Raw genomic sequence first — 124,786 nt, forward strand, 5'->3', positions numbered from 1 at the left:
CATGTCATTATGCTGGTCACAGGGGAGCTCCTCGACCAGCGGCCAAAATGCACTCGCTTCCCTAGTTACTGCAGCTCTCCACCACAGTTTCCATCGGGACGGCACAGCCCACACAAGCACCTGCAAAACTGCGACTTGCCCATATTTTCTCCCTCTTTGGTAAGCCGTACCCTGACGATGTCAATGGCAATCAATCACGAGCAGTAGTTATCGAAAATATTCATGCTGAAGACACGACCAGCCTAATCGGCGGCGGCTAGAAGCTAAGTTATCTAACTGGGGTGGCTCACAGGTGGGACTAAAAAGTTAGCCCAGCTAGCTATCATGATGCTTCATATTCTGATCTTCTGACTAAGTTTGCCCGGTAGCCTACTTATCTGAACTAACGACATGATCACTATCACTAGATATAAAGGACATGTTGACTTTCATTCGGTGCTGTTCACTGACAGTAACAAAAAAAGTGTCGTAATGTTATAAGCATAATACATTGAACTGAATAGGTGCATTATGTAGCCTCATAACGAGGCCTCTAAAATTCAGAAAATTGCATTAAACTAAAATCGGAAGACATTGTTATCTTTGTTAGACCATAGGGTCATTGTCATATTAAATGCTGTAACGAAATTCGAAGTGTAAATATACAAACTTTATGTTGGAAGTGTAACCGCGACCGTTTCCCATAGGAATGAATGTAAAACATACCCTCCAAAACGAGACCTCCCGAAATTCAGAAAAAATACTAAATTGATATCAGACACCGTTATTACCATTGGTAGATCATAGGGTAGCTGTGATATAAATGCTGTGACGAAATTCGAAGTGTAAATATACAAACTTTATGTTGAAAGTGTAACCGCGATGTCCATTGAAATGCATTGAAATGAATGAAGCGCAGATCAAGTAGTCCCCAAAGTGAAGTCATCACCGAATTGCGTACAAAAAACCCGCTAATGCTAAAAACAACAAAAACTGGCATTTAACACCATTTGGAGACATTTTTAAAATTATATACATATATTGAGTGCTTTATGTACCCATTAATCAACAGTGGTGTTTAACCTGCAACACAGGCTTTAAGGTTTCATGTTTGATATAAGGTTTTTAGTAGTAGACGCCATTCCCCTGTAACTTGCTCATGTGCATATAGCCTGAGATGTCATTGTATACGGGATTATGACATGCTCCTGTGTTTAAGTAATGCTTATGCTGCATAGTGAGGCTAATTTAGCCTCAAAGGGGGGAATATGTGGTGATTTTATCTAGACATAATAATATGTGTGTGTGTAGGCATGCTGGTTTATTAGAAACATTCCATTTACTATAAGAATATTGTTTGTGCAACTGTTATGCAGCATTTACTGGAAGTCATGAGACTGAACTGTCAAAGGCTAAGAGTGAAAGTAAACAAGACAGGGCCTGGGAGAGAAAGGTACTTACCAGAAGGGCATAAATAGAAGGGGCTAGCAGAAGAGGCTAGCATTTTCATGCACTGTAATTAAGTGGTGTTTTGTTTTGATACATATTCGCAAACGCCACCGCGAGAACAACAGAAGAAAACATCGCGCATAATAATAGAACGTTATCTCCTGATACTAGTTGAAGATGACTTTGGCTGCAGCAGACTCGAAGTCGGATTCTATTTGCTGGATAGACATAAGCCTACGCTCATTATTTTCAGCTTGTCAGAGACAAGGATATGAAGAACATAATAGTTAAGTAAGTGCACTTTGTGTGCGAAACCGAAAAATCTCTCTATGCCTCGCGAAATAGTAAGTAATTTAATGAAACATCTAAAGTGGAGCCATGCTAATCTTTTTGATTCTTGTTAAAACACAAACTATGCTCTTAGTAGTGCATGTCAGCTTTGTGCTGTGAACTTGAATTAAAGAGAATAAAGGGATAGAAATGCAGAAAAAAGTTGTATGTAGTCTGGCAGTGCCACCGCTCCCACCACGCGCATCATGCACTTTGCGTAGGGCACCAAAGGACAGAGGGGTCACCCAAATATAGCCAATGAAAAGTAAATAATGTTTACAATGTCAAAATGCACTAACACCATGTTACATGCAAGTTTGATACTTTTTGGGTTCTCTCAATCTCCACCACGTAGTACTAGAATGGAATAGATGGGTCTTCAATAATTCGTTTTCCAAGCATTTCATGAAGCACATGATATGCCGAGTCGATTGAAACGCATTCCATTTAGATAGCTAGGTGGCTACCAGGCTCATAATTCACTTTTAATTGCAAAAAGAAATGTGAAGCAACATGTCATTGCACACTTCCATTTCCAAAGCAATGAAGGCTGCTTATAACAACTTAACATTGTGCATATTATTGTTAATATTGTGCTATCAATGTAACTCAAATAAACAAGAGCTGGCAAAAGGGCATTATGAGAACGTAAAGATCAATGTTCTTAAAGTGACAGTGCACCATTTATAAGTAAAACAGCATTTCTTCAGAAATTAATGTTTAAAAACACACAGTAATGGTCTTAAATTATAAGCCTTTTTATTTGACTTTATGTGTTTGAGTTATCATTTAAATGTCACTCACTCAAAGCCACTGAAAAGCCACAAAGCACCGAAATGGCCAGCAGGCCACCATCTTGACATTTCTTTATGTAAGCTTTGATTTAGGCTCTGTTGATTTTAATGAGGAGGCCTAGGCCTTAAAGTTACAGTATTTCTATCACAATTTACCAGACTTTGACCTTTTGTCGGTTTTTAACAAAATTCTGACTATGATTGTTCCTTGTATTGCATCATGAGCACTGCTCCTATTGCATTCTACTGTTAGCCTTAAGCCTAGCTCAGTCATTATGCTATACCACATCTCCCTCCATTGGAAGAGCAATGAGCTGCATTGAGCGTAATAAACTGCATCTAGAATGCCAAATCCATATTTCTAGATATTTTGGTGAAAGTAACTTAAAAGTAATGCAATAGTAGTGTAATGCCTTACAATTCAGAGACAGTAATATTATAATGTAACAAATTACTTTGAAATGACAGTAATAAGTAATACATAATACATTATGATTTTAAAGTAACTTGCCCAACACTGGTGACAGTACGCTACTACTGACACTGTTAGTGAATGAGAGTAGCTTTTTGATGAAAATGTATATAGGTAGGCTTGCAGTGAGTTTGGATTGCAAACAGAACTGTCCAGAACATTCCAGAACTGTCCCAATCTAGGCCTAAAGTTGCCAAAATATAGGCCTAATAAAATAAAACCAGAAGCCAGTTTTCTAAAAATGACCTATGAAGCTTATACGATAAAAAAGTGGTCTTCAAGATTCATCTTTTGACAGCAACAGAATGAAACATGCTCAACATATCTGTGCAGCCTGTCCTGGTTGACGCGCCTGCGTTAGGTGGGAGGGGCAGCACAGGAAACAGAGCACATTGGAAACTCGTAGGCTAGTCATTTTACGGAGACCCGTACCTTATAGCGAGGATATGTAAACGGATGCATACGAATCTGCCACTCTCTCTCCTGTAGCAGATACTTTGAATTCCTATTTTGACGTGTTTTCCAGATGATATTATAGGCACATTTCAAGAGCTGTTGACCAGTTTCCCACCTCTTCAGAGAGGGATTGCGATGCCCTCTGATTTCATATCTCTTCTGAGTGCGGACCTCGACCTTAATTCGCCCAAGTCCCTCTACTCTAAAGGTAAAGTTAGCTTTACACCATTGTTCGGGTTTCTGTTTTATCACGAACTCAGTGAAGGTATGCCTGCTAAGTTTAGTAAATAGTTTATGGTGTGTGCGTTCATTCAGGCATGTGTGCGTGCGTGCGTTGTTTGTTTTCTTTTCCTACCACACGTAAACTTGACTAAACGTTAGCTAGCTTGTCAAGATCATTAGCAAGCCTCACTATGTCACGCAGTTACTGTCTGATATCTCTTTTCTTCGGCAGGCTTTTCTTAACGTGCTATGACAATGTCCTGTGAGTATCTTGTCGTTTCACATATGTGAGTGATGTTTGCATACAGTCTCAGGTGACTTAACGTTAGCTGTTAACTTGACTAGCTAGCGTCTCAGTAAACTTAATACTTGAGGGGGCGGGTCAATCCTCCCTGTTAATGTAGTTAAACGTTAGGCTAAACTGACTTGGATAAACTCTTACTCTAAGAAACTGACAGAGACACTGGTGATGTTGAACACATTAATAAAACGCACAGGTTGTATTTGGTCCACTCCACTAATATGACCTCTCTCTCGGGATTTCAGCATCTGCTGTTTCTTCCTCACATATTCTGAGGATATCAGTAGTAGCGTGTTCATCAGAGGTATCTGGCTAGCGTAATGGCTAATTTAGAGTTTTAGAGTTTAGAGTTTCAAAGTTTCACATTACATTTTCAGCACGCCTGTGTGGATACTTTAGATCTGCTTAAGATTTATTGTGCGTTACCTAAGGCATTTCTGCTTCTTCATTGACCAGTCTCAATCATCTTCACAAAATAGAATGTTCGCAGAACGCTTTATCAATTTTAGATAGAATGTTACCATTTGGCTGTGGGTCGCGAGTTGCCACGTTGAGTTTTTTAAACGATTTGCCGCCGCTCATAGTAAGTAAGATGGCCTCTTTTTGGATGTGTTTACATAGTGGTCTAATAGTTTCTCAGAATACCAATTTTAGAAAATAAGGCTAGAAATTCTTATGTCTAACTGAACATATCTATTTACTTTGTCGTGTTGCAGGCTATGTTAGCTAACTGCTTTAAATGCCTAAAATAGCTGTCAAGTGCATGATCACATCAGTGAATTGTATTCACTATTGAGTGTTGTCTTTAAACCAAGTAGCCTAGTTTTTCACAATCTTTTTGTTGGAAGCATACAACCTTTTGTTTCATTTATTGTGCAATCTTCTTCCTAAGTGGTTGCCCATTTTCAAAGGTTAATAGGCCTATTGTCAAAAACTATCAACTAAAACTTTAACAAGAATACCAGCTCTGCATTCAGTTTGATGCATTTCACTGTCATGATGTAGCCATATCCTTGAAGTCAAGTTGACATTGATCCCACCAAAGCACATTTTTGCTCTAGAGGACATTGCCAATAAAAACAAGGGTGGCTTACATTTCAACTATATACTACATCTTATTGCTCTCACCTCTGTAATCTGTAATGACTCAGAAGGGGTCAGCAATTTATGTGTGTATGGGTTTCGCCTCACTTCCAAACCAGTGTCACCTGGTGAAATTGGTATTGGATAAAGGTAAAGAAGCCATTAAAGAAATGTATTCCTTAAACAATTGAATGCTGAATGACAAATGATCCCTAATCTGGTGATTAAAAAACTGAATGTAAATAAAAGTTTTGATTACATTGGATTTAAGCTTTTGTTACATTTAAGTGATTGAACAAGGCTGACCACATTTTAGATCTATGAAAGAAAGAGGTAATCACAAATTGACCTTGTGGCGGAATGGCATTCTTTCAGACATTCTTTATGATTGTTTACCAAAGCCCTAGGACAGTGTTTTGGTGTCAGTGGATCAAACTGACCTGTTTAGCTAACAGAAATGTACATTACCTATTGTGTGCACCTCAACAATAACAGAATGAAGGCAATGATTGCCTCAAACATTCCCTCTTGACTAGTTATGACTCATGTTCAATAGTTATGCCTTCTCCTGCTGTTTGAAGATAGATAGATAGATAGATAGATAGATAGAGAGATACATTTTCCTGGAGGAAAATTAGGCATCCATTAGCTTATGACAGTCATACACATAATATACAGAATAAGAAAAACACTCGCAACACTGTAAGTAAATACAATGGTCTATCCACCAGACTTCAGATTCCAGGCAAGCCCTCTCCCTTGGTGTATTTTCAATTTCCTGTGTGTTTCTATCTCTTCGTATTGCTTGTAAAAAACTCTGCTGATTTCCCTGGGTACTTCCTCTGGCATAGTTCTAAGCTCATAATGACAGACAAAATAAGAGACAAAACTGTTCTCAGATTGTATTTCTTTAATTTTGATTTTGTCACGACTGTCTTGTGTCGAATGTAAACTGGCAATGCTAAAACTTGTCTCATAGTTGATTGGCTTATGACTCATCCACCTACAGCAATTTGGCACTTTTGATGTAGGTTTTTACTTCTTTTTTTTAGCCAAAAAGTAATCCTGTTTTGGGGCATTATAAAATAAGTATCCAGGCTAAATACCTAGGTACAGCTGGCATTACATAAGGACTAAGCCTGTAGGTAATCCTGGGTAAAGGTTCACTGATGGCTGCTGCAGTTGTTATTGAAGTATTTTGAGAATGACTGAGGTGCAGACAGCAAACCTTGCCTTGGGTGGCTTTCAGTGTTTTCTTGTACAGGCCTCTGTCTCTCATTGGCCATTGATATGCTATTAACTGATCAGGAGGTTTACTGTTTATGGTCTGGCGCTATATAGTGTTTTGATGTTTTTCTAGTGCCATTTTGGTTTTTAAGTAATTTGTTTTAAATGTGTTGATAAGAAAAACATTTCTCACGAGTCCCTGTCAGGGACTGTCTGCCAGCTGGACTATGTAGTGAAAACCACTTGTGTAAAGCTTATTCAGTTCCCTCACTCGTGTAGGCTACCTCTCCTCCACTCAGTTTTTGTTGTAACTGATTGTTCTTTTCGAGGGAGATATTAAGCTCCTTGTTGCAATTCAGCAGTTGTCCTAGATCAGTGAAAGTGTTTCCTTTGACACTCTGTTTGATATTTTTTTGTCTGTTTTCAGTTTCTTTATTAATCTTTTCACCTGCATTTCTGTTTAGATCTGCCCATGAGAAAAAGCATATGGATGACCAAATGTTGTCCACCTTGCACAGTTAAGTTAGTTCCCTAAATGCGTCTGTTTTTCTCCTGTTCTTGGTTGACGCAGAGGGGGGGACAGTGAGAGGGAATGCTGAAAAGCTGCCCAAGTCTACGGGCACACAAACGTGCTCTCTGTTCCCCAGTGTGGAGGTGCTCTGAGTAAATGCCACAGGCATAGCGGTTTTGCCACGATGGCAGAATGGCACAGAGGTGTGTGTGTTTGCCTGTGTGAAGTGCATGCATGCATTTGGAAAGGGTTGAAGAATGTTCTCACTGGTATTGTGACGACTGATAGTATAAGTGTGAATAAATATCGGAAGCTGGTTTCACATCAGACTTCATTAATGTGCGCAGAGATGGCCTGGACATGTTTTGCTTCTTTTTTTCTCAGGAGCTTAAGTGTTTATTGAAAACACTCTGTATTGAAGGGTGCTGGATTCTTGGATTGCCAACTACAAGATAATAGTTTAGCTTGACACATTGAACCCAAAGGAATGTTCAGGCTATTGTGAATGGGAAGGAATGATCCACATCGATCCTGGGTTTGAAGCTTCAGTTTGTTGGCGTTATGTTTTTACAGGGTAAAGCATTGGAAATCCATTGTTGGGAAGTGGTTGAGGCACGTTTTTGAGGCAGCAAGGGATTTATTTATTTTCATCTTTTTATTTTCCACCATGCAATTTTGCCCTAGGAAAAGGCCTTGCTTGAGTGTTTTACATAATCATAATCCAAAGGAGTTGTGCAAAGCCTCAGGAAATCTTTATCCAACTTTTGTAATGAGAACAGAGTGAGAGGTTGAGAGAAGGCTTTAGGATCGGCTTCTCATGTGTGCCAAACTTCTCCACCATGAGGTTTGCCTCATTGCAGAATGTTTGTCATGTGTGTGTCTGTCTATGTGTCACGTCCTCTGTGTTGGTTATCTGTTGTGTGTTGGGTGCCCCTGGCCACAGGCAGCATGCTAATGAGGGAGCCGGCTCACGTGACCGCTGCATGGAAACAGAGCTGTGTGGAGACGTAGCTGAACATACGGTTGAGCATTCCCCAAGGATGGCAAGACGCCTTGGAGTTGAGACTCATAAGTGTATTTTTAGCTGTAATTCACATGGTGGGCTGTGTGTGTATATATTTGAGCTGTGTGTGTATGTGTGTGTGTGTGTGTGTGTGTGTGTGTGTGTGTGTGTGTGTGTGTGTGTGTGTGTGTGTGTGTGTGTGTGTGTGTGTGTGTGTTTGTTTGTGTGTTTGTGTTTGTGTTTGTGTTTGTGTTTGTGTTTGTGTTTGTGTTTGTTAGTTACCACATAAGACATCCTTGGGAAAGGATGCTAAGCATTGTTGAGGTTGTAGGCTGATATATTACCTAAACTCAGGCAAGACTATGTATATAATACACAAGATAATAAAAGTGGCACATATTCGGGGCGTAAAATGAAAAAAGGTTAGTTATTTTAGCCCACTCCTCAACCTGATGTCCTCCCTCTTAACATCAGTGCCAGTGCTAATGCACACTATTCAACCCAGTTTCTTGTATTTTTTACTGTTCATTGCTATTGTGTAACTTGTTCTCCCTCTTAGCAAAGCACCTGTCCTCCCTGACATCTCTCCTTGCAGAGACCTCAGGGGGATTTTCATTATCCAGCCGATGCAAACTGATGAGCTCCTCTCCTCTGATATTGAGCTCAGCACAACATGATGCTTTGAGCTCCACATCTATCTGAATAATTTTCAGAATAAGCATAAAAAAGATCTACATGCGAAGGAAATGTGTTTTGATCTGTGCACTCATAACATGCAGAGCATAACTTCACTCACTCACTCACTCACTCAGACACACACACACTTCCAATCTTCTCCACTTGGATTAGCTATGATTTAGAAAGATTGAAAAGAAATTAGCTTCTCCAATTGACTATTTCGATGCCATACGAAAATTCTGGTAACACATTTTTAATTGAGCAAAATAGACCGTAGCCTAAATACTTCAAAAAAAAAAAGTAGAGTCCTATCTTATTATGGATATACATTCCCAGAGCCAGGACTTTCAATGCGAAAGTCTTAGCCTGGGAGATGGTCTGTACTGAGGTTTGCAAGACTTGATTGTTAACCAATCAGAAGCTCAAAGGCGGGATTAGGACACCAGCATGTCAGTCAAATTTGAGAATGGCAACAGTGATCTGTCAAGAGCAAGTGGAGGCAGGGGTAGAACTATTAACAGGTGTTGCTTACAATGGTTTTAAATGTGGCATGATGGCATGAAGGCATCGTCTATTACACTTTCACAACCTGTTAATTGATTAGATGAAGTAAAGTTTGATAGTCATCATCTGTGTCTTAACTTCTCTTGTAGTGATCGATACAAAGGTCCCTCGCAGTTATCAGTTGCCAAAAAGATATGCTATCTTATTATGTGGCCAATTATAGAATTACCATGTGCATTATTTTTAAAGTATGGTGATGTCTCAATAACTAACTCCCTATCAGGTAGTACAATAAATTAAGTTTGTTAAAAATTGTTTAAACATCTTACACTTAGAAGATGTCGGTTAGTTGATAATTAGTGGATTGTTTTCATAAAACGATTTTGAATTCCTCAGGAGATCTAGAGCTTATGCATGTTTTTTTTTTTTTTACTGCAGACACATTTTGAACATTTATGAATGCTGCAGTTTATGCATGCTGCAGAAAGTTCTGTAACATTCTTTGTATGTCATATTATCCACTTGCTATTCAGAATTCCTCTGTCAGGAAAAAATAATAGATCACTATTTGCTCAATCAATGTGTTAAGCGGTATGGTCCACATGCAACAACGTAGCTATATTTATCCTCTTCAAGATACCTTGAAAATCAAATATCCTTTTGAATTACCGAAGTTGCAAGCAGCTTACTTCATGCAAAATATTATTGTGAAATTACATTTTCTTTCCCTGTGTTCATTTCAATCCGAATGTCAAACAGAAAGGACATTTTTTTTCAGCCTTGTGTTGTATCTTTCAATACCTATGTTTGAGATCTAAGTAGGGTTATTGTCGGTCTACTTAAGACATATGCTGCTTGTTTCCCCTGCACTTACCCTGTCTTAAGCTTTTCACTGTTTAAACACCTTTGTACTGTGGCATTCCCATCAAACGCCAGTCTTGACTTCAGCGGTCTTTTCAAGCTGTATATAGTTATGAATAGACCTAGCTGTTTTTGCTATTAAGTCCATGCACCAGCTTTTTCAGTGACCTACAGACTCTCACCTCCTATTGCTGGGCTCCCTGGAGGGGGTTTAAGTTTACTGATCCCTGATCCAGTGAAGGTGAATGGTCCTAGGAATGCCCAGATGGACCTTTTGAAGTGTGACGGTGATCTTTGTTATCTCAGCGGCCTGGTCATGGGATTGTCCTCTCTACTGGATTCAACCAGCCAGTGAGTGCTTTATCTCTGCCCGTGGAGGACTCTTGTACCTGAAAATGGGAGTTATTTTTTTAAATGGTTGAGACGAATGGTTGACCATGGCTCTACCAGCAAACCCAGCTGTCGTTTAAAATGGTGATAGCAATTCCATTATCAATCATGAATCCAGTCCATTGTTACCCTTTGGAAAATGATAGTCCATTACAGCCCCTTCAGGTAGTCTTTTGCGTCTTCCTCATATGTTCTGATGCACTACACTCTTACTGTTAAGCTGAATGCTGAGGAGGAGATATGCAGACACGAGTCTTTCTTGTTATAGGCCTTTTTGTCTTACACTGCTGCAGTCTCTGTCTATGCAAACAGTTATGAGTGGAATAGACACAATGTGCACTGACTTGTTTGAGTGATGAAACATTATGTAGGCATCTAGCAACCTCCCACTTCTGATGTCACCATTTCACAGCCAGTTGCATGTTGGAGCTGTGCTGCTGACGGGCCTCATATTCCTTCTGGTGCCCGACTCTGAGAGAAAGGCCCCTAACCACAGGAGTAAGCCCCCTCCACCTGTCTTAATGTTATACTGCAGAAAGTCAAAGTGGTTAATGGTTAACGCTAATTAAGCCACAGTTAAAAAAGTCATCAGCCTTGAGTCAAAATATTACCCCTTCCAATGTTTGCTGTGCACACCCCTGAGTCTGTTCAACCACCAGCAACACAATGCATGAGTGGTTTCCCACCAGTGCCACCAGCAACAGTCTCAAGGTAACATCAACACACACATCTCACCTTGAGAAGGGGTGTGTGTGTGTGTGTGTTGGGGGGGGGGGGGGGGTCTATATCCTTTTGAAAGTTTTACCTGGCTGTACTTTACATGTGCATGTATTTTATTTATCTCAGTTTGATAGTTTCCTAGTCTTTTATGAATGATCAAGAAAGTTATCTGGTCTGATAAGATGGCTCTCTTCATACTATATTAGGCTAGGGTATGGTGATTCATTGCCCCCATTCCAGTGGAGTTATTTGCAGTTTACACTTGATATCGATTATGGTAATGGTCTGAGATACCTGTAGCTTAGTATTGGATTTCATATTATCAGATAGCACTCTTGGCAACTTCCTGTTATACACAGTGTCAGTAGATTTAGGCAAAGAAAATGGACTGGCGCTGCGCAGAACTCCTACACTCTGCAATTTAAGTGAGAGAGATTGACAATTTTCCCCTGACAGGAGGCAACTCTCCTGTGATCAACAGGAGCATGTTGAGTAAACAGCTGTTTAAGAAGACAGAGGCATCAGTTATTTTTAAACTTGTCAGCAAGTGATGACAAATATATTGACCAAAACAAGTTCCATGACAATTTCTCATAGCTAGGAACATCTAATGCATGTCCACTAGATGCATTAAAGAAGCTCTTGACTAGCATTGGCTGGTTAGACTTGTAGGTCATATTGGTAGTCTGGTGGACATGGTTGATGGAAGATAATAACAATAAAAATAGTGTATGTGTCTGTAATGTACACATTATGTCAAGCTGGTATGATCTAAAACTACCATGTTGTGTTGTGCATATCTACTGGGAGTATGCATACATACTGTAAGTGACTCCCAACTTAATTTGAAATTGGCAAGCATGTTTCTCCCAGTGGTAGAACTGAAGTTTTCTGTTCTCATACAATTGTTAGGAATGTGACTACGTACAGTAAGTCTGGCTTTACTGGAATATTTAATCCCAGAGTCAACACTAACGTTTCATGGTACTGCAAAACAAACTCTTTAGCCTGTCTGAGGTCATGGTTTGCATATGATACAGTAAATATTTAATAAATCATATCATAGAGCATGGATTAAAGAAAAGATAGAATTTTAGTCACGTGGCTATACTGTATCTTCCATGGTCAAGACTAGTAGGCCCACTTCTTTACCTGAGCTGGAGTTGCCTTACTCTCTGGGCTCTGTTAGCATAATGTATTGTGTAATGTATATGTCTTTTTGTCTAATTCACAGGCACTAACATTCAGGCACTAATTGTCATGTTGCTTTCACCCTTTCAGGCCACTGGTTGGTAACACTCTCATGATAAAAATAAAGATGACTTGTGAGCTCTGCTGAGCCCAAACTTCCATTTTAGACCTGCGTGAAACATGGGTTTCAAAGAAACCAAAGAAATATGAATGTGCTAAATCAAAGTGGTGGTATGGTATTTTTTTCCCTCGGGGCCAAATGAAGAGAGCGGGTAGGATGTCCAGATCAGCTTACAGACATCAACAGTTATGTTTGGCCCACCTATTGTTCTCCTCACAGGTCTGCCATCTGCAGTGTCACAGCACTGGAGCCTTTTTATTCAAACCTCTGATGGGTTTGTGAAAGGTAGCACTTTGAAACGATAGTAGCCTATGTCTTCTCCCAGGGAAAGAGAGAGAAAGATAAAGGGACAGAGAGAGAAAGGGAGAAAAAAAGAGATGGGTGGAGGGAGACATTTTGCAACACCTCAGAGCAGTTGTGCAATCTCCATTTAATACGTTTTATATTCCTTTGTCCTGACTCACCTGTGACTTGCCTGTGGGGGCGGACAGAGATGGCGTTATTGTGGTTGTGGCGCCTCATCCGGATTCCCTGTGGACTCATAATGCCCCAGATTCCCCTCTTTAGAACTTATGTGTTTTTATATGACGCTGCTCTGACCCTGGGATTTTTTTTTATTTGTTTTTAAGTTTCATAATGGCTGCTTGCGACCCAACTCACAGGCTGTATACTAGGTTTACGAGTGGAGAATGTGCCAAGCGGCTTGATGTAGAAAAGTCTTTCATCTCTGTAGTGTGCCTAAACAGTTTTGTAGAATGCCCATTGCCAGTTTTACAAATGAGCCACACCTCAGGTCAGGTCACTCGAGTTTACCTGAAGTGGGCCAGGCTGAAGTGTAATTAGTCAGCGTGCTGGGAGGCAAGACATACAAATGAGCATGATGAAACCTGTTAGCTGCCGGAGGAGATAAAGACTTAAGATATATATCTTCATGAAGAGGAGCCAGTGTGCAGTGCTCCGTATTTTCAGTTTATAAATCCCTCTTGATAACGACAGCTGTGTGAGTTGGAGGAAACAGACAGTCTCGCTCCGATTGGCTCTACTCTCATCATGCCAACATTGGCCAACCTTTGCTGTGAAATGACCCATGTAAATTCACATACACTCAGTGTTGGGGGTAACGCGTTACTGTAATTTCATTACTTTATTGGTTAACGAAGTAAGGTAACGCATTACAATTCAAATTTCAGTCATTTGATACAGTTACTGAATAAATGTAACGTCCATTCCTGTGTTACTCTTGATGTCTCTAATATATTGACTTATTGTTTCCATAGCAGCATGCAGTGATTTCTTATTGAAAATATAGATTAGCCTAGACACATTATTTCATTGTAGAGAAATGCTCAAGACCTCAAATGTTTTCTAAACAACAAAAACAGAAAGGATGCAGCAGGCAGCAAATGTAGAAGAGTCATTTCCAATGGAAGAAAAAAATGCTGAATGAATCCCAAAGCTTTACTGATGTTAAAGCACACACACATAACGGTCAAATAAAAATAAACAAAAGGTACATTTAGCAATGACGGTGACAAAATGAATATAGGCTACTTTTACTGTAGCTGACCACTGCCAAATCTGAAATTGCGAATATTAACAATGTAGCCTAACTCTTTGAATGTTGCACCCTGGTTAGAGACCAACTCGAAAGTAAAAGTAACGATAACGAGTAACACGCTACTTTCCAAAATGACTAACTTCATTACAATTTAAAAAAGTAACAAGTAACTTGTAACGCATTACTTTTTTGAGTACGACCCCAACACTGCATACACTTCACATGCAGGAGACATGCTGTTGTTTTTCTGGTCACTGGTGGCGATGACTCTGAGGGGCTGACCACAAGCCAGGCACCACAGGCCTTCTTATGAGCGTGCGCGCTCCCTCTCTGGTTGTTTCTAATTAATCAGCAGACACTCTAAAGCCTTAATTAGATTGCGTGCCAAATCCTCTTACATGATTACTATGCTGAAGGTGTGGTCTTAGTCTGGCTGAGTATGGAGGCTGAAGGGCAAATCAAGTGCTGCTGCTGCCCCCGGTGAGATGGCTCTTAAACCTGACGCCATTAAACCTATGGTGGCCATTTTAATGTCTTTGGTCACAGGGACCCCTGATGGCTCTGCTTTTCACTGTTTTGCTGTTTCTGTGATTGTGTAACCAGCAGCATGTCTACAAAATTGATATCAGTGGAGTGGAGAAATATCAAACACGGTCGCAATACAGTGCCGTTTTCTTTTCTTTTCTCAATGGTCTTATTAATCAACAAACACACTAATCGATCAACTCCAAAAAATAATCTTTAAGACTTATATAGCCTAAATGTGTTCTTTTCTGATACTATAGATTGTTTTAAATAGTCATTGGAGATCTATGGATAGCTTTTAGAATGTATCCCCTGCTGTCTAAAGGTGATGTTTGATCGTCTATTTCATGGGCTGATGAGTAAATGGTTTGGAGTCTTTAATAGTTGCCCTCTGCAAACAAAGCAGTTACTGATACAGCGACCACCTCAAACGAGTGGCCATCAATCATTCACCCAGAAAAAGGGTCCATTAGCTCTCTCCCTTCCATTTTGTTAGACCAAATAAAGTCTCTTTTATGTTGTTTTTACGTAAAATCGACTTCTTTTCGTTTGTATTTCTCTCTGGGCGCCTGATGGCTGTAGAAGAACAGTAAAAAGCATGTGTATTTGTTGAGTGATTCTCAGTGATGTCATGTGGCCGGTTTGTTTTAGGCTGGCTGTTATGAAAGCAACCCCTCTTTTGCCACTGCATGGTTTTGCTGCCAGCAGAAGAGGTCCTTGTGAGGGTTCGTACACAAGCTCCTTGTGGAAGGCAGCTCGTCCACCTACCAGCAAAGGAACCAAGCCTTGCAGTCACATGTGCATCCTTCCCAAAGGGAATGGGGATGTGGCATCTCCCCATAGCCTGTGTGTGTGCGTGTGTGTGTGTGTGTGTGCGTCTGTCGCTGCGTGGGTGTGTGTATGCACAGAGGTTTGGCTTGTGTAAATAGCTGGAATTCCACAGCGCTCTGAGGTCTTGCTTTCATCTGAGCCTAGTGTCTGTTCCTCCTCCTGCTGGTGGAAGCCACTGGTAAACAGAGTGCAGACAAGCGCTTCCCTGTGCAGACAGACATTGTTGATCTTCTCCATCCCACAGCCTCCAGCAAGTCCCCTCGCTTAGTGCACGCACCATCATGTGATCTAAAAGCAGAGGCAGATTAAAGGTTCACTGCTTCGACGTTCACAACAACCCCACATCCCTTCCTGTCAGGATCACATTCCAAGTTTAGGTGTTGTGTGTCAGCCATGCGGCCAGGCCAGCATGGGTTCAGTAGTAAACTTAGCGTATTGACTGACGTGAATGTTTTCACCAGTCAGGCAGTGGTAATCTAATTACAAGAGTGGTTTTAGGTCACGGTATTATTAGGTGACGTGGAGGAGGTGATTGCCATGATGGCTGAACTCTGTGACATGCAACACAGGTTACCTGTACCATGTTTCCACTAGGCTTAATCGTGCTGTGGCAGAGCCACACGCAATCAGAGCAGTGTCCGTATTGCTACAGCCAGGCAGTAGGAGCACCTGGTGATATAAGTTAGCTTTGGGGAATCCACTTGATTGCGCTAAGCACATCACACACAGTATGACTAAAGCTGACTCCTGGAAAAGTGGCATTTTAGGAATTTTGTCTGGCTATCACCTGTTTTTGGTTATTTTGTGTTTGGGGGGGATTATGACTACTTTGTTTCATATCATGTCACTGGAAGTATTACATCACTTCCAAAGCTTTTGCATCACTTCGAAAGAAAATGGCTTGTGCAATTCAGTCTCAGAACCTGAGAGCCTGTTGCCCTGCCAGCATAGGCCCATCAGAATGAAGAAAGTCGCTAATGTGCCTCAACATGAGTTGTAATGATTTTCAACATAAAAGCCTAAGTCACACTAGAGCATTTATGAAGACCCACCACAGGATTGGATTCCTGTCATACATCCTAAATCGTCCCGTGGCTACCATAATCACTCACTGCTTCCTAGCCTGGTCCCAACTGCATGGAATAGATTACTCATAATAGGAAGCACATGGTGGCGCCCAGAATGGAGTAAACATCCGCCCTGTTGCCCACTGGTCTTGTATTGATATCTCTCTCTCTCTTTCTTACTTTCTTTCTTTCTCTCTCTATCTCTCTCTCTTCCTCTATCTTTCAAACCTAGTCATACATTTTTGTGTGTTCACAGATTTATTTCAAGGTTGTTCTATTGTTTGCCCAAGACAGAGTGACGCTAGCCTAATAATAACATATGGCACGGCCGTGCCAACTGGCCCCCATGAGACCACGTTACGATGTGAGATGTTCATAAAGGACGACTCTTGTGCCCAGCGTTCCTGTGGATATCTCTTTCAAAAAGATGTCATTACTAATTTGTCATCAGCAGGAAACCTGTTTTAGTACATTATTTCAACAGTCCAGATTACAATAGGCAAACCACCACATTTCTTCAGAGCGCATGATGGATTTACACGCTAGAGCAACAGGCATACTTCCTGTTTGAAAGGCTGATGCATTGGCGCATTAATTTGTGCCATGTAAATCACTTCCAAGGAAGTAGAGATTCCATTTTCGACACTTCTATACCCTGAACATGCGACATTGTGCTCAAAGTTGTCAATGCAGCTTCCCCTGAAACATGATTAATTCAGTTAAAGCAACAGTTTGGAATTTGGGTCTTAAAGTAGTTAAGGACTACATAAGGCATGCAAAAACCTTGAGCAAACTTACAACACCCGAGTTGGGATTTATAAAAAGTTTGCTAGCATGCTAACTTTTTATATATAATAATAGAGTGTCTTGTTGTAGCTGATTTATTGTGCATTTCCAGTTTGCAGGCAACCAAAACCAAACTTGATTTTTAGGCCATCTAGCCTGGCCATGATCATGAAGTCCAAACATGAACATGAGCCTACACTGGGCATTGGAGTAGGTGGGCTGTTTACTGTATGTAAGTGTGGCCTCTGTGAAGACAGGCCTCTCCAGACAAGTCTTCTCACATTTGCAGTGCTAAAGAGTCCATTCTTCTCAGCTTCTGGCAGAGCCCACGGCCTGGCTGTTACATATGACTCTGTTTTCTTTTTAGTAATAATTGCTATGAGTAATGATGGCTGAGGCGGAGGAAGGAGCAAAGGGGCACTACAGTTAGGTGTTTGTGTGCTTTTTCTCTCAAGCTGTTTGTTAAATCTTTACTCCTTGCTGTGTGATGGCTGACCCGAGAATGGATGTCCGCAGGCAGCCATTTAATTCCACGCCCTGTCTCTTCATTAAACATTTAGCAACGCTGAGATTGGCAGGCGGGCAGAGCTCTCAGGTGACACAGGCAGATCGCCTTCTCCTCCTCCTCCTCCTCCTCCTCCTTGTCCTCGCATCCGAGTCGAGAGCCGGGGCGAATTGTGTCAGATGGAACCGCACACAGCTGTGTTGTGGAAAACCTGAGACACACCTAAGCAGGCACTTCACCACTCACTGCCTGACTGAATGGCCTCAAGATTGGCTGGAGCCAGTGAAGTGTCCTCCACAGTGACTGTTAGTCAGTTTTAAAAAGTAAAAGTCCTGCTATTCCTTCTGCCTGTGCCCTGTCACAGGGGATATCACTAAGTAGCCAATCCACCTGGCTGAAGAATTGTGTTGATTTGGAACAGCTGGTTTAGTGAAGGGTTGGAATTTTACTTTCTGAGGCTGGGATGTCCAGCTCTGCCAGCCTCAGTGATCGATCCTAAACCTCCAGATCATTAAGCTGTGGTCATGCTGAAACTGTGCCAGCAGTGTTGGGGGTGGGGTAGAGGTGGGGGTGGGGTTGTTGCAGGTATATGTGATGCCATTATCTGAACACGTTCCACATCACTGATAGGCACGCTGCTTTTCATCGAGTGAACACTGCTCAGTCGTCTCACCCCGGTAGCATCCGGTAGCAGCGTCACCCATGGCTGGCCATGATGTCATAGCCCAGCATGGACCATGCTCAGGCCTGTATTTGTTCAGCCATGTGACTGGCAGAGCGATGAGGGTACTGTAGAAGACGAACGTGGCTCAAGAGGAGTGCGTGCACAGCCGTGAGCTCACTCAGACGAGACGAGTCGCAGGTGGGCATCTGTGTGGCATGATGGCGGAGCCATCTGGATGTCGCTACGTGAATTAGGATGCCAGCAGCACTAATGTGCCACCCACACACCCCAAGGTTTCTGGGAACAGTAGGATAAAGGTGTCTAGGGACAGATCTATCAGGCAGTTTACAGAACTGATTGTTTCAAATCAGTTATAGTCTTTCAGCTAAAAGAAAAACTGCACTGAGCACATAGGTGGTAAAATGTAAAATCAGGTTTCTCGGCCAAGTATACTTGGGTATACAAAGAATTTGGTCTGCATTTATTCCATCCATGAATTAGTGAACACACAGAGCACACCGTGAACAAGCCCGAAGCCCTAACCAGTAGGCCACGACTGCCCCCCAGTCGTGTTTTAACTAGCTTATGTCAAAAGAGCAGTTTTGATTTAGGAGGACATATACATCAAGTAGTTTACTGATTTTTTTTATTTCAAGTTGTATAGTTCAGCTAAAACCTGCACTGGGCGCATAGATTGTTTTAAAGTAGCTTAAATGGCAAAAGAGCAGGCTGAGCCAGGGTAAACAAGCTTATGCAGTTATTGATTTACAGTAGAAAAAAATACTCTTTCTCTGCCAGTGGCCAATTATGTACCCTACTCCTTATGATGAACGCACCAAGTGCAATGTTTGAAAGGTGTTTCCCATTAACCCCTAAGGAACTTGTCTAATTCCTTGGGGGACCAAACTACTCCATATTTCTAACATGACCTATATTACATCCTTGTAATGTGTGCAGGCCATAGTTGAGTAGAGCATCCAACCTGTTTGATAAAAGCAGTGCTGTTGCAGAGCTGCTGTGTGAAATATGTTGGTGCTCTGGGCTATGATGGCCAAGGTAAGTTCAGTGGTGTGAAAACACAAAAGCTCTGTGTGTAATTGAAGTCATCATGAATCATAAATCTACACCGTGTTCATGGCCAGTGCGGGTGGCTCTTGATGCCTATTATGACGTGAAATAAAGTTATCGGCCTGCATAAGCGCAGCTGTTAGGCCTGAGGCTGTGACAGTGAGTGATGGATTTTTTATTCGCCCTCCTTTCACACCTATCTGGCCTCTGCAGGGCAGTTCTTGTTACTCTGCAAGAACTTTCCACCGAGGTGTCACCCATTCCTCTGAGCTTTGTTGTGGGCCACGCGAGGCGGTAGCGAGTCCATCCTCTTGGCCTGGAGCCACGCGCTGTGCCTTTGATGGCGAGTGACTGATACATTCCAATCAGCAGGGGAGGTCAGTGAGCATGCTCATTTTCAAGGGGATCAATATATTAGCGTAGGCCCCCCTGTGTCGGTGGCTGTGGAGATGCATACTACGTGACCAGCGAACAGGAGGCAATCAGTTTTGAGAGTCACTGAGTTAACAGGGCACACTGGGCTGAGTGATGGTGCAGACCTTTGCATTGAGTATCAGATAGAACCTTGTCTTTTTAATCTCCTCTCTTTTTCTCTCTCTTTCTTTCTTTCTTTCTTTCTTTCTTTCTTTCTTTCTTTCTTTCTCTCTCTCTTTCTCTCTCTCTCTCTCTCTCTCTCTCTCTCTGGCTAATTAAAGCTCAGCAAACGCTCTGATGGACAGGGGGGCCCTTTTCTCCTGTGTTGCTATGGTGTTCTTGTCAGCTCCGATGTGGACTGAGTCGTAAACAAATCACAAGAGCTGTAAATGACTGTATGCCTCGGCCGACACTGCTGCCCCTCGAGAGCCCTTTTCGCCTGGCCGCACCATGGGAGACCCTGTCCAAGTCTTTGGTCAGTACTTCTCTACTGTGTCTTTCTTCCTTGCTGTGATGGACAGGGCTCTTCTACGCTATGCCCAGCTCAATCTGCGGGCAGTATGTGTTTATCTGTCTGTCTGTCTGTCTGTCTGTCTGTCTCTCTCAGACTCGGGATTGTTTATCTTTTTCTCTGTGTCTCCATTTCTGCCTGACGGGCTTCCCCATGACAATGGCACCAACCTGTTTAGCTAGTTAACAAAGGAAAAGGGCTCTGTTAACATAGCAAACAAGGAGCAGAGAGGGAGAGCGAGAGAGATGGGAGGGGTTTGAGGGATGGGGGTGGAGGGAGGGGGGGCACACAGGCCCTCAGCCAAAAAACATTGCCACACCCCAGGTGTCAGGGCCAGTAAGAGCAGGCAGGAGGAATGTGTGTGAATGAATGGGAGAGTAAGTCCTGTCTTTCTCATGGTGAGTGCCTTTCTCTTTTTTCCTGATTCTCTTGGTTGTTTTCAACCAAGCTACAGACATCCCTTGTTTTTTTGAACGGTACACACACAGGAGACTCTGGGGGGGGCAGAGGACATACAATTCTGTGTGACTGTGTGGACTTGAGTGAAATGTTAGCTCAACACACGTGCTTAGGCTTCAGAAATGAGAAGATCTTAGTTAAAGTTCATTGCAATACAGGACATTGGTTATGATGTGGTTTATGATGATTTGGGATGGTGCATGTTGTTTCATTCATTTAATATTTGTGGGTAAGTTTTATGGCAAGCCAAAGTGAATTAGAGAGAAAAGAAAACAGAACATTGCAGGAATTCAACGCAAGATGTTTTCCCTGCGTGGCGAATGCGTCTCTATTGAAACTGTGAAGACCTAACCACATGGAAGTCTATGCAGCAACAATGTCAGTGTCAGGGGATCCAGGACCAGGTGAAAGCCAGATTGTGTTTTTGTTGACATAGAAAGGATGGTTGTTTTATCCCTCAAGTTAATTACATTGACTTTTTGTTTTTCTTTTCCCTTGGTGAAAGAGCAACTGTTTTTCGATGTGAAAAGCAAGCACTGTTTTCTGTTTGCGTAGGAGGAAACTATGCAGCAGAATAGGAATTTTCACTCTTTTAAAAACGAGTGGAAACTCTTTGAACAGGCCAGCCACTGATTCGAGACCGAGGCTCTGAGAGCAGAGTACATATTTTCTGTCTGTGTGGTTGGCAATCTGTTTACTGGAAGGGCCCTGCACAACCAAGCGTGTGTATGTGTGTGTGTGTGCATGGGACGTTCTTGTGCACTCATGTTTGAAGAGTTAGCTTCTAAGCAACAGATCTGTGGTTGCTGATGCAGAAACAAGATGTGGACAATTGCTGGAAAGGCTTAAAACACTTTGTAGGTGACCAAACAAAAATCAAAAGAAAACAATGGCTTCAGGTGCCCTCTATTGCCACGGTGAGGAGGACTGTGTGTCTTTTTGCGGGTGGTGATTGAACAGAACTGGGAGACTATTCACATCAGGCATGTCATCCATGTGTCTTATTCAGTAACCTTAAACTAGTCAACAATGGGAGTATTAAGATTCATGGAATCAGATCAACTATGAAGCACTGAACTTCCACGGGTAGTGCTGGAAAGGTTAACCATGTTGGTGCTTATGCAATAGGCCTACTGTCATATATACCTCTCAAAATATCCACATCATGTCGAAGGAAACCAAGGGGCTCCAAGGGCCTCAGAGAAAGCGTCTCAGCACAACCTGTTCTTGCTCATGCAAACAGATTATAAATTCTGTTGAGAGATGTGCCAGAGGCTCTGCCTTGGCCTGCATGATGTTGATGGTTTGCATAGTTTTTCCTGTTCTTGTCTTCTTATGCTCTCAGAGCCTGGACAGAATGGGTGCCTTTTTACGATTGCTCTGTAGATTGAGACCGCGCTCTTGTCGCTTCCAACAGGGCTGCAACATGCCTGTGCATGTGTGGCCACCAGAGAGTCAGAAACGGGTAGTCAGAGGGGGCTCAGAGGGCTACATTGCCGTCTTGATTTGTGATGCCTTCTCTGTGAACTTGTATCAGATTTCAGGTTTAGTTCAGTTCAGTAAACTTTATAATCCCAAAGGGAAACTTATCTTGCAGACAGGTACAAAAGCCCTGGTTGCAAACTGATGCAGCATGATGATGCATGGATTCAGACTTTACAATACAAATATTAATAAGGGGTTTTCTGGTCAAACTCTAGTTATTGGTTAACCCAGGGTTTGTGCAATAAAAGTGTTTTTATTTGGATTACAAGTCTTAGCCATTTAGAGTTATTTGGCCTAATAATAATCTAAACTTTATACCCCCCACCACCACCGGATCCAGTGGGCCTCCCCTCCCCCACACTGAAGGTGTTGTTGGCCCCTACCCACTAACCTTGTCTGCTGCCAGAGTGTTTTCAAAGCTGTTCATCAGCATGCTAAACATGCCTGGAGGGCATTGTGCTCTTGTACCCGTAAATAGCCTGCCATTGGTGAGCAGAGGGGGCAGTAAACGCTGGCCCTGGGCACTCCACTTGGTGGTTGGTTGGGTGGGTGGGTGATGGCAACCCACTGGTAGATCATGGAGACGGCCACGCACTCGGAATGCAGCGCGAGGTGATATTTATCACTTGCGGCCATTTATAAACAGACAGAGCTCTTTCCAAAGCTACGGCCAAACAGAGGAATAGTCGTGGTCTGGTGGCTGGACACCCTTGGCCTAGACAGTCCCAAGGAGAGTTCTGTTTTGGTATGAGCTCATCCATTCATTCATAACTCTGGACAAAAACAGATTATCATAAATCCCTGGTACAACAATGGCCCAAAGGACAGAGCAGACATAATGTAAACATCGGCTTTCTGGCACATATCACTTGAAACTTTCAAAATGAGATCAGCCATGGGACAGTTTGGAAAGTGGTGGTAGTGAAATAAACCTTCAACGGCTGCCTGTATTACCCCCTGAAAAAAGCAGAACCAGAAAGATGAACAGTATACTGGCTTAGAGTAGTGCTAGCATTACCACACATAGGCCTAACAGCTTTAGAGTAGTGCTAGCATTACAACACATAGGCCTAACAGCTTTAGAGTAGTGCTAGCATTACAAAACATAGGCCTAACAGCTTTAGAGTAGTGCTAGCATTACAACACATAGGCCTAACAGCTTTAGAGTAGTGCTAGCATTACAAAACATAGGCCTAACAGCTTTAGAGTAGTGCTAGCATTACAACACATAGGCCTAACAGCTTTAGAGTAGTGCTAGCATTACAACACATAGGCCTAACAGCTTTAGGCGGGGATCACAATGGAAATAACAAAGCGGCTAAGCGTAACACAATGCTCAGACCATAATAAGTTCTATCTCAGTCGTAAGTAACACAAACAGTTTGCCTAAACGCTCGTGTTGCACTTTCAAAGTTGAACCAAGTTCAACGCTCAGCTTGTTCTAGCGGTGCAACCATTCCGCTGCTGAACCATAGAGAACAATAAGAAACCTGCTGCTTGCCGCTGGTCAGTGTGATCCCTGCCTCAGTCATATGATTTGGTCCTGGCTGCCATTTTGATTGGGACCCTTTTAGGTTTGATGTACAATTGACTGGCATTAACCATGTGAATTCAAAAAATCATATCTAAAGACCACAGAATCTAAAGATCTCTGTGAGAGACCACACGGCCAGCTCACGTGTTGGGATGTGAGCTTGGAGATGTTGGTGGAAAAGAATGTGCAGGAGAGGTAGGTCCAGTTTCAAAAGGTGCCAGTCTATTTATTAAATAATAAAAAGCTTGCAATTAACTTGCAAGAATACCAACAGGCTATTATTTACAAAAAAATACTTTTAAACCAAAAACAAAATAAATTCAGCGTTCATAAAGCAATCAATCAATCCAGACTTACATAGAGCATAACACAGATTCTCTGCCTCGCAACAGGGGAGCTGCTCTCTTTCTAGCACTCAGGTATTATGGTTTCATGCGTGGTAGAGTTTGTGTACATTTTTGGAGATTTTGGCTAATAATAAGTCATTTTTATATAATTTTTTCACGTTTTTCGCTGACTTCATTTTCTGGACACTGCTTGGACTACTTTTTCACAACCTCATAACACTGTGAACTAAACTTGCCGATGTCAGCAGACAATCCTCAGTTCACTAGAATCATGTCAGACACAAACTGACGCTGACACCCTGAATCGTGTAATATGTGTAGTAACAGTTTTGATCAGGAGTACAAGAGAAATCCTAATGTGCTGAAATAGTTCTGAGAAAATATTCTACAACAGGAAATGCATTGCACTGACTTAAAATTCTCACATGCACTTTCCCTCCTTCTCCTTATCTCCTCTTTAGAATCAGTGTATGACCTACTCCCCAAAGAGCTGCAACTACCACCCACCACTGAGCCGAACATCGGGGCGATGAGTCAGAAAAGTGGCGGAGAGGCCGGTCCTCCTCCCTCGGCGGCGTTTGCTTCAGGTAGCCTGTCTCCTCTGCCTCTGTCCGTCCGTCCTGTGTCTCTACAGGGCCTCTCGAGCACCATGGTAACAGTGAGCAGTGCTGCGACTGGTTGTTCCTTCCTGTCAGCCTGATGGCCACGCTTCTTTAGGCTACCTGCAAGACATGGCCTAGGCCATGCCACACAGGCCTAGGCAGCATGCAATGCACGTGTTGGCACTGGGGAACCTAGACTTACTTTATGAGCAGGCAGGGTTCATCTTGGGTTGATATTGGGGGCTTAATGTGAGAGAAGATGACATTTAGAATTGCAGATATCACACACACACACACACACACACACACACGCACACGCTCAAACAGGCCTGGAGTGCTGAAGACCGGAGTTACGAGGCCTAAGTTCCCTCTCTCCCTTTTTGGGCACTCGGGCAAACAGGAAATAAGCCACACCCTCTAGACCAACTTTTTTGGGAAGAAAGACATCATCACATTTGTGTGTTGGCTATGTGTGTTCAATAATAATTGGTGTTTTTAGCCTCTCTGTTTTCCCCAGGAGAAACATGTGAAATGTCTCATGACAAAACAGCCTTGCTGACCTGACCTCTCTCAGGTCTATCTTTGTTTATATTTGGTGGATAGGACCTAGGAATTACCAAGCTATAGTTAGTGTGCCTTACCAAAGTCTGAACAAGCAGGCTTAATGGCTTAAGAGTGAATGCACTGTCTGGTTATATGTGCAGTTAATAAATACAGTTATTCTCATAATTATCTACATGCACAAATTAATGCAATCCTATAAACTTAGTTTACTGTGTAAAAAACATAGCTTTTTTGCAAATTTTAGAATTGAGAATAAAGCTAAATCAATGCCATTGTAGCTGCATGCAATTTCAGAATAAGCTTAAAAGTCCTACTGTCTCGCCCCTGCTGGGTACACTGTGCCTTGCAGTTGGAGTCTAAGGAAACTACATTAGATTTTACATGTCAAATAATTACTTGAAAGGAGACATCTCTGCTCCATTTGAAAAATCAAGTCAATTTATCTTGGCTGCTGAAGTACTCCCCAAGTACAGTTTGTTTGGGGATAAAAACATAAACTTGAATCGTCTTGTATCTTAAAACTTCAAAACGAGACAAAGCATTGGCTACCCTTTCAATCCAGAAAGGGAAGTTAGAGCAACTTCCCCCAAATTTCAATTGGCTATTATGTTTCCAAATGTCTCACTAAACATGTTTAGGGAAATATTTGTTCCAGACTGAAACCAATACTTTCCAGGTACAAAACCATCTCGGTACTGCTCACAATAATCATTGTTTGCCATCGAATCGTGATGCCAAAAATGAGGAAAGGTGGACATCACTTCCTGTTCATGTGCTTTTTTTCAACCAATTAAGCATTTTGTTTACAGCTTAATCAAGCACTTGGTGTTGAATAACAAAAATGCAAGATGGTGGCGGAAAACAGCAGTCAGTTAGGCTACTTAAAATCTTTTTAAACTCTTCTTGACGGGCCAAAGAGGACTTTAAAGGCAAAAGGAAGATTTCTGCAGCACCAACCTTTCAGTTCAAAAATTTGTACTTGAACATTCAAAATGCGATTCACTTTAGTGTCTTTTACTCTGCCCCTTTATCATAGTACCCAGGTTTAGGGTGAGTTTGAATAAACCAGGAGTCTGTTGCCTTTGGACATCAGTACCTAACTGCAGCCAATGCATCCCTGTGACGAGGCAGGACTTGCTTGCTGTAGCTGGAGGAAGGTGAAGTATTTCTAAGCTTAAATGAATCTTAATTCGGGACTGTAGGTTTCACTGCAAATTGGCCTTACATCTTCTGGCTGTTTTCTCTTCTTTTTTTAATTCAATATCCTATTTTAATATATATACATATATATTCAAAATGACTCAGATCCTTGAATCAAGGGCTTGTTTTATTCAGTGAGCCTTGTGGTGTGACAGCTGCTGTATAAAGTGGCTGTAAATGTTTGCTGCTCACTGAAGAGGGCAAACTCGCATCAGCACCCAGATTAGGTGTTGGGAAGGGCACTGGAGGCGAGAGTGGGCAAGTGAAGGGGCATCTTCCCCTCCTATCCCCCGTTTATTTTCTTTTTTTTGTTGTTACTCTCTCTGGAGTCACACCTATGAATTTAGCCTGTCGCTCAGGCTATTTACTCACACACTTGTTGTTGTTGTTGTTGTTATTCCAGTCTTACGCTCGCCCACTTCTTTTTTTCCCTTGGTGCCCCTTCCCATAATGCCCTACACAGCCTACTGGTGTGTAAGGGGGAGCCCATACATGAAGCTGCTGCCTCAGTCACTGCCTCAGCGCTATGCTATGCTACCTATGCTAAGCATCAAAAAGACCAAAAAAGAAAAAGAGAGAGTGTGAGAGAGAGACCATGCACTTGACATGTCGACCACCTCTACTTCTTGCCTGCTACTGAAAACTGCTATTCATAGCTTTGCCTGCCATGACACAGTCACTGCTAGAGTCCCTGTGTTGAACTGTAGCTTGACCCGGCTTCCCCCTTTCGAGCTCTCTTGACCTCACCCCCTTGCTACTAACACTCAGCCTTCAGAGCCTGCACTCCCCTCTTCTCTTCCCTGCCTGTCTTTGGGAAATGGCTAAAGTAAATAGTGCTACAGGGAAGGCTTTGGGGGTGACTTCATGTAAAATGTTTTAAATGGCTCCTAATTTATACCCCAATATGTTTTTTTAAATGGCTTTGACTTTCAAAGAAGCTCCCTTTTTTGTTAAACTGTTGTTTTTTATGCCATTGTCTGTTATTTGTTTCCCTTGTTTGAATGTCTGTCTAAATTGAGCCTGAATCATTGATGTATGACGTCAACTTTCTTCCTTGCCTTTCAGTTCATCCAGAGAGTTTTGAAAAATAGAAGGGGGTGTGTGTGGTGGTGGGGGGGTGGTTGAGATAATAAGGGTTATTTAAACCGAGGTGTTGCATTTATAATGAATGATTATGACTCCTCTGTTCAGAAACCTGACCATGTTTTCATTTGGCGACATATCAGAGAGTTCAGAGAAAGCTAACTGCATGCGTGGCACACATGGCTGTCTTTTAAACCAGTGCTTGCAGAAAACATTATTACACTCTACGCTTCAAGTAGCCTTGCATTCAAAGAGTGGTGTCCGAGCACTTACCAGGATATGTGCTTGTTTTTATTTGTGACTGCAAGGCTGTGTGAATACACATAATGTTGTACTTTTTTGTTTGGGATCTATGGATGTTTTTTTCCATTAATAAACCTAACTTGCATTTTAGCTGGGCTCCGCAGGCATCTGAGTGGGTTTTGTGAGAATGTGTCAGTAATGAAGACACTTAGTCCCAGGGGCACTTAACCCATCAAATCTCAACCAGGGTGCCACCTAGGTCGGTCTGTCTGTCTTTTAGACTTTTTTACTATTGTTTTGTTTTGTTTTTCATGTATTTCAGGTTGTGTCTGAATGCACTTTTAGTGTACCTCTTTTACTTTTTTTGTAGTGACAAATTCTGTTCGTCTGGAACACAGTGTGGTTGTCAAGGGCAAGAGTGCAGCATTTTGGCTGCTACCATGGTCACATACTGTAGGTGGAGGCAAGGGCTTGTCGGTTGTATGAGTCATGGGAAATTTTTATTCTGACTCCTCTTCCAAAGGAGAATATTAAATAGCGTGATTCTGATGTATGTAGAGGCCGATTGATTTTTCCTTGGTCTTGACTCTGTGAGATCTGTTTGGTGTTTTTGTCTCCTTGATACAGTCAAAGATCATATGACCAACCATCCCATTGCTTCCATCTGCTGGGACCTACTAAGTACCTCAGACATTTGAATGTCTTCAGTACCTTGGAGAAACTGGACTGTTCTTTTGCAGCTACTTTCAGTATGATAAGATAACGCTTTAAATACATTTTTACTAAGCAAAACTTCAAAAAATGCACAATGTACTAAAATACTATGCTTGATCAAGTATGACAGGTATTTACTGGTAGTACATTTAATTTAGTAATTTGTTAGAATTCTCCCATGACAACAAATGCTGTTGGAACTAGATCAACAAAATAATCAGTCTTTTGTTAACTACATCTAGTTTGAATATTGAATACCAATGCATTTCATTATTTGCTGTCTTAATACAAAAACATTGCTCATGTTTCTGATTTAAGAAAGCTCTCAAATTTCGCCGATGTAAGTCAATATAAATAGTCCCTCTGTTAGAGGCGCCACACCTCCCTGTGCTCAGTTAGTATGGAGGAATCAGTTAAGCAAGAGATCGGTCAACATTAACGACCAAAGTGCTACATTTCTCAGGGTTATCAGATAAACAACACAGAGTCTATTTCAAAATACTATATATAATTTCTTAACATGTTAGTTGTCACCTACAGTATATGTCAGAGGTAGACCTACTGATGAGTGAGCATGATGATCAATTGAATTGAGGCTTCAGTTTCTGTTGGGGCAGCCTATTGGGGAGGCAAAGGTGACGTCCCTTTTTATTAAAGCATGTCGGCAGGCTGAACCAAAGGCTTCAGATGACATAACATGCCTGATCTTTAGTGTTGTATATCAAAACAAAAATTAAAACTCTGGTATGAAGTGTGTTCCACTAGGCATAATACTGTTATGATCCATACCTTTTTTATATATCCCGAAGTTGATCTTGTATTTCATAGTTGAAGATGCCTATATGACACAATTGCTTTCTTTTCAGAATGACTTTTGCTAAAAATTAAGAATGTTAAATAAAGAATAGGAGGGTAACTCATGTAGAATACATGATATTACACGAGAGGAGTTGTTATAATCATCTTAAAGTAGCTGCAAATCCATCACTGTGGTTCCAATCATTTGGTCTTAATGGTGTTTTATGCTGCACTTTTTTGCATGGTTTAACATTGTCTGGCATTTTACTCCTTAACATAAAGAAAATACATACTTATGAAGTACTTTTGATAAATTCATTCATTTAACTAATGCTTGATTTTCCTCAGTCTAGAGTTATACCTGTTGCTTTAAAATCTTTTGATTTATTTAATATTGGTTAATGGTCTCTCTGCAATGTGTGAAAATGGAACTTACTTGTGTCGGTTATACTAAGGGTGAAAGGGGAACAAGCTAATTTATTGTCCACTTTTGATAACTCCAGTGTCATGAAATTTGCCTTGTTTTAAAGAGTAGTGTCCAACGTCAGTGGGTATGTGGGTTTCCGCAATCCACTTATGGACCGTTTGGCTTATGCTCTTGTAGTTGAGGTTTAGTTGAGAGACATTTAGTTGATAATTCACTGCCCTCAATGAATTCACTGTGCCTTTAAGACGCATGTGTGTGTCAGAGTGTATGTTTGTACGAGTTTCTCATAGTCATGTTGGAATGTTTGAGCGATCCTTATGTTAGTCAGTTTCTATGTGAACATTTATATTAACATATTCTTCTGTTGTCTATGTATTTGCTTTGTGTGGATCATGTCGCTCGACTCTGGAATTATTGTAATTGGCCAAATTTGGATTGCTTGCTTGTGAGGGAGCCTTTTTTGCTTTCTGTTTTATTTGTTTTAAAGCATCTTAAAGGTACAGGGTCTCTATAGTTGATGGGCTTCCAAATGTCCTCCTAGACGTGAAGAGATGTGGATACCAGCAAAGAGCTGCACTGTTTGAAAGCATTCTTTTGCATCAGACATTCTGATCTTCGGTGGTCAAATGTGTGGTGTTGCTTTCTTTTGTACGTTGCATCTTGTTTTTACCACTGTCTTGTGTCTGATGTCTGCTGAATATTTCAAGTTACAGTCGTGACCAAAAATATTGTCACCCGGAAACATTTTTACATTTTTAAAAAAAATAATATTTGGCACAGTGTTGTTAAATGTTAAGAGGACTAATTAAGCAGGTTCTATAGTGATTTTTCACTCTTCTTGGATCTCTGCATAAGCGGTTATCCCAATGATTTTGGCAAATGACTTAAATGCTGCCTTCACAGATACCGGCTCAAAGACTATGAGGCGTAACCAAATTGTCAGGAAGTTTGCTTTTTGAGGACATTATTTCATGAGAACACGTTTTGTGTGAACTTTGGCATAACCTGCCTCACCAGAGAGCTGTCCTTTGGTCTCAGTTCATGTGACATTTTCCCAGAATATTTTTTACATGTTCTGGTGTGGTTGGGCAAATTAAAGACTGGCCTTCTACTCTCTGCTGGGAGCTCTCTGGCGTTTCTAGCCTTATAACCAGTGACTAGTTGTGTGATGGTCAGATCTGTTTGTCATTTGACTCAATAGCCTTCTTCCATTCTTTGAAGAAAATATTTTGTTTTCCAGCCACAGTGGCTGGTATGCTGTGTGGTAAAATTATTTTACCAGCAACTCAAGCTTTGTACCAATCATTTCTATAATCTTTTTAAATAAAAATATGGAAATGTATAACCTGACACAACCTGATTCACTCCATAATTTGGCACAAAAAGAATGGAACAATTGAGACAATGTTATTCCAATTTTATTTGGAAGACATCAAATGAGTAGATGTCCAACTGTCAAATATTCTAACAAGGCCAGCCTTATTGCCACGATTCAGGTAGATACCTTAATTGCATCGCAGACTTCCAGATGCCACAAGACCTCACTCACTCCTTCATACTCTCCCCGACATCAGTTATTTCACTCACTCTTAAAATTTGTGGTCCAGGAACATTTCTCTGATCTCTGCTGTCTTTCTACCAGTAAGTCCACACAAGCTGCAGCATTACATTCTGGTGGATTATTCAGATGGGCTAATGTTGCTTTGGTGATTTGTTTACCGCAACTGAAAAGTTTAACAAACTAAAAACAAAGTTGGTTCTAGCTGCCACTGGCCAGATCAGGTGGAGGGCCACCTGATAACCTTGAACTCTTTGTAGCCATCAGGAATGCCTTGATTTGCTTGTGTATTATTTAAAAGACACTGCAGTATTACAGTGACACCTAACTCTTAACCTCCAGCAAGCGGTCTGTAAGACTCAAAATCACAATCCAGACAGGTCATCTCACAGAAATTAGTAGTGTACATATCAAAATCACAAATGCCTGGCCCTTATGTAGGCCTGCAGACAATCCTTTTACTGCTCTTTCCTTTTACTGATAAAAGGCAGTTAAACATTACTTGATGTGATGTGAGTAGCGACAGTTTGGCTGGAAATATGTTTAGGTGGTTGTATTATAAACCCTGCTGTCTGATGTCGAAATGTCCTGTCATACCTTTGCCCAAACATTCATTCAAATGTTGGTGGACTCAGATAAGTATGTTTGTGCTCTTTTGAGCTACACTTTTCCTGTACTCAATAAAACTGCAGTGGAAATGTGGCCCATATGTACTGCCGTATGAGGATGAACATTTTGTTTCCCTGGCAATACACTCTTTTTATGTACTTTGCCTGCTAAGGTGAAAAAAGTGTATGCAATACCCATCCCATAACTTGCAGACATGCAACTGTGTTCATGTAGTCATGTAGCTGAGCTGTGTGATTATATTGGTTCAATGCAACCAACCTTAATTTGTTTCTACTGCACAGAAGTGAATCTGAGGTTTGATATGTGATATCTGAATGTGATACTTCTGATAACTTCTTACTAATTTGTCCTTTCTGATCACTCTCATCATATCAAAAAACATAATCTAAATCATCATTCTTTGCCAAAAAAGTAACTAATTACAATCACAATGTAGTCTGTATTTGTCTTTCATGTATGATCCCATTTTTGTCCTACCTGCATGATTACTCAGTGTTCCTGACATTTCAAATTCCTTGATGATGGGAATGCTTTCAAAATGTAGCCTTTGCTTGAGTATTCACATCATACTGCAGAAACAGTTTTGGGGCACAAAAAAGCAATAAGACGGTTGAGCAGGTCTCTTGAAAAAAGTTCCATTTTCACAAAAAAAAAAATCATCTGAATACTTTATTTCAACATATTTTTTATGGTGGTCAGCTTTTATTGCTCATTCGTTGTCTCGTTTTTATTCCAGGAAGTTCCCTCTGAAGCAGGGAGTGTCTGCATATAAAATGGTCTGCAGGTCTCTGCTTCATAGGTCAGAAGCTGGTTTATTCTGTTCTAAGTGGCTACGCTCAGTCCCAACCACCAAATTGTTTGAACCACTATAAGAAAAAGAACCAATTGGCATGCATCATCTTACACATGACAGGGATGAAGATTCGTAGTGTACCATTTTACTTAAAGTGAAATAGTTGGACATTTTTAGTGTAAATATACATATAATGATTTTACACACTGCCTAAAAGTTTACCGTATCAATTATAAAACATTTAAAACACAAATGAAAAACATATACAATGGCTAACAAATATTAGTTTTGCTTATTTTAACAAATATGCATTCCCAAATTAATGCTTGCTCCTCCCCGTAATTTTTCTTTATGCCTTCTTTTTAGCATTTTAACATTTTATGAATGAAACAACCTTTATCACTTTTTTTTCCAAGTTGCACACATTACACTCAGCCACACACTCACACCATGATGCATTAAAACAAAAAACAAATATCAAATTATAATTGGGATGAAATTTTTGTTTAAAAAAAAGCAGTCGTTGCTCACATTTCGCTGCTTGAATGGGACTGCTAGCCAGCATATGTGTAGAGGCCTTTATTCACTGTCTAATTGTGCACACTGCAGATGCTTCATCCACCTCCTCTCCTCTGACCATGGGAAGTCCCTGCAGTGCTTTTCCCACCTCTTCCAGCTCTAAGACGCACTCCTCTACCTCAGCCACTGTGCGGCCACCCGCATCCAGCACCTGCACTCCAGGAGAAGTAAGTAGTCGGGGGTTGTCTGAGCTGTTGGATGCAGAGGGCAAACTGTGTGGAAGCAGCAGCACCACCAGGTCCATGGGAAAGAAAGGAGGAGGAGGAGGAGGAGGATGTGGTGGTGGAGGAGGAGTAATGGCTGCCCAGCAGACCCAGCCGCATCACCAGATGACTCCATCCAAGCGCTCTGTGTTGAACATCTCGCCCCCGCCAGAGGACCTCTTTGATGACAGCCGCATGTCCTGTCAGGACGAGCTGTCGCTGGACTCGGAGCAGAGCAACAGCATCTGGACAGATAACTCTGTGTCTAACTTCAGCATCATCAGCTCCAGCTCCTACAACGACAACACAGAGGTGCCGCGCAAGGCCCGCAAGCGCACACCACGCCAGAGGCCCGGACCAAAGCCCATCTCACAGCAGGAGACCAGCATGGACATGTTTGATGCCGACAGTGCCAAAGCACCACACTTTGTACTCTCCCAGCTGGGCCCGGACAGCATGGCCGGCACCAAAGGAAGGTAAGGGTCCCATTTCTGGACAGTCTGTCTTGTAGTACGATGTCAAGTGGCTCTATATCAAATACAAAGCAAGCCAATGAGAGTGTGCAAATATAGTGTGTTCAAGACAATTCAAATCCTACAGAATAATACACATTAGCCCCTTTAACCAGATGAAGCTGATGTTGCTTCAGCTAGTCTATAGTTGGCTCTGTAACATAATGAACCTCTCATCATGTTCAGTAAAACAGCTCTGTCCAGAGTCTCTCCAGGCCTGGTAGAACTACTGTAGGCTATGAAGAAGCCTATATCTTTTTTCATTTAGTTTCATATTGCTGAAACTTACTTGGAATGATTCTGCACTGCTGCAGTATATAGTTTGGTAAAAGCTCTGAACCCCTGTGGGTGTTTAATTTGTTGAGCTTTCAAATGCATAAACTGATCCACTGAACTGTGGCTAGTGAAAGGCAGCTAACATGTTTGAACAGGAAACCTGACACTGTAGAGAGTTTCTCCTTGTTTATAAATTAACACAGAGATCCAAGGCAGGGTGGGGCTAGGTACATGTGAATCTGGAGGCAACTTATTTGGTTATTAAATCACTATAACAACAAGTCAGTTTGGAGAAGTTTAGTAGGCACCGTATATCGTATTATAGATCATATAATAATGGGAGCATTTGATCAGTAAGGGCAACAGAATAATATATATTTTAAATATATCTGAGTAGTAGTAGCGTGTCTGAGCAGGACCTTTCACTCCTTCTGTGTGTTTGCTCTGTTGAATGCAGCCCAAGCATACTTTTTAAATTGCAGTAGATGGACCTGATCCGTCTCCCTCCCAAAGTTAATGTTAATGTCTCCGCATAAGTGTGTGTGGTGTGTGGGGGCCTTGGGGGTGTAGGTGGGGGGTTGGGGGCCCAGCCTGGCTGTAACTCTCGTAATGGATGAGCTCCAAGTCCTGCCAAGGCCTTTCCCACTCAGAGGAAGTGTGTTGCCAGAAGTGGGGCCCGTCCTTCCCTTCCTTAGATAAATGAACACAAGCTTCACATAGTTCTGGAGTCACACACACACAGATCCCTCTCCCCTAGGCCAGGCTTGGAGCGAGACTGCTTCCTACTCACTGGGTATACTGACTGACTGTATCTCTCTGTCACATACACACTTTCGCATGTAATTAGTTGGCTGATTGCTATGAAAAACTGACCTGAAATCCTGTCATATCTTACGCTGAAGATGAAGAAGATTTACATGTGACTAATATGATGTCATTGTGAAAGCAGTTACACAAACAGCACTTTTTTTCTCTCCTTTGCCCGATATCCCAGTGGGAATTATGGGTATTTTACCTGCTTTCGGACAGGAAACGGGGTGCTGTAACGGAGCAGTTTTTGTCATTGACTTCAACAGTGGTTTTGCATCTATTCTACAGCTACAGCTTTGGAGAGAACCTGATCAGTAGAATTCTCCATTTCAGTTCCACAGACGGACCACAGGGGCCTGGTCCAAAAGGAGGCATTCTCTGTGGGCAGTTCCCTCAGAAGAGCGAGGGCAAGGAGCTGAAGATCCTTGTGCAGCCGGAGACGCAGCACAGAGCCCGCTACCTTACTGAAGGCAGCCGAGGGTCCGTCAAAGACCGCACCCAACAGGGTTTCCCCACTGTCAAGGTGTGGTAAATTACTAAACACACACATATGATCCTGTCCAAATCAAAAACACACGACACACACACACACACATATACACACACACCTGTACCTACACCATACACCATACACACACCTACATACACCATACACACATGGACATAATGTGCACATATATAATACTGTTATATGTCAGTCAGTTCTACACTTATCTTGTCTTATTTGAAAAGCTGCCATTAAATCAGCCATGGGTATTGCACAACAGTGTCTCACTGAGAAAACTGTCAGAGGTGGCTTTGGGCCCAGTTCAGACTTGTTTTAAAACTTGATGCAACTGAACTCATACAGCAGTCCTCTTTCTTCCACATGTAAAAAAAGTTCATATTTCAATGAGCCTGTTTGAGATCTCTCAACCTGATAAAATAAGGAGAAACCCTATTGTTTTCTCTATCAACATCTATGATTTTATCGCTAAACCGTACTGCATGCCTGGCTCCAGTTACAGATGGGCCCGATACTTCTTGTCACATTTCAAAACCATTTCTGTTTTAGCCTAAAAACAAACCACTTTAAAAGGAAGCTCTGGTGTGAAAACACAAATGAATGGGGAAAGATATTTGTAACACTTCATTTCAACAGTATTACCACATTTTACCATAAGAGCAATCCACCAGATAATGAAATTCCAGAAAGTGACAGACTAAGGACATAGCTATGTTTCTAATTATGTTTTCTTTAGCTCTGTCCCATAGCCCATTTAAGAGTGAAAAGACTAAAAGGGATTATGCAAATACATCGGTATTCATATAGCTTAAAATGCCATCTTACTCTGTTTTCTTCTCAGCTGGAAGGTCTGAATGATCCAGTGGTTCTGCAGGTGTTTGTGGGTAATGATGTGGGAAGAGTCAAGCCCCACGGGTTTTACCAGGCTTGTCGGGTAACTGGCCGTAACACCACAGCTTGCAGGGAAGTCGACATTGAGGGCACCACCGTCATTGAAGTATCCCTTGAGCCAAGCAACAACATGACTTTGGCGTATGTCACAGTAATGTATATTTGCATTTCACACAATAGGTAGAAAAAATTGTCACAAAATGAGATGGTTTTTTTTTTAGTCTAATTTAACTCCATTTGTATGTCCTCAATTTATAGGGCTCCCATACAGTTTATTGGAAGAAAGGCATCAACAATGATAAATTATGTTTTTGTAAATTATATTAGAACCATATAATACATATTGATGGAAGCCTAGGCAATGACAAACGTATGGTTTAAGAGCCATCAAACAGTGCTTAAACCTCTGGAGAGAGAATGCGCTAAGAAGCTCAAACCCAGAACCTAAAATTAGTATTGTGTGTGTGTGTGTTAAAAGTCCACTTAACAATGATTAAAACACAGCACCCAATAGAGGCTCTTCGTAGTCCTCCACTCACAGACTGCTATCTCTACAGGGTGGACTGTGTCGGGATCCTGAAACTGCGCAATGCAGACGTGGAGGCTCGCATCGGGGTGGCCGGCTCCAAGAAGAAGAGCACCCGGGCCAGGCTGGTGTTTCGGGTGAACATCACACGGGCGGACGGCTCGGTGCTCACGTTACAGACACCCTCCTCGCCCATCCTGTGCAGTGAGTGACCCTGGGTTATTCATAGCCTTCGCCTGCCAGCAGCAGTCTTCTAGGAACCCAGCTGGCTCGCCTGTCACCGCATAGGAGAGGGGGGATTAAGGCAGAGGGATAATGCTCATTTATATCATGAGTGCTGGACAGCGGGAGGGGAAGCGACACAGGGAATTAGATTTTTTTTGCTCTGAGCCTGCTGTTGGATTTTCAAAATGGCACTTAGGTTGTCACTGTAAATTAGAAGTTTTCCACTTGCTATGTACAATTGCGGTTCCTACTTATAGTATAGTATACATTATTTTTATTTATCTTTCTGTTGTCTTTGCCTTTATAGCCATCCTTCAGCTGTCTTTGTCTATGTTTCTGCGATAGAGGGGATCCATAAAGTTTAAGATGTACTGTAGTCTTGGGCCTTATGGGGTGTGGTGAGGGCACTCAACAGTAAAAACTGGATGGCTGATGGGCTGAAGAAAGCCTGTCTTTTTTGTGGTTTACAGTATCTCAGAGGTCTGTGCTTGAAACAGGAGAGAGGCGAGGGTTCCCTTTGTTTATATGGATTGGGAGTGCAATCTGAGTAGGGGCACCTGTGGTCAGAACGTTATCCACCCCCACACCTACCCCCTCCAGTGAGGCAGAGTTATGAGCAGCCAATGAAAGCTTGCGGTCCCTTTTAAATCAGCCTCTCTGTTACTGAGACGTGAGAAAAGTGTGTTCTAGAGTTCTTCTTTGACTCACCACAATATAATTGTGCAATGAAAAGGAGAGAAGCTTCCAGATTTCATACCCTTTGCTGAATTGTCCTTTTCAAAATCCCTGATTGAAATTCCAGACAAAAGACAAGCACTTACTTGTGTATTCCTTGTAGCAGACTTGTCTGACTGACTGTGGTAATTAATATATGGCTATATTTGGTGGCCCCAAAGCTTAATTTGAGAATATGTTTTTGCCATTACCATTACAGTTATCATTCCTGGTGTACGTACATCTCTGTGTCCACTGTGTCAACTCTTTGTTTGTGATGACAGCCCAGCCTGCTGGTTTGCCGGAGATTTTGAAGAAGAGTCTCCACAGCTGCTCTGTAAATGGTGGAGAGGAAGTCTTCATCATCGGGAAGAACTTTCTCAAGGGCACCAAAGTCATGTTTCAGGAGAACATAGGAGGTATGTCATTCTACACAGATGCATAGTCCAAGATTCCAAGCCCAAGACGAGGTGAACTCTGAAAAGAAGCATCAGAAATTACCAAACTTTCATGGCAGTTTCTTTTTGTCCTTTATCATTCATCAACAGATGAGAAGTCATGGAAAGCAGAGGCGGAAATCGACATGGAACTATTTCATCAGGTAGATCTTGATGCCGTTATTTATTCTTAAAGATAACATACTGCAGTTTCAATGTGTTGCCTGTACCTCTTTTCCAGTTTGCATCATATAATTAGGCTTATATTGGATTTTGTGGACTTCCCTCCAACTGAATTGAATTGTGTCATCATGGCCAGACACACCCTACTCCAGCATGTTTTTGTACTAGCCTACATGCTCTAACCCATGCCAACACCAAGCCTTTCTCTTATGTCCGATCTCACTGTACCATCGTTTGATACACTCTTATCAAGGAGTATATAGTCATATTAACTTGGTCTATTTCATATAAAATGTGTATTTTTATATGCTGAATTCATACTGAAATACTGTCTCATCTCCTTCCATCTAGAACCATGTAATAGCAAAGGTCCCCCCTTATCAAAACCCCAGTATATCCTCTCCTGTATCTGTTGGGATCTTTGTGGTGACCAGCGCAGGCCGCTCTCATGATGTACACGCCTTTACTTACACTCCAGAACCCGGTCAGTGTTACAGTATAATTCCCTGTGGACAAACCCATCATGTAAGGTTCTATTTGTATACATTTTATATGAAATTCAATTTGTTGATGCTTGTTTTCCAGTTAACATTGAGGTACCAGTGAAGAAGGAAGTGTCCTCTCCAGTGAAGCCCTGCTCCTATGAGCAGATGAAAGGTGGCCCATTTATTCACCAAAATTGTGTTTTTAGCTTCTGCTGAATGACCATAATGCCACATCTTAAATATTCTGTATCTTCTTTTTCAAACAGCTATGGATAGTGCCTTAATATCCCCGGTTATACCTCTTGTTAAAAGAGAAGATGTTACTCCAATGGAGGTGTCCAGTAACCCTTTGTCTTCAAGTGTCTTCAAGGTATGTCTTGAACCTCTTTAACTTTATGAAGTTAAGTCTGTGTGCCTATACTTATGGGTTAAACCTTATTTTACCAACGTGCACTGTATACTGTTTATTTGTATCCTAATAGTGTGTTTCTTTTTGCAGCAGACCCAAGATGTGATGAACTCAACTCAACAGACCTCCAGTATCCCCACCAACAGTGGCTCCTTCTCCAACACCCTGCCTTGCCAGCCGGGTGAACAGGACCAGAGCCAAAGTACCGCTTTTGCCAGCAAAGAGGCCTTGACCACCATACAGAAACAGGACATTGCACCTGCTAGTTCTTTCCCAGTGTCTGGGAAGTCTATGCTCCCACAGGGACCTTTTATGATGCAGGGTATGGAGCAGGAGAGGTCTAACAGTAATGTGAGCACCGTGGTGTCTCTCTCCCAGCTGGGCGATTCTTCCCAGCAGCAAACCCAGCAGCTTCCGCTCCTACCTCTGGATGAGGTGGCACAACTGGAGCAAGCTGTCCGTCAGCTGCAAGCCAAGGGTTACTGCAGCCTTCCGCTGCAGTCAGAGAATCCACTGGCTAAACAGCAGCAGCAGAAACAGCTGCAGCAGCAACAACTGCAACAGCAGCAGCAACAAATTCAGCAGCAACAGCAGATTCAGCAGCAACAAATCCAGCAGCAACAGCAGCAGATTCAGCAACAGCAGCAGATTCAGCAACAGCAGCAGATTCAGCAGCAGCAACAGCTTCAACAACAACAACAACAACAACAACAGCAACAACAACAACTTCAACAACAGCAACAGCAGCAGCTTCAACAGCAGCAGATTCAGCAACAACAACGTCAACAGCAACAGCTTCAGCAGCAGCAGCAGCAGCAACAACAGCAGCAGCAGCAGCAAGCCCTCGAGAACCTTCAACATCAGATGTTTCCACCGCAGATACCAATGTCCCAAAATCCTTCACAGACCATGGTACAGAACAGTGGCTCCCTCTTCCAGTCATCCCAACAGCAGCAACAACAGCAGCAACAACAACAACAACAGCAACAACAACAGCAACAGGCAGCTCTCTTCCAGCAAGCCAAAGACCTCCTCTCGATCCAGACCGGTTTCCTCCAGCAGACTCCTTCCCACACCTCACCACCTCTGTTCCACAACCCCAGTCCCATGTCTGACAGCCAGGACCCACAGGGAGGACTTTTTCTCACCCCAAAGACATCTCCTACTCAGGAGCAGGTCCAAGCAGCCCTTTTCCAGAACAGTCTGTCAGCTCTGAACGGCTCCACTCTCCCAGCAGAACCCCAGGCCTCTGCTACGAGCATGTTCCTCTCCCAGAATTCTCTGTCCGGTCCGCTGCCGGTAAATGGAGGCCATCAACAGCAGCTCAATTTCCTGAACTCTCTGCAGACACAGAGTCTGGAGACTCCTTCTGTGTTCCAGAATCAGGCCCAAATGTCTGCCATGCAGCAAAGCACCCCTATGGACCAGCAGCAATGCCCACAGCCTCCGCAGCCTACCCCTCAACAGGGAAACCTCTTTCAGAACCTCACACACTCACCCTCCAACAAACTCCCACAGACTCAGCCACAGCAAACTGGCCTGCTGTTCTGCAGCAACCCTCTGCCTTCTGTCAATCCTGAGCAGGCCTCGAGCCTGCTTTTTGGGAACCAGGCCCAGATGTCCCCTCTGAGCACCAATACCATGCCATCCCCAGAGCAGCCCAACCCCAGCCTTCCCTTCTCTCAAGCCAGCATGGTGACTGTGAACAGGCCGAACTCGTCGGAGCCCATGTCATTCCAAAACCAAACGTCTGTGGAAGCGAACAAGCCGCTCCAGCCCAGCATGTTCCAAGACCAGCAACCCATGCAGTTGACCCCCAGCTCTAATGGAGGGTCTGCGCAGTCTGTTACACTCTTCATGGCCCAGTCTAACGTGTCCCAAGAGCTACCCCAGGCTTCACTGTTTGCCTCTCAGAATGGAGTAGCAGGGCTCCAGACCACCACCTCTTCGCCCGTGCAGCAGCCAGGAGCGCTGTTCCAGTCGGCAGTGAATGGGACCCTCAACCGGCCTGGACAGACCCAGCAGCCTGGACTCTTCCTGTTTGACCTGCAGAATGGTAAACATTTCTGCTCATGGTCTAGTAGTAGTTCTGTCCTTTTATAGTTCCTGAACAACACAAACAGTTTACATTTTGAACCAAGATTTTGAAAAAGGCTAACTATGTTATTGTAGTACGTTAATGTTAAATGCAGCTTTCCATGTTAAAGTTTTTTGTCTGTAATGGTGAATAACCATTATTTGTAGTGTGTAATTTTTTCCAAATTTATTTCCTCTCCCAGATTGTGGTGGATTGATGAATTCTGCTGGAACCACGTTGTCGGATCAGATCATCGCCATCAGCCAGTCGGGTCAGAACCAGAGAGAGGCTGAGGGCCAGATCCAACCAATGCTCACCCAATCTATTTCTGAATCTGGCACAATGCAAAACAGCATGACTGCCAATCAGAACATAGAGAAAATCGATGACCTTCTTGTAAGCCTTCATGAGCAAGGCAACAACTTGTCTCGCTCCTATTAGAGGTAAAAGCCTTAAAGACCCCATGCCACACTATTTAATTTATTGTGTTATAATCCTTGATGTCCTTTGATTGAGTTTGTAACATTATTTGGGTTGGCAATGCCTTGGATGGCTTATTTCAAGCTATTCTAGCATTGTCTGAAAAGCCTGGTAGAGGAGACGACTGCTTTTCTCATGAATAATTAATATGTAAATAAGCTTTGCTCTGATTGGTAATCCGCAAAAAACTACAGCACTCTGCCTGCAGCAGCAAGCAGGACAGTTGAGAGGTATCCATGGTTACAAATAACTTTTTACTCACTCCCCTCGACTTCTCATGTAACTTACGTTATAGTCTATAGTACCCAAAACATCTGATTTATACTATCCAACCGATTGTGACAGCCAAACCCTTCAACAGTGTTTTTTTAGAGATATAGCAGATGTAAAGTCCTCACGGAGACAACATACAGGCTAATTTTATTGAAAGGAAACGAACGCGGGGACTCGCGAGCAGTTATACCATTATCAGAGCCATTCTTTTTTTTATGATTTTCAAAACCATAGACTATACAGTCTATGATTGAAACCCCATTCACTCGCTCATAGGGTTTTTTTTTTGCGAACTGGAAAAGGCAAAAATGACTAGTGTCTACCACACTATAGGTCATGTTACATACCGGTATAACTTTTTTAAATAGGATTTCCTTGTGTAGATAAAAGTATTACGGCTGGTGGAGAGGTGGGCAACCTCTGTGATGGCACAACTCCAGGTTTCCAACTTTGATGCAAACCCCCTGCTGTACTCCCTGATGTTGACGAAGTCATCGTTGTCCAAATGCGCCGAACACAGCACTAATTTGGTACCATAGTGTTCCCATATTTCACCCAAAATAAATTGTAACCATTTCTCTCTCAACTCCTCTTTCTTTGGCAGAAGATGCAATGTAGATGTTTTGTTTAGGCATAGCACACAGGTTTTCTGTCGTTCTGCCATTGCAATCAAAACTCTGTAACTAAGCAGCAACTATGTGTATTAGCACTAGTTCAATCTAGATTCTGTCAGAATTTCTGTGGGTGGTTACAAAGGACCATGAATAATAATTAGGCAATGCTACGTATAGCAATGACCGCTTATCCAGTTCCAATTTTTCTTTCTTTTCCTTTCATTGGCTATTGCATAGAGGAGACAAACTGCATAGATTTCAAACCTACCACAGGTCACAAACTCATTTTGACCTATGTTATTTCAAAAACAACAGAAAAAATGGGATTTTAATGGCATGGGATCTTTAACAACTACAATCACTCACTCTTTTGTGGGATTTCTGTGCCCACACTACTGGTTGATAACCATAGGTGTTAATTACCCCATATGTCAGCAGATTCTTATGTTTTCTGTATTTTTACAGAAGATTGATCTTTAGCTTTCTTTCAATTGTAAATTTTATTCCATTCTGACAGGTTCCTCAACTTTGACAGGACTTCCTGCTCTTGTTTGACTGATGGTCAGATGGCCAGACCAAAACCAAGAGGCCAATAGGTGTTACACTGATTTCCACTGTTTGAAATTTAAACAAGGCAATATCAATGATGTACTGGATGAGGAAGAGGATGCCAGATGGAGTTTACACAGTACATCTGTGTAGGATAATCAGGCAATGCATTCTGGGAAGATCTGTATTTCCGGTTTTCTCTTTTTTTTTTTTTTTTTTGTCGTCTCTCTCCAACTGTGAATGACAAGAATCATAGGATAAAACGTTTGGTGTTGTCCCGTTCATTAGTCTGAATTGCAGTTTTTGTTTGGCTTTGTTTTGTTTGTTTGTTTGTTTGTAATTACACCTTGACACAAGTTTGCATGCATGTGTCCTGTAGTATTCAGGACATGATGTGTCCTTTTAACTGTTTATAACATGTTGCATTTTTATATTATAATGAACTATTTTAGATTAATCAAATATCATATTCAAAACCATAGAAATCCAAGAGTAACACTTGTTATGTGGCCTGTGTTTTTCCTTTCCCTAAGCACTTTATAATGTTCTCCATTGTGACTAGTTTCTCCTTATGGTGGACTCGACGTTTTAAGGCTATTAGCATTTCACCTGGACTAGTGTTTACTGTTTGTATATTTCCTTTAAACTCTCTTCTTGCATATTTCAGGAGGATTTAGTTTTGTATTAAGTACTGAATATTCATCCTAGCAATCTCAAAACATACAGTATGAATTGCTCACTTAATACATTCAATACATCATATACTGAATCAAGAGAGGAATCTACCTTTAGGTCATTAAATATTCGTTCACTCACAATTTTATAATGTGAAAGTTAATGACTATTCCACAAGCATCTGATTGCATACATATTTATCATATGAACGTTGTATGCCTGACAGTATACTGTATACATGCTCCCATGGAAAATATTTCGGTTGTAAGTATTTTTTTTTAATGCCTTTCATCCATGTTTGGAATAGAATCATTTGATTGATTGCTTCAGACCCTTTATCTGCTAAGGATAATTCTGCATATGCTGCCATATTACAAAGGATGGCAGCCAATTTATAATTTACCATTTTTATCATGCCAAGGTGCTACTTGCTGGAGGAGCATAGCTTTTTTGCCATGCTATTCAATACTTTCAATCATTTTGTAAATAGTATAATTTACCGTACTGTAAAATATAGTACCAACATTCTCATGTAAAACCAGCCAACTGAGAATTAGCCACGCGGTCTCGCCTCATATCCGGCTTTCTGGCCAGTTTTATGGCTTGACTGGGTTTGGTAGTTCATGCGTTTTCTGCAACGTTAAGAAACTGGCCATTATTTGTTGTGCCTAAACCATGTAGTGGGTGTGTTCATCATCTCTCTAAATCTCAATGTCTGGCATGTTGTAAAGTTGTCAAACTGGTTTGTGTGGTTTGTTTTCATGCGTTTTAGTTGTTTGGGATGGAGGACTTATTGATGTTGTTTTTTTGTTTATATAGATAGTATTCACATTACCAGGGGCTGGTCTCGCTGATGACTAATAGCTTGATTTAGCCTCACTCTTGATGTTGATTGTTTATCTGGGGTGAATATTCTTTTTCCACTGTCTTCATTATCTTCTGATTAATTTGACTGTCGGTCAGGTTGTTAAAAGGAGAGTGTGAAATCTCTGGGTAAATGATGTCTGATGTTCGATTGAAGAGCTTGAGTGGTGTCCTTTTAGAAGTTTAAAGGGACCTGCTGACGAGGGATGAGTCACACCGCCTCTAAATAAATGCTTCGCTTGGCTTTCATCTCTTTAAAATACTGTTGGATGTGTTTCTGTACTGTCATGAATATTTATGTGGGAAATGCACACTTCTATTATGTTTTCATATTATCTCTTTTCATGTAATCATATCTAATTTATTGTCTGGAGTGTGTAGTGATTGCTTCCTCTCCCTAGGTTTTTAGCACTGTAAGCAATGTACACAGACTATGTTATAGAATGTCAATACACCCTTTCTATTTTTTCATCTTGTATTGAAAATTGGTAATATATTTCTCTATTGGCCCTTGTTATATGCTTATCCCAAGGGTATCCCATGATTAAGGGGACATATTTTCAGATTGAGGGTGTTCAAATGTACCCTGCTCACAGCGATACAGTTGTACATTCCTGTATATTCACTTCATTTCTATGTATCAAATGCCATGTTTAAATAAATTGCATTGTATTTTTTTATCCAGAGCATATTTGTGAAATAGAAATAGAATTGTAAAAATTGATCGATAGTTGTCATAAGTGAAAACACAATGAAATGTCATGCCAATTATGAAGCCATACAAAGAAAATAATATCTATCCCCATTCTTAGAGAGGATGTATTTATGTAGACACGTGTTAATGGTATAGGCTGCTGCAGTTGCCACCTCTACATTGGACCAATTGCAAACAAGTACATTCTTTATCTATATTAATATTTATATATATTCTTGTGAAAGATTGTATACACTTGAGTTGAACTTGTTTTCTAATATATGAGAAATTAAATATTTTTATCAGACATTAAACAGATGTCACAACTAGAATATTTTAGTGAATTTCAGTGTATGTATTTAAGATTAAAGAATATATGAATAGGCCTATTTACATGATCATACACCTATAAGGATCACAGGCATATTGATTCACTTTTTGAAACAAATGTATCCGTGGCTTTTACCATCCCCATGGTCCTTGTTAATTAATTTGCTTTATGTTTTCATTTTCTTTTGGTAGGTTTTATTTGTATTCTGTGTAAAACATACAAAATGTTGACAATTCATATGTGATCAAATGAAAAGTAACAGTCATACATATACAGTAGAGGTGTCACTCAGTGAATTGGAAGATATATTTGTGCCTTGACAAACTTTATATTTATATGGAAACTACTTTTGCTCCGGTGGTGCCTGTTGCATAACAGTGTCACAGTTTTCAGTGGTTGTTGTCCTATCTCAATGTTATATATAGCAAGTCACCAGACCTGTGGCCTAATTATGGCAACTCAATAAGTGTACTGTGATGTGCAATTATGTTTGTGCATTTAGTGTTATTTGTACAACCATATTCATAGCATTTGTTGTTCGAAGATGTCTGTGTCGTTGACATTTTTATCTCAACCTGCCATGCAGTTTGATTCCATACAATATTAAATCTGTTACTGTTTAAGAATGTTTTCTACTTGGGCTTTCTCTTCATTCTTTGTAAAAAAGGATTACTCTGACTAATATAAATCTCCTGGTAATTGCTCTAGCCTTTTAAAATAAATTATAATTTTGTAGAAGGCCTCTAACCATTTACGATGCCAGTAAACTCACAGCCATTTGAATGAAATGATTTATATAAATCAATGAAATGGGGGAAACAAATTTGTCACTTTTTGTGTATTAACGTTTTATCTGAAAATTCAAATAGTAAATGCATTGCCCTACAATACATGTTCTGAACCATAGATTGAACCATAGATCTCTCTTTCTGTTTTGGCATAATGCACTGTATCTGTTATTGAGTACAGATTGCATACATGTTTTAGCTACCGTTTGAACAACTCCGTAATCAATCAAATCTATTAAACAAAGAAATACAAATAAATATTTTTGCTTTAGGGGCATTTGTATACTTTTTGCAGTTATATTTCTGTAAACTTGCTGCTATCTATCAATAAAATAGATCCTGTAAAACCTGGAGTTTCTCTTGTGTTTGCAATGTTACTTCAGAAATGTTTCAGTATTCAATATAGTATTTATTTCTGATGTCCATGTGGGTTGTGTGGATTAGATGAATTGGTGGGATAAAGGAAATGCAGTCGCTTACATTTTTGGAAAGCATATTTTTGAAGGCACTCTCCATGTCAGACCACAGGGCAGCACAGCTTAGCCTACTTTTGGTTTTATTTCACTCTTTATTGAAATTGCAGCAAATTTGCTGTCTTCCTTGCAAGCCCATCACCGCTGGATCAGTAAGTTCATAAATGAAAAGCCAGTGACCAATTTACAGGTTATAACATTAATGTGCAGCGCTTAAAGTAGACAGTGAGAATGCCTGTCTGTTTAATGATGTGGTCCTGATTGTGTGTTTGCACAATATTGGTTCTGCTCTTCCCCAGTTGGATGTTTGGATGAGAAGATAGGCCTACAAACACTGCCTGCAATCCTACTTTATTAGATCTGTAATGCCTACATATATTTTGCAGTGGGTTGCATACATTAGGTTACAATTTGCTAACTGCAGGCTACTTTGGAGTATTTGGTTATTGTAAGTTGATATAGGCACTATTGGCAAGGATCAATCGATGGCACAACTACACACTCTAGCGTCCGTTGTCTGAGATTAGAAATGCTGTCACAAAATTCTAGATAGGCGGAGCCGGAAAGTGAAAGATTCAGGACGGAGGAGGGACTCCGGTTGTGATTGGTTTGTAGAACGCCGTTAAGCCAAGTATTGCGTGCTGACGTTGACGTTGGTCGACACCTTTCTTTTACTGTCTATGGTCGACACGCGCGCAGGCACTCAGAAGATGGCGGATGCGGTGGCTGTAGATGGCGAGAAACTCAGCAAAAAGTAAGCCAACAAAAAGAACAATCAGTTTTTTTTTTTTTTTTTTTACCTCCCCGGCCTTTTCTTTGGCATTTGGCGGGCGACTTATTTGCGTTTTGCATAAAGATTAGTCGTTTCCAATGATGTGTTCAAGTCGCCATGCGGCATCACATGGAATTACATCAGAAGGGACAGCATGATGGGACCGTGCATTTTCTGTTTTGTACCATAAGTTAGCAACTAGCCTCAAATAGCTGACTGGTGTGCAGTTTGTTTGTGTTTTCTCAACCGTTTCCTCAACATTTCTTGGAAATGTGTATGGTAGCGCCACGACTGTGATATTGGAATGTGACTTCAAATGAATGGGTTTGTTTTATGTAACCTACTCATTGCAAAGTCGACGCCAACGTTAGCCAACGTGATTCTTAGCCGGTACTTCGGCATTTTAAGTTTCAGTCTGATGCTAAAGTGAGACCAAGAAGACGACCACCGCCCTAGCTTTTTCCTGTCTACTGTCATAATTAATAATTTTGCTTAATTAAAAGGGAATCTGAAGTTGTCATTTCGGCCACTGAAGGCATCCTAGACGGATTCCCTCTGTATGTCTCCTCAGGTCTATGTACTGACCAGCCGCCGTAACTGCCCCATATCATGCTGACTCTGGTCAGAGTGGCCGGGCGGCAGGTGTGTCAAGCCCTTGGGGTCAAGGCACATTTGCCAAAGTTTGCTTCCCCCAATCCAGCAGCCGTTCCTGCGCTAATACAGGGAAATCGCTGGCAAGGTGACAAGAGGTTGGTGGCTTTTCCATCTAATGTGAAAAACAACCAACCTTTTGTCACTACATTTGAATGATTATTCTTACTTGTAGGGCTCTGCATGTGCATTCAACTTCCCACTTACCTCTTTAACCCTGTCTGTATTAGCTGCTAATTGTTTTGATAATTTAACTTGGAGATTATAAAAAGCCATATCCTTTTGCTCTTTCAGTGAGCTGAAAAGGCGCATGAAAGCTGAGAAAAAGGCTGCTGAGAAAGAGGCCAAGGTCAAGGAACAGGTGGATCAAAAGAAGACCAGTGACAAGGCTGAACACAACAACTATGGGGCTGATGAGGAAACTCTGGACCCTAATGTAAGTGAAAGTGCAAGCAATACTATGGTGTGCTGCCCAAACACAAGCTGTGTTTTGTCTGTCACAATTAGCTGTGTTTTTGTAAGGTGTTCTAAGGTGTGGGTTACAAAACAAAATGAAACCACATATCCACCTCGGTCTGTATTTTGTCACTATTTGATGAAAAGCATCATGACAATTACATTGTCACAATTTTTTTCTGCACAGCAATATTTCAAAATCCGTACACAAGCTGTCCAGGCACTAAAGGGCACAGCAGAGGACCCATACCCCCACAAGTTTCATGTAGACATGTCCCTCACAGAGTTCATTGAGAAGTACAACTACCTGCAGCCAGGGGATCAACTAAATGAAGTCATCAGTGTGGCAGGTAGGAATAAACAGATGAATTTTGTCTGCGTGGAAGTGCTCTGAAATCTCTGAAATGTCCTGTTTAACTGAATATTTTTGTGGTCAGGTCGTGTTCATGCGAAGAGAGAGTCAGGTGCCAAGCTGCTGTTCTATGATCTACGAGGGGAAGGTGTGAAACTGCAGGTCATGGCAAATTCCAGGTGGGATTTTGGTGTTGCTCAGAAAAATTGGTTAACCAATATGCCAGAAATTTCTCATTCATGGACACAAGTGCTTACTAATAGTCCCTTCATGTTCATGATTTCAACAGGAACTACAAGTCAGAGGAAGAGTTTGTGCATGTCAACAACAAATTGAGACGAGGAGACATTGTTGGAGTTCAAGGAAACCCTGGAAAGACAAAGAAAGGAGAGCTTAGCATCATTCCTGTCGAGATGACCCTGCTGTCTCCATGCCTACATATGCTGCCCCATCTCCACTTTGGCCTCAAGGACAAGGTAAAATCTTGCATTTCAATAGTCTCTTATTTCTTTCTCAGAGGTAAAGACACTGTGAATTATGAAGAGAACTGATAAATGGCTTTCAAAAGGACATTTGTTCCAATATACCTCTGACTACACTTCACTGTAATTGTCTTAAAAGGAAACTCGTTTCCGTCAACGCTACTTGGACCTGATTCTGAATGACCCTGTAAGGCAAAAATTTGTGACACGGGCAAAGATCATCACTTACCTGCGCAGTTTCTTGGACCAGCTTGGCTTCTTGGAGGTAGGAAGCCCACAAGTGGGCAGATGTGTGTAATGGATATGTGTAATGTGACTACACTAGCATGTTTTATATCAAAGAGTATCTTATCATTACATGTTATTTCTGCCAGCTCAGTTTTTTTCCTGGCCAAAAATTAGGCTGAGCTGGTAAAAAGCTGTGCGACGGGGTGGGAGTCTGGGGAGATGAATTAAAAAGAGATGTAAACATCGGTTTTGATGCACATGTTAATAGGCCTACTTGGTACTCTCGCCTCGCCTCGCCTCTCCTCTCTCGCACTCTTGACCCTCAAGGTTGTTTTATGCTTCTACAACCCCTGGGATAAATTATGGAATCACCAGTCTTGGAGGATGTTCATTCAGTTGTTTAATTTTTTAGAAAAAATTGAAAAGAAATTTCTCAATCTGTGGTGGAAGTTGAAGAAAATGGTGCATCCCAAGGCTCCAACCTGCAAAACTGATCTGGCAACTGCAATCCGAGAAAGTTGGAGCCAGATTGATGAAGAGTACTGTTTGTCAGTCATTAAGTCCATGCCTCAGAGACTGCAAGCTGTTATAAAAGCCAGAGGTGGTGCAACAAAGTACTAGTGGTGCGTTGAAGTGTTCTTTTGTCAGTTTGTTTTTCATGATTCCATAGTTTTTTAATCCCTTTCCTAAAGCCAGAAAGTTGCCATTTGAAATTAACTTAGTTTTGTGTCATGTCTGTGACCTGGCTTTTTTCTAAAAAATTAAACAACTTAATGAACATCCTCCAAGACTGGTGATTCCATAATTTATGCCAGGGGTTGTAGGTCCTCGCCATGCAGTGATTACAACGGTGCCTCTACGCCGGCGTGAACATTTTGAAGTTCTGCATCTCCTTTGTCTGCGTCGTGCACCACCGAAACAGTAGTCAGAATGGCGAACTCCATAGACTGCTGAGCTGAAATATGAATGTTATTTATTTGGCCTTTTCTTGCTTAGAAAAGTTATCGAGAAATACACAGTATATTCCATTGACCTAGTTATTGTAACCATAAAATAAGTCTGAGGTTTGCGAGGTGTCTGCTAGCCAGTTTGTGTTATGTTAGCAAGCAAACTGCCCACAAAGTACTGCCTGCTGGCAAAGTGCTGATTTTAAAGCGTTACTGACAAATAGACCCTTTACAATCAGATAATCCTGTCATTGTAAGCAAAATATGTCTGAGTTTATTTGCAAAGCTTATGACCGTGAACTAGTATGTTGCTACTCCCCACAGTAGGCTGCTTGAAGCAGCCGGCTCGACACACAGGGCAAGTTGACCAATCCCAGTCCTTGCGGTCTGTGTCTAGCCTGTAAATCAAGACCCAAATCCGAAAGATTAAGGGTCTGGCTACAAGTAATGAAAATGGCCCAACTCGAGGGGTGGCACCAAGCATGCATTTGAAAATATTACTGCACCCAATTGGATAACACTACGACCAATGTTTACTGACCGATTCTGGTCAGAAGTCCGGTCGATGTTTCCGGACTTCGACGTTGCAGCACTGTCATCATCTGTTTAGCTCGCCTCTGCCCTGCCTATATCAGATACACCGATGTAATTTGTGCAGCTCAGGTTCATGGGCATAGATAATGAGCATCATTACTCATCGCCAGTGTCACTCTCTGAGCAAATTCAAATTTTCAAGCTTTCAAATCTGGATTCCCAGGCTAGTCTCTGTCACCTCAACATAAGGTTGAAATTTTTTGGAGGTGCTTGTCAGATGACTGCGGAGGGCTTGGCTCTGCAGGGCTACGCCGTTGATTCGATGCAGAAGCATAAAACAGCCTTCACTTGTGCTCAGATTCTCCTCCTCTAGCACCTTGGCTACTTACACTCCTGTCATTGCAATTCTCCTCCTCGCTAACTCTCTTGAAATAATCTGTGATTTGAGACATGTCTGCAAAAAGAACATACACCGATGGGATGTAATGTTTATTTAAAGGAACACGCCACCGAATGTCGGTAGTAATATATGTTCTTACCTTAACTGTCACGAGTTGAGTCATACCTCTCCCGTGTCAGTACGTGCACTCAAACGCTCTGGTGCGCGGCACGAATGTGTTAGCATGTTGCTATGCTAGCGGGCTCAGACGTAGCCATAGAGGGAGGAGGATAGCAGTAATCAAAAACATCCACGTTTTCCCTACTTAAATACAGTTGCACGAGTAGTTGATAAAAATGTGTAAGGTCACACAACAGGAAACGTGGCGATTTTCCAAGCGAATAAACAGGAGAACTACAATGTGTGGCAATTAGCACTTAGAAGTACTTCGACCTAGCGTAGTAATATTAATTAAGACCTAATTGTAGATCCCAGCCATGCTTTCCGCCGTTTGCAGCAAAGCGGAATTCTATGAAACATGAAATCACTATAATACTTCTGCTTGTTATCACAACCCTTCACAATGCATGTTATAACCATGATTGTTCACAATCTACTTTACCACTACCTGCTACTTCAGGGCAGGTTGTCTCTATTTACGAAAATGACTGTGTGTGCCTCGGAGGGGGAGGGGGAGGTTGAGGGTGAACTCTGTGGTGGATAGGATCTACAATTAGGTGTTAATTAATATTACTATGCTAGGTCGAAGTACTCCCAAGTGCTATTGCACCACACATTGTAGTTCTCCTGTTTATTCGCTTGGAAAATCGCCACATTTCATGTTGTGTGAGTTGAGTCATTCCTCATACCTAAAAAATTGTCCATCGTAAAATTGATGGAAATAGCATTATAAACATCAAATCTATTGACCTTACATATTTCTAATAAAGATACTGTGACAACCATACATATTAACCCACAGCTGTTCATAACTCCGCCCATGATGTGGACAGAAGGGCTGCAAGATTTGGGTATAATATTTGATTGCAAGTTTTCTGACTGATATTGAGATTGCAGTTTTATTTGTGATATAATTTTTGAAAGTCAAGCTTCAGTTCAGTATTCCAAATCTCACTTTATTTTATTTTATCATTCGGACAGAGTTGCGAACCGTACAATAAATTGCCTCCTTTGCCATTAACTAATTGCATTAGTTCGCAGTTTCAATTAAAAATTGATTGTGCAGCCCTACAGAAGAGCGACCATTTGCAGAACACAGTGGATGTTAATTTGTATGTACTGATTTTTTAAAAAATTTGTGAATAATATCCAACTATTGTATGCAATGCCACTGTTCTAATTCATATGTAAGGGATAATGGACGACACAGTGGTCTGTTAACAGAAATTAATGCACGGCGGAGGTTTTAAAATGGCCCTACGCGCAGCCTCGTAAGTTCATTTCTGTTAACAGACAAATGTGGAGTCCATTATCCTGCTTATTCCACTGTTGCCACTTGCGTTGTGTTAATTTCCTGTTATAATTTAAACGTTTTAATCGCTAAAACTGTCTTGTTTATAGAACTACTTTTTTTCGACACATATCAACTAATTTCTCAACATGCAGGACAAACTGCCATTACTATTTCTAAAATGGATGGTTGCTATGGCCAAAGGCCAGTCGTTAGTTCCATCTCTCCCATTGTCAAGCGGGCATATCCCAGGATTCTTATGAACCTTATCTTTGAAACATCGCTATTTTACTTAGCCTACTGCCATTCCACTAGCTAAAAACCACCTCCGTCATATGCTACAATGTTGCTATGTTCTGAACGTCTGTATTTTACAGCTTGGATGCAAAGTAGGGCTGTAACGATTTACGATTCGAAACCGAAATCGCGACATTCATATCCACGATACTGTGTCGCAGTGTGAAAAGGCAGAATCGCAACACACCCTTTCTAGTGTTTCACGCAGTGCTTTGCAGCTTATGCGGCCGCAAAAGCAACCCACAACTCCCGCTTTACTTATCGGTAGCCTACGTAGAAATAAATAAATAATAATTTCATACCTCTCCTTGCTTTCATTGTAGACTATGTGTGCAACTTTACCAAACAGTATTAGGGCTTTGCACGGCCTGTCATCAGATCTGGACGTTGCCATATTGGATATACTCGCCTCATTAGAAAGCATTAGGCACTGAAGTAAATCCCTAACATCGTCAAGGAAAATGGTTAATTATTGCCGTGTTTTAGGTTGTACCAATAGGTCCGACTGAGAAAAACATCTGGTGTAGGTATCGACTTCCAAAAGTTATTAAAAAAACAGGGAGAAAGGAGAATAATGCCAGAAGTTATCGGAGGAAGGGGGGCGCTTGTGGTTGAACTTGGTACTTCGTCTCCCTCACCCAACTCATATGGATCTGCGCTGCCAATAAACCGTAATTTCTCGAAATATCGCACCTTTTCTTGTGGTCCAAGTCCTGCCCTATATGCCTTTGCATCTTAGACGGATTTTGATTAGCTTTTCTGTTGTTTAGACACGGCTACAATCACGTAAGATATCCAAAGTGCATAATACTCCATTGTACTTCATTCACAGAGTACCGCCAATATGGCCGCGCGTGCTGGGTTACCATGGTTACCGGCCAGAATGTGACATCCGTGCAAACCCCTAATAGAAGTAAACCCCCTCTCCTTGCCCCGCTCTCTCTCGCTCCCTCCCTCTCCTGCTCAATGAACACGCGCGACTTAAATGAAACATTCACAATCGTGAAAGCAAGGACGCATAGACTACTAGCTAAATTACTATTAAATCCGCTTAGCATCATTAGCATGCTGAACATATTTGTTTAAAACTCTTGCATTGAAGTTGACTGATCATCTCAATACCAACGTTTCCCAAAAGGGCCTGTCCCAAGGAGAACAAGTATTACCTTGAAACTTAAACACACATGGGGAAACTGAACAGTCCAATCAGTAGACTATGATAGGCTAAGCTATATGCTACTTTGTTTACAATATTTCCAGGCTTCAACCAGACAGCTGAATTAAAGAGGTAGAGTTGTAATAAAAAATAGTAGGCCTAGGCTATAGGCTAATCTGCATAAAGTGTGCTGTCATAAATATCAGTCATTCAGAAAAATATTTTTATATCAGGATATAAAATAATAGATATATTATATTGTAATCCTCTGGTGTTCTAAGGGAGGCTATTAAAATGTTATTTAATAAAATGTCTAGCCACCCCCCCCCCCCAAAAAAAAGAAAAGAAAAATCGAGATTCGTATCGAACCGTGGGTCAAAAATCGTGATACAAACCGAATCGTGAGGTTGGTGTATCGTTACAGCCCTAATGCAAAGCAATGCAATTGGTTAAACTTCACAATGAATTTGGCGAATTAATATACAAGTGTGATACGGCCAAAAAAATTGATCTACTTCATAGGTGTTCAAATAACATATGTTAATGCACGTTAATTACACAGGAAAATGGGAAATTCAACCAAGCAGTGGAATAAGAATATATTAAAAGAATTTTGCTTACTGCCTTCCAGATTGAAACTCCTATGATGAACCTCATCCCCGGTGGGGCAGTTGCACGTCCTTTCATTACCTACCACAATGACTTGGACATGAATCTGTACATGAGAATCGCCCCTGAGTTGTACCATAAGGTAAGATCTCATGCAGTATATCTCTCATAGGTCTAGTCTGGTGGTTTTGCAAGAAAGTATGCTGGTGAATAGATAATATTGTATGAAGTTCACTGGTGGGTGTTTAAGGTGTTCCTTTACTACATTTTGTAAACCTCTGGAACACCAGTTTAAAACAAACCACACTTTTCCATAGGGTTATATGAGGAATTTCAGACAAAATGAATGCTGGTGGTCACATGCATGTTCCACTGTTTCACCTTGTTAAAACAGCCTAATTCTCCCATAGATGCTGGTGGTTGGAGGTATTGATAGAGTGTATGAGGTTGGCCGACAGTTTAGAAATGAAGGCATTGACATGACACACAACCCAGAGTTCACTACATGCGAGTTCTACATGGCCTATGCTGACTACCATGACCTCATGGAGATCACAGAGAAGCTACTCTCAGGTAAGACCTACGATCTAAGCCGAACATTTCAGAGTAAAGCGAAGCTGCGAAGGCACCCATTGAGTTACTAGCTTTTCCTATTATAGACCTCTCCAGAATATATCCCGCCTCCTAACTTCCGTATCCATCCAACTTCCGGGCGTGGATTGTCTATGGGAAATAACATAGCGTTTTGAAAGATCGTACCTGTCAAACTCTGTAGGTGACAAAGTAGAAAAAGCTGCTGGGCAGATTGGCCTACACACTTCTGCCATCTAGTTTCCACTGGATTTTTATTTTTTTCGGTGCCGTTTAAGTAGTATAGTCTATAGTATACTACTTAAACGGCACCGACAATCAAAAAATCCAGTGGAAACTATATGGCAGAAGTGTGTAGGCCAATCTGCCCACCAGCTTTTTCAACTTCGCTACCTACAGATGTTTTACCAGTATGATATTTCGAAACGCCATGTTATTTCTCATAGACAATCCACGCCCGGAAGTTGGATGGATACGGAAGTTACGGAGGCGGGACTTATTCTGGAGAGGTCAATTATGACCGCCGCGCAGCGAAGCGGTGGTCATATAGGTTTAGTCAGAATTGTTTTTTTTTTTTTTTTTTTTTTTTTTTTCGCATGCCCAAATTTCCGTCAATGATTCCCGGGACACTGAAAGACCGGGGTACACGAAACTTGGTGGGCATGTAACCCCACATGGATAGCATGGAACCATCGGTTTAGGAGGACCATTTTTTTTGTATGTTGATCTCAAGAGGCCATGTCAACCCATTCCATAACCACTCATTTCATGTATAGCGCCACCTAGTTAAACACAAAAAAGTAAAAATGAGGTGTTGTAATCGCAGGTATCTGTGACCTAACATATTCAAAACTGCACAAAATTGGAAGTGTAGGATCATTATGACACCCTCTGAATGCACGCCAAGTTTCGTGGAATTCCGTTCATGGGGGGCCACACAATAAATTAATTTATGTTACTATACACCAACTGGCCTGTAGGTGGCCGGAGACAGTTTTCTGTGAATATTTCGAGAACCGTAGGGCCTAGGAGGTCCACCTTTTTTATGTATGTTGGTCTTAAGGGGGCATGTCAACCCATCCCATTACCACTTATTTCACCTAGTTAAAAATTAAAAAGCAAAATTAGGTGTTTTCATCACAATATCTCTGGCTGACAAGGTCAAAACTGCACTAAATTAAAAGTGTAGGATCATTATGACACCCTCCGTATGCATGCCAAGTTTTGTGTACTTTCGTTCATGGGGGGCCTTACAATAAAATAATTTATGTGTACATTTAGTGACGTACACCAACAAGGATTCCCGGGACACTGAAAGACCAGGGTACACAAAACTTGGTGGGCATGTACCCCCACATGGATAGCATGGAACCGTCATTTTTCGTTTTGATCTGTATCCCCCCCGCTGGACTGGACCCCCCAAAAGGAGGGTAGGGCAGACACAGTTCTCTGTGAATATCTTGAGAACTATAGGGCCTAGGATGACCATTTTTTTCCGTATGTTTGCCTCCAGGGGTCATGTTAACCCATTTCATGTGCACACGTGCACAAACAGATACACACACACATACATTCACAGTAATCATACGTATGACACATACTCACACAGTAGACATATGTACGCTTGTATGCACAGGCACATACGCAGGCATACACACAAGCACGCACACACACACACACACACACACACACACACACACACACACACACACACACACACACACACACACACACACACACACACATAACATAAACATAACACAAACAATCAAGAATTTCTCAGAATTATGAACAGGCAAGATGGAGGTGGGGTTGTATAAAATGAATTTTACATGTGAAATCTATGAACAAATAATGTTTTGGTACTTGTTGTCTAGCAGATACCAGTAAGAATTGAGTGTGGATAATGCAATTTAGTGAGACAGTTAGAATCATATAGGCCTTTCAGCGTGATTTCTTTTTGTGGAAAAAATGTGCTGGACATATTTTGTACCGCTCTGCGGTACATCTAGTTGTTATTATACATCCGCCATTGGAGTCTATGGCAGCCCATAGAACGCCTGGCTAAAATTTTTTGGCAGAACGTTTCGGGACACTCCACTGACTATTCACACTCATTTACGGACCTCTAAACCCAGCCATCTAGCGCCACCAACAGGTCAAAATCTGGCCGAAAATTGAACCACTGGGTCTAAAGTTATGAAATTTGGCACACTGATTCAGCACTTTTTCCAAAACTCTATGCCCAACACTCTAGCCCCACCAATGGGTCGAACCTGGATTGCATTCACGCATGTGACCATTGAACGGTGCGTCCGATTTTCACATATCAGGCACCGTTGGAATCCCTGGACCGACCTAAGTTCAATGACCCCTATTACGTCACTTTCTGCCATATTGGACCTCCGCCATATTGGATTTAGTCCAAACTCTACGAAAAGTTTCAGCGATCAGAAATTTCATCCGATTTTCATGGAACTTGGCGGAGATTATCTTCTCCCCGAGCCGCACAAACGATACTTGTCAGATTATTCAATTTCATTTTTGTTTGCCCGTGACAGCCAATCAAATATGGTGATGAAGCCGCCAAACAGGAAGTGGACAAACATCTAGGTGACTCTTTGAGTTAACATAACAAGACTTGATACCATTAGTCAGGACACTGTCCCAATCACTCACAGCAATTTTCATGCATATACATTGAACACACTAGCGCCACCACCAGTTCAATGCTGGACATGCGTTCATGCACGTGATCCTTGACTCTTTTGTCTGATTTCACAATTGAGGTAGTGTCTGTGTCCTTGGACCATTCCGAGTTCATCGACTCGTATCTAGTGCTGCCACTAACGACTAATTTTCTAACGACTAATCTTTCGACTAATTTTTCGATTAGTCGACTAATCTAAACGACTATTTTTTTAAAAAAATCAAGTGTTTGTTGTTTTGTTGTGTCCGTTTTATTTTGAACTTAACTAAAGGGAAAACGTAAAATATATATCACCCTACTTTTGTTAGAAGCTGTAAGTAACTGTACTGTAAGTGTTCAAAAACCTTATGTATTAAAAAAAACACCCATTTAAAATGCTACCTTCAGGTCTAATGTCAGACCTTTGATAGACTTTATTTGTATGCCAGTGTTGCCATGGACATAGACAACTTCTTTGACCTGTGGCCCGGTCATGGCATACTTTGGGGTCATAGGGCCCACCTACATGAACCCACCCCCCATCAAATTATCATTATATCACATCACAATTATTATATTTTATGCTATATTGTTATACATGCACTTCAAAGCAGCCAGTGTTTAAAGTGCTAACATTGTTCACAAAAAGTTTGTGAAAACATGCACATCAGAGGACTGCTTTACTAATGTAAAATATAAATATAGCTGCAAGCAGCAATGAGGGGGCCAAGCAGTTGAGCAGGAGTTGTCATGGCAACCCAATGTTGCTACATTATACACACACCCAATTAACCCCCCCTGTCCCACACACACACATATACACAGATAAACTTCTTCCCCCACACACCCCAATAACCCCCCACACATATGCATACCTCAAACATCACCAAATTTATTGTGCGTAGTCAGGTTGTAGTCACAAGTCCACATACCAAGTTTGGTGTCGATACAAGAAAGTGTTGATAATTGTAGCACCCCTAGTGGTCAAAGCTCACTAAATATATTGTGCGTCTTCAGGATGTGTTCCCGAGTCCATGTACCAAGTTTGGTGTCGATACGATAAAGTTTTTCTAATTATAGCGCCCCTAGTGGTCAAAGGTCACTAAATGTATTGTCCTTATTCAGGATGTGGTCCCGAGTCCAGGTACCAAGTTTGGTGTCGATACGAGAAAGTGTTGCAAATTATAGCACCCCTAGTGGTCAAACGTTGCTAAAATTATTGTCTGTCCTCAGGATGAGGTCCCAAGTCCATATACTAAGTTTGGTTTCAATATGTGAAAGCATTGCTGAAATATGAGCCCACTTCTTGTGATTATAGCGCCACCTATAGGTCAAAAGTCATCAAATTTATTGAGCCTCCTCCTAATTGGGTCCTGAGACCCTGTACTGAGTTTGGTGTTGATACGCAAAAGCCTTGCTGAGATCACTTCACTTCCTGTTTGGCGGCTTCGCCGCCAAACTTGATTGGTCAAGACGGGCGATGGGTTTTGAATATGGGTCCAAAAAGCAATGCGTTTGTGAGTCATGGTCTGAAGATCATCTGAACCAAGTTTCATGAAAATCGGATGAACTTTGTGACCTTTGATGCCTTTTAAGTGATTTTGATTAAATCCAATATGGCGGCCAGATCAATTATGTTGACATCACAAAATCACATCTGTCAGCCTTAGGACCTCCCAGAGACATCACTAGTATATTAACATTAACATTAACAGACACCAATAGTAAGTTTTAATTCCAAACACATCACCCGTTACAGGCCAAAATGTAATTTTGCTTATTATAGCGCCACCTATAGGTCAAAAGTCATCAAATTTATTGAGCCTTCTCCTTATTGGGTCCTGACCCCATGTACTGAGTTTGGTTTTGATACGTTAAAGCTTTACTGAGATATTACTTCGCTTCCTGTTTGGCGGCTTCGCCGCCAAACTTGATTGGTCGTCTCAGGCAACCGGTTTTGAATATGTCTCCAAAAAGCAATGCGTTTATGAGTCATGGTCTGACGATCATCTGCGTCAAGTTTCGTGAAAATCGGAGAAACTTTCTGACCTTTGATGCCTTTTAAGTGTTTTTGATGACATCCAATATGGCGGTCGAATAAATTATGTTGACGTCACATGTTGGCATGTTTCGGCCTAAGGACCTCTCAAGGTATTAACAGATATCACTAATATGCTTTAATTCTAAACACATGACCCGTTACAGGCTAAAACATAATTTTGCTAATTATAGCGCCACCTATAGGTCAAAAGTCATCAAATTTATTGAGCCTCCTCCTAATTGGGTACTGAGACCCTGTACTGAGTTTGGTGTTGATACGCGAAAGCCTTGCTGAGATATCACTTCACTTCCTGTTTGGCGGCTTCGCCGCCAAACTTGATTGGTCGTCACAGGCAACCGGTTTTGAATATGTCTCCAAAAAGCAATGCGTTTATGAGTCATGGTCTGACGATCATCTGCGTCAAGTTTCGTGAAAATCGGACAAACTTTGCGAACTTTGATGCCTTTTAAGTGTTTTTGATGAAATACAATATGGCGGAAGATCCAACATGGCGGAAATTGACGTCATGGGGTGCGTTGAGTTCGGCCTCATCCAAGGCTTCCAAAGATATTGCGATATTCAAAATCGGGCATACGGTTCAAAAGTTAATTGCATGGATGCAATGTCAACTTTGACCCATTGGTGGCGCTAGACTCTCTGTGGTTCAGGCATAAAACTTGCTCAAATTAATGTTTATACTGTCCCGAATCAATGTGCCAAATTTCACAACTTTTTACTGTACGGTTCTATGGGCTGCCATAGACTTCAATGACAGCGGAAAGATGTGTAATAATAATAATAAATATAGCTGCAAGCAGCAATGCGGGGGCCTAGCAGAGCGCTATAGCAGGAATGGCGTTGCCATGGCATGAGCAAGCACTTACAGCAAGAGGCCAAATTACACCAATGTCTGTGCGTTCTCACAATCAGCTACCATGTCCCTCTACCAAGTTTGGACTTCATACACCAAAGTGTTGCTGAGATGTGAGCTCACTTTCTTTATTACAGCACCCCTAGAGGCCAAATGAGACAACTTTCCTTCATGTCCTCACAATCAGCTAATATGTCCCTATACCAAGTTTGGACTTCATACACCGAAGTGTTGCTGAGATACGATCTCACTTCCTGTAATACAGCGCCCCCTATAGAGGCCAAATGATGCCAATTTTCTTGCTGTGTCCTCACGATCAGATACGAAGTCCCTGTACCAAGTTTGGACTTCATACACCGAACTGTTGCTGAGATACACTTCCTGTATTACAGCGCCCCCTATAGAGGCCAAATGATGTGAATTTCTTACCGTGTCCTCACAATCAGATACAAAGTCCCTGTACCAAGTTTGGACTTCATACATTAAAGCATAGCCGAGATGTTAGCCCACTTCCTGTTTGGTGGCTTCATCGCCATATTTGATTGTCTGTCACGGGCAAACAAAAATGAAATTAAAAAATCTGACAAGTATCGTTTGTGCGGCTCGGTCTGAAGATCATCTCTGCCAAGTTCTGTGAAAATCAAATGAAATTTGGGACCGCTGAAACTTTTCGTAGAGTTTAGACCAATTCCAATATGGCGGAGGTCCAATATGGCGGAAAGTGATGGGATAGGAGTCGATGAACTCGGGATGGTCCAAGGATTCAGACGCTACCTCAATTGTGAAAATCAGACAAAAGAGTCAAGGATCACGCGCATGAACGCATGTCCAGCATTAAACTGGTGGTGGCGCTAGTGTGTCCAATGTATATGCATGAAAATTGGTGTGAGTGATTGGGACAGTGTCCTGACTAATGGTCTCGAGTTTTGTTATGTTAACTCAAAGCGTCACCTAGATGTTTGTCCACTTCCTGTTTGGCGGCTTCGTCACCATATTTGATTGGCTGTCACGGGAAAACAAACTTGAAATTGACAAATCTGCCAAGTATCTTTTGTGCGGCTCGGTCTGATGATCATCTCAGCCAAGTGTCATGAAAATCGGAAGAAATGTATAAACGCTGAACATTTTCGTAGAGTTTGGACTAAATCCAATATGGCGGAGGTCCAGTATGGCGGAAAGTGACGTAGTAGGGGTCATTCAACTCAAGTCAGTCCAGGGATTCCAACGGTGCTTGATTTGTGAAAATCGAACACACCGTTCAATTGTTACATGCGTGAATGTGAGTCCAGATTCGACCCATTGGTGGCGCTAGAGTGTTCGGCATAGAGTTCTGTAAATTGGTGAGAGTGATCATGGGACATTCCTGAATCAGGGCGCTAAATTTCATAATAATAATGACTTGCAAATACCTTTCAACCCAGCTTTTCAACTTTCGGCCAAACTTTGACCTGTTGGTGGCGCTAGACGGCTGGGTTTAGAGGTCCGTAAATAAGTGTGAGTGGTCAGTGGAGTGTCCCGAAACTTTCGACGGAAAAATCTGAACTTTTTAGCCAGGCGTTCTATGGGCTGCCATAGACTCCAATGGCAGAAGTGTAATAATAATAATAATAATAATAAATATAGCTGCAAGCAGCAATGCGGGGGCCAAGCAGTGCGCTATAGCAGGAATGGCGTTGCCATGGCATGAGCAACCACTCACAGCAAGTTTGGATAAAGAACGGCTGAGAAATAAGCTCATTTACTTTGTTACAGCGCCCCTAGAGGCCAAATTACACCAATGTCCTTGTGCGTTCTTACAATCAGCTCCCATGTCCGTCTACCAAGTTTGGACTTCATACACCAAAGTGTTGCTGAGATGTGAGCTCATTTTCTTTATTGCAACACCCCTAGAGGCCAAATGAGACCACTTTCCTTGCATGTCCTCACAATCAGATAATATGCCCATGTATCACGTTTGGACTTCATACAACGAAGCGTTGCTGAGATTTGAGCCCACTTCATGTATTACAGCGCCCCCTATAGAGGCCAAATGATGCCAATTTCCTACTGTGTCCTCACAATCAGATACCAAGTCTCTATACCAAATTTGGACTTCGTACATCAAAGCGTTGCTGAGATACAAGCTCACTTCCTGTATTGCAGCGCCCCCTATAGAGGCCAAATGATGTCAATTTCCTACTGTGTCCTCACAATCAGATACCAAGTCTCTATACCAAATTTGGACTTCGTACATCAAAGCGTTGCTGAGATACAAGCTCACTTCCTGTATTGCAGCGCCCCCTATAGAGGCCAAATGACGCCAATTTCCTAGGGCGTCCTCACAATCAGATACCAAGTCCCTGTACCACGTTTGGACTTCATACATTAAAGAGTAGCCGAGATGTTAGCCCATTTCCTGTTAGGCGGCATCGTCGCCATGTGTAATTGGCTGTCACAGGCAAACAAACTTGAAAATAAAAAATCTGACAAGTATCGTTTGTGCGGCTCGGTCTGAAGATCATCCCCGCCAAGTTCTGTGAAAATCGGATGAAATTTGTAACCGCTGAAACTTTTCGTAGAGTTTGGACTAAATCCAATATGGCGGAGGTCCAATATGGCGGAAAGTGACGGGATAGGGGTCGATGAACTCGAGATTGTTCAAGGATTCAGACGCTACCTCAATTGTGAAAATCAGACAAAAGAGTCAAGGATCACGCACATGAACGCATGTCCAGCTTTGAACTGGTGGTGGCGCTAGAGTGTTCAATGTATATGCATGAAAATTGCTGTGAGGGATTGGGACAGTGTCCTGACTAATGGTATCAAGTCTTGTTATGTTAACTCAAAGCGTCACCTAGATGTTTGTCCACTTCCTGTATGGCGGCTTCATCACCATATTTGATTGGCTGTCACGGGCAAATAAAAATGAAATTGAAAAATCTGACCAGTATCGTTTGTGCGGCTCGGGCAGAAGATCATCTCCAACAAGTTTCGTGAAAATCGGATGAAATTTGTAACCGCTGAACCTTTTCGTAGAGTTTGGACTAAATCCAATATGGCGGAGGTCCAGTATGGCCGAAAGTGACGTAGTAGGGGTCATTCAACTCAAGTCAGTCCAGGGATTCCAACGGTGCATGATTTGTGAAAATCGAACACACCGTTCAATTGTTACATGCGTGAATGTGAGTCCAGATTCGACCTATTGGTGGCGCTAGAGTGTTCGGCATAGAGCTTTGTAAATTCGTGAGAGTGATCAATCAGGGTGCTAAATTTCATAATAATAATGACTTGCAAATACCTTTCAACCCAGCTTATCAACTTTCGGCCAAACTTTGACCTGTTGGTGGCGCTAGACGGCTGGGTTTAGAGGTCCGTAAATGAGTGTGAGTGGTCAGTGGAGTGTCCCGAAACTTTCTGCCAAAAAATCTGCACTTTTTAGCCAGGCGTTCTATGGGCTGCCATAGACTCCAATGGCAGATGTGTAATAATAATAATAGGAAAAGCTAGTAACTCAATGGGTGCCTTCGCAGCTTCGCTGCTTGGCCCCCAATAATAATAATAGGAAAAACTACTAACTCAATGGGTGCCTTCGCAGCTTCGCTGCTAGGCCCCCAATAAGAAAAGGTAGAATCACTAAGGGTTGCCGCGCAGCTTCGCTGCTTGGCCCCCAAATATAGCTGCAAGCAGCAATGCGGGGGCCTAGCAGAGCGCTATAGCAGAAATGGCGTTGCCACGGCATCAGCAAGCACTTACAGCAAGAGGCCAAATTACACCAATGTCTTTGTGCGGTCTCACAATCAGCTACCATGTCCCTCTACCAAGTTTGGACTTCATACACCAAAGTGTTGCTGAGATGTGAGCTCACTTTCATTATTACAGCACCCCTAGAGGCCAAATGAGAACACTTTCCTTCATGTCCTCACAATCAGCTAATATGTCCCTGTACCAAGTTTGGACTTCATACACCAAAGTGTTGCTGAGATACGAGCTCACTTCCTGTATTACAGCGCCCCCTATGGAGGCCAAATGATTCCAATTTCCTAGTGCATCATCATAATCAGGTAACAGGTCCTTATACTAAGTTTGGACTTTGTACACCAAAGCGTTGCTGAGATACAAGCTCACTTCCTGTATTACAGCGCCCCCTATAGAGGCCAAATGATGCCAATTTCTTACCGTGTCCTCACAATCAGATACAAAGTCCCTGTACCAAGTTTGGACTTCATACATTAAAGCATAGCCGAGATGTTAGCCCACTTCCTGTTTGGTGGCTTCATCGCCATATTTGATTGTCTGTCACGGGCAAACAAAAATGAAATAAAAAAATCTGACAAGTATCATTTGTGCGGCTCGGTCTGAAGATCATCTCTGCCAAGTTCTGTGAAAATCAAATGAAATTTGGGACCGCTGAAACTTTTCGTAGAGTTTAGACCAATTCCAATATGGCGGAGGTCCAATATGGCGGAAAGTGATGGGATAGGAGTCGATGAACTCGGGATGGTCCAAGGATTCAAATGCTACCTCAATTGTGAAAATCAGACAAAAGAGTCAAGGATCACGCGCATGAACGCATGTGCAGCATTAAACTGGTGGTGGCGCTACTGTGTTCAATGTATATGCATGAAAATTGGTGTGAGTGATTGGGACAGTGTCCCGACTAATGGTCTCGAGTTTTGTTATGTTAACTCAAAGCATCACCTAGATGTTTGTCCACTTCCTGTTTGGCGTCCTCGTCACCATATTTGATTGGCTGTCACGGGCAAACAAAAATGAAATTGAAAAATCTGACCAGTATCGTTTGTGCGGCTCGGGCAGAAGATCATCTCCAACAAGTTTCGTGAAAATCTGAGGAAATTTGTAACCGCTGAAACTTTTCGTAGAGTTTGGACTAAATCCAATATGGCGGAGGTCCAGTATGGCCGAAAGTGACGTAATAGGGGTCAATCAACTCAAGTCAGTCCAGGGATTCCAACGGTGCTTAATTTGTGAAAATCGAACACACCGTTCAATTGTTACATGCGTAAATGTGAGTCCAGATTCGACCTATTGGTGGCGCTAGAGTGTTCGGCATAGAGCTTTGTAAATTCGTGAGAGTGATCATGGGACGGTCCTGAATCAGGGCGCTAAATTTCATAATAATAATGACTTGCAAATACCTTTCAACCCAGCTTTTCAACTTTCAGCCAAACTTTGACCTGTTGGTGGCGCTAGACGGCTGGGTTTAGAGGTCCGTAAATGAGTGTGAGTGGTCAGTGGAGTGTCCCGGAACTTTCGACGAAAAAATCTGAACTTTTTAGCCAGGCGTTCTATGGGCTGCCATAGACTCCAATGGCAGAAGTGTAATAATAATAATAAATATAGCTGCAAGCAGCAATGCGGGGGCCTAGCAGAGCGCTATAGAGCAGAGCGCAGAGCAAGCACTCAGCAGCAAGATGACAAATTACACCAATGTCTTTGTGTGTTCTCACAATCAGCTACCATGTCCCTCTACCAAGTTTGGACTTCATACAGCAAAGTGTTGCTGAGATGTGAGCTCACTTTCATTATTACAGCACCCCTAGAGGCCAAATGAGACCACTTTCCTTCATGTCCTCACAATCAGCTAATATGTCCCTGTACCAAGTTTGGACTTCATACACCGAAGTGTTGCTGAGATACGAGCTCACTTCCTGTATTACAGTGCCCCCTATAGAGGCCAAATGATGCCAATTTCCTACTGTGTCCTCACAATCAGGTACCAAGTCCCTGTACCAAATTAGGACTTCATACATCAAAGTGCTGCTAAGATAGGAGCTCACTTCCTGTATTGCTGCGCCCCCTATAGAGACCAAATGATTCCAATTTCCTAGTGTGTCATCATAATCAGGTAACAGGTCCTTATACCAAGTTTGGAGTTTGTACACCAAAGCGTTGCTGAGATACAAGCTCATTTCCTGTATTACAGCGCCCCCTATAGAGGCCACATGATGCCAATTTCCTAGTGCGTCCTCACAATCAGATACCAAGTCCCTGTACTAAGTTTGGACTTCATACATTAAAGCATAGCCGAGATGTTAGCCCACTTCCTGTTTGGTGTCTTCATCGCCATATTTGATTGGCTGTCACGGGCAAACAAAAATGAAATTAAAAAATCTGACAAGTATCGTTTGTGCGGCTCGGTCTGAAGATCATCTCCGACAAGTTCTGTGAAAATCGGATGAAATTTGTAACCGCTGAAACTTTTCGTAGAGTTTGGACTAAATCCAATATGGCGGAGGTCCAATATGGCGGAAAGTGATAGGTTAGGGGTCGATGAACTCTGTATGGTCCAAGGATTCAGACACTACCTCAATTGTGAAAATCAGACAAAAGAGTCAAGGATCACGCGCATGAACGCATGTCCAGCATTGAACTGGTGGTGGCGCTAGTGTGTTCAATGTATATGCACGAAAATTGGTGTGAGTGATTGGGACAGTGTCCTGACTAATGGTCTCGAGTTTTGTTATATTAACTCAAAGCGTCACCTAGATGTTTGTCCACTCCCTGTTTGGCGGCTTCTTCACAATATTTGATTGGCTGTCACGGGCAAATAAAAATGAAATTGAAAAATCTGACCAGTATCGTTTGTTCGGCCCGGACAGAAGATCATCTCTAACAAGTTTCGTGAAAATCGGAGGAAATTTGTAACCGCTGAAACTTTTCGTAGAGTTTGGACTAAATCCAATATGGCGGAGGTCCAGTATGGCCGAAAGTGACGTAATAGGGGTCAATCAACTCAAGTCAGTCCAGGGATTCCAACGGTGCTTAATTTGTGAAAATCGAACACACCGTTCAATTGTTACATGCGTAAATGTGAGTCCAGATTCGACCTATTGGTGGCGCTAGGGTGTTCGGCATAGAGTTCTGTAAATTGGTGAGAGTGATCATGGGACATTCCTGAATCAGGGCGCTAAATTTCATAATAATAATGACTTGCAAATACCTTTCAACCCAGCTTTTCAACTTTCGGCCAAACTTTGACCTGTTGGTGGCGCTAGACGGCTGGGTTTAGAGGTCCGTAAATAAGTGTGAGTGGTCAGTGGAGTGTCCCGAAACTTTCGACGGAAAAATCTGAACTTTTTAGCCAGGCGTTCTATGGGCTGCCATAGACTCCAATGGCAGAAGTGTAATAATAATAATAATAATAATAATAGGAAAAACTACTAAAACAATGGGTGCCTTCGCAGCTTCGCTGCTAGGCCCCCAAATATAGCTGCAAGCAGCAATGCGGGGGCCTAGCAGAGCGCTATAGCAGGAATGGCGTTGCCATGGCATGAGCAAGCACTTACAGCAAGAGGCCAAATTACACCAATGTCTGTGCGTTCTCACAATCAGCTACCATGTCCCTCTACCAAGTTTGGACTTCATACACCAAAGTGTTGCTGAGATGTGAGCTCACTTTCTTTATTACAGCACCCCTAGAGGCCAAATGAGACAACTTTCCTTCATGTCCTCACAATCAGCTAATATGTCCCTATACCAAGTTTGGACTTCATACACCGAAGTGTTGCTGAGATACGAGCTCACTTCCTGTAATACAGCGCCCCCTATAGAGGCCAAATGATGCCAATTTTCTTGCTGTGTCCTCACGATCAGATACGAAGTCCCTGTACCAAGTTTGGACTTCATACACCGAACTGTTGCTGAGATACACTTCCTGTATTACAGCGCCCCCTATAGAGGCCAAATGATGTGAATTTCTTACCGTGTCCTCACAATCAGATACAAAGTCCCTGTACCAAGTTTGGACTTCATACATTAAAGCATAGCCGAGATGTTAGCCCACTTCCTGTTTGGTGGCTTCATCGCCATATTTGATTGGCTGTCACGGGCAAACAAAAATGAAATTAAAAAATCTGACAAGTATCGTTTGTGCGGCTCGGTCTGAAGATCATCTCCAACAAGTTCTATGAAAATCGGATGAAACTTGTAACCGCTGAAACTTTTCGTAGAGTTTGGACTAAATCCAATATGGCGGAGGTCCAATTTGGCGGAAAGTGATAGGTTAAGGGTCGATGAACTCTGTATGGTCCAAGGATTCAGACACTACCTCAATTGTGAAAATCAGACAAAAGAGTCAAGGATCACGCGCATGAACGCATGTCCAGCATTGAACTGGTGGTGGCGCTAGTGTGTTCAATGTATATGCACAAAAATTGGTGTGAGTGATTGGGACAGTGTCCTGACTAATGGTCTCGAGTTTTGTTATATTAACTCAAAGCGTCACCTAGACGTTTGTCCACTTCCTGTTTGGCGGCTTCGTCACAATATTTGATTGGCTGTCACGGGCAAATAAAAATGAAATTGAAAAATCTGACAAGTATCGTTTGTGCGGCCCGGGCAGAAGATCATCTCTAACAAGTTTCGTGAAAATCGGAGGAAATTTGTGAACGCTGAAACTTTTCGTAGAGTTTGGACTAAATCCAATATGGCGGAGGTCCAGTATGGCCGAAAGTGACGTAATAGGGGTCAATCAACTCAAGTCAGTCCAGGGATTCCAACGGTGCTTAATTTGTGAAAATCGAACACACCGTTCAATTGTTACATGCGTAAATGTGAGTCCAGATTCGACCTATTGGTGGCGCTAGAGTGTTCGGCATAGAGTGCTGTAAATTGGTGAGAGTGATCAAGGGACGGTCCTGAATCAGGGCGCTAAATTTCATAATAATAATGACTTGTGAATACCTTTCAACCCAGCTTTTCAACTTTCGGCCAAACTTTGACCTGTTGGTGGCGCTAGATGGCTGGGTTTAGAGGTCCGTAAATGAGTGTGAGTGGTCAGTGGAGTGTCCCGGAACTTTCGACGAAAAAATCTGAACTTTTTAGCCAGGCGTTCTATGGGCTGCCATAGACTCCAATGGCAGAAGTGTAATAATAATAATAAATATAGCTGCAAGCAGCAATGCGGGGGCCTAGCAGAGCGCTATAGAGCAGAGCGCAGAGCAAGCACTCAGCAGCAAGATGACAAATTACACCAATGTCTTTGTGTGTTCTCACAATCAGCTACCATGTCCCTCTACCAAGTTTGGACTTCATACAGCAAAGTGTTGCTGAGATGTGAGCTCACTTTCATTATTACAGCACCCCTAGAGGCCAAATGAGACCACTTTCCTTCATGTCCTCACAATCAGCTAATATGTCCCTGTACCAAGTTTGGACTTCATACACCGAAGTGTTGCTGAGATACGAGCTCACTTCCTGTATTACAGTGCCCCCTATAGAGGCCAAATGATGCCAATTTCCTACTGTGTCCTCACAATCAGGTACCAAGTCCCTGTACCAAATTAGGACTTCATACATCAAAGTGCTGCTAAGATAGGAGCTCACTTCCTGTATTGCTGCGCCCCCTATAGAGACCAAATGATTCCAATTTCCTAGTGTGTCATCATAATCAGGTAACAGGTCCTTATACCAAGTTTGGAGTTTGTACACCAAAGCGTTGCTGAGATACAAGCTCATTTCCTGTATTACAGCGCCCCCTATAGAGGCCACATGATGCCAATTTCCTAGTGCGTCCTCACAATCAGATACCAAGTCCCTGTACTAAGTTTGGACTTCATACATTAAAGCATAGCCGAGATGTTAGCCCACTTCCTGTTTGGTGTCTTCATCGCCATATTTGATTGGCTGTCACGGGCAAACAAAAATGAAATTAAAAAATCTGACAAGTATCGTTTGTGCGGCTCGGTCTGAAGATCATCTCCGACAAGTTCTGTGAAAATCGGATGAAATTTGTAACCGCTGAAACTTTTCGTAGAGTTTGGACTAAATCCAATATGGCGGAGGTCCAATATGGCGGAAAGTGATAGGTTAGGGGTCGATGAACTCTGTATGGTCCAAGGATTCAGACACTACCTCAATTGTGAAAATCAGACAAAAGAGTCAAGGATCACGCGCATGAACGCATGTCCAGCATTGAACTGGTGGTGGCGCTAGTGTGTTCAATGTATATGCACGAAAATTGGTGTGAGTGATTGGGACAGTGTCCTGACTAATGGTCTCGAGTTTTGTTATATTAACTCAAAGCGTCACCTAGATGTTTGTCCACTCCCTGTTTGGCGGCTTCTTCACAATATTTGATTGGCTGTCACGGGCAAATAAAAATGAAATTGAAAAATCTGACCAGTATCGTTTGTTCGGCCCGGACAGAAGATCATCTCTAACAAGTTTCGTGAAAATCGGAGGAAATTTGTAACCGCTGAAACTTTTCGTAGAGTTTGGACTAAATCCAATATGGCGGAGGTCCAGTATGGCCGAAAGTGACGTAATAGGGGTCAATCAACTCAAGTCAGTCCAGGGATTCCAACGGTGCTTAATTTGTGAAAATCGAACACACCGTTCAATTGTTACATGCGTAAATGTGAGTCCAGATTCGACCTATTGGTGGCGCTAGGGTGTTCGGCATAGAGTTCTGTAAATTGGTGAGAGTGATCATGGGACATTCCTGAATCAGGGCGCTAAATTTCATAATAATAATGACTTGCAAATACCTTTCAACCCAGCTTTTCAACTTTCGGCCAAACTTTGACCTGTTGGTGGCGCTAGACGGCTGGGTTTAGAGGTCCGTAAATAAGTGTGAGTGGTCAGTGGAGTGTCCCGAAACTTTCGACGGAAAAATCTGAACTTTTTAGCCAGGCGTTCTATGGGCTGCCATAGACTCCAATGGCAGAAGTGTAATAATAATAATAATAATAATAATAGGAAAAACTACTAAAACAATGGGTGCCTTCGCAGCTTCGCTGCTAGGCCCCCAAATATAGCTGCAAGCAGCAATGCGGGGGCCTAGCAGAGCGCTATAGCAGGAATGGCGTTGCCATGGCATGAGCAAGCACTTACAGCAAGAGGCCAAATTACACCAATGTCTGTGCGTTCTCACAATCAGCTACCATGTCCCTCTACCAAGTTTGGACTTCATACACCAAAGTGTTGCTGAGATGTGAGCTCACTTTCTTTATTACAGCACCCCTAGAGGCCAAATGAGACAACTTTCCTTCATGTCCTCACAATCAGCTAATATGTCCCTATACCAAGTTTGGACTTCATACACCGAAGTGTTGCTGAGATACGAGCTCACTTCCTGTAATACAGCGCCCCCTATAGAGGCCAAATGATGCCAATTTTCTTGCTGTGTCCTCACGATCAGATACGAAGTCCCTGTACCAAGTTTGGACTTCATACACCGAACTGTTGCTGAGATACACTTCCTGTATTACAGCGCCCCCTATAGAGGCCAAATGATGTGAATTTCTTACCGTGTCCTCACAATCAGATACAAAGTCCCTGTACCAAGTTTGGACTTCATACATTAAAGCATAGCCGAGATGTTAGCCCACTTCCTGTTTGGTGGCTTCATCGCCATATTTGATTGGCTGTCACGGGCAAACAAAAATGAAATTAAAAAATCTGACAAGTATCGTTTGTGCGGCTCGGTCTGAAGATCATCTCCAACAAGTTCTATGAAAATCGGATGAAACTTGTAACCGCTGAAACTTTTCGTAGAGTTTGGACTAAATCCAATATGGCGGAGGTCCAATTTGGCGGAAAGTGATAGGTTAAGGGTCGATGAACTCTGTATGGTCCAAGGATTCAGACACTACCTCAATTGTGAAAATCAGACAAAAGAGTCAAGGATCACGCGCATGAACGCATGTCCAGCATTGAACTGGTGGTGGCGCTAGTGTGTTCAATGTATATGCACAAAAATTGGTGTGAGTGATTGGGACAGTGTCCTGACTAATGGTCTCGAGTTTTGTTATATTAACTCAAAGCGTCACCTAGACGTTTGTCCACTTCCTGTTTGGCGGCTTCGTCACAATATTTGATTGGCTGTCACGGGCAAATAAAAATGAAATTGAAAAATCTGACAAGTATCGTTTGTGCGGCCCGGGCAGAAGATCATCTCTAACAAGTTTCGTGAAAATCGGAGGAAATTTGTGAACGCTGAAACTTTTCGTAGAGTTTGGACTAAATCCAATATGGCGGAGGTCCAGTATGGCCGAAAGTGACGTAATAGGGGTCAATCAACTCAAGTCAGTCCAGGGATTCCAACGGTGCTTAATTTGTGAAAATCGAACACACCGTTCAATTGTTACATGCGTAAATGTGAGTCCAGATTCGACCTATTGGTGGCGCTAGAGTGTTCGGCATAGAGTGCTGTAAATTGGTGAGAGTGATCGATCAAGGGACGGTCCTGAATCAGGGCGCTAAATTTCATAATAATAATGACTTGTGAATACCTTTCAACCCAGCTTTTCAACTTTCGGCCAAACTTTGACCTGTTGGTGGCGCTAGATGGCTGGGTTTAGAGATCTGTAAATTAGCGTTACTGGTCAGTGGAGTGTCCCGAAACTTTCTGGCAAAAAATCTGAACTTTTTAGCCAGGCGTTCTATGGGCTGCCATAGACTCCAATGGCAGAAGTGTAATAATAATAATAATAATAAATATAGCTGCAAGCAGCAATGCGGGGGCCTAGCAGAGCGCTATAGAGCAGAGTGCAGAGCAAGCACTCAGCAGCAAGAGGACAAATTACACCAACGTCTTTGTGCGTTCTCACAATCAGCTACCATGTCCCTCTACCAAGTTTGGACTTCATACACCAAAGTGTTGCTGAGATGTGAGCTCACTTTCTTTATTACAGCCCCCCTAGAGGCCAAATAAGACCACTTTCCTTCATGTCCTCACAATCAGCTAATATGTCCCTGTACCAAATTTGGACTTCATACACCGAAGTGTTGCTGAGATACGAGCTCATTTCCTGTATTACAGCGCCCCCTATAGAGGCTAAATGATGCCAATTTCCTAGTGTGTCATCATAATCAGGTAACAGGTCCTTATACCAAGTTTGGACTTTGTACACCAAAGCGTTGCTGAGATACAAGCTCACTTCCTGTATTACAGCGCCCCCTATAGAGGGCACATGATGCCAATTTCCTAGTGCGTCCTCACTATCAGATACCAAGTCCCTGTACCAAGTTTGGACTTCATACATTAAAGCATGGCCGAGATGTTAGCCCACTTCCTGTTTGGTGGCTTCATCGCCATATTTGATTGGCTGTCACGGGCAAACAAAAATGAAATTAAAAAATCTGACAAGTATCGTTTGTGCGGCTCGGTCTGAAGATCATCTCCGACAAGTTCTGTGAAAATCGGATGAAATTTGTAACCGCTGAAACTTTTCGTAGAGTTTGGACTAAATCCAATATGGCGGAGGTCCAGTATGGCCGAAAGTGGCGTAGTAGGGGTCAATCAACTCAAGTCAGTCCAGGGATTCCAACGGTGCTTAATTTGTGAAAATCGAACACACCGTTCAATTGTTACATGCGTAAATGTGAGTCCAGATTCGACCTATTGGTGGCGCTAGAGTGTTTGGCATAGAGTTCTGTAAATTGGTGAGAGTGATCATGGGACGGTCCTGAATCAGGGCGCTAAATTTCATAATAATAATGACTTGTGAATACCTTTCAACCCAGCATTTCAACTTTCGGCCAAACTTTGACCTGTTGGTGGCGCTAGATGGCTGGGTTTAGAGATCTGTAAATTAGCGTTATTGGTCAGTGGAGTGTCCCGAAACTTTCTGGCAAAAAATCTGAACTTTTTAGCCAGGCGTTCTATGGGCTGCCATAGACTCCAATGGCAGAAGTTTTATAATAATAATAATAATAATAGGAAAAACTACTAACTCAATGGGTGCCTTCGCAGCTTCGCTGCTAGGCCCCCAATAATAGGAAAAACTACTAAAACAATGGGTGCCTTCGCAGCTTCGCTGCTAGGCCCCCAAATATAGCTGCAAGCAGCAATGCGGGGGCCTAGCAGAGCGCTATAGCAGAAATGGCGTTGCCACGGCATGAGCAAGCACTTACAGCAAGAGGCCAAATTACACCAATGTCTTTGTGCGGTCTCACAATCAGCTACCATGTCCCTCTACCAAGTTTGGACTTCATACACCAAAGTGTTGCTGAGATACGAGCTCACTTCCTGTATTACAGCGCCCCCTGTAGAGGCCAAATGATTCCAATTTCCTAGTGCATCATCATAATCAGGTAACAGGTCCTTATACTAAGTTTGGAGTTTGTACACCAAAGCGTTGCTGAGATACAAGCTCACTTCCTGTATTACAGCACCCCCTATAGAGGCCAAATGATGCCAATTTCCTGCTGTGTCCTCACAATCAGATACAAAGTCCCTGTACCCAGTTTGGACTTCATACATTAAAGCGTCTCCGAGATGTTAGCCCACTTCCTGTTTTGCGGCTTCATGGCCATATTTGATTGGCTGCCATAGGCCAATAAAGTGGAATCTGAAAAATCTGACAAGTATCGTTTGTGCGGCTCGGTCTGAAGTTCATCTCTGCCAAGTTCTGTGAAAATCAAATGAAATTTGTGACCGCTGAAACTTTTCGTAGAGTTTAGACCAATTCCAATATGGCGATGGTCCAATATGGCAGAAAGTGACGGGATAGGAGTCGATGAACTCGGGATGGTCCAAGGATTCAGACGCTACCTCAATTGTGAAAATCAGACAAAAGAGTCAAGGATCACGCGCATAAACGCATGTGCAGCATTAAACTGGTGGTGGCGCTAGTGTGTTCAATGTATATGCATGAAATTTGGTGTGAGTGATTGGGACAGTGTCCTGACTAATGGTCTTGAGTTTTGTTATGTTATCTCAAAGCGTCACCTAGATGTTTGTCCACTTCCTGTTTGGCGTCCTCGTCACCATATTTGATTGGCTGTCACGGGCAAACAAAAATGAAATTGAAAAATCTGACCAGTATCGTTTGTTCGGCCCGGACAGAAGATCATCTCTAACAAGTTTCGTGAAAATCGGAGGAAATTTGTAACCGCTGAAACTTTTCGTAGAGTTTGGACTAAATCCAATATGGCGGAGGTCCAGTATGGCCGAAAGTGACGTAATAGGGGTCAATCAACTCAAGTCAGTCCAGGGATTCCAACGGTGCTTAATTTGTGAAAATCGAACACACCGTTCAATTGTTACATGCGTAAATGTGAGTCCAGATTCGACCTATTGGTGGCGCTAGGGTGTTCGGCATAGAGTTCTGTATATTGGTGAGAGTGATCATGGGACGGTCCTGAATCAGGGCGCTAAATTTCATAATAATAATGACTTGTGAATACCTTTCAACCCAGCTTTTCAACTTTCGGCCAAACTTTGACCTGTTGGTGGCGCTAGATGGCTGGGTTTAGAGATCTGTAAATTAGCATTAGTGGTCAGTGGAGTGTCCCGAAACTTTCTGGCAAAAAATCTGAACTTTTTAGCCAGGCGTTCTATGGGCTGCCATAGACTCCAATGGCAGAAGTGTAATAATAATAATAAATATAGCTGCAAGCAGCAATGCGGGGGCCTAGCAGAGCGCTATAGCAGGAATGGCGTTGCCATGGCATGAGCAAGCACTTACAGCAAGAGGCCAAATTACACCAATGTCTGTGCGTTCTCACAATCAGCTACCATGTCCCTCTACCAAGTTTGGACTTCATACACCAAAGTGTTGCTGAGATGTGAGCTCACTTTCTTTATTACAGCACCCCTAGAGGCCAAATGAGACAACTTTCCTTCATGTCCTCACAATCAGCTAATATGTCCCTATACCAAGTTTGGACTTCATACACCGAAGTGTTGCTGAGATACGATCTCACTTCCTGTAATACAGCGCCCCCTATAGAGGCCAAATGATGCCAATTTTCTTGCTGTGTCCTCACGATCAGATACGAAGTCCCTGTACCAAGTTTGGACTTCATACACCGAACTGTTGCTGAGATACACTTCCTGTATTACAGCGCCCCCTATAGAGGCCAAATGATGTGAATTTCTTACCGTGTCCTCACAATCAGATACAAAGTCCCTGTACCAAGTTTGGACTTCATACATTAAAGCATAGCCGAGATGTTAGCCCACTTCCTGTTTGGTGGCTTCATCGCCATATTTGATTGTCTGTCACGGGCAAACAAAAATGAAATTAAAAAATCTGACAAGTATCGTTTGTGCGGCTCGGTCTGAAGATCATCTCTGCCAAGTTCTGTGAAAATCAAATGAAATTTGGGACCGCTGAAACTTTTCGTAGAGTTTAGACCAATTCCAATATGGCGGAGGTCCAATATGGCGGAAAGTGATGGGATAGGAGTCGATGAACTCGGGATGGTCCAAGGATTCAGACGCTACCTCAATTGTGAAAATCAGACAAAAGAGTCAAGGATCACGCGCATGAACGCATGTCCAGCATTAAACTGGTGGTGGCGCTAGTGTGTCCAATGTATATGCATGAAAATTGGTGTGAGTGATTGGGACAGTGTCCTGACTAATGGTCTCGAGTTTTGTTATGTTAACTCAAAGCGTCACCTAGATGTTTGTCCACTTCCTGTTTGGCGGCTTCGTCACCATATTTGATTGGCTGTCACGGGAAAACAAACTTGAAATTGACAAATCTGCCAAGTATCTTTTGTGCGGCTCGGTCTGATGATCATCTCAGCCAAGTGTCATGAAAATCGGAAGAAATGTATAAACGCTGAACATTTTCGTAGAGTTTGGACTAAATCCAATATGGCGGAGGTCCAGTATGGCGGAAAGTGACGTAGTAGGGGTCATTCAACTCAAGTCAGTCCAGGGATTCCAACGGTGCTTGATTTGTGAAAATCGAACACACCGTTCAATTGTTACATGCGTGAATGTGAGTCCAGATTCGACCCATTGGTGGCGCTAGAGTGTTCGGCATAGAGTTCTGTAAATTGGTGAGAGTGATCATGGGACATTCCTGAATCAGGGCGCTAAATTTCATAATAATAATGACTTGCAAATACCTTTCAACCCAGCTTTTCAACTTTCGGCCAAACTTTGACCTGTTGGTGGCGCTAGATGGCTGGGTTTAGAGATCTGTAAATTAGCGTTAGTGGTCAGTGGAGTGTCCCGAAACTTTCTGGCAAAAAATCTGAACTTTTTAGCCAGGCGTTCTATGGGCTGCCATAGACTCCAATGGCAGAAGTGTAATAATAATAATAATAATAATAGGAAAAACTACTAACTCAATGGGTGCCTTCGCAGCTTCGCTGCTAGGCCCCCAATAATAATAGGAAAAACTACTAACTCAATGGGTGCCTTCGCAGCTTCGCTGCTAGGCCCCCAAATATAGCTGCAAGCAGCAATGCGGGGGCCAAGCAGTGCGCTATAGCAGGAATGGCGTTGCCATGGCATGAGCAACCACTCACAGCAAGTTTGATGGCAATTGGATAAAGAACGGCTGAGAAATAAGCTCATTTACTTTGTTACAGCGCCCCTAGAGGCCAAATTACACCAATGTCCTTGTGCGTTCTTACAATCAGCTCCCATGTCCGTCTACCAAGTTTGGACTTCATACACCAAAGTGTTGCTGAGATGTGAGCTCATTTTCTTTATTGCAACACCCCTAGAGGCCAAATGAGACCACTTTCCTTGCATGTCCTCACAATCAGATAATATGCCCATGTATCACGTTTGGACTTCATACAACGAAGCGTTGCTGAGATTTGAGCCCACTTCATGTATTACAGCGCCCCCTATAGAGGCCAAATGATGCCAATTTCCTACTGTGTCCTCACAATCAGATACCAAGTCCCTGTACCAAGTTTGGACTTCATACATCAAAGCGTTGCTGAGATACAAGCTCACTTCCTGTATTGCAGCGCCCCCTATAGAGGCCAAATGAATTTCCTAGGGCGTCCTCACAATCAGATACCAAGTCCCTGTACCAAGTTTGGACTTCATACATTAAAGAGAAGCCGAGATGTTAGCCCACTTCCTGTTAGGCGGCATCGTCGCCATGTGTAATTGGCTGTCACGGGCAAACAAACTTGAAAATAAAAAATCTGACAAGTATAGTTTGTGCGGCTCGGTCTGAAGATCATCTCCGCCAAGTTCTGTGAAAATCGGATGAAATTTGTAACCGCTGAAACTTTTCGTAGAGTTTGGACTAAATCCAATATGGCGGAGGTCCAATATGGCGGAAAGTGACGGGATAGGGGTCGATGAACTCGAGATTGTTCAAGGATTCAGACGCTACCTCAATTGTGAAAATCAGACAAAAGAGTCAAGGATCACACGCATGAACGCATGTCCAGCTTTGAACTGGTGGTGGCGCTAGAGTGTTCAATGTATATGCATGGAAATTGCTGTGAGTGATTGGGACAGTGTCCTGACTAATGGTATCAAGTCTTGTTATGTTAACTCAAAGCGTCACCTAGATGTTTGTCCACTTCCTGTTTGGTGGCTTCATCACCATATTTGATTGGCTGTCACGGGCAAACAAAAATGAAATTGAAAAATCTGACAAGTATCGTTTGTGCGGCTCGGGGAGAAGATCATCTCCGCTGAAACTTTTCGTAGAGTTTGGACTAAATCCAATATGGCGGAGGTCCAATATGGCAGAAAGTGACGTAATAGGGGTCATTGAACTTAGGTCGGTCCAGGGATTCCAACGGTGCCTGATATGTGAAAATCGGACGCACCGTTCAATGGTCACATGCGTGAATGCAATCCAGGTTCGACCCATTGGTGGCGCTAGAGTGTTGGGCATAGAGTTCTGGAAATTGGTGAGAGTGATCATGGGACAGTGCTGAATCAGTGTGCCAAATTTCATAACTTTAGACCCAGCGGTTCAATTTTCGGCCAGATTTTGACCTGTTGGTGGCGCTAGATGGCTGGGTTTAGAGGTCTGTAAATGAGTGTGAATGGTCAGTGGAGTGTCCCGAAACTTTCTGCCAAAAAATCTACACTTTTTAGCCAGGCGTTCTATGGGCTGCCATAGACTCCAATGACAGATGTGTAATAATAATAATAGGAAAAGCTAGTAACTCAATGGGTGCCTTCGCAGCTTCGCTGCTTGGCCCCCAAATATAGCTGCAAGCAGCAATGCGGGGGCCAAGCAGTGCGCTATAGCAGGAATGGCGTTGCCATGGCATGAGCAAGCACTCACAGCAAGTTTGATGGCAATTGGATAAAGAACGGCTGAGAAATAAGCTCATTTACTTTGTTACAGCGCCCCTAGAGGCCAAATTACACCAATGTCCTTGTGCGTTCTTACAATCAGCTCCCATGTCCGTCTACCAAGTTTGGACTTCATACACCAAAGTGTTGCTTTGATGTGAGCTCACATTCTTTATTACAGCACCCCTAGAGGTCAAATGAGACCACTTTCCTTGCATGTCCTCACAATCAGCTAATATGTCCATGTATCAAGTTTGGACTTCATACAACGAAGCGTTGCTGAGATTTGAGCCCACTTCCTGTATTACAGCGCCCCCTATAGAGGCCAAATGATGCCAATTTCCTACTGTGTCCTCACAATCAGATACCAAGTCCCTGTACCAAGTTTGGACTTCATACATCAAAGCGTTGCTGAGATACAAGCTCACTTCCTGTATTGCAGCGCCCCCTGTAGAGGCCAAATGACACCAATTTCCTAGTGCATCCCCACAATCAGGTACCAAGTCTCTATACCAAGTTTGGACTTCGTACATCAAAGCGTTGCTGAGATACAAGCTCACTTCCTGTATTGCAGCGCCCCCTATAGAGGCCAAATGATGCCAATTTCCTAGTGCGTCCTCACAATCAGATACCAAGTCCCTGTACCAAGTTTGGACTTCATACATAGCCGAGATGTTTGCCCACTTCCTGTTAGGCGGCATCGTCGCCATATTTGATTGGCTGTCACGGGCAAACAAAAATGAAATAAAAAAATCTGACTAGTATCGTTTGTGCGGCTCGGTCTGAAGATCATCTCCGCCAAGTTCCCTGAAAATCAAATGAAGTTTGTGACCGCTGAAACTTTCCGTAGAGTTTGGACCAAATCCAATATGGCGGAGGTCCAATATGGCAGAAAGTGACGGGATAGGGGTCGATGAACTCGGGATGGTACAAGGATTCAGACACTACCTCAATTGTGAATATTAGACAAAAGAGGATCACGCGCATAAACGCATGTCCAGCATTAAACTGGTGGTGGCGCTAGTGTGTTCAATGTATATGCATGAAAATTGGTGTGAGTGATTGGGACAGTGTCCTGACTAATGGTCTCGAGTTTTGTTATGTTAACTCAAAGCGTCACCTAGATGTTTGTCCACTTCCTGTTTGGCGGCTTCGTCACCATATTTGATTGGCTGTCACGGGCAAACAAACTTGAAATTGAAAAATCTGCCAAGTATCTTTTGTGCGGCTCGGTCTGATGATCATCTCAGCCAAGTGTCATGAAAATCGGAGGAAATTTACGAACGCTGAACATTTTCGTAGAGTTTGGACTAAATCCAATATGGCGGAGGTCCAGTATGGCGGAAAGTGACGTAGTAGGGGTCATTCAACTCAAGTCACTCCAGTGATTCCAACGGTGCTTGATTTGTGAAAATCGAACACACCGTTCAATTGTTACATGCGTGAATGTTAGTCCAGATTCGACCCATTGGTGGCGCTAGAGTGTTCGGCATAGAGTTCTGTAAATTGGTGAGAGTGATCATGGGACATTCCTGAATCAGGGCGCTAAATTTCATAATAATAATGACTTGCAAATACCTTTCAACCCAGCTTTTAAACTTTCGGCCAAACTTTGACCTGTTGGTGGCGCTAGACGGTTGGGTTTAGAGGTCCGTAAATGAGTGTGAGTGGTCAGTGGAGTGTCCCGAAACTTTCTGCCAAAAATCTGCACTTTTTAGCCAGGCGTTCTATGGGCTGCCATAGACTCCAATGGCAGATGTGTAATAATAATAATAATAGGAAAAGCTAGTAACTCAATGGGTGCCTTCGCAGCTTCGCTGCTTGGCCCCCAATTACAATAGTTCCATTGCTTTTGCATGGTTGCATGATAAATGGAAAGAATATTGACATATTTAATTATGCCACAAGCTTTTGGCCACGTTATTCAAATTTGACTATAGGCCTACAATACTCTAGGTCAGGGGTCTCAAACTCAAATGAGCTGGGGGCCAATTCTGCCAACGTCATCTGATTGGAGGGCCGGCTATTTCTGAAAATGCAATGTTTTTTTTTTCAAATACTACACAAAACTGCAAACAGAAAGTGCAAGTGTTTTTATCTAGTTTTAGACACCTGTGCTAGGAACCTTAGCTTATAAATAAAATAATGATAAAATAAATATTAATACAAATTATAAAACAAATGAAAAGCATAAAAACAGGTATGTGTGTGTTTCACACCAAATAAAAATATTTCCTCTCATAACTTTTTTAAACCTGGCAAACTATAGGCGTCAGGGTTAAGAAAGCAACAGAATTGGATTTTTATATCAAAATGTCAAAAGGCCATGGCTTGAAAGTGGTCAAAGATAAAGTCCTACTGTAAATGTAACAATCTTTGAGTAAAACAAAAGTTTATGAAGGGGGTAAATTTACCCATCTAATTTGCCACTGGATGGCAAGCACCTCAAATTATGCACCTTTCAGTAAATACTGGATGAACATATTTGAGCAGGTTTACTTTCCTTTTTTCATATTACCCACATAACAAATTAACAGGAAAACACCTAAGATGTATACCAACACCTAAGATGTATATGGTTTCTAAACCACAAGGCCTACAATAAAGTATTCTGGTCAAATCAGTTCCTATCGCGGGTAATCTGAGTACCCAGAAGTTCGCATCATATTGCGGGTGACTTTGTAGTTTAGAGGCCTATTTCTACTAGCCCTGCTGTCTGTACCACGTCCATTACGGACACAATCGTTACGATTACCACTGCAACCTCCAATCTATGTTGAGCAGAGGGTCGAAATAACCACGGTATGCTTAGTGGACACCGTCGTATAGGCTACACGCAGACGCACCTCCATTCAATAGACAATCGATCATAATCTCCAAAAGGATATTCTCCTTCAGATTTAGAATAGGTGAATAACATATTCTACCTAAGACTTCATCACACGTAAATGTTTTTCAACATTTGGTGTAGACCTATTTCGGCTTAATTTCTGCTTTGATTTGTGCAACACTATGGCCTGCATCGCTTCCGCGTCATTACAAATGCACGTCTTTGTGTTTCTCGCGTGTATTACAAGTATTTCCTGAAAACTTTGCGCAGCGATTTTGGGTTTGAATGAAGCTCTGGATGTCTAGCACATAGTGGAGCAGAGTACAAATGAGATTTGTCACCCTACTTGGAACTATCGTCTATTTTAATCAGTATCGTTGTTTATCGCAATTAAAAAGTATGAAGGGCTGGATTACATTATTATTTTGACATACGTCGCGGGCCGGAATTGGGCCGGACGCGGGCCGGATTTGGCCCGCGGGCCGGTTGTTTGAGACCCCTGCTCTAGGTAGTGTATTATAGTCTGTGCTCTGTTTTTATGGAAGTTGCACAAATCCACATTGTTCTATTAAATGTAGTTTCATAATTAAATAGTGTCATTCTGTGTTTGTTGTGTAAAAAAACGTTGTATATGATGGCACTGAAGTCTTAAGTTAGTGAATTGGCTAACAGTGTTAGTTGGTAACCAAATAGCCTACACAATGCGCTACACGCTGATAGGCTACGTGCATTCTCTCTCCTGCTGATTTGCGTTCAGTAGCCAAGTGCGTAATATTGCAAAAGTTGAAAAAATAAATGTGTTATATTGTAGCCTACAGAAAATAAATAGCCTATCATACTGTCAGTTAATTGTAGTGCAGTGAAGAGTTTGGAGAGTAAAGTTATAGGGCAACTTGAAGTTTTATGAAAATAATTTACGAACCAGAACATAAAGACCATGAAGCTTCTATTTCTTGCAGCTGTTAAAACACCCGCTAGATAGTTTAAATACCCACCAACATTCGTTTTTGCAGTATCATGGTTGCATGATAAATGGAAAGAATATTGACATATTTAATTATGCCACAAGCTTTTGGCCACGTTATTCAAATTTGACTATAGGCCTACAATACTCTAGGTAGTGTATTATAGTCTGTGCTCTGTTTTTATGGAAGTTGCACAAATCCACATTGTTCTATTAAATGTAGTTTCATAATTAAATAGCTTTCCAATAGGTTGAATTGGAGCTTTGCTACCAACGTTATCAAGTGGTTTCAGTTTCTCTCGCGCATTGAATGAACGCTAGGGTGGTTCACAAAATTAATTTTCACCAAATTTTGCCAGATCGCGTTTTGTCTTGTTCCAATTGGCATTGTAAGTATCTGTACCAAAAATGGAGTCAATTGCTGCAGATTTAAGGGTGGCACACTTTTTCACAATATTGATATACACACAATACAAGATGTATTAGTATCCGGATAAAACCATTGCAGATGCTGCATTGAAGAGCATTGGACGACATTTATGGTACCCGTCAGAAGAACTCGTCGCCCTGGCATTTTTTGATGCTCAGCTCACTACCATTGGTGGTGGTTAGTGAAGTCCCCCCTTCCCTGTGAAGCGCTTTGAGTGTTGAGAAAAGCGCTAAATAAATGTAACATGTTGTTGTTGTGTTGATGCTAAAGAAAAAGAGACAATGCTGAGAAATCTTGAAAGACGCCCTGGGAAGATGCTCAAAGACTTGATGCCAAGTCTTTCTTCCACAAGAGCAGTACTACCATCTCTAGCCTCGTCACTCGCTGCTCAATCCACTTCTTTGAAGTTCTTACTGAAGGCCAAATGGATGGCAGAAGTAACCCTGATGATGTGAGGTCCATTCTCACAGATGAGAAACTGCGTCAAAAAGTTCATTCCTTGAAGGTCATCAACGACAGCGCAGAGAGAGGCATTGCCCTTATTAAATGCTGTCAACAATCTGTGCGAAACGAAGACCAAAAGCAAACAAAATGTTGTGCAAGGACAGAGATAAAGTATCAAAAAGAACAAAGTCATCATACAGCGAATGGTGTTTGAACTGTTCTAATGTTCTTACTCATTAACAGAGGAGGACAGAGTACACAGCTTTATTACTTGAGTAAAAGTACAAATACCCTTTGCTCAATTTACTCAAGTACAAGTAAAAGTACAACAGTCAGATGCCTACTTAAGTAAAAGTACTGAAGTACTTGTTTTTAAAAGTACTTGAGTATAAAGAGTACAAGAGTAGCCTACATTTTCGAAATATTGCATTACTACTGCCACAGTGCTTACATTTATGTACAGAAACGTCCTACATGGAGTTATGAAAAATTTTAATGTTAATACCTTGAATGTAAAAGGAATTGAAAGTAAAATCAAGTCATTTTCATCTTTTTACCTTGTTGCCAGGGATAGGCAGTATTTCTAATACATGTATTTAAAATACGTATTTCAAATACAAAATACTATTTTGTTATTGAAACACTTGAAGCGAAAACTATCATTAACTTGTTCAGAAAGTTGAAATAGTCTGGCGAGGTGGGGCACATTCCCGGGATGGACCTGCTGCGTCTTCATCCATTGTTTCGTCCATGGTTTCATCTCTTATCTAAATCTGACCATGGAGTTGACTTTGGCGGAAAGCTAAAGGTGATTGCTGATAGGCTGTTCCAATCAGTGGCGCCTGCACAATCTAATCACGTTTGAGGGGGAAACAACAAATTGAGGGTTTCTGAGATTTTTCTTTTTTTTTTAGAAGAAGTAACCTCCGCCATATTGGATTTAGTCCAAACTCTACGAAAAGTTTCAGCGGTTACAAATTTCATCCGATTTTCACAGAACTTGTCGGAGATGATCTTCAGACCGAGCCGCACAAACGATACTTGTCAGATCTTTTAATTTCATTTTTGTTTGCCCGTGACAGCCAATCAAATATGGCGATGAAGCTACCAAACAGGAAGTGGGCTAACATCTTGGCTATGCTTTAATGTATGAAGTCCAAACTTGGTACAGGGACTTGGTATCTAATTGTGAGGACGCACTAGGAAATTGGCATCATGTGGCCTCTATAGGGGGCGCTGTAATACAGGAAGTGAGCTTGTATCTCAGCAACGCTTTGGTGTACAAAGTCCAAACTTGGTATAAGGACCTGTTACCTGATTATGATGACGCACCAGGGAGTTGGAATCATTTGGGCTCTATAGGGGGCGCTGCAATACAGGAAGTGAGCTCCTATCTTAGCAGTGCTGTGATGTATGAAGTCCAAACTTGGTACAGGGACTTGGAACCTGATTGTGAGGACACAGTAGGAAATTGGCATCATTTGGCCTCTATAGGGGGCGCTGTAATACAGGAAGTGAGCTCATATCTCAGCAACGCTTCATTGTATGAAGTCCAAACTTGATACATGGACATATTAGCTGATTGTGAGGACATGCAAGGAAAGTGGTCTCATTTGGCCTCTAGGGGTGCTGGTATAAAGAAAGTGAGCTCACATCTCAGCAACACTTTGGTGTATGAAGTCCAAACTTGGTAGAGGGACATTGTAGCTGATTGTGAGAATGCACAAGGACATTGGTGTAATTTGGCTTCTTGCTGTGAGTGCTTGCTCATGCCATGGCAACGCCATTCCTGCTATAGCGCACTGCTTGGCCCCCACATTGCTGCTTGCAGCTATATTTAGGGCCCGAGCACCGAAGGGCGCAAGGCCCTATTGTTTTTGTAAGGATTATTATTAGGGCCCGAGCACCCGAAGGGCGCAAGGCCCTATTGTTTTTGTAAGGATTATTATTATTAGGGCCCGAGCACCGAAGGGCGCAAGGCCCTATTGTTTTTGTAAGGATTATTATTATTATTATTTTTCACTATTATTATTGTTATTCCACTTTTTTGCTTTCCTGTTTTTGAGGTGGTTAACATGGTTGAAAACTCTTGAAATTTGGCACACACGTCAGGTGTCACGCATCGCAGTTAGGTACAAGAGCTTGACCCCGGGCGTGGCCCAGGGACTCGCTAGCGCCCCCTTAGGTGACTGATTCCGTGGTTGGCAAATATTTTGAGGTGGTTAACATAATCGAAAAGTCTTGAAATTTGGCACACACATCAGATGTCACACAAAGCAGCTAGGTAAAAAAGCTTGGCCCCGGGTATGGCCCAGAGACTCGCTAGCGCCCCCTTACGCCCCCTTAGATGACTGATCCCGTGGTGGGCATATACTTTCAGCTACACACACCAAATTTGGTAGGTGTCTGTATCTCCCCAAGATGAACGACTTTCGTATGTACAATGCATTAGCCACGCCCAACAGGAAGTGAGGTATTTGGGATTTTGTGCAGACTAATATGTGATGAAATATGTGATGAATCATGATGCCAAAAGAGGTGCTTCCCATGGGTGAAAACGCATGAAATTTGGCACACACATCAAGTGATACAGTGAATAGACAGGGATAAAAGCTTGGCAACGGGCGTTGCCCAGGAACTCCATAGCGCCCCCTTATGTCACTGTGACTTGTGGTTGGCATATAGTTTTAGATACACACACCAAATTTGGTAGGTGTATGTAACTCCCAAAAACAAACAACTTTTGTATTAACATGCCATTAGCCACGCCCACAGGAAGTGAGGTAATTTAGATTTTGTGCGTTGTGGACATGATCAATTTTAACGTACTCCTCCTAGACGGTTGATCCGATTCATGTCAAAGTTGGTATACATGACGCCGAGATGTTCCTGATTCTAAATTGTGAAGCCTTTTTTTGATATGTTGTAATTTGACAAAATGGCGAAATTGTTAATTTTAATACCGTTCCACTCAAACAATAAATGAGTCATAATTCACCATGCATGGCTTGAAATGTTTTACATTTCACAGGTCATTAAAGACCATGTTAATGATAATATTCACATGCCCATAATGCATGTTTGGCATAGCGCCACCACCTGGCAACAGAAAGAATGACAATTACACTGATGTCACATGATCAATTTTAACATACTCCTCCTAGACGGTTTGTCAGATTCATTTGAAATTTGCCAAACATTATGCCAAGATGTCGCTGATGTTAAATTGTGAAGGGATTTTTGAAATGTTGTAATATATTTTATATGATTTTAATATCTCACCACATAAACAGGAAATGTTTCAAAAATCACAGTGCATTGAATAAATGGTCTGAAACTTCTCAGTTTAATAGATATCATGATTATGATAATATCCAGACCCCCAATGGGCCTGCCTGGCATAGCGCCACCACCTGGCCTAGCAAGAAATGTGCCAGAAATGGAAAATGCCTTAAGTGATTGATCTGAAACTTATTAAATATTAAATATTGGGTATCATTATTGTGATGATATTCACATGCGTAATTCACATGCCTAGCATAGCGCCACCATCTGGCCAAGCGGGAAATGTGCCAGAAATGCTCTATGCTTTGAATAAATGGTCTGAAACTTCTCAGGTTAATAGATATTATGATTATGATGATATCTAGACACCCAATGGGCCTGTCTGGCATAGCGCCACCACCTGGTCAAGCAGGAAATGTGCCAGAAATGGACAATGCCTTAAGTGATTGATCTGAAAGTTTATAAAATATTAGATATCATTATTGTGATGATATTCACATGGGTAATTTCCATGCCTAACATAGCGCCACCATCTGGCCAACCAAAAAGTCTATCAGAAATGTGCTTTGCTTAAAATGAATGATCTAAAATTTATCAGGTTAATATATATAATTATTATAATGACACCCAATGGGCCTGCCTTGCATTACGCCCCCACCTGGCCAAGCAAGTAAATGTGCCCTAAAATAACATGCAAAAACAAATAGCACACACATCAAATATGTACAGTTCACAAACGCACCACGTCGGTGCTTTGTTGGATTCCGACATGTCACGGGTTGCGGCCCGCAGGTGCTCGGGCCCGCCATTGCCGCTTGCGGCTATATTTAGGGCCCGAGCATCCGAAGGGCGCAAGGCCCTATTGTTTTTGTAAGGATTATTATTATTATTATTATTATTATTATTGTTATTTCACTTTTTTGCTTTCCTGTTTTTGAGGTGGTTAACATGGTCGAAACTTCTTGAAATTTGGCACACACGTCAGGTGTCATGCATCGCAGTTAGGTACAAGAGCTTGACCCCGGGCGTGGCCCAGGGACTCGCTAGCGCCTCCTTAGGTGACTGATCTCGTGGTTGGCAAATATTTTGAGGTGGTTAACATAGTCGAAAACGCATGAAATTTAGCACACACATCAAGTGGTACAGTGAATAGACAGGGATAAAAGCTTGGCACTGGGCGTTGCCCAGGAACTCCATAGCGCCCCCTTACGTCACAGTGACTTATGGTTGGCATATAGTTTTAGATACACACACCAAATTTGGTGGGTGTATGTAACTCCCAAAAACAAACAACTTTTGTATTAACATGCCATTAGCCACGCCCACAGGAAGTGAGGTAATTGAGATTTTGTGCGTTGTGGACATGATCAATTTTAACGTACTCCTCCTAGACGGTTGATCCGATTCATGTCAAAGTTGGTATACATGATGCCGAGATGTTCCTGATTATAAATTATGAAGTTTTTTTTTTATATGTTGTAATTTGACGAAATGGCGGAATTATTAATTTTAATACCCTTCCACATAAACAATAAATGTGTCATAATTCACCATGCATGGCTTGAAATGTTTTAAATTTCACAGGTCATTGAAGACCATGTTAATGATAATATTCACATGCCCATAATGCATGTTTGGCATAGCGCCACCAACTGGCAACAGAAAGAATGACAATTATACTGATGTCACATGATCAATTTGAACATACTCCTCCTAGACGGTTTGTCAGATTCATTTGAAATTTGGCAAACATTATGCCAAGATGTCGCTGATGTTAAATTGTGAATGGATTTTGGAATGTTGTAATATATTTGATATGATTTTAATATCTCACCACATAAACAGGAAATGTGTCATAAATCACAGTGCATTGAATGAATGGTCTGAAACTTCACAGGTTAATAGATATCATGATTATGATCATATCCAGACACCCAATGGGCCTGCCTGGCATAGCGCCACCACCTGGCCAAGCAGGAAAATGTGCCAGAAATTGGTAATGCCTTTATTGGTTGATCTGAAACTTAACAAAATATTGGATATCATTATTGTGATGATATTCACATGTGTAATTCACATGCCTAATATAGCGCCACCATCTGGCCAAAAAGTGTATCAAAAATGTTCTTTGCTTAAAATGAATGATCTGAAATTTCTCAGGTTAATATATATTATGATTATGATGACACACAATGGGCCTGCCTTGCATATTGCCCCACCTGGCCAAGCAAGTAAATGTGCCAGAAAATAACATGCAAAAACAAATAACACACACATCAAATATGTACATTTTACAAATGCACCACGTCGGTGCTTTGTTGGATTCTGAAATGTCATGGGTTGCGGCCCGCAGGTGCTCGGGCCCGCCATTGCCGCTTGCGGCTATATTTATTATTAGGGCCCGAGCACCCGAAGGGCGCAAGGCCCTATTGTTTTTGTAAGGATTATTATTATTAGGGCCCGAGCACCGAAGGGCGCAAGGCCCTATTGTTTTTGTAAGGATTATTATTATTATTATTATTGTTATTCCACTTTTTTGCTTTCCTGTTTTTGAGGTGGTTAACATGGTCGAAACCTATTGAAATTTGGCACACACGTCAGGTATCATGCATCGCAGTTAGGTACAAGAGCTTGACCCCGGGCGTGGCCCAGGGACTCGCTAGCGCCCCCTTAGGTGACTGATCGATCCCGTGGTTGGCAAATATTTTGAGGTGGTTAACATAGTCGAAAACGCATGAAATTTAGCACACACATCAAGTGGTACAGTGAATAGACAGGGATAAAAGCTTGGCACCGGGCGTTGCCCAGGAACTCCATAGCGCCCCCTTACGTCACAGTGACTTGTGGTTGGCATATAGTTTTAGATACACACACCAAATTTGATGGGTGTGTGTAACTCCCAAAAACAATCAACTTTTGTATTAACATGCCATTAGCCACGCCCACAGGAAGTGAGGTAATTGAGATTTTGTGCGTTGTGGGCATGATCAATTTTAACATACTCCTCCTAGACGGTTGATCCGATTCATGTCAAAGTTGGTATACATGACGCTGAGATGTTCCTGATCATAAATTGTGAAGCCTTTTTTTGATATGTTGTAATTTGACGAAATGGCGAAATTATTAATTTTAATACCATTCCACATGAACAATAAATGTGTCATCATTCACCATGCATGGCTTGAAATGTTTTAAATTTCACAGGTCATTAAAGACCATGTTAATGATAATATTCACATGCCCATAATGCATGTTTGGCATAGCGCCACCACCTGGCAACAGAAAGAATGACAATTATACTGATTTCACATGATCAATTTGAACATACTCCTCCTAGACGGTTTGTCAGATTCATTTGAAATTTGGCAAACATTATGCCAAGATGTCGCTGATGTTAAATTGTGAAGGGATTTTTGAATGTTGTAATATATTTGATATGATTTTAATATCTCACCACATAAACAGGAAATGTGTCATAAATCACAGTGCATTGAATGAATGGTCTGAAACTTTTCAGGTTAATAGATATCATGATTATGATGATATCCAGACACCCAATGGGCCTGCCTGGCATAGCGCCACCACCTGGCCAAGCAAGATATGTGCCAGAAATGGAAAATGCCTTAAGTGATTGATCTGAAACTTTATAAAATATTGGATAGCATTATTGTGATGATATTCACAAGCGTAATTCACAGGCCTAGCATAGCGCCACCATCTGGCCAAGCAGGAAATGTGCCAGAAATGCTCAATGCTTTGAATAAATGGTCTGAAACTTCTCAGGTTAATAGATATTATGATTATGATGATATCCAGACACCCAATGGGCCTGTCTGCCATAGCGCCACCACCTGGTCAAGCAGGAAATGTGCCAGAAATGGACAATGCCTTAAGTGATTGATCTGAAAGTTTATTAAATATTGGATATCATTATTGTGATGATATTCACATGCGTAATTCACAGGCCTAGCATAGCGCCACCATCTGGCCAAGCAGATAGTGTGCCAGAAATGCTCAATGCTTTGAATAAATGGTCTGAAACTTCTCAGGTTAATAGATATTATGATTATGATGATATCCAGACACCCAATGGGCCTGCCTGGCATAGCGCCACCACCTGGTCAAGCAGGATATGTGCCAGAAAATAAAATACGAAAACAAATAGCACACGCATAAAATATGTACATTTCACAGATGCACCACGTCGGTGCTTTGTTGGATTCCGACATGTCACGGGTTGCGGCCCGCAGGTGCTCGGGCCCGCCATTGCCGCTTGCGGCTATATTTATTATTATTGTTATTTCACTTTTTTGCTTTCCTGTTTTTGAGGTGGTTAACATGGTCGAAACCTCTTGAAATTTGGCACACGTGTCAGGTGTCATGCATCGCAGTTAGGTACAAGAGCTTGACCCCGGGCGTGGCCCAGGGACTCGCTAGCGCCTCCTTAGGTGACTGATCTCGTGGTTGGCAAATATTTTGAGGTGGTTAACATAGTCGAAAACGCATGAAATTTAGCACACACATCAAGTGGTACAGTGAATAGACAGGGATAAAAGCTTGGCACCGGGCGTTGCCCAGGAACTCCTTAGCGCCCCCTTACGTCACAGTGACTTGTGGTTGGCATATAGTTTTAGATACACACACCAAATTTGGTGGGTGTATGTAACTCCCAAAAACAAACAACTTTTGTATTAACATGCCATTAGCCACGCCCACAGGAAGTGAGGTAATTGAGATTTTGTGCGTTGTGGACATGATCAATTTTAACGTACTCCTCCTAGACGGTTGATCCGATTCATGTCAAAGTTGGTATACATGATGCCGAGATGTTCCTGGTTATAAATTGTGAAGTTTTTTTTTGATATGTTGTAATTTGACGAAATGGCGAAATTATTAATTTTAATACCCTTCCACATAAACAATAAATGTGTCATAATTCACCATGCATGGCTTGAAATGTTTTAAATTTCACAGGTCATTGAAGACCATGTTAATGATAATATTCACATGCCCATAATGCATGTTTGGCATAGCGCCACCAACTGGCAACAGAAAGAATGACAATTATACTGATGTCACATGATCAATTTGAACATACTCCTCCAAGACGGTTTGTCAGATTCATTTGAAATTTGGCAAACATTATGCCAAGATGTCGCTGATGTTAAATTGTGAATGGATTTTGGAATGTTGTAATATATTTGATATGATTTTAATATCTCACCACATAAACAGGAAATGTGTCATAAATCACAGTGCATTGAATGAATGGTCTGAAACTTCTCAGGTTAATAGATATCATGATTATGATGATATCCAGACACCCAATGGGCCTGCCTGGCATAGCGCCACCACCTGGCCAAGCAGGAAATGTGCCAGAAATGGACAATGCCTTAAGTGATTGATCTGAAACTTTATAAAATATTGGATATCATTATTGTGATGATATTCACGTGCGTAATTCACAGGCCTAGCATAGCGCCACCTTCTGGCCAAGCAGGAAATATGGCAGAAATGCTCTATGCTTTGAATAAATGGTCTGAAACTTTTCAGGTTAATAGATATTATGATTATGATGATATCCAGACACCCAATGGGCCTGCCTGGCATAGCGCCACCACCTGGTCAAGCAGTAAATGTGCCAGAAATGGACAATGCCTTAAGTGATTGATCTGAAAGTTTACAAACATTTTGGATATCATTATTGTGATGATATTCACATGTGTAATTTTCATGCCTAACATAGTGCCACCATCTGGCCAACCAAAAAGTGTATCAGAAATGTTCTTTGCTTAAAATGAATGGTCTGAAATTTCTCAGGTTAATATATATTATGATTATGATGACACCCAATGGGCCTGCCTTGCATTACGCCCCCACCTGGCCAAGCGAGTAATTGTGGCAGAAAATAAAATACAAAAACAACTAGCACACGCATTAAATATGTACATTTCACAAACGCACCACGTCGGTGCTTTGTTGTATTCCGACATGTCACGGGTTGCGGCCCGCAGGTGCTCGGGCCCGCCATCGCCGCTTGCGGCTATATTTATTATTGTTATTTCACTTTTTTGCTTTCCTGTTTTTGAGGTGGTTAACATGGTCGAAACCTCTTGAAATTTGGCACACACGTCAGGTGTCATGCATCGCAGTTAGGTACAAGAGCTTGACCCCGGGCGTGGCCCAGGGACTCGCTAGCGCCTCCTTAGGTGACTGATCTCGTGGTTGGCAAATATTTTGAGGTGGTTAACATAGTCGAAAACGCATGAAATTTAGCACACACATCAAGTGGTACAGTGAATAGACAGGGATAAAAGCTTGGCACCGGGCGTTTCCCAGGAACTCCATAGCGCCCCCTTACGTCACAGTGACTTGTGGTTGGCATATAGTTTTAGATACACACACCAAATTTGGTGGGTGTATGTAACTCCCAAAAACAACCAACTTTTGTATTAACATGCCATTAGCCACGCCCACAGGAAGTGAGGTAATTGAGATTTTGTGCGTTGTGGACATGATCAATTTTAACGTACTCCTCCTAGACGGTTGCTCCGATTCATGTCAAAGTTGGTATACATGATGCCGAGATGTTCCTGATTATAAATTGTGAAGTTTTTTTTTTGATATGTTGTAATTTGACGAAATGGCGAAATTATTCATTTTAATACCCTTCCACATAAACAATAAATGTGTCATAATTCACCATGCATGGCTTGAAATGTTTTAAATTTCACAGGTCATTGAAGACCATGTTAATGATAATATTCACATGCCCATAATGCATGTTTGGCATAGCGCCACCAACTGGCAACAGAAAGAATGACAATTATACTGATGTCACATGATCAATTTGAACATACTCCTCCAAGACGGTTTGTCAGATTCATTTGAAATTTGGCAAACATTATGCCAAGATGTCGCTGATGTTAAATTGTGAATGGATTTTGGAATGTTGTAATATATTTGATATGATTTTAATATCTCACCACATAAACAGGAAATGTGTCATAAATCACAGTGCATTGAATGAATGGTCTGAAACTTCTCAGGTTAATAGATATCATGATTATGATGATATCCAGACACCCAATCACAGTGCATTGAATGAATGGTCTGAAACTTCTCAGGTTAATAGATATCATGATTATGATGATATCCAGACACCCAATGGGCCTGCCTGGCATAGCGCCACCACCTGGCCAAGCAGGAAATGTGCCAGAAATGGAAAATGCCTTAAGTGATTGATCTGAAACTTTATAAAATATTGGATATCATTATTGTGATGATATTCACATGCGTAATTCACAGGCCTAGCATAGCGCCACCATCTGGCCAAGCAGGAAATGTGCCAGAAATGCTCTATGCATTGAATAAATGGTCTGAAACTTCTCAGGTTAATAGATATTATGATTATGATGATATCCAGACACCCAATGGGCCTGCCTGGCATAGCGCCACCACCTGGCCAAGCAAGATATGTGCCAGAAATGGAAAATGCCTTAAGTGATTGATCTGAAACTTTATAAAATATTGGATAGCATTATTGTGATGATATTCACAAGCGTAATTCACAGGCCTAGCATAGCGCCACCATCTGGCCAAGCAGGAAATGTGCCAGAAATGCTCAATGCTTTGAATAAATGGTCTGAAACTTCTCAGGTTAATAGATATTATGATTATGATGATATCCAGACACCCAATGGGCCTGTCTGCCATAGCGCCACCACCTGGTCAAGCAGGAAATGTGCCAGAAATGGACAATGCCTTAAGTGATTGATCTGAAAGTTTATTAAATATTGGATATCATTATTGTGATGATATTCACATGCGTAATTCACAGGCCTAGCATAGCGCCACCATCTGGCCAAGCAGATAGTGTGCCAGAAATGCTCAATGCTTTGAATAAATGGTCTGAAACTTCTCAGGTTAATAGATATTATGATTATGATGATATCCAGACACCCAATGGGCCTGCCTGGCATAGCGCCACCACCTGGTCAAGCAGGATATGTGCCAGAAAATAAAATACGAAAACAAATAGCACACGCATAAAATATGTACATTTCACAGATGCACCACGTCGGTGCTTTGTTGGATTCCGACATGTCACGGGTTGCGGCCCGCAGGTGCTCGGGCCCGCCATTGCCGCTTGCGGCTATATTTATTATTATTGTTATTTCACTTTTTTGCTTTCCTGTTTTTGAGGTGGTTAACATGGTCGAAACCTCTTGAAATTTGGCACACGTGTCAGGTGTCATGCATCGCAGTTAGGTACAAGAGCTTGACCCCGGGCGTGGCCCAGGGACTCGCTAGCGCCTCCTTAGGTGACTGATCTCGTGGTTGGCAAATATTTTGAGGTGGTTAACATAGTCGAAAACGCATGAAATTTAGCACACACATCAAGTGGTACAGTGAATAGACAGGGATAAAAGCTTGGCACCGGGCGTTGCCCAGGAACTCCTTAGCGCCCCCTTACGTCACAGTGACTTGTGGTTGGCATATAGTTTTAGATACACACACCAAATTTGGTGGGTGTATGTAACTCCCAAAAACAAACAACTTTTGTATTAACATGCCATTAGCCACGCCCACAGGAAGTGAGGTAATTGAGATTTTGTGCGTTGTGGACATGATCAATTTTAACGTACTCCTCCTAGACGGTTGATCCGATTCATGTCAAAGTTGGTATACATGATGCCGAGATGTTCCTGGTTATAAATTGTGAAGTTTTTTTTTGATATGTTGTAATTTGACGAAATGGCGAAATTATTAATTTTAATACCCTTCCACATAAACAATAAATGTGTCATAATTCACCATGCATGGCTTGAAATGTTTTAAATTTCACAGGTCATTGAAGACCATGTTAATGATAATATTCACATGCCCATAATGCATGTTTGGCATAGCGCCACCAACTGGCAACAGAAAGAATGACAATTATACTGATGTCACATGATCAATTTGAACATACTCCTCCAAGACGGTTTGTCAGATTCATTTGAAATTTGGCAAACATTATGCCAAGATGTCGCTGATGTTAAATTGTGAATGGATTTTGGAATGTTGTAATATATTTGATATGATTTTAATATCTCACCACATAAACAGGAAATGTGTCATAAATCACAGTGCATTGAATGAATGGTCTGAAACTTCTCAGGTTAATAGATATCATGATTATGATGATATCCAGACACCCAATGGGCCTGCCTGGCATAGCGCCACCACCTGGCCAAGCAGGAAATGTGCCAGAAATGGACAATGCCTTAAGTGATTGATCTGAAACTTTATAAAATATTGGATATCATTATTGTGATGATATTCACGTGCGTAATTCACAGGCCTAGCATAGCGCCACCTTCTGGCCAAGCAGGAAATATGGCAGAAATGCTCTATGCTTTGAATAAATGGTCTGAAACTTTTCAGGTTAATAGATATTATGATTATGATGATATCCAGACACCCAATGGGCCTGCCTGGCATAGCGCCACCACCTGGTCAAGCAGTAAATGTGCCAGAAATGGACAATGCCTTAAGTGATTGATCTGAAAGTTTACAAACATTTTGGATATCATTATTGTGATGATATTCACATGTGTAATTTTCATGCCTAACATAGTGCCACCATCTGGCCAACCAAAAAGTGTATCAGAAATGTTCTTTGCTTAAAATGAATGGTCTGAAATTTCTCAGGTTAATATATATTATGATTATGATGACACCCAATGGGCCTGCCTTGCATTACGCCCCCACCTGGCCAAGCGAGTAATTGTGGCAGAAAATAAAATACAAAAACAACTAGCACACGCATTAAATATGTACATTTCACAAACGCACCACGTCGGTGCTTTGTTGTATTCCGACATGTCACGGGTTGCGGCCCGCAGGTGCTCGGGCCCGCCATCGCCGCTTGCGGCTATATTTATTATTGTTATTTCACTTTTTTGCTTTCCTGTTTTTGAGGTGGTTAACATGGTCGAAACCTCTTGAAATTTGGCACACACGTCAGGTGTCATGCATCGCAGTTAGGTACAAGAGCTTGACCCCGGGCGTGGCCCAGGGACTCGCTAGCGCCTCCTTAGGTGACTGATCTCGTGGTTGGCAAATATTTTGAGGTGGTTAACATAGTCGAAAACGCATGAAATTTAGCACACACATCAAGTGGTACAGTGAATAGACAGGGATAAAAGCTTGGCACCGGGCGTTTCCCAGGAACTCCATAGCGCCCCCTTACGTCACAGTGACTTGTGGTTGGCATATAGTTTTAGATACACACACCAAATTTGGTGGGTGTATGTAACTCCCAAAAACAACCAACTTTTGTATTAACATGCCATTAGCCACGCCCACAGGAAGTGAGGTAATTGAGATTTTGTGCGTTGTGGACATGATCAATTTTAACGTACTCCTCCTAGACGGTTGCTCCGATTCATGTCAAAGTTGGTATACATGATGCCGAGATGTTCCTGATTATAAATTGTGAAGTTTTTTTTTTGATATGTTGTAATTTGACGAAATGGCGAAATTATTCATTTTAATACCCTTCCACATAAACAATAAATGTGTCATAATTCACCATGCATGGCTTGAAATGTTTTAAATTTCACAGGTCATTGAAGACCATGTTAATGATAATATTCACATGCCCATAATGCATGTTTGGCATAGCGCCACCAACTGGCAACAGAAAGAATGACAATTATACTGATGTCACATGATCAATTTGAACATACTCCTCCAAGACGGTTTGTCAGATTCATTTGAAATTTGGCAAACATTATGCCAAGATGTCGCTGATGTTAAATTGTGAATGGATTTTGGAATGTTGTAATATATTTGATATGATTTTAATATCTCACCACATAAAGAGGAAATGTGTCATAAATCACAGTGCATTGAATGAATGGTCTGAAACTTCTCAGGTTAATAGATATAATGAATGGTCTGAAACTTCTCAGGTTAATAGATATCATGATTATTATGATATCCAGACACCTAATGGGCCTGCCTGGCATAGCGCCACCACCTGGCCAAGCAGGAAATGTGCCAGAAATGGAAAATGCCTTAAGTGATTGATCTGAAACTTTATAAAATATTGGATATCATTATTGTGATGATATTCACATGCGTAATTCACAGGCCTAGCATAGCGCCACCATCTGGCCAAGCAGGAAATGTGCCAGAAATGCTCTATGCATTGAATAAATGGTCTGAAACTTCTCAGGTTAATAGATATTATGATTATGATGATATCCAGACACCCAATGGGCCTGCCTGGCATAGCGCCACCACCTGGCCAAGCAAGATATGTGCCAGAAATGGAAAATGCCTTAAGTGATTGATCTGAAACTTTATAAAATATTGGATAGCATTATTGTGATGATATTCACAAGCGTAATTCACAGGCCTAGCATAGCGCCACCATCTGGCCAAGCAGGAAATGTGCCAGAAATGCTCAATGCTTTGAATAAATGGTCTGAAACTTCTCAGGTTAATAGATATTATGATTATGATGATATCCAGACACCCAATGGGCCTGTCTGCCATAGCGCCACCACCTGGTCAAGCAGGAAATGTGCCAGAAATGGACAATGCCTTAAGTGATTGATCTGAAAGTTTATTAAATATTGGATATCATTATTGTGATGATATTCACATGCGTAATTCACAGGCCTAGCATAGCGCCACCATCTGGCCAAGCAGATAGTGTGCCAGAAATGCTCAATGCTTTGAATAAATGGTCTGAAACTTCTCAGGTTAATAGATATTATGATTATGATGATATCCAGACACCCAATGGGCCTGCCTGGCATAGCGCCACCACCTGGTCAAGCAGGATATGTGCCAGAAAATAAAATACGAAAACAAATAGCACACGCATAAAATATGTACATTTCACAGATGCACCACGTCGGTGCTTTGTTGGATTCCGACATGTCACGGGTTGCGGCCCGCAGGTGCTCGGGCCCGCCATTGCCGCTTGCGGCTATATTTATTATTATTGTTATTTCACTTTTTTGCTTTCCTGTTTTTGAGGTGGTTAACATGGTCGAAACCTCTTGAAATTTGGCACACGTGTCAGGTGTCATGCATCGCAGTTAGGTACAAGAGCTTGACCCCGGGCGTGGCCCAGGGACTCGCTAGCGCCTCCTTAGGTGACTGATCTCGTGGTTGGCAAATATTTTGAGGTGGTTAACATAGTCGAAAACGCATGAAATTTAGCACACACATCAAGTGGTACAGTGAATAGACAGGGATAAAAGCTTGGCACCGGGCGTTGCCCAGGAACTCCTTAGCGCCCCCTTACGTCACAGTGACTTGTGGTTGGCATATAGTTTTAGATACACACACCAAATTTGGTGGGTGTATGTAACTCCCAAAAACAAACAACTTTTGTATTAACATGCCATTAGCCACGCCCACAGGAAGTGAGGTAATTGAGATTTTGTGCGTTGTGGACATGATCAATTTTAACGTACTCCTCCTAGACGGTTGATCCGATTCATGTCAAAGTTGGTATACATGATGCCGAGATGTTCCTGGTTATAAATTGTGAAGTTTTTTTTTGATATGTTGTAATTTGACGAAATGGCGAAATTATTAATTTTAATACCCTTCCACATAAACAATAAATGTGTCATAATTCACCATGCATGGCTTGAAATGTTTTAAATTTCACAGGTCATTGAAGACCATGTTAATGATAATATTCACATGCCCATAATGCATGTTTGGCATAGCGCCACCAACTGGCAACAGAAAGAATGACAATTATACTGATGTCACATGATCAATTTGAACATACTCCTCCAAGACGGTTTGTCAGATTCATTTGAAATTTGGCAAACATTATGCCAAGATGTCGCTGATGTTAAATTGTGAATGGATTTTGGAATGTTGTAATATATTTGATATGATTTTAATATCTCACCACATAAACAGGAAATGTGTCATAAATCACAGTGCATTGAATGAATGGTCTGAAACTTCTCAGGTTAATAGATATCATGATTATGATGATATCCAGACACCCAATGGGCCTGCCTGGCATAGCGCCACCACCTGGCCAAGCAGGAAATGTGCCAGAAATGGACAATGCCTTAAGTGATTGATCTGAAACTTTATAAAATATTGGATATCATTATTGTGATGATATTCACGTGCGTAATTCACAGGCCTAGCATAGCGCCACCTTCTGGCCAAGCAGGAAATATGGCAGAAATGCTCTATGCTTTGAATAAATGGTCTGAAACTTTTCAGGTTAATAGATATTATGATTATGATGATATCCAGACACCCAATGGGCCTGCCTGGCATAGCGCCACCACCTGGTCAAGCAGTAAATGTGCCAGAAATGGACAATGCCTTAAGTGATTGATCTGAAAGTTTACAAACATTTTGGATATCATTATTGTGATGATATTCACATGTGTAATTTTCATGCCTAACATAGTGCCACCATCTGGCCAACCAAAAAGTGTATCAGAAATGTTCTTTGCTTAAAATGAATGGTCTGAAATTTCTCAGGTTAATATATATTATGATTATGATGACACCCAATGGGCCTGCCTTGCATTACGCCCCCACCTGGCCAAGCGAGTAATTGTGGCAGAAAATAAAATACAAAAACAACTAGCACACGCATTAAATATGTACATTTCACAAACGCACCACGTCGGTGCTTTGTTGTATTCCGACATGTCACGGGTTGCGGCCCGCAGGTGCTCGGGTCCGCCATCGCCGCTTGCGGCTATATTTATTATTGTTATTTCACTTTTTTGCTTTCCTGTTTTTGAGGTGGTTAACATGGTCGAAACCTCTTGAAATTTGGCACACACGTCAGGTGTCATGCATCGCAGTTAGGTACAAGAGCTTGACCCCGGGCGTGGCCCAGGGACTCGCTAGCGCCTCCTTAGGTGACTGATCTCGTGGTTGGCAAATATTTTGAGGTGGTTAACATAGTCGAAAACGCATGAAATTTAGCACACACATCAAGTGGTACAGTGAATAGACAGGGATAAAAGCTTGGCACCGGGCGTTTCCCAGGAACTCCATAGCGCCCCCTTACGTCACAGTGACTTGTGGTTGGCATATAGTTTTAGATACACACACCAAATTTGGTGGGTGTATGTAACTCCCAAAAACAACCAACTTTTGTATTAACATGCCATTAGCCACGCCCACAGGAAGTGAGGTAATTGAGATTTTGTGCGTTGTGGACATGATCAATTTTAACGTACTCCTCCTAGACGGTTGCTCCGATTCATGTCAAAGTTGGTATACATGATGCCGAGATGTTCCTGATTATAAATTGTGAAGTTTTTTTTTTGATATGTTGTAATTTGACGAAATGGCGAAATTATTCATTTTAATACCCTTCCACATAAACAATAAATGTGTCATAATTCACCATGCATGGCTTGAAATGTTTTAAATTTCACAGGTCATTGAAGACCATGTTAATGATAATATTCACATGCCCATAATGCATGTTTGGCATAGCGCCACCAACTGGCAACAGAAAGAATGACAATTATACTGATGTCACATGATCAATTTGAACATACTCCTCCAAGACGGTTTGTCAGATTCATTTGAAATTTGGCAAACATTATGCCAAGATGTCGCTGATGTTAAATTGTGAATGGATTTTGGAATGTTGTAATATATTTGATATGATTTTAATATCTCACCACATAAACAGGAAATGTGTCATAAATCACAGTGCATTGAATGAATGGTCTGAAACTTCTCAGGTTAATAGATATCATGATTATGATGATATCCAGACACCCAATCACAGTGCATTGAATGAATGGTCTGAAACTTCTCAGGTTAATAGATATCATGATTATGATGATATCCAGACACCCAATGGGCCTGCCTGGCATAGCGCCACCACCTGGCCAAGCAGGAAATGTGCCAGAAATGGAAAATGCCTTAAGTGATTGATCTGAAACTTTATAAAATATTGGATATCATTATTGTGATGATATTCACATGCGTAATTCACAGGCCTAGCATAGCGCCACCATCTGGCCAAGCAGGAAATGTGCCAGAAATGCTCTATGCATTGAATAAATGGTCTGAAACTTCTCAGGTTAATAGATATTATGATTATGATGATATCCAGACACCCAATGGGCCTGCCTGGCATAGCGCCACCACCTGGTCAAGCAGGAAATGTGCCAGAAATGGACAATACCTTAAGTGATTGATCTGAAAGTTTACAAACATTTTGGATATCATTATTGTGATGATATTCACATGTGTAATTTTCATGACTAACATAGCGCCACCATCTGGCAAACCAAAAAGTGTATCAGAAATGTTCTTTGCTTAAAATGAATGGTCTGAAATTTCTCAGGTTAATATATATTATGAATATGATGACACCCAATGGGCCTGCCTTGCATTAAGCCCCCACCTGGCCAAGCGAGTAAATGTGGCAGAAAATAAAATGCAAAAATAAATAGCACACGCATCAAATATGTACATTTCAGAAACTCACCACGTCGGTGCTTTGTTGGATTCTGACATGTCACGGGTTGCGGCCCGCAGGTGCTCGAGCCCGCCATTGCCGCTTGCGGCTATATTTAGGGCCCGAGCACCGAAGGGCGCAAGGCCCTATTGTTTTTGTAAGGATTATTATTATTATTTTTCTATATTATTATTGTTATTCTACTTTTTTGCTTTCCTGTTTTTGAGGTGGTTAACATGGTTGAAAACTCTTGAAATTTGGCACACACGTCTGGTGTCACACATCGCAGTTAGGTACAAGAGCTTGACCCCGGGCGTGGCCCAGGGACTCGCTAGCGCCCCCTTATTTGACTGATCCCGTGGTTGGCAAATATTTTGAGGTGGTTAACATAATCGAAAAGTCTTGAAATTTGGCACACACATCTAGTGATACAGTGAATAGACAGGGATAAAAGCTTGGCACTGGGCGTTGCCCAGCAACTCCATAGCGCCCCCTTATGTCACTGTGACTTGTGGTTGGCATATAGTTTTAGATACACACACCAAATTTGGTAGGTGTATGTAACTCCCAAAAACAAACAACTTTTGTATTAACATGCCATTAGCCACGCCCACAGGAAGTGAGGTAATTGAGATTTTGTGCGTTGTGGACATGATCAATTTTAACATACTCCTCCTAGACGGTTGATCCGATTCATGTCAAAGTTGGTATACATGACGCCGAGATGTTCCTGATGATAAATTGTGAAGCGTTTTTTTGATATGTTGTAATTTGACGAAATGGCGAAATTATTAATTTTAATACCCTTCCACATAAACAATAAATGTGTCATAATTAACCATGCATGGCTTGAAATGTTTTAAATTTCACAGGTCATGGAAGACCATGTTAATGATAATATTCACATGCCCATAATGCATGTTTGGCATAGCGCCACCAACTGGCAACAGAAAGAATGACAATTATACTGATGTCATATGATCAATTTGAACATACTCCTCCTAGACGGTTTGTCAGATTCATTTGAAATTTGGCAAACATTATGCCAAGATGTCGCTGATGTTAAATTGTGAAGGTATTTTTGAATGTTGTAATATATTTGATATGATTTTAATCTCACCACATAAACAGGAAATGTGTCATAAATCACAGTGCATTGAATGAATGGTCTGAAACTTCTCAGATTAATAGATATCATGATTATGATGATATCCAGACACCAAATGGGCCTGCCTGGCATAGCGCCACCACCTGGCCAAGCAGGAAATGTGCCAGAAATGGAAAATGCCTTAAGTGATTGATCTGAAACTTTATAAAATATTGGATATCATTATTGTGATGATATTCACATGCGTAATTCACAGGCCTAGCATAGCGCCACCTTCTGGCCAAGCAGGAAATGTGCCAGAAATGCTCTATGCTTTGAATAAATGGTCTGAAACTTCTCAGGTTAATAGATTATGATTATGATGATATCCAGACACCCAATGGGCCTGCCTGGCATAGCGCCACCACCTGGTCAAGCAGGAAATGTGCCAGAAATGGACAATGCCTTAAGTGATTGATCTGAAAGTGTACAAACATTTTGGATATCATTATTGTGATGATATTCACATGTGTAATTTCAATGCCTAACATAGCGCCACCATCTGGCCAACCAAAAAGTGTATCAGAAATGTTTTTTGCTTAAAATGAATGGTCTGAAATTTCTCAGGTTAATATATATTATGATTATGATGACACCCAATGGGCCTGCCTTGCATTACGCCCCCACCTGGCCAAGCGAGTAAATGTGGCAGAAAATAAAATACAAAAACAAATAGCACACGCATCAAATATGTACATTTCACAAATGAACCACGTCGGTGCTTTGTTGGATTTCAACATGTCGCGGGTTGCGGCCCGCAGGTGCTCGGGCCCGCCATTGCCGCTTGCGGCTATATTTATTATTAGGGCCCGAGCACCGAAGGGCGCAAGGCCCTATTGTTTTTGTAAGGATTATTATTAGGGCCCGAGCACCGACGGTGCGCGAGGCCGGGACGGCCTTGCGCACCGAGAGGTGCGAAGCCCTATTGTTTTTGTAAGGATTATTAGGGCCCGAGCACCGAAGGGCGCAAGGCCCTATTGTTTTTGTAAGGATTATTATTATTATTATTATTATTATTATTATTATTAGGGCCCGAGCACCGAAGGGCGCAAGGCCCTATTGTTTTTGTAAGGATTATTATTATTATTATTATTATTGTTATTCCACTTTTTTGCTTTCCTGTTTTTGAGGTGGTTAACATGGTCGAAAATTCTTGAAATTTGGCACACACGTCAGGTGTCACGCAACGCAGTTAGGTACAAGAGCTTGACCTCGGGTGTGGCCCAGAGACTCGCTAGCGCCCCCTTAGGTGACTGATCCCGTGGTTGGCATATATTTTGAGGTGGTTAACATGGTCGAAAACGCATGAAATTTAGCACACACATCACGTGGTACAGTGAATAGACAGGGATAAAAGCTTGGCACCGGGCGTTGCCCAGGAACTCCATAGCGCCCCCTTACGTCACTGTGACTTGTGGTTGGCATATAGTTTTAGATACACACACCAAATTTGGTAGGTGTATGTAACTCCCAAAAACAAACAACTTTTGTATTAACATGCCATTAGCCACGCCCACAGGAAGTGAGGTAATTGAGATTTTGTGCGTTGTGGATATGATCAATTTTAACGTACTCCTCCTAGACGGTTGATCCAACTCATGTCAAAGTTGGTATACATGACGCCGAGATGTTCCTGATGATAAATTGTGAAGCGTTTTTTTGATATGTTGTAATTTGACAAAATGGCGAAATTATTAATTTTAATACCCTTTCACATAAACAATAAATGTGTCATAATTAACCATGCATGGCTTGAAATGTTTTAAATTTCACAGGTCATGGAAGACCATGTTAATGATAATATTCACATGCCCATAATGCATGTTTGGCATAGCGCCACCAACTGGCAACAGAAAGAATGACAATTATACTGATGTCATATGATCAATTTGAACATACTCCTCCTAGACGGTTTGTCAGATTCATTTGAAATTTGGCAAACATTATGCCAAGATGTCGCTGATGTTAAATTGTGAAGGTATTTTTGAATGTTGTAATATATTTGATATGATTTTAATATCTCACCACATAAACAGGAAATGTGTCATAAATCACAGTGCATTGAATGAATGGTCTGAAACTTCTCAGATTAATAGATATCATGATTATGATGATATCCAGACACCAAATGGGCCTGCCTGGCATAGCGCCACCACCTGGCCAAGCAGGAAATGTGCCAGAAATGGAAAATGCCTTAAGTGATTGATCTGAAACTTTATAAAATATTGGATATCATTATTGTGATGATATTCACATGCGTAATTCACAGGCCTAGCATAGCGCCACCTTCTGGCCAAGCAGGAAATGTGCCAGAAATGCTCTATGCTTTGAATAAATGGTCTGAAACTTCTCAGGTTAATAGATATTATGATTATGATGATATCCAGACACCCAATGGGCCTGCCTGGCATAGCGCCACCACCTGGTCAAGCAGGAAATGTGCCAGAAATGGACAATGCCTTAATTGATTGATCTGAAAGTTTGCAAACATTTTGGATATCATTTTTGTGATGATATTCACATGTGTAATTTTCATGCCTAACATAGCGCCACCATCTGACCAACCAAAAAGCGTATCAGAAATGTTCTTTGCTTAAAATGAATGGTCTGAAATTTCTCAGGTTAATATATATTATGATTATGATGACACCAAATGGGCCTGCCTTGCATTACGCCCCCACCTGGCCAAGCGAGTAAATGTGGCAGAAAATAAAATACAAAAACAAATAGCACACGCATCAAATATGTACATTTCACACACGCACCATTTCGGTGCTTTGTTGGATTCCGACATGTCACGGGTTGCGGCCCGCAGGTGCTCGGGCCCGCCATTGCCGCTTGCGGCTATATTTATTGAGTATTATTGTTATTCTACTTTTTTGCTTTCCTGTTTTTGAGGTGGTTAACATGGTCGAAAACTCTTGAAATTTGGCACACACGTTAGGTGTCACGCATCTCAGTTAGGTACAAGAGCTTGACCCCAGGCGTGGCCCAGGGACTCGCTAGCGCCCCCTTAGGTGACTGATCCCGTTGTTGGCAAATATTTTGAGGTGGTTAACATAATCGAAAAGTCTTGAAATTTGGCACACACATCAGGTGTCACACAAAGCAGCTAGGTAAAAAAGCTTGGCGCCGGGTATGGCCCAGAGACTCGCTAGCGCCCCCTTACGCCCCCTTAGATGACTGATCCCGTGGTGGGCATATACTTTCAGCTACACACACCAAATTTGGTAGGTGTCTGTATCTCCCCAAGATGAACGACTTTCGTATGTACAATGCATTAGCCACGCCCACAGGAAGTGAGGTATTTTGGATTTTGTGCGTTGTGGACATGATCAATTTTAACGTACTCCTCCTAGACGGTTGATCCGATTCATGTCAAAGTTGGTATACATGACGCCGAGATGTTCTTGATTATAAATTGTGAAGCTTTTTTTGATATGTTGTAATTTGACGAAATGGCGACATTATTAATTTTAATACCCTTCCACATAAACAATAAATGTGTCATAATTCACCATGCATGGCTTGAAATGTTTTAAATTTCACAGGTCATTGAAGACCATGTTTATGATAATATTCACATGCCCATAATGCATGTTTGGCATAGCGCCACCAACTGGCAACAGAAAGAATGACAATTATACTGATGTCATATGATCAATTTGAACATACTCCTCCTAGACGGTTTGTCAGATTCATTTGAAATTTGGCAAACATTATGCCAAGATGTCGCTGATGTTGAATTGTGAAGGGATTTTGGAATGTTGTAATATATTTGATATGATTTTAATATCTCACCACATAAACAGGAAATGTGTCATAAATCACAGTGCATTGAATGAATGGTCTGAAACTTCTCAGGTTAATAGATATCATGATTATGATGATATCCAGACACCCAATGGGCCTGCCTGGCATAGCGCCACCACCTGGCCAAGCAGGAAATGTTCCAGAAATGGACAATGCCTTAAGTGATTGATCTGAAACTTTATAAAATATTGGATATCATTATTGTGATGATATTCACATGCGTAATTCACAGGCCTAGCATAGCGCCACCTTCTGGCCAAGCAGGAAATGTGCCAGAAATGCTCTATGCTTTGAATAAATGGTCTGAAACTTTTCAGGTTAATAGATATCATGATTATGATGATATCCAGACACCCAATGGGCCTGCCTGGCATAGCGCCACCACCTGGCCAAGCAGGAAATGTGCCAGAAATGCTCTATGCTTTGAATAAATGGTCTGAAACTTCTCATGTTAATAGATATTATGATTATGATGATATCCAGACACCCAATGGGCCTGCCTGGCATAGCGCCACCACCTGGTCAAGCAGGAAATGTGCCAGAAATGGACAATGCCTAAAGTTTACAAACATTTTGGATATCATTATTGTGATGATATTCACATGTGTAATTTTCATGCCTAACATAGCGCCACCATCTGGCCAACCAAAAAGTGTATCAGAAATGTTCTTTGCTTAAAATGAATGGTCTGAAATTTCTCAAGTAAATATATATTATGATTATGATGACACCCAATGGGCCTGCCTTGCATTACGCCCCCACCTGGCCAAGCGAGTAAATGTGGCAGAAAATAAAATACAAAAACAACTAGCACACGCATTAAATATGTACATTTCACAAACGCACCACGTCGGTGCTTTGTTGGATTCCGACATGTCACAGGTTGCGGCCCGCAGGTGCTCGGGCCCGCCATTGCCGCTTGCGGCTATATTAATATTTGTTTTTCTTTCACGTCTGTCTGTTTACATAGAGAATATGGTAGCTAGTTACATACCTGTCATGTTCTTGACAGATATAACATATAGACTACCCATACTGTCATCTTTGTGACACATAGGGACAGGCCCAGAATTGTTTTTTCTTTTTCTTTCACTTTTTTCCATCTTGGAACAAGACCGCCAGTGTCACACTTGGCATATCTATATAAGCTAGGTGAACAATGACTGACCAAGACTCAGACTAGATTTTACAGCACAAGGTTAACATTGTTTAAGTCACATATGTGTAGTCTGATCTCATGGACATGGACTCAACTGGGACTTAGGCAGAGTGTAGATGTAATGTGTAAAACTTTGTAACACTTATGTATACAAAGTAATAGTACTGGTCTGGCTATCTTTTTCTCATTCAGTTCAGCTCATGGACCTTGGCCTGCATGAGTAGTTGTTGTGGAACACTGTAATCTGCCTGTTTTAACTCCTGGCTAACTGAAAGATATTGAATGAACAAACTTCACTCTGTCTATGTTATAAGATAAGATATAAGATATTTGGATACGCACACGGTTTACTGATTTATTTGTTTCCAGTTATTAGTTATGTTTATTCTGCAGGAATGGCTTTGTAAACTAGGTACATTCTACACACATACCACTCTCTCCAAGACACAGTTTAGTGTGGTGAACACTCCTCACCATTTTGGCTACCCTTGCCAGGAAAATGTGTTGACGTCTTCTCACGTCTTGGGTGCCACTGATAAGTCACTGACAAAAACCCTCCAAATACCCATGTGTGATCCCTGTATCTCACACATGTTGCAGCGCAGTCATTTCCAGGGCTCTTATATCTATTCCTGCCACTATGTCTTTAGGAATGGTCAAGCACATCACAGGTGGCTACAAGGTGACCTACCACCCTGAGGGACCAGAGGGGCAGGCGTTTGAGATCGACTTCACCCCGCCCTTCAGAAGGGTCAGCATGGTGTACGACCTGGAGAAAGAGCTGGGTGTGAAGTTCCCCCCTCCAGACACATACGACAGCAATGGTAAGGCAGCTCTCAGACAATCTCTGTAATCCTAATAACAGTCCAAGGTCATACAAATCGTATGAATGCTTGTGTCTTTACCATCACAGCCTGGCAAATATGCAGTTATAAATATTAATTTTTGTTCCTCTGTCAAAACAAACCTTAAATGCCTTGGAGTTAAGTAAGTAGATAGTTAACCACAATTAACTTTTATGTCAGAGGACAGAACTTTACAGATACCATTGTTGTTTGATGGTGTAGGTTTTACCTGAATGTCTGACGTCTTTGTGCTTGATTATTTTCAGAGACTCGTAAGTTCTTTGATGAACTGTGCGCCCAGAAAGGCGTGGAGTGCCCTCCTCCTAGAACCACGGCTCGTCTCTTAGACAAGGTGGGTGTCAGTCATTCTATTCAGTGTCTCCCCAAATAAGAAAAGGGACAGAAATGGTCTAAGCAGATTAATTGTATACCTTCATCCATTTAAATAATATGTTAATTGGAGCAGTTCACTAACTTTGAGAATGATTGTTTAGGATTGCTACAAAATTGCAGTCCCAACTTGTCTACAACTTGTATATTTGTCTTTGTATTTTTCTTCTTGACATGCTTGACGTCACATGCATTTGCTTAATCTAATGTCTCTCCTGTTTTCTGGGGATTCTCTGCTACAGTTGGTAGGAGACTTCTTGGAAGTAACATGCATCAATCCCACTTTCATCTGTGACCATCCACAGATCATGAGTCCGCTGGCCAAGTGGTAAGACATAGTGATAATTATAACTATTTATGATAATTTCATGGTTACTCAGTATGTACCTTGACTATCTTTGTAGATTTTGTGACAGTAAAGCTAATCAGCATTGTCTGGAGACGTGACTGTGATGTTCTTGACACCAAGTCTCCCACCAACACTTGTATAATTCAGTGATTTGCTATGACTTTGTGTCATTTTAGCCTTAACTGCTCCTTAACCACTTCTCTTTTCTATTTTCCCAGGCACAGATCGCAGAAAGGACTGACTGAGCGCTTCGAGCTCTTTGTCATGAAGAAAGAGATCTGTAATGCCTACACAGAGTTGAATGACCCCATCAGACAGAGGGAACTGTTTGAGCAACAGGCTACGGTAGGTATAGCAATAAGCTTTCCCCCTCGCCTTGAAGCGCAGTGACTACAATGAAGGAAACCTCTTATAGGCAGTTGTTAGATTTTTCTGTACTGGGACAATTCAGCAGTATTGGCAACATGTTCAGGACTTTGAGTCTTGCTATACTTCATGCCATTCTCCGGCACGTTTTTGTAAACTCAGGGTTGATTTCTAAAGGCTCTGTAACCGTAATCTAAAAAATGTTGCAAAAAATCATGTTCAGATTTGTTTAATTGTTTAATTGTAGTTTTCACTACAAAGCTTTTACCTGTTCTTCTCCCTTGGTTTCTGTCTCTCTATATGTGTGGGTCTGACTGCACCCCCAGGCAAAGGCAGAGGGTGACGATGAAGCCATGTTCATTGACGAGACGTTCTGCACTGCTCTCGAGTATGGCTTGCCTCCAACAGCAGGCTGGGGAATGGGCATCGACCGTCTCACTATGTTCCTCACGGACTCCAACAATATCAAGGTACAGTGTAATACACCAACCAGTGCACTGATTTTGCCTGTAGCTCATGGTTTCTGTCAAATACATTCATGAGTTAACTGCTAATGAACATGCTGGTGAAAGTGAATCCATTGTGTGCATTTAAAGTAGGAGTGTCAAACTCATTTTCATCCTGGGCCACATCAGCATTATGGTTGCCCTCAATGGGCCGGTTGTAATTGAAAGACTATGTAAATGTATCATAATATGTATAATATCATTGCACAATTGCCTCTGCATTCTATTATTATCGATTGCCAACAAATTAACTAGCTTTGAAAGTAGAATTACCATTATGGCAAGCAGATATTCAAGCGTACAACTATAAACAAACATATAACAAACAGTAACAAATCTGCATCAGTGTACATCCATTGACATGATGTAAAAATATACTGTATATGGGTACCCACTAACATTTCAATTTGATTATAACATATACTGTAAATCCTCAAATTGTGGCCGGGGTCTTTTATTTACTTAGGCTGCGCAAAGGCACAGGCCTTTATGAGATGGTAGATTAGATGTTCGATTCAACTTTACTTTACTTTACTGTACTGTGCAGAGTACAAGTACAAAGCCAACGAAATGCAGTTTGCATCTAACCAGAAGTGCAAAAAAGCAGAAAAGTGCAATGTGATACACATATAAAAAGTATAGACAGGTGATGCATAGGCAGGACAAGAAATATAGTGCAGTGTGGACAGTAGTATGCATTAGGTTTACAGAAGATGGTTTTATTTGGGGCAGGCTTGTATTCAAGGCAGGTATCTGGGGGGTATTTGATGGTTCACTATTAAGTTTAATGTAGAAAGAGTGTCGAGATTTCCACCCGCTGTTCATTGCGAGACAAGGCAGCCGCTTTCATTCATTCATTGAACGTGCGCTGTGCTGTAATGGAAACCTTATTGCATAGCCAAGTAGTTATTTTTTTTAATTATGCATGATTTACTTTTTATTAAATTTGTAGGCTGGAACGCCTTGCGGCAACAATTGTGTTTAAATGTAGTAGCCTACTGCTTCAGCCTGTGGCAAGCTCAGAAGGGGCAGCAAGCGACTGGTAGTTTGAGAGCGATGTGTTTGAGACCCATGGTGTAGGACAACGACTTGTCATTGGCCTTGGAATTGTCAACAGTATTAAACTAACCAACAATATAAAATATTAAGAAGAGCTCTTTTATTTCATTGAGTTAAATCAAAACAATGTCTTCTAGTGCTTGTGGACTGATAGCCCTACTGGTAGGCAGTTATTACCCCGACTTGTATTTGGGGGCCGGCCTTTATTTGTCCGAATCGACCACGCCCCCGGCCATAAATAAAATCCTGGCCATAATTTGAGGATTTACGGTATGCTATTAATTTATCAGATTAAAGACAATAATTTTCAAGTGAATAACAAAATGTAGGCTACTCTAAAAAGCAAGCTCTCACGGGCCACATAAAATGACGTGGCGGACCGCATTTGAGTTTGAGACATGTGATTTAAAGTATCATTTTGTTTGCATGTTAGTATGGTAAATTAATGTATTGACATCTTTTGTGTTTTTATCACAGTCTCATCTCGCCTTATAAGCTTTCAAATTGTTTGCCTGCTATAATGTCCAGGTTGCATTGATGTTAGGTATGATGTGTGGAACAACCATCTAATGTCCTGCCTCCTTTCTCTTGCAGGAGGTCCTTCTGTTCCCTGCCATGAAGCCTGATGACAATAAGCCTACACCAACAGCAGAGGGCACCTCTGTATAGTGCTGATGTGCTGTCACCTATGCCTGCCAAAGGAAAGGCACACTGGTTTCAGTGTCCACATCAGACATAGGAGAGTTTTTATTGCTACAGCAACTGGCTTTGATGGGCATGTAGTGTTATGGAAATGTAAAGGTGTGATGTCCAATGGTGCATACGTAAGGGAATGGCACGTATGTTGGCTTTTCTGTGTCATGGTTGTCGGACTATGTCGGCTTTTTCGGAGTAATGGAGGTGATGTAGAGGTGCCTGCTGATTTACATGGATGCCCCTATGGGTTTTTTTTTAATTATCAAGTGGAACAAATACATCAAATCCTATACTGGTGACAGGAATTAAAGAAATTTTAAAAGCAAGTCATGGATGCATGTTTTATTTATTACCATTTAACACATTTTTTAATAGAAATGTTGTGTTACATTTATTTAATAAGCTTTAAATGTAGAATTTGCCAATAAGTGTTCATAAATAGATAATATTGCAGTAGGGAGAGGAGACCTTTGTGGCCTATGAAGCTGCAGACTGGTTTGTGTAAGCTGTTATGCCACAACCATGGACAAGCTGCAAATACTGGACTGTGAGGCCTAATATATGGTAGGGTTCATCATAAACCTGTGAAATAGTCTTAGGTCACTAATGGCCTTGTCTCCGTTTAAGTGCGATATGGATAGTGGATATATTAAGCTGAATTCTTTAACAGCAAAATAAGCCTTGAGATGGCAAAACTGCATGTGACCTAAATTTAACTTGCTTCTCTACTGATGATAAGTCCCACGTGTCTTGGTGACATGTTAGCTAGCTTCTCAGAGTAGAAGTACAACTATTCTGCTTGAAAATGATTCCAATTTTGAGATATTGATTAAATGGGAATAAAACCTGGTGGAAATTTGCTTTACTGTAGGATGTCTGGGTAGATCACATATTTTCAAAGCCACAATTGCCCATCACACAAACGGCTAAACTTAATAACTCGGCACGGCACTTCAGGCACAACTAGAAAGAAAATAGTCTGTTATCAGGAACTCTGAACTTAAGATGGTCCAGAATCGGACTATCTAAAGGCTTTGTCAGCAAAGATAGGCTAGTTGTGGGCCTCGAATTTGGACCCTTGTGCCCAATGTTTCCTTTCATGTATCGGGAGCGCGCCTAGAGTAGTACTGCGCGCCTCTCTTCTCACGGTCGAGTGCATCAGCATTATTTATTACACAGTAGACCCTTGGTGAAGATGGCGATGTATTCGGCTCTTCGGTGCGTTTCTTCAAACTTTTGTGCTACTCTGCCATTAATTACCAGATCCACTCAGATTTCATCGTGTCAATATTTTATGCGGACCAACTTTCATCGCACACTGAGCACAACCTCACGTCTCTCTTCAGGTAAAATGTTAAACATTGTTACCAAATGCAAGCGTTTCAGAATAGTAGTGGCGAACTCATTAACAGGAAAGGCTATAATAACTGAATTTAAAATAGCAAGTCACATGGGTGAAATGTGCCACTACGAGTCCTGATATAACTGTCGTTTTGTAAATTCAATCTGATCTGAGCTCAAGTGCATAAGAGTAACTTTAAAATGAAAGCTTTAGAAGCGTGTTACAAAGTTCAACCATTGGAATTTGGGATGTTGCCGAGAGCTAAGGCTAGCGATGTTATACGCTCTTTTTAGGCTGCAAGAAAATGATGCTAACTACTTTGATCAACGATAGGCTACTTGGGAATGGGAATGACCTATATTTTGAATGAATGTTTTACACAGCTCCCTAACTTTGAGGAGAAACCGTCTCATGTTTTCGGTCAGGTGCACCCACACTCAGTTTCCAACCTTGTGTTCCATGAATGTCTTGCGTGGACATTTCAGAAAAGGACAAACTTGTAAATGTTATCAAAAAGCTATCATAGTTCTTCCTGATACGTTTGCATTGCAGCATCTCCGCTACAGCCAAGCCCCCACGGATTCTCTCTTTAAAAAGCATGTGCGTTTGATTATCCCAAGGCCCGAAATCAAACTTAGTTAAACACTCATCGAGTGTCTCGTGTGTGCACAAGGGCAGATTTAACCCCAAGAGAATAGATCAGTGTGTAAATGTGGCCTGTGCCAAAAATATATCTTTTAAATGTTGTGCTGCATCCAATTGCAATTTCTCCTAAATCTGCGAGTTCAGTCCTTCCCCCTTTCTTGTAATATCCTTTCTTCTCTGTTGACGATGCGTGGACAGGTTTGAGGCTTTACCATGGTGTGCTTCTTTGAAATTATTCAGCCATGTTTTCAGATACAGCACACTCCACAATCTGGTTTAAACCTGTATTTTTCTGCATGGTCTGATGCTGCCATTGAAAATTGTTGAGGCATTGAAATCCTGCCTCGAGGTTTTTGAAACGTGACATATTCAGGCAGAATACTGAAAGACTTAGTCCTGATGATGCCAGTATCAAACAATTGCAGTTTATGACAATGTCTGTGTATAAAATTGGGATCAGCCTCTACAGCATGGTTCACTTGTGGTGTTTAGTCATGCATTGTACAGGCTACTACATGTTCACAGCTGATGTCAGTCAGAGTTTTGAGATGGCTTACATTTTAGTGTTTTTCTATTGATTATTTCCTGGCCAATAATGCAGTGCCTCTTGGGGGAGTTGCCCATATTATGTCCCATCTCCTCCCAACTGCAAGTTCATTGTGTTTGTCAGCTTTGCACAAGGTCTCTGCTGAGTGTTGTGAGCTATTGTCTCATGATTATCATTTAAAGCATTTCACACAAATGTCATGAAACCTTGAAGCAACTACATACAAATAAGTCATATTATGTTGAAGTGCCATTAGCTATTAGGCTACAGAATAAGAATATAACCTATCAGATGTCATTTCTAGAAAATCCATGAGTTACTATAAATGGGATGGGTGTTGATCGTCAGCATTATTGCACAATTAATTGTGATTTAGATGGCATTTCAACATACAATGCATAACTCTACCCTTTTCTGATTCTACCCTCTACAGCCCTCAAATACACAGACAAACATGAGTGGGTTCGAGTGGAGGGGGAAATTGGAACAGTTGGCATCAGCAGCTATGCTCAGGTACATGGCCTGGCATATGGCAGCACTCATCCTGTGTTAATCTTACAAATTGTCTTATTTTTTTTAACTCTGTCCTGCTTAATGTATTCAGTTTGATCCTCACAGGATTGCTCCTTAAAGTCTTAAACAGTAACACACACATACGAAATTAGGCTAGATTTTCATTCTTCATTCTTTGATTCTTCATTCTTTTTCATTTTGTCTGCCTTTGTCATCTTCGGCATCTGTCACAATATTATTATCCACTGACCTGTCATCACTGTCTGATCTTTTCCCCCAACTCCGCTTTCAGGAGGCATTAGGTGATGTTGTTTACTGTGGTCTCCCTGAGGTTGGGACAAAGCTTGAGCTAATGGGTAAGATGACGGGCATGCTGCTGAAGGTCTTTATGCATGATGGCTGACCTCTGTCAAGGAAGTTTTTTGAAATTCAAGTTTATTGCTCTGATAAATCCAAACACAGTCCTTGTTGTTTCACAGAGGAGTTTGGAGCATTGGAAAGTGTAAAGGCCGCCAGCGAGCTGTACTCTCCACTAACAGGGGAGGTAACCGAAATCAACACTGAACTGGCAGACAACCCCGGCCTAGTGAATTCAGCCTGTTATAAAGGAGGTGAGGATGTTCAGTCATTGTCTACAAGCCTCTACATGTTTGTCAATGTTTTTGAATTTGAGTGTTCTGATGAACTCTTCAGAAGCAACAGCTAGCAATTCTTGTTTTTTTTGGCTCATAGGGTGGTTGATTAAGATGACCATTGACAACCCTGGGGAACTTGACGGTTTGATGGATGAAGACGCATATGGCAAATTTGTAAAATCACTTGACTAATACTGTTAAGATGCTGCTTTTCTTACTTGATGTTAATCATGATAAAAAATTTGCATCTCATTGGGAAAATACTAATGTTTTACTTTTTCATTTTATTTATTTTGATTGTGATTGTTACAAAAGTAATCAAACAGTAGTTTACCTCAAATGTTAACCAAAAACGTAGGCCTACGCATAACACTTTAAAATGATGTTTCCAAAGGGCTTCAGCCACAGTCCTTTATCATGAAATAGTTGGAACCAGGTTCATATGGTTGATCTTTGTAAGCATGATTTTCTTTGTAAACAAAGTGACAATAAAACACAATTCAGTGATCAGAAAGACATCAGTGAAGTCTTTTTTCTAAAACACATGTGCAATTGGCCATATTATCAGTGAGATGTGTAAAATGAGTGTTGATGTATATGAAAGGAATGAAAGTCACACATTTTGTACAACCTTCCCTACTCTAGATTACCTCTTTCACAATAACCAAGTATTCTATCTGCAGTGGTACATTTAGCACGGCACCAGCTGTCTGTTGTAATGCAGTTTGCAGAAACCTAATTTACCAGGCGTTTTTAGGGTTGCATATGGAACATGCACTTTTGGACTGTCACCTATATTGTATATCTGCACGTGCATGTGCAGACAGAAGCAGAGCAATTTGACACACCTTGACCTTCACTCTCTGATTAAGATAAAGATGCACTATGGGGAGAAAGATAATCAATCATTAATGATGAGGTCCGAGTATAAATGGATAGAAGTAAACATACAGTAGAAATTTGCCTTTAACCTCTTTCACTTTTAAATAGACTATTGTCTTTACAATAATGTACCAGATAAGTATAGAGTTAACACTTCAAACCCTCAGGATTTTGTAATCTTTAGAAACTAATCTCATCTGATTCTGAATGTGCTTGCATTCATTTGTCCCTTTATTAAAAGTTTACATATGTTAAGTTGGATGTTATTCACAGCAGTGCCATACACCATAGTTGCTACATAGTTACACCGATAAGGCTGATACTGATGTTGGCATTTTAACACATACAAAATACATACAAATGTACAAATGAGTGTACCATGCACATTTGCAATCTTACAACAAAAATATAGCTGCAAGCAGCAATGAGGGGGCCAAGCAGTTGAGCAGGAGTTGGGATTGGATTGGACTGGACTTGACTTTGTTGTGTTAGATTGGATTGGACTTGATTGGATTGGATTGAATTGGATTGGACTGGACTGGATTCGAAGGTCACCGAATTTATTGTGTGTCCTCAAGATGTACTCCTAAGTCCACATACCAAGTTTGGTTTAAATCGGTGAAAGTGTTGATAATTATAGCACCCCTAGTCGTCAAAGCACACCAAATTAAATGTGGGTCCTTAGGATGTGTTCACGAATCAACGTACCAAGTTTGGTGTCGATACGAAAAAGTCTTCCTAATTATAGCGCCCCTAGTGGTCAAAGTACACCAAATGTATTGTGCGTCCTCAGGATCGGGTCCCGAGTCCATATACCAAGTTTGGTTTTGATACGTAAAGGCGTTGCTGAGATATGAGCTAATTTCCTGTATCTCTAGCGCCCCCCTAGTGGACGAAGGTCACCAAATGTATTGTGTGTCCTCAGGATGGGGTCCTAAGTCCATAACACAACAGCAGCTACAGGCCAAAACACATTTTTCCTAATTGCAGCGCCCCCTAGAGGTGAAAGGTCACCAAAGGTTTTGAACGTCCTCCTGATGGGGTTATGAGTCCACGTACTAAGTTTGGTTATGATACATGAAATGGTTGCGGAGATATGAGTTCACTTCCTGTTTGGCGGCTTCGCCACAAATTTCGATTGGCTCTTACGGGAGAACGGTTTTTGTTCCGAAGACGAAAAGGGATAACTTTTGTGCTGCTTGGTCTGAATATCATATGTACTAAGTTTCGTGAAAATCGGACAAACTATGAGAGGCGTGAAACTTTTTAAAGGTTTTTGACAAAATCCAAAATGGCGGAAAATCCATCATGGCGGAAATTGACGTCATAGGGTGCGTTGAACTCGGCCAGAGCCCATCTATGCAGAGCCTGGGCACTTCCTATTAAGCCTCATTGTATCGACATTGGTTGCAGTTCCATTAGAATTCCACTGGGGGTGATCGCGGGCGAGTGTAGGTTGAATGGGGGTCTATGGAGCTAGACTGCTAAATGTATCTCTTTCACCTGCTTGTCGTAGAAGAATCGTAGATTTTATTGTAGTTTATGCAGGTTCAATATAGATTTTAGATCTAAAGTTGAATGAACGAGTACTTATGTCCTTTTCATTTCTTACAGGTTGGGTCGTTGTTGCCCATATCACGCTAGCATTGTGCTAATGAATGACGTCATTGACATATTTGAAAGGCTTTTTAGAAGACTTACGTGACTTCAAAAAATATAACAATCAACAGTGTGTATTTTCTTTGCCTCTCCTAGCGAATGCAACATTCAAATTACTACTCAAAAAATTATATCCAGAGAAAAGTGGATATTGAGGGGTAAAGCTCCATAGACTCCATGCATTCTGCACTCGCCTGCGAGCACCCTCAAGTGGAATCTGAGGAGGAACTGCAACCAGTCCAGAAACCGGAAGTAACCAGACAGTGCCAATTCTCTTCCTATTAGACATTCTCTGACTCAGCTTGGTCCAAGTATTCCAACAGTACTTCATTTATCAAAATCAGGCCAATGGGTCAGAAGTTACGTGCGTGAACGCATGTGCAACTTTGGCCTGTTGGTGGCGCTAGAGCGCTCGAGGTGCCGACTTGAATCTTGGTGAAATTAATCATGGGACTTTGCCTAATTAGTGTGCCAAATTTCACAACTTTTTACCAGACGGTTCTATGGGCTGCCATAGACTTCAATAGCAGAGGAAAGATGTTGAATAATAATAACAGGAAAAGGTAGAAACACAATGGGTGCCTTCGCAGCTTCGCTGCTTGGCCCCCAATTATCTAATATAACAGGGGGATCTCAGGATAATGCCTTGAAACAAAATCATATCATACATATCATTCAGAATTGATTGTGCTTTGCCAAATATGCCCATGCTGTAGGCACGAATGCTCCTCCACGTCCACACCGTCATAGATATTTTGAACTGAGCACTAAAACAAGTTGGATACTTGGATAGCCCCTCTCCTCTTTAGCCTAGATAAGTCCATGATTTCCAAAAAGAATGGCAAATTTTGATTGATCTAACCACAGGACCTTTTTCTATGTTACCTCAGTCTATTTTAAACAAGCTTAGGCCCGGAAAAGATGGTGGTATTTTTTTGTATCATGTCTCTAAACAATTTGGCTGCAGTTTTTGAATTGAGTATCAAACTGTGCACATACAGTACACTATGGTTATCAGAGGTTTTCCTAAGCCCATACAATGACAGGTCTGGAAACAGGTCTGTGATGCAGTGCCATCTGAGGTCCAAAAGACCACGGCCATCCAATTTGTTTTTCAGCTCTTTCCTTTGCAAAAATGTCTCTGGATTCTCTGAATGTTTTAATGATATTATGTCCTGTAGATGGTGATGAATATTACTACATATTTACTTCTAAGAGACCCTGCCTCTCTGAGATGCTCTTTTTCATACCCAATCGTGTTGCCAGTTACCCTAATTAGTTGTGAAATATTCCTCCTTTTGTTTTTGTTTTTTAAAACATGTTGCTGGTATCAAATTCAAAATTAACATATATTTTCCATGAGATAGTCAAATTTGTAATTTTCAACATTTTATATGTTTTCTGTGTCCTTTTTGCCACTAAATGTGAGTTTAAAAGGTTAGCAGGTTATAACATTCTATTAACCCACATACAGGTGTATGATTGTCATATTTGCAAGATGCACACTGCCACTTATGTACCGGTTACTGTGAGTGATATCAACTCATAATTTCAGCCTTATCTGAGGGAAGTCAACACTCACCTTCAATGTGCTGTTCAGACATTTTCCTCTTAAGTTCTTACATATGACATAAATTACACATTTTCTCTGTCATACCTTTTGCACAAGATCATTTGTCAGACTGCATCTGATCTTTTCTCCCAATCCAGTTGGGTAACAGATTGTTTGCCATGTGAATATTTCATACAGACACATTTATAACAAATCTTCAGTCATGTATTCATGAAAACAGCAGTCAATGAATAAAATCCTTACGTTACACCATCGGTGATCAACACAGTCTTCACGTCGGTAACGTAACATTAACTGTCATTCATGATATATTAAAATGCAATATCACTGCACCAAATGTTATGTGTATGATTAACCTGACATTCTCTGGGGGTATGCCAAGTTTCGTAGAATTTCATCCATGGGGGGGGGGGGTCTAAAAAATTAAGTTATGTGTACATTTAGTGACTGTACACTCATTGGCCTGTAGATGGTGGCGCACACATATACACATGCACACACACACACAGGCACCCACATACTATCGGTATTAGAACGGCCGATACATAATTACAAATTCAGTAGGATTAAAAGAAAGCCAAAATAAATATTCATCATCATCATCATGGCTGCATTTCCAGTATTGGCTATAAGTAGTCGTTTGTCCACTAGATGGCGCATCGTTGCAGTGAGACGTAATTTTGTTGGAAGTTAATCTAAAGTGGGTTGGAAAGACACTACGCTTCCTACAAGGACAACTGTAGGCTACAGTAGTTTATGAGTTTACCGCAGAGAACGTCTAAGGGTAGGATGATTTCTGCATGACATGTAATTCCCATTTCCTCTTGAAGCCGAAATAAATCTGAGAATGTTTATCGGACATGCTTGTTTTTTACAGCAGGTAGGCTACGTTAATCCTATCAATAGCAGAACGTAGGTAAAATAATGTTACCGTTAGCATGGTTGAGTGATGGAGGCCAATTTGATTATTGATGTATTCGTAGAAAACCATAAATGCGTTTATAGGCTACCAAGCAAATCGATAACAGCACTAATTGTATCTTTCGACTGTCATCTCATTTGCTTATGACCATAACCTAGGCTACTAACAGGAGCTAAGTGAGTTAGCCACAACAAGTTCGCTATGTGATGGTTTTTTAATGGAAAATATATAGGCTACCTGAAAGATAACCTGTCTATGATGCACCCTAAACACTGGGCTGGGACATTTCTGCTCAAGGTCTCAAAAAGCATCTGAGTCAACGTTCATTCCCAAACACCCATATAGGCTACTTCAATCCTCTATTTTCAAAGGTGATTCAAGTAAGGAAGAGCATGGCTCAAAGTAAAGTAACTGAAACTACATAAATTCGTCAAAGTGAATAATTTGTGTCAACTTTGCGCAATGTAGATTTATTAACGCACCCGTGATGATCTACATCTCCATTTAAACCATATGTTTTAGAGCGCACGTTGAGATATTCAGGGCAGGGCTGTACCTACACATATTTGTTGCACGTGCTACAAAAATTATTCTTTGCGATGGATGATTTAGTACCAATGTTACACCGGTCAGATACAGTTTTGCTTATGGCTATTCCGTGAGACTGAGGCGCTTTTTGTTTGTTCGAAGTGCAGTGTTTAGGGTGTGAGAGGGGAGTCGATGTGCTTTGATTCCAGCTTGGTAATTGTAGTCTATGCGATTAAAAAACACGTGTGTGTGAAGTATCCAAACAATGATAACGCTTTCATTATGGCTGCTTTAGCCACAGACCTTGAGCTACTGTACAGTGGGTTGGGTTCCATTTAGAAGTGTCCACTTCATTCGCCCTTTCCGTGATTCACAGCTACGTGAAATGTATTACTACTGATATGCAAAACTATTAACTTTTCTCCAAGAGGTGGCAGCTTGATACTGTAAGGTGTAAGCCATTGGTTCCAAAGGAGATTTTATTTGGGTCGCCAGCATAGCCTAGTGACAATTACCGTGGTAAAGTTGGTTTTATATTGGACGTTGGATATTCGACACATTCGAAAAATCTATTTAGCACTGACTACGAGGGTCAAATTTGTGTCAAACCAACTTTAATGTGTTTAAACAAGGCCTGCCTATATTACACAAAGCTTCTTTTGTCCAAAAACCCATGTTTTGATTTTATGAATTTTTTAGGCTGATAAAAGATTTCAATCTATTATGCGGCTTCACCTTTTGACTTACCCATACTAAAACACATCTCCTGAACTCGGCTTACTGCCCTTTCTAGTACACAAAGCTTCTTTTTCCCTAAAACCTACTCTTTGATTTTATAAAATTTTTAATGTTAAATGTTTCAAATCTATTATGCGGCTTGCCCTTTTGACCTACCCATGTCAAAACACATCTGGTGAACTCGGATTACTGCTCTATATAGTACACAAAGCTTCTTTTTCCCAAAAATCCATTCTTTGATTTTATAAATATTTTTTAATGTAAAAAAATGCTTTAAATGCTTTAAATGTATTATGCGGCTTGACCTTTTG

General features: G+C 41.6%; 3 protein-coding genes across 11 annotated transcripts; all 3 read left to right on the forward strand.

Moving 5' to 3' along the window:
• The first annotated feature begins 3,431 nt into the window (after positions 1 to 3,431).
• nfat5b (nuclear factor of activated T cells 5b) lies at positions 3,432 to 47,105 on the forward strand. 8 transcript variants are annotated; one of them, XM_076287843.1, is made up of 14 exons: positions 3,432 to 3,688; positions 24,508 to 24,633; positions 33,268 to 33,916; positions 35,372 to 35,561; positions 36,385 to 36,575; positions 36,992 to 37,164; positions 38,184 to 38,318; positions 38,448 to 38,500; positions 38,871 to 39,003; positions 39,105 to 39,176; positions 39,271 to 39,374; positions 39,504 to 41,469; positions 41,693 to 41,933; positions 43,375 to 47,105. In XM_076287843.1, the coding sequence occupies exons 1-13, from the start codon at positions 3,616 to 3,618 to the stop codon at positions 41,929 to 41,931; spliced, it is 4,104 nt and encodes a 1,367-aa protein (XP_076143958.1). In that variant the 5' UTR covers positions 3,432 to 3,615; the 3' UTR covers positions 41,932 to 41,933; positions 43,375 to 47,105. The 8 variants fall into 8 exon arrangements, with proteins under 8 accessions (XP_076143958.1, XP_076143959.1, XP_076143963.1 ...); XM_076287844.1 differs by having other exon boundaries at positions 39,507 to 41,469; XM_076287848.1 differs by lacking the exon at positions 3,432 to 3,688 and adding an exon at positions 20,036 to 20,185.
• Positions 47,106 to 47,886: 781 nt separating this feature from the next.
• Positions 47,887 to 114,817, forward strand: kars1 (lysyl-tRNA synthetase 1). 2 transcript variants are annotated; one of them, XM_076287852.1, is made up of 15 exons: positions 47,918 to 47,985; positions 48,575 to 48,752; positions 48,949 to 49,090; positions 49,298 to 49,460; positions 49,548 to 49,641; positions 49,752 to 49,938; positions 50,084 to 50,209; positions 55,588 to 55,707; positions 55,976 to 56,138; positions 110,931 to 111,104; positions 111,392 to 111,477; positions 111,758 to 111,843; positions 112,083 to 112,209; positions 112,557 to 112,700; positions 114,390 to 114,817. In XM_076287852.1, exons 2-15 carry the CDS (start codon positions 48,613 to 48,615, stop codon positions 114,462 to 114,464), a joined length of 1,827 nt encoding a protein of 608 aa, XP_076143967.1. In that variant the 5' UTR covers positions 47,918 to 47,985; positions 48,575 to 48,612; the 3' UTR covers positions 114,465 to 114,817. The 2 variants fall into 2 exon arrangements, with proteins under 2 accessions (XP_076143968.1, XP_076143967.1); XM_076287853.1 differs by lacking the exon at positions 48,575 to 48,752 and having other exon boundaries at positions 47,887 to 47,985.
• A 472-nt stretch (positions 114,818 to 115,289) lies between these two features.
• Positions 115,290 to 118,694, forward strand: gcshb (glycine cleavage system protein H (aminomethyl carrier), b). The gene is made up of 5 exons (XM_076287854.1): positions 115,290 to 115,837; positions 117,459 to 117,538; positions 117,831 to 117,894; positions 118,018 to 118,149; positions 118,271 to 118,694. Exons 1-5 carry the CDS (start codon positions 115,687 to 115,689, stop codon positions 118,363 to 118,365), a joined length of 522 nt encoding a protein of 173 aa, XP_076143969.1. The 5' UTR covers positions 115,290 to 115,686; the 3' UTR covers positions 118,366 to 118,694.
• The last annotated feature ends 6,092 nt before the right edge of the window (positions 118,695 to 124,786 follow it).

The sequence above is a fragment of the Alosa pseudoharengus genome, unplaced genomic scaffold (assembly GCF_046254945.1).
Source record: "Alosa pseudoharengus isolate Yale_2024_CS ecotype anadromous, Long Island Sound unplaced genomic scaffold, YU_APseudo_1.1 YU_APseudo_1.1_scf_16, whole genome shotgun sequence".
Classification (NCBI taxonomy): Eukaryota; Metazoa; Chordata; class Actinopteri; order Clupeiformes; family Clupeidae; genus Alosa; species Alosa pseudoharengus.

Excerpts from the sequence above, each read along its gene's own strand:
- nfat5b (XM_076287843.1), top strand. The coding sequence starts at position 3,616 with ATGCCCTCTGATTTCATATCTCTTCTGAGTGCGGACCTCGACCTTAAT. Across the intron at positions 3,689-24,507 it reads CAAGTCCCTCTACTCTAAAG|AATCAGTGTATGACCTACTC; the intron begins GTAAAGTTAGCT and ends TCTCCTCTTTAG. Across the intron at positions 41,470-41,692 it reads CCTGTTTGACCTGCAGAATG|ATTGTGGTGGATTGATGAAT; the intron begins GTAAACATTTCT and ends TTCCTCTCCCAG.
- kars1 (XM_076287852.1), top strand. The coding sequence starts at position 48,613 with ATGCTGACTCTGGTCAGAGTGGCCGGGCGGCAGGTGTGTCAAGCCCTT. Across the intron at positions 49,091-49,297 it reads AGGAAACTCTGGACCCTAAT|CAATATTTCAAAATCCGTAC; the intron begins GTAAGTGAAAGT and ends TTTTCTGCACAG. Across the intron at positions 111,844-112,082 it reads ATGAGTCCGCTGGCCAAGTG|GCACAGATCGCAGAAAGGAC; the intron begins GTAAGACATAGT and ends CTATTTTCCCAG.
- gcshb (XM_076287854.1), top strand. The coding sequence starts at position 115,687 with ATGGCGATGTATTCGGCTCTTCGGTGCGTTTCTTCAAACTTTTGTGCT. Across the intron at positions 117,539-117,830 it reads GCATCAGCAGCTATGCTCAG|GAGGCATTAGGTGATGTTGT; the intron begins GTACATGGCCTG and ends CTCCGCTTTCAG. Across the intron at positions 117,895-118,017 it reads GACAAAGCTTGAGCTAATGG|AGGAGTTTGGAGCATTGGAA; the intron begins GTAAGATGACGG and ends GTTGTTTCACAG.